Source organism: Mercurialis annua, linkage group LG7, assembly GCF_937616625.2.
Source record: "Mercurialis annua linkage group LG7, ddMerAnnu1.2, whole genome shotgun sequence".
NCBI lineage: Eukaryota > Viridiplantae > Streptophyta > Magnoliopsida > Malpighiales > Euphorbiaceae > Mercurialis > Mercurialis annua.
The window spans coordinates 44115374-44220680 of NC_065576.1; the positions used below are offsets into that span (position 1 = coordinate 44115374).

General features: G+C 32.3%; 14 protein-coding genes and 1 non-coding gene across 22 annotated transcripts; 7 read left to right on the forward strand and 8 right to left on the reverse strand.

Moving 5' to 3' along the window:
- Positions 1-2537: 2537 nt before the first annotated feature.
- LOC126654623 (F-box protein At3g07870) lies at positions 2538-4058 on the reverse strand. Its single transcript, XM_050348544.2, has one exon. It carries the CDS (start codon positions 3847-3849, stop codon positions 2623-2625), a length of 1227 nt encoding a protein of 408 aa, XP_050204501.1. The 5' UTR covers positions 3850-4058; the 3' UTR covers positions 2538-2622.
- Positions 4059-9287: 5229 nt separating this feature from the next.
- Positions 9288-12385, reverse strand: LOC126657729 (WRKY transcription factor 1). 2 transcript variants are annotated; one of them, XM_050352475.2, is made up of 5 exons: positions 12089-12385; positions 10963-11672; positions 10733-10871; positions 10496-10654; positions 9288-9913 (listed from the first exon to the last, which is right to left on the reverse strand). In XM_050352475.2, exons 2-5 carry the CDS (start codon positions 11555-11557, stop codon positions 9409-9411), a joined length of 1398 nt encoding a protein of 465 aa, XP_050208432.1. In that variant the 5' UTR covers positions 11558-11672; positions 12089-12385; the 3' UTR covers positions 9288-9408. The 2 variants fall into 2 exon arrangements, with proteins under 2 accessions (XP_050208432.1, XP_050208431.1); XM_050352474.2 differs by having other exon boundaries at positions 10963-11680.
- Positions 12386-12670: 285 nt separating this feature from the next.
- On the forward strand, positions 12671-14569 carry LOC126657728 (uncharacterized). The gene has a single exon (XM_050352473.2). The coding sequence runs from the start codon at positions 12798-12800 to the stop codon at positions 14340-14342; it is 1545 nt and encodes a 514-aa protein (XP_050208430.1). The 5' UTR covers positions 12671-12797; the 3' UTR covers positions 14343-14569.
- Positions 14570-14710: 141 nt separating this feature from the next.
- LOC126657731 (uncharacterized) lies at positions 14711-17787 on the forward strand. The gene is made up of 3 exons (XM_050352479.2): positions 14711-15448; positions 16418-17132; positions 17251-17787. Exons 2-3 carry the CDS (start codon positions 16941-16943, stop codon positions 17569-17571), a joined length of 513 nt encoding a protein of 170 aa, XP_050208436.1. The 5' UTR covers positions 14711-15448; positions 16418-16940; the 3' UTR covers positions 17572-17787.
- On the reverse strand, positions 17724-22327 carry LOC126657730 (uncharacterized). 3 transcript variants are annotated; one of them, XM_050352478.1, is made up of 6 exons: positions 21961-22327; positions 20047-21676; positions 19705-19931; positions 19011-19038; positions 18599-18922; positions 17724-18469 (listed from the first exon to the last, which is right to left on the reverse strand). In XM_050352478.1, exons 2-6 carry the CDS (start codon positions 21673-21675, stop codon positions 18038-18040), a joined length of 2640 nt encoding a protein of 879 aa, XP_050208435.1. In that variant the 5' UTR covers position 21676; positions 21961-22327; the 3' UTR covers positions 17724-18037. The 3 variants fall into 3 exon arrangements, with proteins under 3 accessions (XP_050208435.1, XP_050208433.1, XP_050208434.1); XM_050352476.1 differs by having other exon boundaries at positions 19011-19931; XM_050352477.1 differs by lacking the exon at positions 21961-22327 and having other exon boundaries at positions 19011-19931; positions 20047-21221; positions 21602-21676.
- A 1210-nt stretch (positions 22328-23537) lies between these two features.
- LOC126654501 (probable serine/threonine-protein kinase WNK11) lies at positions 23538-26600 on the forward strand. Its single transcript, XM_050348389.1, has 3 exons — positions 23538-23638; positions 24784-25287; positions 25982-26600. The coding sequence occupies exons 2-3, from the start codon at positions 24784-24786 to the stop codon at positions 26366-26368; spliced, it is 891 nt and encodes a 296-aa protein (XP_050204346.1). The 5' UTR covers positions 23538-23638; the 3' UTR covers positions 26369-26600.
- A 3273-nt stretch (positions 26601-29873) lies between these two features.
- Positions 29874-34322, forward strand: LOC126655353 (BTB/POZ domain-containing protein At5g48130). Its single transcript, XM_050349489.2, has 4 exons — positions 29874-31614; positions 31707-31776; positions 31874-33022; positions 33105-34322. The coding sequence occupies exons 1-4, from the start codon at positions 31520-31522 to the stop codon at positions 33810-33812; spliced, it is 2022 nt and encodes a 673-aa protein (XP_050205446.1). The 5' UTR covers positions 29874-31519; the 3' UTR covers positions 33813-34322.
- Positions 34323-34387: 65 nt separating this feature from the next.
- Positions 34388-38549, reverse strand: LOC126655351 (protein MAIN-LIKE 2). Its single transcript, XM_050349487.2, has 6 exons — positions 38435-38549; positions 37899-38016; positions 37120-37764; positions 36848-37015; positions 36362-36751; positions 34388-36271 (listed from the first exon to the last, which is right to left on the reverse strand). The coding sequence occupies exons 2-6, from the start codon at positions 37980-37982 to the stop codon at positions 34814-34816; spliced, it is 2745 nt and encodes a 914-aa protein (XP_050205444.1). The 5' UTR covers positions 37983-38016; positions 38435-38549; the 3' UTR covers positions 34388-34813.
- A 3244-nt stretch (positions 38550-41793) lies between these two features.
- On the reverse strand, positions 41794-43538 carry LOC126656096 (thymidine kinase a). The gene is made up of 4 exons (XM_050350580.2): positions 43327-43538; positions 43101-43245; positions 42739-42860; positions 41794-42207 (listed from the first exon to the last, which is right to left on the reverse strand). Exons 1-4 carry the CDS (start codon positions 43473-43475, stop codon positions 41928-41930), a joined length of 696 nt encoding a protein of 231 aa, XP_050206537.1. The 5' UTR covers positions 43476-43538; the 3' UTR covers positions 41794-41927.
- An 11268-nt stretch (positions 43539-54806) lies between these two features.
- Positions 54807-62150, forward strand: LOC126655604 (heterogeneous nuclear ribonucleoprotein 1). Of its 2 annotated transcripts, XR_007633066.2 has the most exons (7): positions 54807-55154; positions 55263-55353; positions 55453-55517; positions 55606-55842; positions 56117-57329; positions 61151-61226; positions 61512-62150. XR_007633066.2 is itself a non-coding variant. In XM_050349840.2 (6 exons), exons 4-6 carry the CDS (start codon positions 55621-55623, stop codon positions 61523-61525), a joined length of 1449 nt encoding a protein of 482 aa, XP_050205797.1. In that variant the 5' UTR covers positions 54809-55154; positions 55263-55353; positions 55453-55517; positions 55606-55620; the 3' UTR covers positions 61526-62150. The 2 variants fall into 2 exon arrangements, 1 of the variants encoding a protein (XP_050205797.1); XM_050349840.2 differs by lacking the exon at positions 61151-61226 and having other exon boundaries at positions 54809-55154.
- Positions 62151-64011: 1861 nt separating this feature from the next.
- Positions 64012-64092, forward strand: TRNAL-CAG (transfer RNA leucine (anticodon CAG)). Its single transcript has one exon. It is a non-coding gene; the product is annotated as a tRNA-Leu (tRNA).
- A 555-nt stretch (positions 64093-64647) lies between these two features.
- LOC126654586 (cytochrome b561 and DOMON domain-containing protein At2g04850) lies at positions 64648-66053 on the reverse strand. Its single transcript, XM_050348501.2, has one exon. It carries the CDS (start codon positions 65965-65967, stop codon positions 64759-64761), a length of 1209 nt encoding a protein of 402 aa, XP_050204458.1. The 5' UTR covers positions 65968-66053; the 3' UTR covers positions 64648-64758.
- A 4249-nt stretch (positions 66054-70302) lies between these two features.
- On the forward strand, positions 70303-74695 carry LOC126657560 (uncharacterized). 3 transcript variants are annotated; one of them, XR_007633369.2, is made up of 8 exons: positions 70303-70561; positions 70646-70717; positions 71365-71452; positions 71992-72124; positions 72296-72334; positions 72691-72827; positions 72996-73039; positions 74096-74695. XR_007633369.2 is itself a non-coding variant. In XM_050352266.2 (7 exons), the coding sequence occupies exons 1-6, from the start codon at positions 70387-70389 to the stop codon at positions 72790-72792; spliced, it is 609 nt and encodes a 202-aa protein (XP_050208223.1). In that variant the 5' UTR covers positions 70303-70386; the 3' UTR covers positions 72793-72827; positions 74363-74695. The 3 variants fall into 3 exon arrangements, 2 of the variants coding, with proteins under 2 accessions (XP_050208223.1, XP_050208222.1); XM_050352266.2 differs by lacking the exon at positions 72996-73039 and having other exon boundaries at positions 74363-74695; XM_050352265.2 differs by lacking the exon at positions 72996-73039 and having other exon boundaries at positions 70305-70561.
- Positions 74696-79972: 5277 nt separating this feature from the next.
- On the reverse strand, positions 79973-82558 carry LOC126654996 (uncharacterized). Of its 2 annotated transcripts, XM_050348997.2 has the most exons (4): positions 82162-82558; positions 81991-82083; positions 81812-81910; positions 79973-81698 (listed from the first exon to the last, which is right to left on the reverse strand). In XM_050348997.2, the coding sequence occupies exons 1-4, from the start codon at positions 82315-82317 to the stop codon at positions 81387-81389; spliced, it is 660 nt and encodes a 219-aa protein (XP_050204954.1). In that variant the 5' UTR covers positions 82318-82558; the 3' UTR covers positions 79973-81386. The 2 variants fall into 2 exon arrangements, with proteins under 2 accessions (XP_050204954.1, XP_050204955.1); XM_050348998.2 differs by lacking the exon at positions 81991-82083.
- A 5265-nt stretch (positions 82559-87823) lies between these two features.
- LOC126657229 (uncharacterized) lies at positions 87824-93274 on the reverse strand. Its single transcript, XM_050351890.2, has one exon. It carries the CDS (start codon positions 93272-93274, stop codon positions 87824-87826), a length of 5451 nt encoding a protein of 1816 aa, XP_050207847.2.
- Between the last annotated feature and the right edge of the window lie 12033 nt (positions 93275-105307).

The window sequence follows — 105307 nt, forward strand, 5'->3', positions numbered from 1 at the left end:
GAAAATAAGTGAAATGAGAATGATGCATTCTCACTATAAAACAAACCCACTCTTCACTTAAAAAAATAATTTTTATTTTTATTGTAATATATCAATCAAAAAGTAAAAAATATTAAATTTTAATAATAATTGTATTTTAAATTATAAAAATAAAAAAAAATCTAAAATTATATAACATATTTAAATAATAATTAATATTATAATATTTTGACAACGACTTTTTATAGTTACTAATAACTTTTAACAACCAATTTTATAGATTTTGTAAAACCTATAGCAACGACCATTATTTAAAAAAGTCGTTATAAAAAACATTACATTACGCCAACACACACAACCACATTTGTCGTTGTTAAAAACTTTTAACAACCATATTTTAGATTTTCACAACGACAACTCACGTTTCCAAAAATCAAGTTTCTTGTAGTGTTTATTGTCATTAACTAATTAGTTATTTAATTAATCACTATTATATTTAAAGTTCTAACTAGAATAGGTAGCTAAATTATCTCCAATTTAGTTTTTAGTATGTAAAAAATAGGGTTAATTACATATAAAATCACCACCTTTACACGAAATTGCAAAAATAACACGACCTTTAAAACGTGGCAATTCAGGGCACCACCTTTCATTTCTTTTCAAAAATAACACGGGCGCATTTTTAGTGGCATTTTTGCTGACGTGGCGTGACACGTGGCACTCTCATTGGGTGTCCAAGTCACCAAAATTTTATCAAAAAACGTGCCCGTGTTGTTTTTGAAAAGAAATGAAAGGTGATGCCCTGAATTGACACGTTTTAAAGGTGGTGTTATTTTTGAAGATTCGTGTAAAGGTGGTGATTTTATATGTAATTAACCCTAAAAAATAACTAAATTGTCTTCAAATTAGTAGGAATACCTATCTCTTAGTTTGATTGAACTACAAAATTAAAATATTATATTTGGTCAATATATTATTATTTAAATTTTTATCTTATTATTTTTAAAGATATTATTAATAAAATTAAGTTAATTATGGTTATTATGGTTATTATAAAACGAAAAGAAATATAAATTCAGTATGGAAAAAAATTTAATAACCGAATATATTATATTTACTTTTATAAAAATTCTTAACTAATTTAATATTAATTATAAATAAAAAATTGATATAATTATAATAAATTTACTAATATGTTCATTGACGAGTTACGTTACGGGCCACGTGCATAGCACGTAATGCGAAACTAGTAGTAGAAAATAAGGGGGAAAAGTTTGTGTGAAAGAAGATCTCTTTATCTATACTATATATAAAAACACGGATGGGGGGACAGACAAATTTACTAAATAATTCTTTTCAGTTCACTACTAAATAAAGGTTTTATAGTCATTAACTAATTAGATATTTAATTAATCACTATTATAATTAAAGTTCTAATTAAAATAGGTAGCTAAATTATCTCCAATTAAATCTTTAGTATGTAAAAATAAACTAAATTGTCTCCAAATTAGTAGGAATATCTATCTTTTAGTTTGATTGAACAAAAAAATTAAAGTACTGAATTTGGTCAATATATTATTATTTAAATTTATATCCTATTATTTTTAAAGATATTATTAATAAAATTAAGTTATTTATTTAATTATAGTTATTATATTTACTTTTATAAAAATTCTTGACTAATTTAATATTAATTATAAATAAAAAATTGATATAATTATAATAAATTTACTAATATGTTTATTGAGGAGTTACATTACGAGCCACGTGCATAGCACGTAATGCGAAACTAGTATTTCAAAAGAAAGAAATTCCATTAAAACAAATATTTTATTTTTCTTTCTATTAGGGTATTGCTAAAACATTTATGGGAGCTCTCTTTATTTCTTTCTTTCTTGATGAGTGACTTTAGGGCAAACTTTTTTTGTGCATTATTTGTTTGTTTGGTTATAGCTAAGGTATTTTTAAGGTATTTCTTATTTCGGGTTTCTTTTGTTTTCGTATAATACACTTGTTTTATGCTGGTGGGTTGGTGTATGTAGAAAAAATAGCAAAGTGCTAGAAACCCTTTAATATTTAATTGATATTTCCTTTTTCTTTTTGAAACAATTAGTATTTTTCTATTTAATTAGGTGGGTGGTGAGGCTCTTTTTATCTAATACAGTTGCCTAATCCAATGATTTTAATACTTTTGAACCAAAAAAATATGAAAAAGAAAGGTTATTTGGGTAAGTTTGAACTTTGATTATGCTCTCATCAAAAAAAAAAAACTTTGATTATGCAAGATTAAATTCTTTCCTCTCTAAACTATGGATGGATAGGGTGCATTCATAATCATAATGAAATAAAAACAAATACCTGAAAAGAAAATAGAAACAATTAATATTATGGCCAATTATGTCGTGTGTAAATCGATAGAAATTTAATTGGATATTCTTTGAGTTAAAAATTTAATTGAATAGAGGAAAATTATACAATAACTAGACAATAAATATATTTCTAGTAATGAATTCAATCTCATCTAATCCTGCATGAAAATATAAATAAGACGATGGTGATACTACATAACACAAGAAATTAACACAACTTTATTTTCAAGAACTAATTTAGTAAATTAACTAGCATAATAAGAAAAATTACTTTCTAATTGTATGAATCAATGGGACTATCAATCCAATTTAAGCTACCTACATGAACCACAGTTTGAAACCATTTTGGTGTGCTTTGTAATGCAAGATCCTTGAATTTTCCAAGATTTGGATCATAACTAACAATAACTCTGTTTTTATACTCCAACAAAATTTCACCATTCTTCAAAACACCCAAAACCCTAACAACTCTTCCAATTGCGCCATTAATTTTCCAAATCTTTGTGGGTCTATCAATATTTTGCTTCAATCCCTTTGGCATATAACTCCCAATACAATATTGCTTCACCCATGACTCCTTCACATTATACTCTTTCATAACCCAAATCTCCAATCTACCATAATTGCAATACACGGCAGCCGAAAGACACCCTTTTAACACCACAAGATGATAGTTACATCTACTTAATCCGCCGCAATCCGGCTTCGGAACTTCCCGGAATTGCTCGTCTTCCAAGTCGAATGAAACTAGCCGGCGGGCGGGGTTATATCTTCGCGGGCGGCTGACCCAGTGAATTCTTCCGTTAACCGATGCCTCCGAATGGCGACGGACGAGCTGATATGATATCTTGCCCAAACTACGCCATTCCGAGTCCCCGACCGTCAAGATTTGAACCTCGGACTGCGGATAGATTAGCCGTCGAGCTCGAAACGAGCTGTTCCGATAGTAAACAATCCTAACCACCTTATATTTCCGAGTCTTGGGATGAAACCCGAACCCGAAAACGATTTCTTGGTCAGAATAATTCAAAGACTTGGGCAGCTCAATATAGCTCATAAGAAAAGGATTATAAATAAAAATAGAATCATTATACAACGAGTCAGCTAAGCAAAGTAGACCGTTACACGACCCTACGACATCAAACTCCGGCATGATCGGCGAAAACGGAGTATGAATTCGCTTCACTTTATGTTTTTCTTGATTATCAGCTGCAAAATCAAGAAAATAAAGATGGTTTTTGATCGGAAAATCGCAGTGGAGGATTAAGCAAGGATCGTTCTTGATATTATTGGTAGTAAAATACATATTTATGAGGTCCGGATCTTGAGCTAGGGCACGCCAAGAATGACAAACACATTTGAACCGAACTAAAGAAGAAATAGGTAATCTTGAAAGTATATCTTGAATGATTTCTTGCGGTAGATTTTCCATTAGAGTTGGTGGTTGATCATCTTCAAGATTGTATCTTCGTTTCTTGGTAGGGTTAGCCTGCAACTCCATTAAAGAATAATTAAGAGAAGTTTGATAATCAAGAAAATTAAAGAAGGGGGTTGTGTGGAGAAGATGGAGATGAAAATATATGGTGGACTTTGATAAGATCAAAGAAACGTTTCAAAAAAGTGGACGGGAACTACAAGGAAATTGGTGAGGTATGGGATCCACCATATTGAAAAATTCTCACCATGAAAAAGATAAAGGAGATAATTTTTTATTTTTATTTTTCATATTAAGGGACATGTAAAATTGATTGATCAATACATTTAGCATTGATCAAATCTCATTTTTCAAGCAAATTAAATAAGAGTAAGCATCTTTCGAACAAAATAATAATTAAGAACTTAAATTACAAGTTGTAACTATAAATTTCACTGCAAAACTATCGTTAATGAGAATGTAATAAAAGACATGTTATTTTAAAAAAGTATAAGTATAAAAGCTGGTTGGCTAACTCTAACTAATTTAAATTTGAAATTTTTATTGATCCTAATTAATAAAGAACCTCTATAATATAAAGTTCAGAGATATTAATTATGTAACAATAGTAAAAATGTTAAAATTATTTATGCTCTATAACATATAAAAAAAATTCAATTAAAGTTATAAATAATGTGTAATCTAAAATTTCAATTTATATTTAAGTAATAAAACTCCATTAAATAAAAAATATATATAATTATAACAATTATTTCTATTAACAAAAATAACATAATTAAGAAATTAAGTTTTCATTTACACTACAAATAATTATTAATTAATAAATAAATCATTTAATAATATAACAAAAAAATAATATGCAAAATTAGAACTATAATTATTCTTACTATTAATTATTAATATATATATTAAAATACAATAATAATACTAAAATTAATAGAATTCTAAACTTATTAATATAATTATTAAAGCATTAATTTTCAATTTAAATTATAAATAATTATAAAATTAGTAATAATATATATATATATATATATATCAAATAAATAACACATAACTGCACTAATAATTTCTATTATTATTTTTGTTGACTTTTAATTGAAGTTATGAATAATTATAAACTAATTACTCAATAATTAATCAAATTATAAATAAATTTAAATTTAAATTATAAATATTATTTTTAAAATAAATAATTAATAATACCAAATAAATACTAATACATATATTTAATGGGTAAACTTAGTTTTAATAAAACATTTAATGAAATTTTCTTGGTCAAAATTTAGCTAATACTTTTTATAATGTACTCCCTCCATTTTTTTTTAGTTGTCCATTTAGCTAAAATTGCACATATTAAAATAGTGGAATTTTTGTCTTAAATAATAGCAATAATTACTAATATAACCCTATTATATAATAAATATTTTGTAGATTGAATTATAGAGTCATTTATTAGGGAGGGTTAAATTTGGAAGATAATAGCTAATGTTATTTTGAAATTCTAAATAGACAACTAAATGTAGATAAATTTATTTGGCTAAATGGACAACTAAAAAAAACGGAGGTAGTAGTATATATGGTATTAAGGCAATGCAGACTTTTTTCTATTTAATTTTAAATTCCTCAAATTTTGGGTTTTGTTTTTTATGTGATTGCAATAAATATTTTAGTTTAAGCAGATGCCAGGAATCATCCCTTGTGAAAACTTTATGGAGAATGGACCCACAAATGTTTATACAGAAATGCAGAAACATACACAGCAAAAGTCATGGCGAGCATAATATAAACAATAAAGTTTTAAAGTACAAATGAACCTATAACAAAATGCCAAACTGAACCTACAAATATTCACTATTATCATATAATTATTAATTGCATCTTAGCCTATAACATGATGTTACATGTTAGTTTATATCAATGCCATGTGATTATGGATTAGTGTTTGTAATAAACTATATGGACCCTTTAGTTAAAATAAAATTTATGTAAACTTTATTTTACTTTATTTTATATTATTTTTTTTAGAAAAAAAAAATAGAAATTAGGTGCTTATTTTATTTTAGGACATGCGTAGAGATATACTTATTGGTGACTATGTTATAAAGAACTTTAGTACTAGTGGGTGTGGCTAATTAAAAATTAGGTGCTTATTTTCAAGGGTTTGCTTTATGCGTGCTCATTTAAAAGAAGAAAACCTTTGAAAAAGCATGCATCTAATTTGTATTAACACATCTTCGTTTATGAAATTATAGTTTCAATACATATTTGTTCTAACCACCTAAAAATATTTTAATTTTTTAATTTTTTTATATATCTCAATAATTAATTTTAACAACTATATTTCAACTGTAACCAACTACTTATCATTTAAAAAAGTGTTAATGTCAAAAAAAATCATGAACTTTACATGTTTTCTCATTTTTAATCATGCAGTTTAAATTTTCTCATTTTCATACACGAACTACCATTTTTTCTCAAATTCATGCACGGTGCTAAGGTGACACTCATTTATTGGTGTATAATGACCTCCACCTCACTGAATTGCACCAATTGAATCATGACACCTCAACACCATACATGAATTTGAGAAAAAGTGGTAGTTCGTGTATGAAAATGAGAAAATTTAAACTACATGATTAAAATGAGAAAACGTGTAAAGTTGGTGAATTTTTATAACATTAACCCTTTAAAAAAAGGCTAAATCATTTTGATTAGTAATATTTCTATTGGAAAAATAATATTTTGGGCCATAATTAAAAAAAATAACCTTTTAAAACAAAATTTAATAATTAAAATATATTTGTCGAAGTTAGACCAAAGTTGACATTTTTAAAGAGTTGAAAATATAAATAAAAAATATCAAAAAAATGTGATATTTTTTGGCTAATATGCTTAAGTAATTAGGTTAGCTTATGTTCTTAAATAATGGTTGGCATAGAAAGTTAACATTAAAGGTGTGATTGTGTATATAGTATCAAAAATGCTCTTATATAAGGTTACGAAGAAAGAAAATTTTGCACATACTGCTGTTGAGCTTGATCTTAGGGGTCGTGGTAATTTTTCTGTACTAATAGGGATGATAGTTTTTGACCGAAATGCCAGGCGATTAAATTAAATTATAATTTTGCATTTATTTTCAGGGTTGTTAAATCTGTGAAAAATTATTTTACATCTCGCCAGCCTGTTTTGAATAAATTGTATAAATAAGTCCTTCCATGTTGACCCAACCGAATCAATTGCGTAGATCTCAGGAGAAATAATAGAAGAGTAACGAAATAGTAAATAACTAAAGAAACTAGATAAGATAAATGATGACATATGCAACATAGGCACAATTAACTCGATTTTAGAAAACTAGATATAATTGCTACAAAATGATAAAATCATGATAAATATACAAATTTTAAAAGGTTAAGTTTGATTTGTAAAAATGAAAAAAAAAATAGCATCATTAGACTTTTTTGTAAACATTTAGCATAATCAATTAATATCAGAACAATTTAGTATTATCATATCAATAAGTAAAGAAATGCCCGCATAGATTTGGTCTATTGGTCTAAACCTCAGCCATCGGACGCCAAAAGTCGCAGGTTCGAACTCCGGCTACGCCCTTTCTTAATATGGAGTGGTTGAGCTTGGATTGCTGACCATTATAGCCCGGAATTACCAGGTATGTGGGCTTGCGGGCGGTCCACATCTCGAGATTTGACAATGATATTGAGTTTCGGCTCAGTTGAGTGAGTGTCACCAAAAAAAAATGAAATTAAACTAATTTTAAAAGCACTATGAGTTGATAAAATATTTTTTTCATAAGTGAAGTTGTAAATTCAAATTAGACTTATATATGCAAGTGCATTTAAAATTTTGGACTAGATTTTTGCTTTTCATAAGAAACCTATCGGCTCAACTAAAAATCAGTCTGAATATGAAAAAATATAAGTTGTCACTGTATAGTCGAGACTTATTTAAAACACCTCGTTTATTTTGTAATAAAAAAATTAAATTAAAATTGTTGTCGACTTTTGAAATTGAACTGAAATGGTTGATAAATTTTATTTAAATTTATAAAATATATTTTAATGTTTTTATTGTTACACCTAAAGTAAATGTAAATTGCGAAAACCCTCTAGGATTGGCTACAAGAAAGCTACAATTCTTAAGGACTCGAATAAAACAATACGCAATGACTTAGCCTAAGCTCCCTCATAGTCTCTACTCATTTATTACAAGAAATTTCCACGAACGAACGTTCGAAGGTGATTTTCCAAGATTACAAAATGCATTTGTGCACCATTTTGTCCTATTTCTTGGATTATTTTAAACAAGGATCATTATCCTTTTATCACTTTAAACACAAAAAGCTTAACTCTTGTTTTTTTTTTATATATATATTTTCATTGAAAAGTGTTTTTACTTCATCAAATAATATCGTTTTGACAGTTTTGTAATGAACGTAAACATATTAGATTATGACTTTTGGATCAAAAATGTTTAAAAAAATACAAGATAAAACTTTTTTTTGACAACTTTCAAATATGTGGTGCTTCAAGGCGAAAAGTGAAACTTAAAAGAAAAAAAACATTATTCCAGAATTCAAATCAGTTCGTGTTGTTGGTACACTTTGTCACACTCTATTTATGGTTGAAATAATTATATCAGTATGCCAGAATTTTTTGAATATATTATTTTAGTATATAATCTTTTATAAATTACACTATTTTAATTTTTTTAAAAGTGTATCAAATGACTGTTTTTAGCTTTTTTTTTATCAACTTATTACTAAAAAGCCAAAAATAAATTTTAGATTTGCTTATATGGTTTGCCAATTTAATTCGACATATACAATTGTGTCATTACTCATACAACTATCATCTGTTTTTACTCATCTAAATTAAAAATTTAAATAAAACAGACTTAAAACGATCTAACTTAATACAAGATTCCTCAATTCTATAAGAAGAAATTTCATTGTATTGTTCTGTTTTTATATGTAAAAATATTTTTTAGAACTATTGTTTTGATAAAATTCATTTTCTAATACTTTTAATTATAAAAATATGCTTTTCTAAAAATCTATCAAAATTCTATAAAAAAAAATGTATCACTATATATCAGAATTATTAAAAATATATTTTTATTGAAAAAATAAAACGAATTTATTTTTATAAACAATTTGAAAAAAAATACTTTCTGAAAAAAGAAAACCCATTTCATAATCTTTAAAAACCCAAATGTATGGACTTTGATAAACCTCGGACCACAGCCCAAAAACAAAAAGAACCTCGTAGTTTCACTATATGAGAACTCATTATAATGTTAATTACATCTTTAATCTTTGCAAAACTGATTTTATCATTAAATATTACCAAACCACAAACTTTAGTATTTGTTTTTAAACATTTGAAAACTTAATTAAGAGTTAAATAAAAATGCGGAGATATTATTATAATTTGTATTTCTATTAGAAGCTTGCCGTTGTGTTTTCAGCAAGAAGGTGACGGTGTCAAAATAAAATTGTCATATATTAGATATCTCAAACACTATACAACTGTCGAGATTATTTGATCAATTGTAATAATTTACACAGCTTATGTATATCCCATCTAAATTAATCTATTTAAATTAGCTTTTAACAGCCTCTGCATTTGGTATGTGTTGTTCATTTGAATTACTCTCCGCACCTGGAGCAATAGATCGAACACCACACGGAGCGTAGTTCACTTTCGGTTCAGTTATTGATTCCCCGTCGTGTTCCATATTTGATATAGCCTCAGAAACTGAACTTGGCTTGCCGTTATGCAACTCCTTTGATTTGTTATCGTCACCTAAACCAGAATAGACAACAATTTCTGAGCCACCGGAATGACTTCCTTTAGCTTGATTTATCGACTCACTGGCTTGCTCCTTCGAGTTTCCACAAGATTGGACAACCCCGTCATTTCCGCCTGATTTAGTTCCTGAATTACCGCTATGCACACTAGTTGCATTAAGAGTTACTGTCCTTGAAGCAGGCATATCGTGATCGTGTTTTCCCTCATAACTCGTTATAACCACTTTTGAGTCATGAGACGCCCTCTCTACATGTTTTTTAACAGGGCAACTGGGACTTGAGCACCTGTAGTAGCTCCTACATTACAAAATGGCATAACTTAAGTAAGCATATTGCTCAAATATAATCATGCAAGACCTGGTAGCAGTGTAGTTGAGTCGAGCCGAGTTGAAATTTTGCTAACCTCAAACACGACTTGATTCTAAATTTCAAAACTCAACTTGAATTCAATCGATTTTTATTTTAGGACAGTAGAAAATAGAGAATTGAACCCGACTCGAGTGCATTCAGTTATCTGTATAAATATTTGAAAATTCAATTTAGAACAAAAATTTGGATATTATTGTAAATAAGTATAATTATAAAGGATAAAAAAAAGTAAATTAATCAAAGCTCGATTAGGTCGCGAGCCTGTCGAGCTGAGTATCTTGATGTTCGAAGTTGACTCTATAATTGACTTGAGTAGCTCGAACTCAAACTCAGCTTGATTAATATCAAGTATAATCTCAAGTAGCTCGTGATTTGACTCGGTTCTACTCCAAGCCTATGGTAATGCATCAATAGTGCAGGAGCACTGGTGCGATACGAGTAAACCAAATGTCAACTGCCCAACATTGCATATGAATATAAAGTATTACAGATTAACTGATGGAACTTTACCTTGGATTTGGATTGCCTTTAACCATTTTCTGTCCATATTTACGCCAACGGTACCCATCATTCACAATATCAACCAAGCTTAGTGTTTGAACTACGACACGTGGTTCACCACTTGGCTTATCTAAAGGAGTAGGTTCAACATTATGGGAGCCTTTCTTCCTGTTTGATCAATCGGCAGAGGTTAGCTCAGAAGTAACTACCAAAGCTGAAATTTGTATATTTAATCAACAAACTTACTGCCTTTTTGAGCGGAGAGCATCGTCATTATCAACCTCATCTCTTGTCAAAGTAGATTCTCGTTTCACATTCTCACTTGATGCAACAGTTGAAATCTGAGGGTCACTCATCCTATTAGGTAGGTGAGGTACATGATCTTCTGCATAATGTTTATCGTATTTGATATCAGGTTAAAAATAAACTATGCCGAACGAACATGGATACGGGAATTAACAATTCTTTGCCATTACCTTGCTTGACAGTTAATAAAGGTTGAGCTGCTCTTTCATCAACAACAGACGAAACAAAGCTAACAGCAAGTGGAAGATTATTTTCAGGTTTAGGATGATCATGCGGACCAAAGTAAACAACATCCACAACCTGACCATCATGTGTACGCTCCAATTGCTTTTTAACTAGACAGTTTGGATGCGTACATTTGTAATAGCTTCTTATGATTTCATTTCCTTTCACAAATTTCTGCCCGTATTTTCGCCAATGATATCCATCCTCCAACACTTTTTCACGCATAATAGGACTTCTTCCATCCTGACCACATTGGTTAACACTAGAACTATTTCCATGGGTCTGTGATTTCTCTTTACTCGGTATTATCGAGGAGATGCTTCCTTCTTTATCCAGCTGCGATATGTGGAACCCAGCTGAAGTATCGGGACCCTGCAAAATTTTCTCCGGGGTCACAGGAGCAACTCCCTCTTGATCTTTTGATACATGATTTCCGTTATCATCATTCTGTTGAATAGTGTCCGAGCCATTATCAAGGCTCCGTTTTTTCTGCAATTCATCAGAATCAAATTCGTCTGAATGCTCCCCTGATGAAACCATTTCTAAATTGTGAAATTTACGCCAGAAACATAACGCGACCAACTCAAGGTGCTGCTGCTACTGCAAAATTACTGCTAGCTTGAATGAAATTCTACATTCTGCTGATTGTTGACACCTGCAAAACTATCCAAGCAGTCAAAATTATGTGCCAAACAGAAAATAAAAGCTAAAACAGTCAAAATTATGATTTCTTCTCTAAACTAACTAAACAACTAACTAACTGTCTAAAACCTAACAATTAAACTCTGATAACCTAAACTAGTGCTGACATGTAAATTCTGAGCTTTCTATCAATTTCCTAAATTTTCCCAGCAACCAAACAAACACCAATTACATATCTTAACTGAAACACTTAGAAAAATCAGGGGAAAAAATCAATCAGCATATAAACATAAATCAAACTGTAATTAGAAAACAGTTAATTGACTAAAGGAAGATATAGAGTAAAAAAAAATCAATCAGCATATAAACATTAATCAAACTATAATAAATAAATTAAAAGTAATTAATGAAAGATAAGAGCCAGGATACCAAAAATTAACCAAGCATGATCAGCTGCTTCCAGTTCCACGTGAAACCGGCGAAATTGATAATAATTTACTTGTTGAATTCCGAATCAGCTCCGTAGATCGCGGCCGGTGTCGGGATCACCCGCCGGTTAATAGAAGCTTCTAGAAGTTGGCTTGGCCAGTGAGTGAGTGTGTATAAGATTGAGGGTTTTAGGGGTAAATCAGAGAAAAAAAATTAAAAAATTGAAGTAATTTTTGTTTTTAAGTCTAATCCATAATCAGAGAGAGTGAGAGAAGAAGAGAAGAGTAGAGAGGAAATGATTGGATGTAGCGAGGGAACAGTTTAAGAATCTATACCCGCGTGCCAGTCTGTTACTTCTTTCTTACGCAACTGTTTCAGTTTCTTTCTTAGACACCTGTCGTTTTGTGTTTGCTCATTTTTTTCAATAAAACGCATCGTTTCATGGATGTTTGCTCATGTGACACTAAATTACAGCACTGAAATGCTAAATCGAAAAGATTAGATGCCATTATGTACTTTAGCCAGATAGAAACAGTGCTAATAGTTTATTAACACCGTTGGATGATAATGTTTTATATAAAGTCTGGCTGTTAAAACTCACGCTGTTTGACGCGCATTATCTGAAGAAGAAAAAAAATCAACGATCTCTCTCTAATCTTCACCACCGTCTGCATCACCGGAACCCTAACCCTAATTCAACAAATCAACTATGCTTCTAACTCCCGGACATTCACCACGCCACCTCGAGTCTCCGTCGCCCTCATCATCAACAAATCCCGAAACTACCCTTCAAGTATCAAACAATTCCACACCACAAAACCCTAGAAAACGTACCAGAGTTCTCGACGAGGATGCCTACGTGGCTGCAATCGAGAAAATCATCGAACGTGACTTCTTCCCCGACATCTCTAAACTCCGGGACCGTCTCGATTGGCTTGAAGCGGTGAAAACCGGAGACCCGATTCAAATCCGTGACGCTCAACTGAAGATCATCGAACGCCGCCGTGGAAAAAGTGTAAATGTTTCTGACCCTGATGGTCGTAGTTCTAGAATTATATCTCGTACCCCTGGTTCTACTTTTATGCGAAATTTTACTCCTTTAGATGAATTTGATATAAATACTAGTAATTTAAATAGAACTCCGCGTTTCGGTCAGGGAGAGATTAATGATAGTAATGAGGGTGGTACTGGTGGTGATGTTGTTAATGATTCGTTGAGTTTAGATGAGTTTTTTAGACGGTATACGAGCGAAGATAACGATAGTTTTTCGAAGATTTTAGAGAAAGTTAATAGAAAAAGAAAGGAAAAGTATGTTCATTTACTAGAGGGAGAAAACGAAGATGTTAAATTGATTGAGGGTGATAAGAGAGATAGGATTACGGATGGGTATGGTACGTCTGGTCAGCCTGTGAGTACATTAGAAGGGTGGAATTACACGGCAAAGAATTTGTTGATGTATCACCCAGCTGATAGAGGTGAGGCTTCGTTGACGGAAGAGGAAGCTGCAGTTAGATTGAGGGGTTTGACAAAAGAAATTAGTATGTCGAATACACGGTTTCATGGAAAAATGTTGGATTCTAGACCGAAAGATGATGGTAGTCTTGAGGTTCTTTATGCTCCGATTATTGGAGGTACTCCTCTTCCTATGTCATGTAGAGATGTGGATAAAATGAAGAAGTATGATCTAGAGGATTTTAAGAAGACTCCGGATAAATTTTATGTTGAATCAGGGAAGAAGGCAGATAATGGGTATAGTTTTGTTAGGACTCCTTCGCCAGCTCCGGGGGTTGATGGATCACCTTTTATTACGTGGGGTGAGATTGAGGGGACACCAATGAGGTTGGAGAGTGAAGATACACCGATTGATATTGGTGGTAGCAGTGATGGAGCTCATTTTAGAATTCCAAATCCACCTGTAAGAGATGTTAAGGCCCACTCGCTGTCTAGGGATGCTGCACGGAAGGTAAGGGAGAGGTCAAAGATGTTTCAAAAGCCTCCATTGCATTCTCCAGGAAGAGGAGGTAGTGCTAGTCCAAATGCGCGTACGTTTTCTCCTGCTGCACAGAAATTTATGAGGAATGCCATTTCTAAGTCTACATCTTCTGTTGATGAATCGCTTCGTGCTAGTTACAGAGGATCAAGCCCTGGAATCAGCACTCCAAAGAGTATTAGAAGTGTCTCTAGGTTTGGAAGAGACGAAAGCATGAGATCAAGGTCACCATCTGTAAGGGAGAATTCCAATCCTCCTTGGTGAAAATATATTTTTCTTCTTGATAAGGTGTTTCAATTAGTAAGTAGCTGCTCTCTTGTGGTATATATATGCAGCACTAAACCTTTTGTCTTCAAGGATGCATGTATAAGTTGATACGTTTAATTTCCTTGTTTACATGGTTGTTGAGCTTAAAGGAAATAACAGTCACGACTTGTTGTTAATGTATTAAATAAGTGTTCAGTTAATGCTTAAGTTTAATTTGTCAGAAATTGAGTTTGCCATGTCGATGTCTTATGAGCCAAACATTGTCATTGTGAATTCTAAGCTTTTGCTAGGCTGAGCAAATTTAAGATTCATGCAAACAAGAAAACTTTGAACCATTTTGTTTGAAACCTAAAGATGATATGCATAATGAGTAGTAAATATATACCTTCTAATTTTAGTAGTTGTAGTTGTATGTCAATATTTGTTTGTATTCTTGGCTTCTGTGTTCTGTATTATATTATACCATTAAATGAAATTGACCAGCTTTTCCCTGTCATTAGACTCATTACTTGTTTATGCTTATTGGAAATATCAGCTCTCTTGAAAATGGTTGATGTATGTTAAAGTAGCTTATGTCTAGTATGAAGTAGATGTTTTGTTGGTCTGCATTGTGATGTATTGGCTTTAGAAAATTTCGTGCAAAAGCTTAAGGTTCGTTGGCGTTTGGTCAGCGCGCAAAAGCAATTCAACGGTATGAGATGTAAGTAAGGCCTAGCTTACGCATCTAGGACTTTGAACTTGGATAGATGTAACAGGGTTGATTCTTAGTGTTCTTTACCCTTGAATCTAATGTGGTTTCTTTGAGAAGGCACAAATCTTTGTTTATTTCTTAAATTAGGTAGCGCAGGGTTTGATATAATTGCTTTTATGTTGGCCATTTGTGATCGGTAGTGTATCTGCATATTTAGAGGAGAGGGACATCAACGTAAGTTGATCCGTGATGTCGATTTGAATACCTTGAGTTTAGAGCTATTGAACCACATGTTCATCTTTATCACGTCTGCATGAACAAATAATAGAGCTGAAGAGTATTATTATCCAGTGATAATGGCGGCTAAAGGCAGCGATTTTTGCCTGTTCATCTTGCTTGGCAGTGGATGAAGGTATCCGATTCTATGTTTTTTTGTCATTTTCTCTCATCACTCATTGGTTTGAATATATGGAGTAGAATGCATGTAGTTGAGTAAAATATCATTATTTGTCATGAGGTTGCAGCATTTGAACGCTTTTAAAGTTGAATCATGTTAAAGTGAGTTTCTTTTACGCATTTTCTTTGTTCCAATTAGCTTTTACCATATTTAGCTTAAGATGTTATCAAACTCTTGCTGGCATGTAACTTGTTATATAGAGAGACTGGTTTCGCATTTATTATACGATCTTCCTGATGAGCAAAGTGATACTGTCATGCTGGCTGTATAAGCAATATGTGATGTTAATATTCCTGATGGGCAAGGGCGCTTCACATGCACCATATTTTCAGCTGGGGATGTGCCAAAATCAAACCAGTTATTGTCGGTTTGGTTAAATTGAGTTTTTCATTTCAGTTCAGTTTCAAAGTATAAAAGAAAAATCAAACCGGATTGAATAGTTTGGTTTAGAAAAAATTAGTTTGGTTGATTTGTTCAAATAGAAACACACTTACCTTTAGGCTTTAGGTGAAGTGCTCCGGAGTAGGATAAATTAATGGCCGGTTCAGTTAATAATTAATTGATTTAATCAACATTAAGCTAATTGAATTTTTTTATCATTTTAAAGAATCAGCCAAATTAGTGATTTGAATTGTAATTAACACAGCAGAACTGAATAAAATTTTAAAAATATAAAATTAACTGGTCGAGTTAGTTGGTTTACTCAATAGTCGCTTCAAAAATATGAATATATAATAAATAAATAAAAATAAAAATATATATAATATTCGGTTAATTGGGTTGACTTGATGAATCTGATTTTTTAACTCTCGTAATCATAATGAAGCTAATTTTGTCATCAAGCCGATCGAATTAATCAAAATATATCAATTAATTTGGTTTAATTGGCCGTTGGTCACCCATAATTCAGTTTTTCTTTTTCAGATTGAAGCACAAGTAGCATGTGAAGTCTTTGTAATGACACAAACTTGAGTGTTGAATTGACCTGGTTTCGTGCTTGGACTGGACTGTGTCACTTTTCGTGAGTTGAAAACAAAGCTCGAATACAGGTCGACGAGGGCACGAGCATCATGTGCCTATCATTATTTTTTGAACAAAGGGTCAACGCGCCCCCCTGAACTTGTGAAACGGGGTCACTTAACCCAATTTTAACTTGTTTGGTCAAATAACCCCAAAACTCTCTAATTTTGGGTCAAAATACCCAACTTTTGTATTCCCAAACCGCGTGGTGTGCAAACCGTATTGTATTTTCTTTTTATACTTTAAACTTAAACATACCTGTACAATACGTATAATTGGTTTATAAATCTATTTTTTCTTTGACTTTGCATCGTTCTTTAGCTAACAAAATCCCCAAATTGTAAGAAACCCTAAAATAAAAAGTTCTTCAATTCCACTAAATTGATATCTGATTAGCGAAATTACTCAACTTAGAAGAAAAACAAGAATGAGTTCATCCTCACGAAGGTCTGGAAATGGTGGATTTTCAGCAACCAGCTGTGGCACAAAACAGGTTCCTGATTTTAATTACGAAGGTCCTAAGAGATTTTGTTCTTGCAACATGATAGCTCCAAGATGGGTTGCAAGATCTGGCAAAAACTTTGGAAGGATGTTTTATTCATGTTTTATAAAGTATCAGGTAAATTTATAATTTTAAAGTTCAATTTTTATTGTAAATTAAGAGTTATGTGTTTTTCATATTAAAAATTCAATCTATATTGTTCAAGCTGACACATTGTTTCTGTTTTGTTATGTAGAGCAAGAGGAACCCGAGGGACATGAATGATTATATAGGTTGCAATTACTTTGAATGGCACGATGAATCTTCCCCTCCTCAACTTATTGATTCAATGACTGAAACGCAGAGAAAAATTGCGGAATTGAAGCTAGAGAATGAAAGATTAAGGTGTATTTATTGTGACAGGAGGTTGCATTCACAGTTTAATGAAATGCAGTTGGAGAATTTTCTTCTTAAAGAACAAGCTAAAGGTGCAAAATCAGAAAAATGGAAGTATATTGTCATTGCAGCATTGATTGTTAATTTGTTTGTGGTTTTTATAGGTGTGATTGTAAAGTAGAATATGAAAAATAGTCAGATTAGGTAGTTAGTTAAGTTGAGGTGTTGTTAGAATGAGAATGTTTTGTGTTTTATGAGCAGGTTGTGACTTGTTATTTTAGTAAGTTTGAAACAATTAGGACTTGTTACTTTTGTATGAAATGTAATCAAAAATAACAATTGAAAGTTGGCATTCTTGCCAAAACATATATTAATACCGAAAAGTTGGCATTGGCAATATATAGTAATACTAACATTGTTTTTGTTAGTTCACAACACCATATAGGTGTGCAAAAAGCCAAAGTAAATTTACTAACATTGTTTCTGTTAGTTTACAGCTCTCGCAAAAGAATAACAACCATTTCATATACAAAAATCTACCCGTAGCTGCTTTAGTGTTTATAAACCTGCGCAAGAAAATGGCTGTGCAAGAAAATGGCTGTGCAAAAATTTGGCTGCAAAAATGTGACTGCAAAAAGTGTGGGATCCTAAAGCCTCCACGGCGGGTTGGTTGGCACAACCCTCTTCCTTGCTAAAGACTTCTTTCTTCCAATAGGAGCTGCTGGCGCAACCTGAGTTGTTATTGACGCTGCTGCTTGTGTTGGACTTGGTGTTGCCTTAGGCTGAGTTGCACTTGATGATGTTGCTTCATGCTGAGTAGTAGTTGATGGTGATTGTAAAATTGGTGCTTCTGTTCCTCTCTTTAAAATTTTTCCTTTTGTAATTTCTCTTTGTTCATTCAGCTGTCTGGTTGTCACACATGGTCTGCCTTCCCATTGTAATCCAATTGCTTGAAATCCACCAAAATTAGGATTTGCCACATACTGAAAAGACTCATGGCAGTAGTTCTCTATGACTCTCTGATTTTCTCGAGGTACACTATTCTTCGAGGTTAAATATGTTTTGCCAAACAGATTAGACTGCAAGCATATAAACATTCATGTCATAAATAATCACCAAAGCATGCATGTCTCCAATAAGAAGCAAGCATATAAACATTCACCAAACCATTCTTATGCAGTATAACAAACACATAGACATTCACTTACATTGCATTTCAGTTGACCAGTTTCGTCGTCATAGCTTAAGTAACTGCCACTGTGTTTATATTTAACTTTTTCTTTTGATTTTCCTTTCCCTTCAGCAGTCATTTTCCTATTCCTAGGAGCTTGTTGGTTAGCTTGAGCAGCTTCATAAGCTTGAGCAGCCTCATAAGCTCGAGTAGCTTCATAATCTTCAGCAGCCTGAGCAGCTTCAGTAGCTCGAGCAGTCTGAGCAGCTTCAGTAGCTCGAGCAGTCTGAGCAGCTTCAGCAGCTCGAGCAGCCTGAGCAGTTTCATAAGCTCGAATGGGAGTGGCAGCTGTAACAGGTGGCTTCATATGCAAATAAAATAACAAGTGATATAGTTATGTTACAAAAAGGAAAGCTAAATTAAAGGTGAGAATAGAAAATGATACTTACAGTTTTTCCTTTATAAGGACAACCTAACTTGTTATGCCCTTTAAGTTTGCAGTGACTGCAAGTCATTACAGCCCCTTGTCTTCCTATCTTTCCACTGGATTTTGGTTCATCTGGAGCCTTCCTCCTGCATAACTTAGGTCTGCCTGGTGGTTTTTGCACCTCTGGTGGAAGCATTGGGGGAATAGAAGTTTTTGGCCATTGCATTCTACCCTTGCAAGGTTCCATAGAAAAAGCATAGGCTGCCATGTAATTAGACTTACTATAACAAGCATCAATGTGATCTTCTAACTGTTTTTTACCATGAAGAAGAGCACAAATTCCATGAGGGCATGGAATTCCTGTTAACTGCCAAGACCTACATGTACATTTTCTGTCTTCAATTTTCACAACATGCCTATCTCTACCCTCACTTATCTCATATCCTACTGTCCCATTCCATTCCAAATGACACTTGCTAGCCCTTTCCATATTTTTTTCTAACCTACGTAAAGCACTAGGACTGACATTACACCACCAATTCTCAACATCTTTTCTTTTATTTGTAATCCTGTTCATGGCATCTATTCTCATCCAATCAAGCAAAGCTATAATATATTTTTTCCTAGCTTTAAGTAAGTGTCCATTAAAAGATTCACACATGTTGTTGTCAACACTATCACATTTTGAATGGTAAGAAAAAAATGACCTGCACCAATTGGAGGGATGCCATTTCAGCAAATGCTCTACTGCTCCACTAGCTTTTTGATCCAAGTATTTGAGTTGATCTTCAAAATAGTTTTTGTAAGTGCTCTTTGCACATGACCAGAATTGTGCTCTCAGTTCAGTCCCCCTCCATCTTTTTTGCCAAATGCTATAGATGTGCATTGCGCACCATCTATGCTCTGCATAAGGCAACTCCTCCTTCAAAGCTTCTATCAACCCCTGTAATGTAATAGAAACAACAGACAATTACAATCAGTGTACGAGTTTGCATATTACAGACAGCTCACTCACATTTGTGAAAATAGAAAACATAATCTAGAATTAAAATAGTTACCTTTTGCATATCACTAATAATGGTGAAAGCAGTACCATTTGCTGGTAATTGAAGATCTGATTTGAGATGTTTTATAAACCACACCCAATTAGCCTTAGTCTCAGTCTTCACTATTGCCCAAGCTACAGGGTACCTCTGATTGTTGGCATCCCTACCAACCGCTATTAGCAATTCCCCCTTCAAACTTGTCTTTAGAAAACAACCATCAAGCCCTAGAATAGGCCTACACCCCGCTCTCCAACCCCTCTTTAATGCATCGAAACATACATATATCTTGCTAAACCTGCTACTTCCATCATTCTCTGTAACAACATCAACTGTAGTGCCAGGATTAGTAGTCCTTAGCTCCTCTGCATAGTCCCATAGCTTAGCATAATCCTCCTTAGAATCCCCTTCTAATTCAATCATTATCTGCTTCTTGACTCTCTTTGCCATTGTTATGTTAACTTCAAGCTGCAAATCATTCATTGCCTTTACAACCATATCATTTGCTGTCATCTTGGGGTTATCAAACAACTTATCCCTGAAGTAATCAATCAAAAATGGCCTACCAGCCCTTCTATTTTTGAAAACCTTAGTACACCTATGCTTCGGATAGTAATTTTTCACCTGAAAATCTCCGGTTTTTGTGTCAATGCTAGCAAGAATAAACCATGGACATGGTTTAGGACATGCAACTCTAATTCTGTCAGGATCATTTCTCACAAAAGTAAGCTCAACTCCTCTTGCAACTGAATACTTTGATATAGCCATTCTAAACTGCTTTGCATCATTAAATATCATACCAACTAGGAATGCAGGCACTTTGCTTTCTTCATCATACTTGACTCTTTTAGACTTCTTCCTAATAATGTTTTTGTTTGATTCCTCATCTGATAATTCATCAAAGTTGTACTCTACTTCACTGTCTTCAAAATCATGATCATCTTCAATCTCTTGATTTTCTATGGTGATGTCAGGATCATCTCCAACTTCTCCTTGAACCTTCTGCCTCTTTTCACCCATCGTAGCTCGAGACTCCCTTTTCCTTTTCTGAAGTTCAACTTGCTGCTCTCTTCTCTCTTCTGCTAAGGTTTTCCTGGACTCCGAAAGTTCTGGATCTTCAAAGTCAGAATCATCCTCATTAACCCCTGACAGATCATCTTCTAAAGGGACATCATTGTCCATGTCTAGTTCTACATCAGTTTGTAGAGGTACATCAGTTTCTTCTTCATTGACTTGATCAAAATCAAAAGAGAAGTGCTCACTCTCATCTACTGCTGTATTATCTTCTAATAAAGGCACATCAACTGTCAATACTTCCATGTCTACTGTGTGCTCTATAAATAACTCAAGAACATATCTCTGGTATCCAAGTCCAAGCATTTCATGTATATACAAATCATTATGCATGAATCTTAAATTGTTAGAATTCAACGGTTGCCCTTCAGGAAGCCAGTAGATGTAGTTCACATTTTTTTCATAACCTAAGTTTTTTACTGTTTGCAAGATCCTATTGTAGCTCATTAATTCTATGTTATATAACTCCCACATATAAATATCGCCTCCCACATACCTCAAATCAGGATCCTTAACAAATTTGCCCATATGATGAATTTTGAAAAGCACTGGCACATATTTGAAACTCATCCTGAAAAATTATTAAATTCGGTTAAAAAACCACAAAGATAAAACGAACATCGTCTAAAAGTACGGCAGAGAGTTCAAGTAAAATTAGAACTATAAGTGAAAAAATTATGAAGCTGACTTCGTCTTATAAGCATGTAATCAAATGATTGAACAACCATGTAAACAAAGATATTAACATTGATATATTTAAAGAATGGAAAAATACAAGTCAAAAATCCCATGAAGCTCAAAACCCATTGAAGTAAAAGTTCAAAATTCATAATTTAAAGAATGAAAAATCCATACCTTAATTATCGTTGCACAATCTGGAGCTCTAAGTGATGAAATTGACCAACAGTACACAAACCTAAGAAGCCCTAATTGATGAAACTGACTGCCGCTTCATGCTATTAACCTAAATGCTAAGTATTGTTTGAAATCTGGTGTGAAGTTAAGAGTATTTAGAAATTTTAGGTTCTCACAGCAAATACGTTTTCTTTCCTCACTCACCTCCCAGAATACTGTTTGCACACCACGCGGTTTGGGAATACAAAAGTTGGGTATTTTGACCCAAAATTAGAGAGTTTTGGGGTTATTTGACCAAACAAGTTAAAATTGGGTTAAGTGACCCCGTTTCACAAGTTCAGGGGGCGCGTTGACCCTTTGTTCATTATTTTTTCATACTTTTCCGGTTCAGCATCCAAATTATGCAGTTGGTTGATTTGACATTAAATTCTACAACTGTACAAAGTTGAGTATTTAATTTACAAGTTACTCAAATATAGTCTTACTGCAGTTTGATAGTAAAATTTTGAACAAAGGATCAATTCACCCCTTCAACTTGGCACGAAATATCAAATGAGTTAATCTCGCGCTTTTAGAACTTAAAACTTGCGTTTTCGTATCAAACACACCTGTAACTAATTAAAATAAATCAAATCTAGATCTAATCTCATCGGAAACCGTCACAATCCGCTATTCTACTAATCGCGGCCGCTTACCGTCTCCTCAATAGCTGCTCTCTAAGGAGCAGATTTGCTCCTCTAACACGAGGAGTCCTAAGACTCCCATGAATTGAGGGGGATGGTGGGTGGATGCGGAACGGTAACCGGAGGAAGAAGAAAAAAATTAGAAGAATTGAGGAAGAAGAAAGGGAAAAAAGAAAAACAAATCTTTAAATTTGATTAAAAAGTAAATAATTAGTAAAAAATTTAAATTATAAAGATATGATTGCAATTTAAAAATCATTAAGGATCAATTTAACAGATATATAAAATATTAAGGATTTTTTACTTTTTTTTATTTGTTTATGGAGATTCACTTGCTTGTGAGAGAGTGGAGGAGAGAATTTTTTATACAAAAACACAAATAAAACGGCGAGTATATTTGTTCCACTTTGTTAACGTTAGGAGTATATCTGTTCCATTTTGGTAACGTTAAGGTAATTTTTGAGATTTCGAAAACATTACGGCAATGGCTAATTGTATGCCACATCATTCGAGTTAACGTTAAAACATGCTACCGTTAGATAGAGGGTATATTTGTTCCACTTGGTAACGTTGGAGTCATTTTTGAGTTTTATAAAAACATTAGGAGGAAATGTGAGCCACGGAGTAAATTTTAGGGCCATTTTTGTACCTTAACCCTTCTTTAACCAATGACTTTCACAATTTTTACAATTTCAGTCTTTATTTTACTGTAGTCAGCCTTCAATCTAAACATTGACACGATTCATGACTCATCTTCAAAACCCGTACCATAAAATTCCACGTGTCCTTCCACACACCATTTTATTTTTCTTCACGTGAATTAAAAAATAAAAATAAAACTTAAAACCAAACGACGTCGTCCGTATAATAACAGAATCCAACCCCTCCGCGAAAAGCGCAGCAGAGAGTATAAATACCATGCTGTTCTATAGATTCTCCCCGGTGCATTTCCAAACTAATTTTTTTACTCTCAACTGCTTTATTGCTTCCTCGAGGTATAAATCATCTAACTAATTAAAATCTTCATTTTAATTCGTTTTCTTTTAATTTAATTATCTATAAGCATAAATTTTAATTATCATAATTTGATTTTAGTTTATGTTCTTGATTGCATGATCCATCACTGTTTATCTGATTGAACTTTTAATTTTTTTTACTTTGTTTTTAACCCTAAACTTGTTCTTTAGCGTCTCTGATTTTGTTAATCTGTTTTTAACAGGTTTATTATTGTAATTTGCTATGTGTTTTTGATGATAACGACATCATTATCTAATTATGTATCAATTCAACTCAGTAGAATTCTGCTGCTCTATTATTTGTGTTTTTGTTTTTTTGTTTTTAAATGATTTTATGTTTCGTTTTAGGTCTCTAATAGGAGTTTTGAGTTTAATTTATCATAATATTTGTTACGACTTGTTAATTGTTAATTTAAGTCCGTGCTAGACTTGTTATTGTTAATTTGAGTCCTTGCTTGACTTGTTAATCGTTATGAATTCTGCTGCTAATAAATTAAGTCCTTGCTTGACTAAGCTTAAGTTTAGAAATTTTAAGTTGATTCTTAATGTAAGATATTTTAATTGGTCTCTTTCATATGTTCATTTTTAATATGTCCAAAATAATTGAGTTTAAAAAAAGAATCTTATAGCCGAGTCAAATTTAATTGTGTTTAAGGTTTAGTTGAGTTAAGTTAAGTTTGTTGAAACTAAGTTTAGGTGTTAATTTTCAACTCGAATGAACTTATGTGTCTCTGAATCATGCCAAGAGCTAACCATTTGAATTTTTGCAATTCCGTGTTATTTCTGCCATGATTTATTAAAAATGGCTTCGTTTTCCTGGCTAAAGGAATTTATTTCGAGTAATTATAAATCTTTCCAAATATGATAATTATTTGTTTAAACATGCAGAGTTGAAGTGAATCCTTGTAAATGACCATTTTTAGCCACCTTATTGCCCTTTTGTCTATTTATTCCATTTACTACATATTATGTGATTTGCTTGACTTCGCTAATTTTAAGATCATAATCAAAGAGTTATGAAAACATACATTAAGTCCAATTCGTTAATCTAAGTGATTATGTTTTAACGATGTTCTATGTGAATTACGAATGGTTTTTTGATATTTGCTAATTATGTTTGTTAGATGCCAACTGCAATGCCCAATTCATCTGATAGAGATGGTGAACCATTTGTTGAAGTTGATCCTTCTGGACGATTTGGTCGGTATGATGATCTGCTCGGTTGTGGTGCTGTCAAGAAGGTCTATCGAGCATTTGATCAAGAGGAAGGTATAGAGGTGGCGTGGAATCAGGTGCAATTGAGGAACTTTATTGAAGATCCTGTACTTATCAAAAGGCTCCACTCAGAGGTTGATTTGTTGAGATCTTTAAAGAACAAATATATAATTGTTTGCTATAGTGTTTGGTTGGATGACGAGAATGGCAAACTCAACTTCATTACTGAGGTGTGCACATCTGGAAATTTAAGAAACTATAGAGTTAAGCATCGCCATGTCTCGTTGAAAGCATTGAAGAAGTGGTCAAAACAAGTACTTGAGGGATTGGTGTACCTGCACACTCATGATCCGTGCATTATTCATAGAGATTTGAATTGCAGTAACATCTTTGTTAATGGGAACATTGGCCAGGTATTTGCAATTTACTCTGATTTTGCTGCTTTTTAAGTATGTTCCCTTCCTGCACTTTTTGTGATTCATTGATACTTTGTTTATGTTTCGCACTTCAATTCCTGATATATGGCTATCTGATATGAACAATTTTCAAAGGCCTAACAAGTTTAATGTTCCGTTGATATTTGTTAGAGATTGCTTGATATAGGAGTAATGATTAGTTCGTGTATCATTGGAAAAAATAATGACTTGGTGCTTGTTCCGCACACTAGCTTCTGGAAAGCAATATCTCAGCGTTTAGAATAGGAAATCGCTGTGGTTTAACTTAAATGATGCCGCAATTTCTATTTCTACACCCTGCTGTGCTATGTTTTGGGATTTTTCTTCAATATGTGTGTTATAATTAGATTTCTTGAACTTGAACAAATAAATGTTGCAATCTGTATATTTGGAAATTCGAATCCATTAAGGGCATGGAATTATGAATCTAACCAGGTGTAGTTTGTCAGATCACTGAACTTATTCTGTATAGTTTGGAAAATCAATTATGTAGAATGAAAGAATTTGTATATCTACAAATTTGGTTCAATAGATAAAAAAATTGGATCTTACATAATTACTGTAAATAATTGTACACTTTTTAATCAAATTATATCTGTTCTATTACCTTCTGTGACTTGATAGACTTGGAAATCTATAATTCAATATTCAGGTAAAGATCGGTGATCTCGGGTTCGCAACAATAACAGGAAAAAACCATGTTGCACATTCACTCTTAGGCACACCAGAGTTTATGGCACCGGAATTATACGAGGAAGATTACACCGAGTTAGTTGACATATACTCATTCGGGATGTGCTTACTAGAGATGGTTACAGCAGAGATACCATATAGTGAATGCAACAGTATTGCCAAGATATACAAAAAGGTGACTACTGGAGTAAAGCCTCAAGCCATGAACAAGGTGACTGATTCAGAAGTGAAGGCGTTTATCGAGAAATGCATAGGCGAGCCAAATGCACGACCTTCAGCTTCTGAGTTGCTCACTGATCCTTTCTTTTCTGAAGTCACTGTGGATGAGGCGGAATCAAATGTTTGACTGCTTTTAAGGTAAAATCATATCCTTGAAGCTGATCTTTTTAACCGTTCTTAGAATCAATGTGACTTGTAATTGTTTTTCTACTGAATGGTCTAGAGCCTATAACTACTGCTAAGTATCTGCTTTCTAATAATTTTCATTTCTTAACATCTATAATGTAAATAAATGTTGGTAGTAGCTAGTACTGTGTTAAGTGGTCGAATCGTTAGCTAATTGAATGAATTACTGTAAATTCGTCCCACTGAGAACTTACTTATTATTTGCATCAAGATCCATCAGGCATCTTCACATAATGAATATAATTGGTCATTTTGGAAGTTTTGCCAATTTCCTGGCCAGGGGTATGCAAAAATCGAGTTGCACTGACAAACTCGGTTTTGAAATTATCAAAAAATCTGTTCGATTTGGTTTTGCACATAAAAGAACAGTTAAGTTCTAATGTAAATTGAACCGAATAAAAAACCCACAAAACGATCGGTTCAGTTGGTAAAAATTTAGTTTGGTTTTCAAAGAATAGAAATTTCAGTTTGGTTTGAACTGAATGCACCACCGATGAATATATGCAGAAGCTGAATGCAATCCAGCAGAGAATTACAAATTGCTAATTAACATGTTTGGCACAAGAATTAAAATCTCTTTTCAAAGATAATAAATGCATGGAAAATAATTTTCATTCATTTTCAGATGTTCTTATTAGCTAAGCTGAGCCCTGCATTTTTATCATCACAAATTCTCCTTAAATTTAGTTACTACCAGTTTTTAGTGTGATAAAAAATACTACAACTAAAAGCAACGTGGTTGCCTAATTGACTTAGAAAGCTGAGTAATTTTATAATATAAAGTTAATTGGGATAACCTAAAAAGAAAGTATTTCAACGGGTTTATAGGAAGTTCTTGCTTGCAATTTAAGGCACCCAGCTGTAGGCATATTATTATGGTTGCTGAGAATTTGGTCTTCTACTCAAATTGTATATACTTATATTATTGAGGAATTTGCACAAAACACTCCTTTTTTAACTTATTTGTTCTAAATATCTCAACTTCAAAAATTTACTTTTTTACTCTATTTTTCTATTATTTTTAGTTGTACCTCAATTAGCAAAATAACTTATTTGTATTTTTACTCTTCTTTTTTTAAACACATGCACATCTCATTTTTTTTTTCTCTTTCCTCTTTTTTCTTTTTTTTTTCGTTTTTTTTTCTCTCTTCTTTTTCTCTTTCTTCCTTCTCATTTTTTTTCTCTCACTTCTTTTTCTCTCTCTTTTTCTCTCTCTTCTTCTTTTTCTTCTTCTTTTTTTTCTTCTTCTTCTTCTTCTTCTTCTTCTTTCCTCTACAACTTTTTTTTCTTCGTTTTTTTTTGAATCTGCTTTTTCTATTTTCCACATTATACAAATGAACTCCAGGACAAAGAAATTTGAATAAAAAAGAGTTTAAAAGATAATATGATGGTGATAGATGAGAAAGTTCTTCTTCTTCTTCTTCTTCTACTTTTTTCTTTCTATGTTGTTTTAAATTATTTTAGCATCGTTTTTTGGAATTTTTTACAACTTTTTTTGAAAAAATCGTAATGTTCTTCATTAATGATATTTTGACCTGGTTTTCAAATGTTTTAAATTAATTTTAGAAATCGTTTGAAACTGTTTTCTCGAAACTGTTTTATACTGTTCGAAACCTTTGTAAACGGTTTGAAACTGTTTTATACTGTTTGAAACTGTTATTTTTTAAACTGTTTGAAAGTGTTTTTTAGAAACTGTTTTAGACTGCTTGAGATCTTTGGAAACGGTTTGCAACTGTTTGAAACCTTTGTAAACGGTTTGAAACTGTTTTTTTGAAACTGTTATTTTTTATGTAAACGGTTTGAAACTGTTTGATACTATTTGAAACTGTTATTTTATAAACTATTGAAAAGTATTTTTTAGAATCTGTTTTAGACAGTTTGAGACCTTTGTAAACGGTTTGAAACTGTTTTATACTGTTCGAAACTGTTTTTTGAAACTGTTATTTTTTAGACTGTTTAAAAGCGTTTTTTAGAAACTGTTTTAGACTGTTTGAAACCTTTGTAAACGGTTTGAAACCGTAATTGAAACTGTACTTGAAACCGTTTGAAACTTTTTTAATAGATTTTTAATGAGAACAAATAAATTAATAATTTACAGTTTTCTTTGTTTTTTAAGAAAGTTATGATCGTTAGATTTGAATTCGAAGTGAAATTTGAAGCTATTTGATTAGGAATTAAAAATTCGAGCGGATCGAAATTAAATTTGAAAGTCACAATAAATTTTTAAAAAGTAATGATAGAATTAGAGAAATCAATTTGTTGAATTGTTATGAGCTGAAGATTTTAAATTGAATTGTTGATTTGTTATTATTTTTTCTCTTTAAATGAGCTGAGAAGAGAAGAAGAAGAAGAAGAAGAAGAAATTTTAAATAAAGTGTGTTAGGTATAAGTGGAGTATAAAAAATAAAGAGCAGAGTAAAAAAATAAATGGTTAACACGTTTGGGGTATGTAAATCAAGTTAGAATTTTAGGATTACTAAATGCTAATATTTTTCTAATCTAGGTAATTAGCTAATTCTCTCTATATTATTATCATTATTTAGTGGTGTTTATTCCACATTGTTCTTTATTGTACATCGTGTTATTAATTAAGAGTAGTGAAATTAGAAATAGTGAGAATTATCATTACGCAATTAGTAAGGGCAGAACATAAATGAAAAATATAATTATAATTTATGTAATTTATATTTTTAGTACATGTGTAAATTTATAAATGGACTTTCTAAAGTAAAAAGTATTGAAATTAAATTACACATAAAGCTACATATATTATCCAAATCGCCGTGTAGGAAAGGAATTACATATCTATTACATTCTCCTCTTGATCTCTTTGGACGGACAATTAAGAAATGTCACATTATCAAAGATTTCGTTTTGGCCTGAAATCTAACCAATTTTTTTAATTTCATTTAAATAGTTTAATTTTAAAGATTGACAATAAATTTTAGAAATTTACTAATTGATATGTAACATCATATAATAAAAAATAATTTTTTGAAGTTACAACTATAAAAATAAAGTAAAATTTTAACAAGTTACATGTTTTTTAATTCATCAATATTAAACATACATGTTTAATTAAATGGATAATGGCAAAACAAATATTAACGTTTGACTTTTTTTGCTATTTAAGTCTAACATTTAAAATATTATGAAATAAATTCTAAACTTTCCGATTTTTACATTTTGTAGCCAAAACCGTTTTCCGGCCATTATTTGCACATGTGGCGGTAATATTATTGACATATTAAATTCCAACGTTCTAAAATTTTGCAAATAAAATCTCAACCTTTCGCATTTCTGCACTATGTAGCTTAAACGGAATTCGAAATAAGACTACAAACTGCAAAAATTAGAAATGTTAGAATTTATTTCGTAATATTTTAAACGTTAGACTTAAATCGCAAAAAAAGTAAAACGTTAGGATTTGTTTTCAATATCCTAAATTAAACATAGCGAATTTGATCTATAATCATCACTAAATTTTTAAAATAATCTAAATTTTTCAAAATTATTAAATATAATTAGTTTATAAAAGGAAAAAAAAAAGATTGTTGGACCTTACATTTTTAAATATCTATACTTGTAGAAACCATGAATTGACGATCACAATATATCGTAAAATCTTCACAAATTAATATTATTAGGACCATGAAGTTTTATTTCTTATGGAGATATTAATTAACCCATAAATCAATATTCCATTTGTTTTTGGAATTCAAAGGCATGGTAAAATGAGTAAATGTAATAAAATGGTACAAATTGCATAGAGTAATTTTGGGGATTGAAAGCAAAAACCCCTATATCCAAAGCAACATCCCCAATTTTCAGAAGCCGTGCCGTCTTGGGAGTTAGCATTTACCATATTATGCTACAAATTGCAAACTAAAACTTGATGTATACTTCATCTCTTCTGACTTTTTTTCACTTTTTTCTCTATTATTTCAACAACTCTCTTCTTTTCTGCTTCCCTATACAGTTCCATTTCTCCATAATCTCTCTTCAATTTTGTAAAATTGCAATTTTTATTTTTCTAGGACCGCCGAGTTGATTACCCTAATTACCATTAACATCAAACATCCATTACAAAACGTCCAAATTCTGATTAAATAACAAATAAATTTGAACAATTACTATGACCTCTCTTACATTTATTATAATTTATATTTACATCCCTTGTTTCAGGATCAAACGATAAGATCAAACCATAATCCCTTAGTTTGAATAACATAAGCAATTAAAGTGTTATGTTAGAATTCTATGATTTTTGTCATTAGAAATTAGTACCATGTACACAATTTTATTCCTTTATTTTACCTTTTTGATACTTTAGTCCATTTCTTTTAAATTTTTCGAACAATTTAGTCTCTTATTTTTTATGCATCTCGAATATAAACTCATAAAATTCTAACATAACACTTTAGTTGTCGTCGTTTGATCCAGAAGGATGCAGGCGTGAATTATGATAAATGTCATGAGTGTCAGAGTAATTTGCTCAATAACTTTCAATATGATATGTAAGAGGCGAAAATGCAGTTTTTTTTAACCACTAACTCATCAGATTTTATAAAGATAAGAAACTAATTTCATGGAATTTCACACTTCATTGGCCATGCTAATTTATGCAAAGTCTATAAGTTGATGAAAAAGGTTGTCGAGAAAAGAAGAGAATGGTAAGTGTACCATAATGTACTGGCCGAGGCATATGACTGGCACTAGAAAATTTAAGCTCTCATCACTCGAGATACGTTGTTGATGCCTTAATTTTTGGATTTTGAGTTGTTCACTCGTGTGCATCATATTTGACTGCAATAAACAAAACAATATTTACATAATATATATCTATAAATACAACAACATGAATGAATGAATAAAAAAGCATATATAAAATTAAAATTCTACAATTCTATTCCTACTGCTCTAGAAGCTTTCATCCCGGTTTTTACTTCGAGATGGGGTTCGAGCATTTATGATCATTGAATGATATAAATGAGTTGAGAAGCACATGTTTGTATTTAAAGTAATACCGCTGTCAACGATTTCGCTACAACTGATATCCAACCTGTTGGATAATTTGCATGAGCTATTTTAAATGGATGCTACAAGCTCAAAAGCCAGTTCCGTCGCCTCAAGTCCGTTTCCTTCGCCTAACATTGGAGCTTTACTCAAGATTAAGATCATTTCATGGTAAGAAAAATTTGTATAGGATTTCTGTAATGGTTATTATAATCCTAATACTTTGTCTATGAACAGCTGACAGTTTCTTCATCTTATTATAGGAGCCAAGAGACTGGTTTACCTGTTGCAGTTAGCGTTCGAGTTGGTGAAAGAATGTTCAACCTTCACAATGTAAGATCCATAGAGGCTATAGTTCATTCACATGACCTACAAAAGTTCAAAAGAGATATCAGACTTTTTAAGCTCACTCTATTTGTTTTACTTGCAGAATCCTTTATCTTCGAAAAGTGGATATTTCAAGAAACGATTGATCGAGACAACAGAGCTTGAACTGCCACAAGAGTTTCCTGGAGGGCCGGAAATCTTTGAGATGATTGCTTTACTCATATATGGTTCTTCGACATTGATTGACCCTTTCAATGTAGCAGCCCTGAGATGTGCAGCGGAATTCCTTGAAATGACAGAAGAGTACAGCTGCGGTAATCTATGTCAGCGTCTCGATCTTTATTTGAATCAAGTTGTATTGCAAAGCTGGGATGATACCTTGATAGTTCTCCAGAGATGTCAAACACTACTTCCATGGTCTGAAGAGCTTCTGATTGTTGGCCGCTGCATCGAGTCACTAGCCTTCATGGCTTGCATGGAAATTCTTGATCCAGAGCGAAGAAGGGACAGGCCAGTTATTACATCGGAGGCGTTAAATGGCCAAGCTTGGAGTTGCGAAACAGCCAAGGAGATTGTTATCCATGATCTTTGGATTAGAGACTTAATTGCGCTGCCATTTGAATTCATCAAAAGAATTATAGGATCCTTAAGACGCCAAGGAATGAAAGAAAAATACGTCGCTCCAATCATAGTTTTTTATGCAAACAAATGGGTTCTATCTAAAAAGACAATACAATTTTGGGAGAGTTCTGGAGATAGACATAGCGATGAAGCAAATAACAGAGTTTCACTTATACTGCAGGGTATTATTGACTTGTTGCCAAGGAGAGAGAAAGCTAGAAGAGTGATTCCTGTTGGATTTTACTTAGCATTGCTTTCTAGATCTTTTGAGATTGGGTTAAAAAGTGAAAGCAATGCAAAGTTGCGAGATCAGATTGCTTCTCTGTTACCCTTAGCTCAAGTGGAAGATTTTCTAATTCCGAAAAGTGGGATACATTCGATTTCTTCTAGCATGGAGTTGACTACCATGGAAAGCATATTTTCTACATATGTGTCATCTAACATGGATATAAACAACACTACTTCGCTAGGAAATTCGACTATTGCAGAATTATGGGATACATACCTCTCTCTTATTGCTTCTGATCCAAAAATGAAGCCCGAAAGATTCGTAGCACTCGTCGAAACAGTACCAATATCATGCAGGCAGAGCCACGATCAACTGTACAGAGCAATGAGCACTTTTCTGCAGGTAAGCCTTTACCGTCTAGCATTATGATTTGGAGCTTATACTAAATTCCCCAATAATAATAGCCTCATACTTAAATCTTCAGGCACACCTAGATGCATCGCAAAAAGAAAAGGAATTAGTCTGCAAATACCTCAATTGCCAACTACTATCCCAAGAGGCATGCATTGAAGCAGTTCAAAATGAGTTGATGCCCTTACGAATGATCATCCAAGCTCTCTTCGTTCAACAGCTGAATACACATCAAGCTTTCAAAGATTGCTCAGATTCCTTTAGGTTTCCAAACTGCGGAGAATTCTCAGGAAGCCTTCCAAGCTCAAGGTGTCCAAACTCCAAAAGCGAAAATTTAGCTGAGACTACTAGCCCGTATAGTGAAGGAGCAGAGCCAGCAAATAGAACGTTGAGCTTTTTGCTGCAAAAAGATGTTGCAGCACAGAGATACGATTTATCAAGAAAGGAGTATGAATCTACGAGCTTTAGAATTCAGAGCCTTGAACAAGAGCTGCTGTCCTTGAAAAAGAGCCTTCAATTGCAGAGTAGACCAAAGAGAGCAGAACCAGCGCCAATCAAACCGCAAACCATCAAGCCATATGGAATGGAAAGCAGATCTCTAAGCAAGAAGAGGAACCCACTTGTACAAACTACTGGTTGCATTGGTTCTGTGAATTTTGCTTCACACAGAAAGTATGCTAATAGGCTGCTCAAAATTATCCGCCGGTTCAACTTGTTTGGAAGTAGAAAAACTAAGAGAAAGCACAGTACATCTGGGCTGGTAGACAAGTCTGCAAAGTAAAAAAAAAAAAACACAAGCAGCATTTGTATGTATGACAAGACAAGTAAATGAAAATTACATAAGTTGTATAGCTGCAGTTCAATATATTAAAGAGCAGACACCAATTCCTGATGAGAAAGTAAAGAGCGAGATCATCCAAAAAGTAGAATGGCATAAAATATGAGCATGACAGAAGCCATCGGTTCAGTTTTCAACCATATATAAGACCAATCACAGTTTGGTACTAACTGGGGGCATTCAAATTTAAGAGACGCGCTGGTAAGAGAGGAAGAAGAAGAGACTTTGCAAGAAAGACATGAGCACTTAAGAGGCAACGGATAGTAATTAGTTCAAATGTAATGATTAATCGTTTCTCTATTCCTAACCAACACTTCACATGAAATCAGAATCACTCAATGTTGCTATCAAGTTTCTTGACCAAAAGGACTAATAGCAGCACAATACACTTGTTCTACAAATATTCAATGTACCACCAATACCATAATTTATATATAGCTACAGAAAAGATAAGCAGTAATCTTCACATCTTTAAGAAAGGGTAAAGATTTCACGCAATCATAAAAGAGATGCAAATCTTGAAATTCGCAAGGCATGTTTCGATAAAAAGCTATCTCAACATAGCATGAAACATATGTTACAGTAAAGGGAAGTCAGAATTCAATAATAGCTAATCTAACAGGCATATATGAAAACCAATTTACATCCTAACCAAAATACATGCGAGGAACTTGAAATTTCTAATGAAAAAGACCACTAGTAAATCACTGAATGGACAAGATGTCAACACTTGGTAAGCACCCTTGTAATTTAACATTTTCCCTTAGATGAAACATGAAACAAAACTCTCTTTAAGCCCCATGATGCAAGATGTTAAAACCTCAAAACGATATGAAGTTCTTCTAGTACAGCCAGTTGTCCAAAGCACCAACTCCCTAATAATGTTAGTCTTGATATATTCGTGATAACAAAAATGAAACTTCTAATTCTTGATCCTTGGAACTTCATTCAAATGCCGCTTTGGCGACAGAATAACTGTCATCAGCTGAATGAGAGAGATTAGAATCATTTGCCCCATCAGTGGCATCAGGAATCTCTACGTCATTGGCCTCTCCTGTAGAATTAGGAGGTTGTGGAACCCCTTTTTCAATTGTATCAGAGAGCTCAGAGTCCTTCCCCTCTTCAGCTGGGTTCTGAAGCCCCAAATCACTCTCTTCATTTCCATCAGAAATCTGCATGTCTTTACCCTCTTTAGTTGCACTCAGAAATTGTGACTCCTCTCCCTTTTCAGCTGCCTCCTGAAGCTGTGAGTCCTTTAACTCTTCGATTGAATCAGAAAGTTGCGAGCCCTCCGCATCTTCAGTAGCATTAGGAAGTTGTGACTCCTTCAGCTCTTCAGTTAAAACAGAAAGTTGCGAGCCCTCCACCTCTTTAGCAGCATCAGGAAGCTGCGAGTCCTTCAGCTCTTCAGTTGAATCATAAAGTTGTGAGCCCTCCACCTCGTTATAAGCATCAGGAATCTGTGAGCCAATCCCCTCTTTAGTTAAAAGCTGTGAGAAGTCACCCTCCAAAGTGGCATCAGGGAGCTGTAAAACAGTCACTTGTTCATAAGCATCAAGATGCTGTGAATCCTTATTGACAATAGTTGCATCACAGAGCTGCGAGTTCTTTTCCTCATTAACTGAATCAGAGAGCTGCGAGTCCTTTGCCTCTTCAAGAGGATCAGCGAGCTGCGAATCATTTGCCTCTTTAACTTCATTAATAGTTGCAACATGCAGGTTTTGATCATTGACCTCGTTTGTTGAGTCACAAGGCTTAGAATCATGAACTTCGTCAGTTTTCGCCCGACAGAGCTCAGACTCGCTCACCTCATTATTTGGCTCATGAACATCAGAGTAAATATCCGCTTCCATGGCTGCATTACAGAAAAGTGGATTTTCGACCATATCATTAGTCACACTGTAAGGCTGAGAATTATCAAGGTCATCAGCTGTGTTGCTAAGATGTACATCATCAGCCTTGTTCTCCACAACATGCAGCTCTGCAGTATTTTCCTCGTCAGGAGTAAGACACAGCTGTCGTGGATCAACCTCATCATCTGCCTGCGGTAACTGAAATTCACCAACTGCGTCCTGTGCCTGACGTAATTGCAATTGATCGACCTCAATGGTTGCATCATAAAAATGAGATTGGTCATCCTCACTACCTTCATAGTTCTCCATTGGATCATCCTTTCTCCTGCGTTTCAGAGAACCTTTTCTCCTTACTCTTTCCTTTCCCCTAGACCTTTTCCCAAGTTCTAATTGTGGGGGAGGAGATGGTGTGATGGGACTTCCAACCTGGTCCCTTAAACAGTCTTGTGCAATAAATCTGATCCTTGTAATTGACTCAAATTGTTGCCCGTCCAACCCTTTTGTGGAGAATGAATCTGCCAGGTAGGCAATTTCCCTTAAACCGGAAATCTGCAACACCAAAGAACTACATCATAAGAGAATTCATTGTAAGCTAAAAGAAATTAGAAAATGTGCATTATTGTTTGAGCACAGCCCCACCGTTCTTTGGAACTCGGATGATAAGGATATAGGCCGGCCTACAACTCTACGGGTAATTCTTGAGTACCATTGCATATATTCGACTTCATCCACACCATCCTCAATATTCAAAATATTACGTTGACGGTCAGACCATTCATTAAGTTCTGATTCCATTTTCCCGGACAAGTCTACCCCGCCATCAACTCCTCTGCTCTTTCTTACCCACCGTACGACATCTCCTGGGATTGGCTGAAGCATGCCATATTGCCTTAGACAACGGTCAGGGAGATGTCTCTCTGCCTTATCAAAACATATAAGCGTCGTTTTAGATCTTCCCAAAACCAATGTTCTTTTAATGTGTGGTGGTATTTGTGAACCGTCCAAACCTGTGTACGGAAGCCACACCACCTAAATGAGCAGCATCCAAACAGTATTAGCTCTTTGTGTCAACAAAAGAGGAACAACATATTACCAACATGCTAAAGAAGCAACAGGGACACCTACATCAATCGGTTTCAGTGAATCCAATGCCTTGCGGTAGAAAACTACATCACGGTTTGTTGTTGGCCCACTTTGTTTCCCCTTCCACTTGAGCACAAAAGGAAAATGATCATGGATGGGCTCCCGATTGAGCTTAGGACATCCAATATTCAGATGGAAGTAACTCCAACACTGCAAGAAGAAGAAACTATTAAACACAGTAATCTGATAACTGACCATAATCCTCCCACAATCTTATTCTACCTAAAAAGAAAAAATCAGTTTAAAAATAAAACCTGAAGCAAGGTTAAACATCCACAGATGGTACTTTGAGACTTGACACATGCGTTGCCAAGCGCTCTGTACAAGAAGGCCAATGCTGCTGCCCCCCAAGCATAATTCCCAGCTTCTTCAAAGTTTTCAAACAATGGAAGGTACATAACAGGAACTTTATTTCCAGTGGTGGTAGAGAATATTGTACTCCCCACAAGGTAGAGAAGATAAGCGCGTGTGCACTGCTCAACCACTTCAGTCGGAGCATCCACAGGACAATTAGAAAAGAACTCCTTCAACCAACTCAGTTTAACCATCCCACCACTCGCATATTTTGAATCAGGAGCTCTCCCGAGAAGCCTTTCACAAACAGAGCTACAAGTTGTATACGTTAAACCAATAACAGGCTTCCCATCAATCGCTAATCCCAACAACAATGCAACGTCTTGTAGGGTAACCGTCATTTCACCAACAGTGAAATGAAAAGTATTTGTTTCCCTCCTCCATCTCTCAACTAACGCAGAAATTAGAGGATTATCTAGGCTAATAGCAGGAATCTTTCTCAAAAACCCAAATCCAGCTTTATCCACCAACCCAATCTGATCCGAAGTTAACTTCCACTCACCCAATTTTGAGGTATGCTCATGGCATCTAAGCGCACCACGTTCCTATACACATAACACCATCTAGTTTTAATCAAAATAAATTATAATTCGATTCATAATTACAGAAGTACCAATTCGTTAACATAAATGCTGCATTACATCACATAATCACTACATCAAATATCTGTTAGGGTTACCTGGCCTTCCCAAACAGCAGCAGAGACATGTTTGTCTTGATCATAGAGTACAGAACCATCAATTGGCCCGGGATTCGCTTCCATCCGCTATTTACGGATAACAATAACAACAATATAACTGCCATTAATTCAACACAAAAACAAATATAAAATTAGTTCAACTTCAACTCCATGAATTGAACTGAAATTCTCCAATTCAGTTCATAATCTAACACAAAACTATTCAATATAAACAAACACCACAAAAATTAAAAATTAAAAACTTCAATGTCTTGCCTTCTTCATGTCTATTAATCTGTTTGAAATAATAATAATAATTATTATTATTATTATCTCTGAATATGCATTGATTCTCCAAATACATTATAAATTTTTTTATCATTATACTGTAAATTTTTAATCGATGAAAAAATATTTCTTGAAACCCTAACTAATACGAACAAGTTAGGAAGAAGAGAAACTGATGAGGAAAATCCAAAACGACGACGGAGAAGGGAAGAGTAACATTGAAGGACGAGAATGAGGAAAAAAATTACCTAGCCAAAACGACGCCGGAGACAAAAAAATCTCTTCACCGATGAGGAAAACCCAAAACGACCGATGGATAGTCGTAGCAACTTAAGATAGAAACTCACCGTTTCTCGGGTAATCTAAATGAGGTTTTTCTTTTATTTCTTGTTTCTTTTCCTTTTATTTTTTAAATTAAAAATATTATTTATAAAAATATCTCCAATATATTAATTAAAAAAGCTAAAATAATTAATTAATAATTAATGAGTTTAAAGACTATAGATTATATAAATTTAAAATAAATATAAAATTTGACCTACCGGATCTGAAGTTAAAATTTATTTATATTTCATATCCAATTTATAAAATTTTAATTTTTTAAAATAATATTTTATTTATAGTTTAAAAAATATTTTATCTTTTTGAAAGAAAAAAAATATAAAATAACTATAACAATCAAATTTAAAATTTATGCAAAAGCTTAAAATATAAATTAAAACAAATTATTAAATTTATATTTGTTTTTATTTTTTATTTTTTAAACTTAAACTTTCTTATTTAATAAAAAAATACTATTTATTTTAAAAGATGATGTTTAGATGCCTCAAAAATTTATAAAAATATTTAATATATCTAACCTTATATTTATAAAAAAAAATTGAAGTATTACATATATGTGTCAAAATAAGAACTGTAGCACTAGCCGAGTCTTCATGGAAAGGATTACGTAGATTTATTACTTTTAATTGACTTTTTTATAATGAATTTAATAGAATAAACAAAAGTTCATATAATCTTATAAATTGAAAATAATCTATACAAATTTAACATATAAAAATTTAATAAGTACTAATTTATTAAAATTAAAATCTAATAATTTAATAATTAATTTAGGGTAGAAAAATTATGGGAAGTAAAATTTATTAAGAAGAATAGAGAGTTTTAAATAGTAAAAGAGAATAAAAAATTGTCCAAAATTATATAAATTGTCTCATCGCAGAAAAATTAAAATATAATCATTAAATTAAAACATATTAAGACATGATAATCAAAATAAAATATTCTCGAAGCTTTATGACTCAAAATGAGTGATCTATCATTTATTTATTTTTCAATTTTTTTTACTATCCACTTAGTTAAAATAAATTATTATAGTTATTTATTTATTATTGAAAAATAAAAATGATAGTAGAAGCACATTTACTTTATTTACTTAGAAGCATATTTACTTTATTTTTTGTATATTTATTTATAAATAGATTAAAAAAATAAGAACATAAATATTTATTAATTTTAGTTTTTAGTACATTAAATTAATATTTGATTATCATTTTTTAGTAATTAACTATATAATTTTTATTAATTTTTAATTTTTATTATTGTAAATAAATAGTATATTTATTAGAGAAAATAACAAGAAAGCAAGAAAAAAGACTCCACTTTTCACACAATGCAATTTTATTAAGTTTGTTTACTTTGTTACCATGTATGAGTGTTTTATTTCATCCAACACCACCTTTTCCTATTAACCCACACGTGTCCTACTAAATCCTCATTTATTATTGTTTTTTTTTAAAACCCCCATTTTCAGCAGGCCTGACGCGCGTCAGGCCTGCTGACGCGTGAAACAGGTGCACCATGCACCTGTTACACGATTTTTTTGGGAAATAGGTGCATGGTGCACCTGTTTCCCATAACACATAAATGAGGACCTTTTTTTCAAAGGTCCTCATACACTTTTTAAATTATATAATGTATATTTATATTATTTATATATATATATATATATATATATTTAAATGTTAAATATTTATATTAAATATTTAAAAAAACTTAAATCATTAATTTATTTATATATTTTATAAATATGACGTATTAAAAATATTTTATTTTACATAAAATTTTAGAAATATTAATTTTATGTTTGAGATATTTGAATAGATATTGTCATATTATGTTAAAAACTAAAAAATAATTAAACATTTAATTTGATATATCTCGAATTTTTTTAATACATATTAGATACATATACGATACATCTCCGATACATATTTGCTATATCTCTAATATATAATTTAGATCGTTCGGAGATTTTGACTAGTTCGATCCGTTTGTTATTATATTTTAAAAGATGGATACATCTCCGATACATATTTAATACATATCGTAATTATACATGATATATATACTTTTCATATTTGATATATAATTTATACATGATAGATATTTTTTCATATTTTTATACATCTTTCTTAAAATTTTATTATATATATTTTTATACATATTTGATACATTTCCGTTACAAATTTGATATTTTTTCAATACATGTTTTATACATATTTGATACATATCCGATATATATTTGATACATGTTTGATACATGTTTGATACACATATGATATAATTTGACATTTCTATGTCTCTGATATATTTTTGCTACATATTCGATCATTTAATCCATTTTTCTTATTTTATATACATCTTTTTTTAAGTTCTATTAGATATAGTTTTATTATATGTATTGCATATATACTTTTTATACATATTTGATACATCTATGATACATAATTTATACATAAAAAATATATTATTCATGTATCGGACATATGGTCGGTATGTATCAATAATGTATTCGGTATATAATTTATAAAATTATATTTTTAAAAATTATATTATTTATATATTTTTAAAATTTAATAAATCTATTTTTCTTCAAATTAAAATTAAAATTTTTAAAATTAAAGTTAAGATTAATATTTTAAAATTAAAAAAATTATTTTATTATTTAAAAAACAAATAATAATAAAAAAACATGTTAGCAGGTGCTCATGAATTTGGGTTATGTGAGCAGTTGCACAAAGCAACTGCTCACGCGTCAGTAGGTCTGACGCACGCGTCAGACCTACTGACGCGCGCTGATGTCAGCGTGGGACGCTGACATCAGCGCATATGGTGTTAGTGTAATTTTATTTTAAAAGGTGGCACTCATGAAATAAAACTTACTTTTATTGTAAAGGCTGAAAATGGAGACCTATTTTGTTGTAATTTTGAAAGATTCTCTATTTATTACTACTATTCTCTAAAATTATATTAAAAATAGATTTTATTTTTTATTTTTAAAAAACATTGTTTCTCATAATGTTTTAATTCTATTTAATTAAAATTCTCTTTTAGGATATTTCAATTTTCTAATAACTTAAAATTTAAAAAAAAAATCTTTAAATCTTTAAAGTAGAAAATAACTTTAATAATTTTGACCTAATATCAGTACAATAATAATAATAAATCTTTATTAATTAATTGTCCACTCCATATAAAAGGTGTTTTACAGAATAATTAAATCATCCAACTTTATAAGTAAAATGCTTAATAATTCACCAAAAGATGAAGAAAAATACTAAAAACCCAATATAACTTATACTATGCTATACATAATGGGAGAAATACATTAAACATACTATAAAAGATCCAAATAAATCTGAACCAAACCAAAGGCATAAGTTAGAAGTTTCAGCCACACTATATAGCAGCAGCTGCAAACTCAGAATGTGAACCAGATTGAGCTTTAACTGAACCGACCAGAGCAGACCTGGCAGCTTGAATAACTAGTTGTCCATTAGCATAGTGTTGACGGCAAACCGGCATGTACACGTCAGCACCGCCGATTAGTTCTGTCTCTGTCTGCTCTGTTTTCCTTAAGGTGAAGAAGGCTCGTTTGCCACAAAGTTCACATCTTGCTGTTAATTTGGTTACGGTATCAGCCAGAGGAATCACATCAAGAACACAGCCGAAGCTCCTCCTGCCAATTGATCAAAGTTGTAAATGTAAGATCATTAATTATCGATCATTAATTAAACAAATCAAAACAAAACAATATCAAGGTCGAACTCAACTCAAGTTAACTTCAAAATTTTAAAGGCTAAAACTCAACTCAAACTTGATCGAGCTATAATTTCAGATCTAGAACTACACAAAATTACAAAATATTTGAATTTAATTCAACTCGACTCAACCATTTATAAAAATAAAGATTAAAATGGGATCCATTCCTCCCACAAGCGCTCCCCCTCCCCAATTATAAAAAAAATCTCGAAAAGCTCAATCAACTTGATGGCTTACACCCTACTACACAAAGATGAATCAAACTTTTTACTGAAATTCATAATTTCTAGTACCGGAATTGTATGTACAAAGATGCATTCTGATCATTAATTATTAACGGGTCACACAAGAATCCCATAATAATCAACCAGTTCACAGTGCATAAACTATTTTGCATAAAAAGTTGCAATAAATCAGCAAATATTAAAACCATAGAATTGATTGATACCTTAAATAATCACCATCAAGACCTGCTACAATTATAGTTTTCCCATCATGATCAGCAACCTTACAGCAGAAATCATACAGGTCCTCAAAAAATTGAGCTTCGTCAATACCAATCACATCAATCTACAAACAAAAATGAATAATAAAAACAAGATCAAAAACCATTAAAAAAATAATTAATTGAGCAGTTAGGACTTTTTTTTCCCGGAAAGATGTAAAATCTTCAATAATGAATCGACTTCTAGAGTCTCAAGCAGTTAGGACTTGACTGCTGGTCATTATAGTTCAAAATTGTCAAGTCCACATTCCGGAATTTGACAATAATACTAAACTTCAACTCGAGAGAGTGAAATTAAAATATACCTTTTGATAAGCCTCATCACCAATTCTCTCATGAAAAGAGGACAGATCTGGCAGCGCCCAACAAGGAAATTTCAATCCATCGTGAGTAACAACTGAATCTCTAGCGTATCTTATATCTTTGCTTGATTTTATCATGACCACATTTCTGTTAAACAAGTTTTCTTCTTAATTTAATAGCGAAAACAATCAAAAAAAAAAAGTCAAACCCAAAACAACAGAGTAATACCTGCCCTTGCTTCCCTCGGAATCGATTCGACGGAGAAGCGCAGTAGTTTTTCCGGCGAACATTGGACCCACAATCACATGAACCTCACCGCCGGTCGTTTTATGGTCGGCGGAGGAGGTTAAAGGAATTGAGGATCTTAGAGAAGCCATGGATGAGGAATATTATTACAGAGAGGGAATTTATGGTGAGAATAAATAAGAAGGGGAGATTTGAGTAAGGATTTTTTAAATTTTTTTGTTTTGAATTAAAGCATTTGAAATTAGAAATTGGAGGGAAATGAATTAAAATAGGAAAATTTGAGAATTTGGAGGGAAAATGTGTGAAATTGAATTAAGGATATTTGACTAGGGCCACGTTTCCACTTTATTTCATTCCATACTAATATGGTGATTTTATTTCCATAAGTCATTTTCGTAATAAACTTTATACAATTTTGACAAATATTTTCTCGGTCTCAATAAAATAAATATTACAAAATTAACTATCTCTTCTGGAAAATATAGTTAAATATAACAAGAAAAAAATAAACCTTAAGAAAGTTTAAAAGTATTCATTTCGAATTGTCATCACAAATACACTGAGTAATTATACATTTTTTACATCAAATTCGCTTTATAATTAACAATTATAATAATACAAAAAAGGGCGAATTCAACTCAACATGTATGTCATCACTAGTATATTATTCTTTTATCCAAGTCATATTTTGATAGGAAAATACTAAAGCAAATTTTATTCTCCAATCTCCATCCTAGAATTTGGAAAATTTATGAGATTTTGTAGTTTGGTAATTCATGGTATGCTGAATCCATCCATATCTTTTGTTCAGCATAGGAACAAATTAGTTTGTAAAATTATTAAATTAAGAATAAGAATGATTCATATAGATTGAATTTTTCAAAGTGCAAAGTAAATTTTTGAAATGTATAAAGAAAATTTATAATTTTTATTGACTTCTTTTACCATTTTTATCAATTTGTCCCGAAAAATATATTACATGTTGGGCTTTATTCTATATACACATGTTGGGCTAGTGAAGTTCTATGAGCATGAACATTTTAGTGACACAAGAACAAAGGACATACAAAAAGGAAAGACAAAAGAGAAAACAACAAATTTTTCAAAAAAAAAAAAGAGAAAATAACAAAAATATTTAAAAAGAAGAAGAAATAACAAAAATGCTAAATTTGCTGAAAATTTACATGAGCACCTAAAAATACTAAAAATTTATATTTAATACTTTTCCAATGAGGATGCAACACATGGCACACCCAAAACAAATAAAAAAAGTCAAAAACGCGTCAGAATGGGTCAAAACGCGTCAAAAATGCGTCTGACATGCGTTTGACACGCGCGCTAGTCACGCGCCAGTCACGTGTCAGTTTGTAAAAATTATTCACATATATCATTTATATATCCGCGATGTATCTAATATGTATCAATGACATATTTGATTATTATTTTTTTATATTTCTAAAATAAAAATAAATAAATAAATAATTAAATATATTATTAATATGTATTATTTATGTGTCTATAAGGTGTACATATAATATATTTTAAATTAAAAAATATATGTATCACGTGCTTTAATTAAAATTCACGCATCAAATAATAATATCAATAAGTTTTTGATATGTTACTATCCATTATAAATTGAAGCATAAAAATAATAGGTTATGATTTTTTTAACTCAACTTTTATCAATATAAACATCTTTATATACATGTGATATACAAAAAAAATAACTAATAACAATATTTATTCCCTTCATTAGATTTATCGCCATAGATAAAAGTACTATATATATATTATTTATATGTATTATTTATGTCTCACAAAACTATATTATTAATATGTATTATTTATGTATTACAAAAACTATTTAAACGGACACAATTTACTTCACGGCTCTTTTCATTTACTAGCTCTAATAAATTACAACCACTACTATCCACAATGTACCAGAGATCTATCGATAATTAATCAGCGTGTTGGAATTCAATCCATGAAATTTTAGAAACAACTCGAATATATTTTGTGTTCATATCAAAGACAATTTAGATACATTCTCTAAAAATAATACGGTATACTAAACTTCTTGCTAAATAATTTGTTGAAACCATAAATTAGAAATAAAAATAAACATATGAGAGAAATTAACAAATAATAATTTTAATACTACATCTCAAAATACACACATAATACATATATTAAAATAAAAATATATGTCTAAACTATATCTGATATGTACAAAAGATGTATCGAATATGTATACTATTTGTATTTGAGTTATATATTTAACGCATTGGATATATAACTTACGAGTAGTTGAATTTATCCATAACATATATTAAAATAAAAAATATGTCACATGCTCTGTATATTGTATAAATTATTTATCAATGATACGTATTAAGGATATAGTTACCCTGTTTTAATTATAAATGAAAGATGTATCTAAAAATACATCTAAAAACATATATATTTATATAATATATATTTAAATATTCTTTGAACTGTTTCTGATACGTATTAATGATGTATTTGAGATGTATCGAAAATGTATAAGAGATGCATCAAAAATGTATCTCGAAGGCATTGAGATACCACCATTGACGAGAAGACGCATATCAAGGATATATTTAAAATGTATAAATTATATATTAAAAATTTATCTAATAAATACATCTAAGAAACATGTCAAACACGTTTGATGAATTAATATATATTTCAAAATAAATGTATTGGAGCTATTTCTGACATGTATCTGATATGTATAACATATATATCTGATATGTATTAGAGATGTATCGCGAAAATAGTCACATACTATTAATAAAATTTATTGAAAAAATATATCTCAAATACATATATAAAACACATTTGATACATAATCTAATAATTATTTAAAATAACAATACAAAAAACGATCTATTCACATTTCAAATATATAAATAATACATCTCTATACATAAATAATACATATAAAATATAATCTTAATAAAACATCTATTTATCATGCATCAAACTAGTATGAGTCTTTTTCCTCGTCTTTCACTATAAGTACCTCTAGTTCTTTGCCTTCGAGGTTGCCACATGCGCGAGGCGTTTTCCCTCCGTCTTCCGCTCGTCCTCAGGTTTTGTTCTAACTTTTATTGCCTGGTGTTTGGGACAGAAGGGTCTCCATCGCCTCCTTGACCATCGTAGTAACGTCCTCTCGGAAGCGCCTGATTGCGCCATCCATGGTTTGGTCCATGGTTTCTTGGAAGGTTTGGTCTGATCCATCTCTTGGGATTGGGATTGGACTACCGAATCCTTGGATGAAGATGTCGGATATCCCCGTAACTCCTAGTGATATGGGCGTTCGTGGACTGTTCTCTATAAACCCTTTTTTCCTAGCTGGTAGTGCGTTTTTTCTTTGGCCATTTGTCCTGGGTTGTCTTTGCACGCCAGACATCTCGAGATCCGATTAGTGAAATTTTTATTTTGGGAGTTGAGGTTCCCATAGACGGCGTCAAATGATGGATCTGGATGTTGAACGTATGTCTTCGACATTGCAAAGTGGATAACAGAAAGAGAATTAGTTACGGTGGGTCTTTGGACCTCGTGACCGCTCCAAAACTCTAGTCAATTGGTTGTTTTGCTAAGTAATATATAGATTGGTTAGGATTAGTCGTACCTCTGGGCATATGGGTTTGTGTCCTATTTATAGTGTTTTCAACGTACATGCCTTCTCTTGGCCGATATGGGATTTTCTTGCGCTCTTTTTACTATTTCGTTTTATGCTTATTTCATCAAGAACTATTAAATGGAGTTTTTTCCCATAAAATTGCCCCCTAAATATATAATTCCCAAATGGTGCCCCATCATTGAATCCGCAAGTATGACTTGCGGATTCATTATGAATCTGCAAGTCATACTTACGGATTCAATAGCTTATCCCTTAATCACCTTGTTAAGGGTGATTAAGGGATGGTTACCAATCATTGGGAGACAACTTTTTATCTCCCAATGATTGGTGTAATCATTAGGTTAATGATTGGGCATTCAATGCCCAATCATTAACCTAAATTATTAAAAAAAATCCACTTTAATATATACCTAATAATTAAAAATAAATAAAAATATTAAAATTAAATATAAATTTTGATATTTGTAATAAATCAAAAAAACAATGTTATTTTAAGATTTGAAATAAATCAATATTTTTACCTACGCTAATTTTTATATTATATTGATTTATTATTTAATGTTGGTAAAATGGTAGGTATTATAATTGTTAAAATTGATATTAAATAAAAATTGCTGATAAGTTTTTTAAACCTAGTATAATTTAGAAAAATGTAATAAATTAAAGAATTTAGTATAATTATAAAAATTAATAGTATTTTAATAAAATGTTAGGGATTAGTCAAATTTAGGAGAATGTTATAAATTTTTCTATTTTATTTAACTTTTAAAAAATATTAGAGAACTGTAATTGTTAAAATTGAGGTTAATTATATGTTTTTAGAAAAATGCTAGAAATTCATAATTGTTATAATTATTCATTGTTAGTAAAATGTCGTTAAAAATGATATGCATTTGAAATTGCTATAATTTGTGCACAAATACTAAAAATAGAGATTTTAATTTTTTTTAACGAAATTTGTAGTCGACACAATATATTGTTTCAGATATGGTATGATGGGCAAATTCTGAACTCCCCCCGTGGAGCAGAATATCACGGTGGTTCAAAATCGGCCCGATTTCGTGATTAGTTTTGTTGTATTTTGTACCAAAATTGTAAACAATTTTAAAAGGCCAAATCACTTAAAAAAACCCTCACCTTTAAATAAATTTTGAAAAACATACAATTAATATATGCTAGACGTGGAGAATGTTTTTAAAATTTTTCCAAATGAAAAAAACGTCAATTTAATATTTCAGGATACAATTGAAACATAAAAATGCAAAATAGGGTAAAATTGACAAATTTTAAAATTTTAAAATAATATTGTTTTTTTGATTTATTATAAATATTAAAATTTAAATTTAATTTTAATATATTTTTAATTTTCAATTATTAAATATATATTAAAATGGATTTTTATTAAAATTAATTTTTCTTAATAATCTAGGTTAATGATTGGGCATTGAATGCCCAATCATTAACCTAATGACTACACCAATCATAAGTTGTCTCCCAATGATTGGTAACCATCCCTTAATCACCCTTAACAAGGTGATTAAGGGATAGCCATTGAATCTGCAAGTATGACTTGCGGATTCATAATGAATCCGCAAGTCATACTTGCGGATTCAATGATGGGGCACCAGTTGAGAATTATATATTTAGGGGACAATTTTATGGAAAAAAACCCCTATTAAATGGGCTCTTAACATTAAAATTATGATTCGCCATATTTATAATTATACCCAAAATTCAGATTAGCCATAATTTAGAATTTTTTATTGTATTTCAATACCTCTACAAGAAGTTACTATCGAATTCAATTTATTCATTGTTGTTGATTTTGTTATTATGAGAAATTAAAACCCGAATTTGAGATTAACTACTTAAATTATGTTCATTTGAGTTTTTTGAATTATGATTTTTTTACAATAATTATATGTTATTTATTCCTAATGCTTGGTCTATTTTGTCCATTTAAATCATAGTTCCGCATTTTGAATTTGACTTGAGAAATCTAATTTAAAATAGACATTAATAAATAATACCCTAAAAATTAATTATCCGATAATAAATTAATAAATAGGCATTTTTAATGTTTGCTTTCACTGCTTGATTAGATTGATTAATTAGGTAATAATTACGTGAGAGTGAGTTATATACTTTGTGATTATTTAAATTAAGTTTTTGCTAGTTAATGACTTGAAGGAGCATAATTATTGCAATCGAATACTGAACTGCAATAAGTGAAATTAGCCATAATCCATGAATCGAATAACATAAGTACAATTGTTAATCTCCGATTTCTTCTTTCGTAAGTTTAAATCCAATTTTAAATAAGTATTTGTTTTATAATTGGTAGTAGTTAACTAATTTAATTCAAAAATTTGTATTTGCTAAACAAATTGAGATTGATAACTTGGTGGATAAAAATTGACTTTTCCCATGGATACAAATTTACACTCCATGATCTATACTACTTAAATGACATCCGTATACTTGCTAATTTTTACCAACATATCCCGTTCGTAATATAAGTTTCCAATGTGTGATATGTGACCCGTTGAAATTCTAATATGACACAAGACATATTTGATATTCAAAGACATATGTGGTAGATACATGGTATGAAACCATTGAGTTATGAAGGAGGAATATAAGCATATGCATAAAGTGTATTAGGATGTTACTGGGTTCAGGTGTATCACGAATTGGATAATGTGATATGCATATGACTGGGTGAATAAAATAAGTGACTTAAGTATTATCAAAATATCCTTGAGATATTTGGAGTTTGGTTTTGGTTTACAGGCAAACCAAACCTTGATCATTTTATAAAAAAACTATGTGTTTTAAATGTTTTTTGGAGTAGAAGATCGTCAAGAATGGACAGCCGAGTAAAAGAAATGGAAGGACGCCTAACAATTGTAGAGACAATCGCCTACAAGAACTAGATGATTCGTCTGGTGCAGTTGATCGTTTATTGCGGCTTGCGGTCCGCTCGCATTACGATTTAACTTCATCTTCTTGCCCCACTCCGCCTTAAAACCCTGATTTTAGAGAAAACATTAACCCTACGTCGGCCATAAACCTAAAATACACTATAGAAACACCTTTTAACCTTAAAACTTCAAGATAAAACACGAAATCGATCAAGAATTTCAAGAATACTTTTTTTAAGTTCGTTAATGTTTGACGATCATTCTTCAAAGTACTCGAGGTGTTAGCTCAAAATTTAAAGGAGTTAACTTAAAGGTAATTTCAACAACTTATAACCGTTTGTTGAGTTTGAGTTGATTTGGAGTTAAAACACTATTGTTAAGAAAATAAAAAAATTGAAAACTTGATACTTTCAACGATATCGTCGAAGTTTAACCGATTTCGTCAAAAAACGTATGTAATGTTTAAGAAGACATAACCGTTTCCTTGAGTGTATTATTATATGATGATGCGAGCTTGAGCGATTCGATGATTTTTACGTTAATATTAAAGTTTTGACGAATTTAATGTAATGCAAACGAAGTGCATTGATTGCGTAATTGTGATGCCTTGAATACGACTTCACACTGATGATATTAAAAGTCGTGTTTAAAAGAGTTTAACGTAAATTCAAAATTATTGATTATCGTTTTTGATGAATTGTTAAAAGAATATGTTTTGGGAATTTTAATGAACCGATTATAATATATGTGAGATATCAATAACCAAACTTGGAGAGCGCACCTGCCAATTTATATACTTATATAATTGAGAGGACCAACAAAGGCCTCTCATTGATTCTCAATAAATAGATTTTTCTCATTAATTCTCACCAAATATAAATATTCTTATCAGTTCCCACTTTTTTAAATCACTTATTTAAATAATATTTAGTTTAATGAGTATTTTAATCTATATTAATTTCTAATCTATACACATTATAGTATTTTAATTTATATTAATTTCTAATCTCTATATTTTAGTGTTTAATATATATTAACTTCTAATATCTATAATTCATTTATTTATTGAATATTAATGCTTAAAAAAAACAAATCTAAATTTTGATAAATTCATATATTATAAAAAGGATCGGGATTCCCTCAAGTTCATTTGAACTTGGGGGGTCATATTCACGATCTACACCGTTCATTGCAAAATGAACGGTGTACAATTTGAAAATGGACTTGAGAGAATCCTAATTCTATAAAATATGTGTATTAATTTTTATAATTTTAACATTATACTTTATTTTATTTTTACATAATATAAAAATTATTATTAAACGAATATCAACATTAGAGATCATCAGTATTTTCAAATAATATATTATTAACATTATAATATATTTTTATTTTATTAGTCTTTATATTATGAATTTTGTTCATATTTTTTTTATATATACTTTTAATAAATTTACTATTTAAATAAATTATTAATTTGACTCCGCGTAAATACGCTGGACTCACATCTAGTTTATGATAATTGGAAGCTGGATTTCTATGTTGGACCTAGAGTTAATAAATTTGGGGGCTTTTTATACAATTAACCTACTTTGCCTAAATCATTACTTTTATACGGGTCATACTTTCAATTCATAAACTACCATGCGCAGAGACATTTCTTACTTTTATACGAATTGTATATACTCAACCCTAATAGTACAAAAATCATAATTTCATTTATTTTCTCTCTTTTTATCATTCAATTCTCTCTTCCTCCCAACTCAATTTTCTCTCTTTGTACTCATGTTTCTGCTCCGCCATCTTTCGATTCGCCGTCCTCTGTTCTTCCGCTCCTCCGTCATCGTTCTCATCATCGTCTCCGTCGTCATCTTCGCCAACGTCATCATCTTCTCTGCTCATCGTCATCATCTATTTGATTTCAGATCTACAATTTATTCATTGTTCTTTTTTTTCTTATTCTTCTTTTTCTTTTTTATTTTCAGATCTAATTTTTTTTACTGTTTTTTCACTATTAAACATGTGTAAAGATTATATTTCAAGAATATAATGCTAATTTCATGTCATGTAATATAAATTTATGGTTATATGGAATATTTTTTTATTATTTCTGCATTTTTTTATGTTTGATTGTATTTCTGTATTTTTTATTCTGCAGCTCGATTTGTTGATGATAGCTGATTGCTGAATTATAATAATGTTACAGTGTTGTTGATTTTATGTTGATTTTGTTTTGATAATCTGTTGGTATTTCCTTGATTTTAACATTTGAAAATTTTATTTTAAAAAAACATTGACAAATTAGATAACTTTGTCCGTAAAATAAACTAAACAATAAAATTTAACTGAGGCTAGATAATGATATGTTAGCATTATCATGTTGGCATGTTGTTGATTTTTTGTTGATATTTTATTAATTGGCACAGTTTTTTTAAATAATATGTTTTATTTTATTATTGTTGATTCGTTGTTGATTTATTGTTGACTTTATGTTGATAAGTATTTCAACTCCTTTTGATTTCCAATTTTATGTCGACATGTTGTTAATATACTGTTGATAACATGTTGAATTTTCAATCATTGAAAGAAAAATAAAATTAATCTTAAATTGCTGTATTGATGAGCTATTGACATGCTTTTGATAATATGTTGATTGTTTTTGAGTTAATTCAATCAATATTCCCATTTTACAATATCTTGACTAAATTAGCATTAATTGTTGATATCATGTTAACATTATGTTGATAACTTGTTAATATGATAATAATAATTCCATTAAAAAAATAAAATTATTAAAAATTGAAAATAAATGAACCAGATAAAAAAATTGTCAGAGTAAGTACTCAAAACAATATGAAAAAACAACAACAATAATTCAAATAAAAAATTACAATCATCCTTAAATATAAAAATAAAAAAATATTATACATACAACCAACACAATATTTCGTAAATTAAAAAAATATATTTCAAAATATTTTACTTTCTCAATTCTATTCACAGCTGCATAGCTTCTCAACATCACTTGTGTAATTGTTTCCCGCATGGTTGTCAAATTCGAACCGGACCGGTCGTTTCGACCGGAAAACCCGCGAACCGGTCAGATCACCGGTTCGGGCAATACCAATTACCCTCAAATTAAGAGAACCGGTGTTTTTATGTTAAACCGGCCGATTAACCGTCATTTTGGAACGGTTAAACCGGAAAATCCGGTACTGGTTCGGCCGGTTAATTCAAAAGCATGACAATGTCCTTATAAAAAAAATAAAGGAACAAATTTAGCCTACTGGAATTCGAACCCAGCTCAATTACTCCTACTTGCCACCTAAGGAACCATTAGAATACTTCATATTTTATGTATAAGCTTTACATTTATATAATATAACGATATTTGCTGTCTTTATAATTTCTTTTTTCTAAAATACTTAATGTATAATCAAATATAAATAGTATTTTATTTATTTTTATAGTACGGGTTTAATTCCGGTTGAACCCCGGTTGAACCTTAAACCCTTAACCCTCTATCGTCACCGGGTCGGTTTTGACAACATTGGTTTTTCGTCTTCCATCTTTCATACTTAATCAAACTTTGACAAAATCGAGTACGATGCAATTCCATTTCACAAATTAGAAAAGATGAAATATCTTAATAAAGACATCATCCAAATCCTTTTCAGGTTCACTATAAAATTTCTTTTTCGAAAAACTAGAAATTGACCTAATCTTAAGTGACTGCTACAATCAACATCATATCAATAACATGTCAAAAAGTGAAAAGACAAAGATTAATAATTCTTTCAAAAACAGAACAAAATAAGATACAAAATACATACAATAATAGACTAGAAAACAATCACTACAAATTAAACAAAATTAACTATACAAAGTAATGATTTCAATCAACAAAATAACAGTTAATAGAATTAAACAAGACAATTTCAAAATAAATTAAATAAATTACACAAAAATTAAAAAAGTAGTTACATTAAAATACCTAATAATTTAAAAATTAATCAAATTAACAAAAAAAATTAAAGAACAATTATTGAAATTAAAAACTAAAACTAAAACCTAAGTCATGATTTCAATCAACAAACAACTATTAATAAAATTAAACAAACTAATTTCAAATCAGATTAAGCAAAAAATCAAACAGATTATAAAAAATGAACAACAGAACCCTAAAAATTAGACTGACATAATTCAAAAAAACAAGAACAACAAATCAATGAAGAACATATACAAACAGTACAAATCAAATACAAGTATCGTAAACTCAACAAAATCTAAAAATTATAAAAATAAAACAAGAATTTACAGGATTTTATGGAGGAGAAGTTCGTGGATAAAATGAGATCAAAATTGAAATGGAATAATGGAGATCGTGTAGGAAAAGGAGAAGAAATCGCGAAAAAGAAAGAGCAGAAATCGTGGAAATTTTCTTTCACAGTTATAACAAAAATTATGAAGATGATTGAGAGAAATAAGAAAAATCGCATAAAAGAAGGGAATTTGAAGTAAATGTTATTAAAGTAAGAAAATGAGATAGGTAAAGTAAATATTTGTGTTGGACCGTAATAAAATGTAACTGATTTTCTGTATTTTATATAAAAAGCTCTAAATTTGGCCGACGAAATAAGAGAAAGTAAACTGTTGATTAAAATAAATAATAGATAGTATTTACAATAAAAATAAATAAAATATATTACAAATATTTTCCCAAGTTGATTTGATTACATTTCCGGTTTGGTTTGCTAACCAAACGGCGTGCAATAGACTACATATACAGATTAACTGCAGCACAAGCAACATTTTCCTCTTTAGCAAAAATTAAATAAAATTCACATAAAACTTTAGATTAATTTTTTTTTTTAAATTTTTTAAAATCTGCTCCTTCCATTTTCAGTGTGTCCCTATAAATTGCTCACACCAGACTCCACAAAACCTTCTCCTTCCCCTCTCTTCACATTTCATATCTCTCCCCTGTAAATTGGATAATTGAATTGAATTTACATTAGTTCATTTAGTTTATTATAATTTCAATTGAACCCAAAAAAATTACGAGAAGAGGGCATATTTGTAGAGGAGGATAAGCTATGCCCTCAATTTTATATTGAAAACCCAAAAAAAAAGTTATCTTAATTTTGCCTCCTCTATTAGATCTTAATTTTTTTTATGAGATTTGCTTATCTGGGTGTTTTTTTTAATTGGTGAGTGATTTGGATCTTTTTGATTGATTTTTTGTTTCTGGGTACTTTTTAATTTGTTTATATGTGGTTTGATTTATTGAAAGATGGTTGCTTTTTGTTGTTTGATAGATCGTTGAAGGATCTGTGAAGCTTGGGATTTTGTTTGCCATCATCCAAGAATTTAGATTGTTTCATTTCTTATCGAATTTGTTTAAATAAGGTAGTCTTAATTCTTACATTGCTGTTATTTATCGTGATATGCTGCTTGTTTTGATCACAATGTCCGAATATTGATAGTTGGTTTTGTTTGTGGATCCAGTGTGATTGAGGAGCACATCGAATCTATCAGAATTGGGAGGGATTTGTGATTCATTAAAGCAAGAGGTGAATTATGTATTGCAGTGAATTTGGAATTAGTTTCCATTTCAATGTATGTTTTGCATTCGTGTTTATTTATTTATGTGGCGTGTAGATATTGAAGGAAACGATGCAATCTGATAATGGGAAATTATTTATCGGTGGAATTTCTTGGGACACTAATGAGGAAAGACTCAAAGAGTATTTTGGGTCGTTTGGCGAGGTGGTGGAGGCTGTGATAATGAAAGATCGAACCACAGGGAGAGCTCGTGGTTTTGGTTTTGTTGTTTTTGCTGACCCGGCTGTTGCAGATAGAGTCATTAAGGAAAAGCACAATATTGATGGCAGGATGGTGAGTTACTGTTAATCACAAAGCAACTTTTTTCTATGTAACATGTTCTGCAAGTATAGATTATTGTAGTTAGCAAAGTTGGGTGAGCTCTGAGTTCGATTTCTTATTTATCTTACTAGTTTTCAAATTGAGCTCAAAATCACCCTTCTTTAAATGTGAATTTGATTTATATGTTTTATTTTGTCAATGGTCTGTAAATTTAGTTGGAAATTTTTGTTTTGATAACTTCCATGTTATATCAGCTTTTTTCAATCAGTAAGTTGTCTGTCCCCAGGTTGAGGCAAAAAAAGCTGTTCCCAGGGATGACCAGAACATTTTGACCAGGAGCACTGGTGGTAGCATTCACGGTTCTCCTGGCCCATGCCGCACAAGAAAGATTTTTGTTGGAGGTTTAGCATCCACAGTTACAGAGGCGGATTTTAGGACGTATTTTGAGCAGTATGGGACAATCACAGATGTGGTAGTGATGTATGATCACAACACCCAGAGGCCAAGAGGTTTTGGATTCATCACATATGATTCAGAAGAAGCAGTGGACAAGGTTCTGATGAAGACTTTTCATGAACTGAACGGCAAGATGGTTGAAGTTAAGCGAGCTGTTCCAAAAGAGTTATCTCCTGGTCCTAGTCGCAGTCCACTTGGTGGATATAACTATGGTTTGAGTAGGGTTAATAGTTTCCTTAATGGCTACACGCAGGGGTATAATCCAAGTACAGTTGGAGGGTATGGACTTAGGATGGATGGTAGGTTCAGTCCAGTTGCTGGAGGCCGAAGTGGGTTTCCTCCATTTGGTTCTGGTTATGGAATAGGTATGAATTTTGAGCCAGCATTGAGCCCTACATATGGAGGCAATGCTAATTTTAGTAACAATGTCAGTTATGGACGGGGGATGAACCCTTACTTTATTGGTAATACAAATAGGTTTCCTAATCCTATAGGATATGATGGAGGTAATGGAGGTAACGGAGGAAATAGTTCTTTTTTCAGCTCTGCGACTAGAAACTTGTGGGGAAATGGGGGGCTCAATTATAACAATACCTCTGCAAACTCCAATACTTACATGGGATCTGGAAGTGGAAGCTTAGGAGGGAATAACTTTGGCAACAATTCAGTGAATTGGGGTTCTTCAGCACTTTCAGTACAAGGTGGAGGAAATGTTGTTTCCAACAACAACCTGAATTTTGGGTATGGAGGTGTTGAGAACAGTTTTAGTCTGGGCACAGGTGGATATGGAAGAAACAGCGGAAACAATTTGGCTACAACTTCTTCATATGCTGCCTCCAATGGTAGCTTGGATGGAACCCTTGGGGACCTTTATGGTGGAGGTTCTGAATATGGGGACCCCACCTGGCGAGCGTCAAACCCTGAGCGAGATGGATCTGGCTCCTTCGGTTACAACCTTGGGAATGCCGCATCTGATGCTTCAGTAAAAAACTCTCCTGGCTATGTTGGCGGTTACAGTGTTAATAAGAGACAGACAAATAGAGGTATGGGCTTCTTATCTCGAACCTTTGCTTGCATGCTTGTTCTGTTCTTTGAAATAAATCGTGAAACTTGTAGGAGTTGACTTCCGGGTTCTTCATAGATGCTTCATACCTTTCATACTTCTTTAAGAAAAGAATGCTTGAAAATATAAACCAATACTAAGATGAGAAGCATTCTATTCTTCATTTTAGTATCTTAAACTATATCTTACAAGTTCATAGTTTTTTATATCTTATGAAAGTTTGCAGTGCAATTTAGTGTTCTAAAAAGATGATGCGGAAAAACTTGTTGGTTGTTTATGAGAAAAAGGAGTTAGGTCACTTTCATTTATATGAAGTGCTTAACAATGCTCTAAATTGAATACAGTGGATGCTTTGCATAAATTCACATGATCTCATGGTTGTGGTTAAAAAATACTATTACACCCTAATTGAGTATAACTTTGTAGTTTAAAGGGAGATAAAATTGTTATTTTTGTGCATCTTATACGCAGTAAGTATTAGTGGTGACCTCTCATTCCTGCTATAGAAAGTTTGTTTGTGATCCTAGGAGTTATCTACTTATGTATGTAGTTCTGAGTACCATAGGTTTTAACGGTTTACTCATGCAGGTGTGTGCTTGCATATGTAAGGCGTAAAAACGGAGTGAAAAGGGCCACACTTCATAATAACTACGTTTATTTAATAAGATTAGTACTTAAGCACATAAAATTTAGCATCAATTTTTTTGATCTAAAAGAAAAACACAATTAAAATGAAGATGCAAACTGCCAAGAAGACTTTGAATTTCAAGATGAAAATGCTACATCTATCAAACAGCTGTAAATTTAAGACTTTTTGGCACTGCACTACTGCTTGTCATGAAACCCAATCTTCTTCATAACAACGCTACTTGATATCTGAACCTTCACCTTCTTTCTTTTTGTCTATTCCTTTTAAGTGAAGCGTGCCCATTTTAAGCCTCAGCTTTGAGTTAAAGCACATGCTTTGAAATATTTACTTGAGGCACACATGCCTCGTTCACATTTTTAATAGACATTTAGATTGCTATTTTTGGTTTAAGTTTCATAAAAATGATTCAGTTTTTTTTTAGGCCAAATGTTGTAAAAAGGCCAAACCTTTCACAAAAGTTTCACAAAAGTCCTGACCTTTCAATTTTGTCGATTTTGGCCAAAAATTGATTATTTGGTTTCACAAAAGTCCTGACCTTTCGATTTTAGCCAAAAATGGATTATTTGATTTCACAAAAGTCCTGACCTTTCAATATTTGGCATGCCACATTGGCGTCACATAGGCAATTTGAAATCAAATTGAGAGTTGGCCACAATTGAAACCAAATAATTTATTTTTGGCCAAAATCGACAAAATTGAAAGGTCATGACTTTTGTGAAACTTTTATAAAAGGTTTGGCCTTTTTAAAACATTTGGCCTTTTTTTTATCATATTAGAGGTTAAATAAATATATATTTTTGTGCAAGGAGAGCAGAAAATACACCTCTAAAGGCATACCTTGTCTGGAATTATTTGGGGAATGTTCATTTGTTTTCTTTGTATTAGCTTGCCTGGCCCATGCCTTCTCACTATTCTGTTAAAGGCCTCCATACAAAGTGAGAGACTGTTTTTTCTATTTGTTCAATACATGTTCTTGTAATCTTTTCTATCTTGACTTTTGTGAGCGTGATAGGATTAGCATTAAGTTCCTAGTCCTACTCCGTCAATATCAAAATCCAATTCATGTTTGTTTTGTCTTCTCTCTCGGCTTCTCCTGAAGAAGTTAATGCTCATTCCTAGTGCTGCTCTTGTTAATTTATACGCATGTGCACTATTAGTGTAATGTAGACATATAATAGTATGGTAGGGTTTTCATGCCAAGTTGACAAATAGAGTTTGTTAAATGTATCACTTTTTTTTTTCTGTCATTGCCTTTAACATTGATAAAGATGTCAAGTAAAATAATAATTAGTTCAAAAAAATCCAAGCATTTGGTCCAACTTTAATTGTGGCCAGTATTTACTTTGATTAACTTGTTGAGGTATTTGTTGATCTGGTGCTTTAATGCTTTTACAATCTTATGAAACTATGTGATATGCTACTGTTGTTCAACTCCATATTCCAGAACCCTGTCATTTAGAAATTAGAAACATATGCCACATAAGCTATGTGGGAGCACAGACGCATGCTGCATAAGCTTCAGCTACCACAAAAGTAAAAGCATTTCTTACATAATAGACATAGAATAAGCATTGTCTATACCTGAATTTAGGCCTTGGTTTTTGGTTTTAGTTTTTTTGTTTTTCTTAAATCATTTATAATAACTCATTAGACCTAAAAAGCCCCCTAACTATTTTGCGAGTTCCATTTTTTGCGTTCCCTTTATCCCTATGAAATAATACCTCATATTTCCTTTTCTCAGTGGCCAATTCTTGTTGCACTAAACTGTAGTATTTTTATCTTTAACCTGTAATATCTTCATTATTATAGAAATAAGATGTTGGATAAATTATTCACCTTGAAAATCTAATTTTTTTTTTAGCAAAACCTCAAAATACAAAAAGAGATGGATGTACTATTTTCTGTTTTTGTAAAACAATGTGCTTTCTATAAATGACACTGAACAGGTGAAAAAAGCGTAATTAAAATAATGTTTTTTTTAAATTATTGTTTTTTAATAAATTAGAATTCGTATTAATCCCCAACATAGTTGGCGTCAGGGAGCCATTTTCCAATTTTGCACTGACTTATTAAATGGACAACTGAAGAAAAAGGCAGTAAGTTTGGTATGGTAGTTCAGAAATCTGGTTTTGATGGGGCTGGGTGGAGTTGATAAGTATATATACCTAAATATACCTATTGGCCAAAATGAAGCCAATTATGCCAGTAGTTGAATTGGTATTGGCCTTTGCTTTGTGTCGTTTAATGGATGGGAGTTGATAAGTATATCTACCATTATTGACTGTTTCTATGTCTTCTGTTATGGCGTCTTTGATCTTAATTATAAATGCAGTTGACTTTTCTTTGAACAATAGTCTTGATTCTTTTAGATGATATTCTCAGAACACCGAGTAAATTTTGAAATACTTCCTTGCTATGTATTTAGTCAAAACTAAAATGTTTTGAATTTGTTCTTTATTTTGGTTATTAGAGGTATCCTCTTCTGGTTTTTGATGGTTCATTTTCTGTGGTCCATGCTCTATCAACAAAGGTTATTTCTTAAATGTAATGCATTTTCTATGAGTTTCAAAGTTAAAACCTTAGAAATTTACGATATGCTATCGTTCTGAACAGTAAACATATTATTTGTTGGAAGAATATGCTAAATGTTTTTATTTTTCTTATTTTATTTGTTTACAGAAGCTTATCTGTAACTGTCTTCATAAGGAATTTAGTTATGAGAGATTTAAATGTTTGGATATAAATAGTTAGTGCAGGTGCCAAAGCTAACAAATTGTTGCTTACATCTAATAGTTGGCATCTGGTATCATTCATTTTAAGAGCTATTTTGAGTTTTGTAGTGCAGTGGACGTGGAGTGAATCATTAAAATGGTCTCTTTAGTCGCACGAAATGTCAGATAGCTGATAGAAAAATAAACGGCAGAAAAAAATGTAGGAAACAGTTTCATGAATGTTGAATACTATGGAGATTGGTAACAAGTTTTTTGGTCTCTTGAATCGTCATTAGGAATGTTAAATCTTATTGCAACGAATGAACACTTATTTGCAATTGTGAAGTAACTTTCTGTGGACATTTGACAATCAAATATTGCAATTTGTAGTGTTGCCTTTCATTTACTTGTTATTCTGAAATGGAACTTTTTGTTATTCAGATTAGGTTATAAAGTTGAACATCATGCACAAATTGTTCTAGAATACCCATTAATTAGCTGAGGAAGCATAATCAAGGTTAGGTGCTTGAATTTTTTCCTGTAAATAAGACAGCTTTTTTTTAGACTTGTATTGTACCTTTAGTCAAGCTTTTTTTGACTATAATTGTTTTTGTTCCCACCTATTAATTTCGATTGAAGTTGTTTGCGTCTCCTGCAGCTATTTTCGTACTTTATGTTTCTTGAACAACTGATAATTTCCATGCAAACAACATTCGTCTTTTGTATTTTCAGCATTCTCGTAGACTGATGTTGCTGTGTACCGATTGTTCTTAATGCACCATTGCTTTTATTTGTGCTTCAGGAATTGCTGCTTAGGAGGATCATTTTGGTTACGAAGAATTGTAGGTGAAGATAATCTGGTGAAGCAGGTGAACTGTGAATTTCGCATCTCCATAATATATTGCAAGTTAAAGAAAATTGGTTATCTAGGGCTAACCGGAGTGCCTGTTTTGAACAATTAAATTTAGGGATTAGAAGAGATAAGGGATTTTTATGTTAAGGTTTTTGAGTTTTGATTAGGGTCTTTTGGTTTTTGGTATGTGAGTGAAATGATGTACAATCAGCTTGCGGCGTATAGTCAGAAATGTATCACGCGCATCTCTGGTGAGGAAGCGACACATAAAAATTATAGACTATTTTTGTTTTCTTTTTACCCCCTCTAGGTTTCATGTCCTGGCGATATATCTGGCGAACTCAGCGGAATGGTCGCCAGGTATGCGTTTCATTTGCTCTTTTCTCATTTTCGCCCGGCTATTTGGGTTTTGGTTTGGGCAGATTGTAGCAGAGGTTATTGTTGATTTTACTAGTGTGAAACATTTAAGGGATACCCATCTAGGGTGTCCATGAATAAGTTACCACATACTTTGATTCTTTTTGTTACTTACAACAGCTCAGAAAACTTTCATTTGTGGAATGAAACATTTGTAACACTTGTATTTTATTCATATTGTTATAACTCGAAATCAAGTTTATGTTAGGAAAACAATCAAAACAATCGTTTAATGTTTAAAAATCTTAAAGAGTCAAATTTGTAAGATTTCTCAAGTTGGTTAGTAGTTTTTCTTACAGTAACATCTGATTGGTTTAGTTTTTCGTTAATTCAGTTTAGTTCGGTTTGATAGAAGATGTGGTATTTTTTTGTAACAGACAAATTGTTCAGTTCGTCTCTCTAACTTGGGAATAAAGATTAAAAGAGTTCAAGTTTGTGTTTTTTTTTTTAAAAATCACAGGTTAATTTGGATCAATTTACATTCTAAACTGACAATAATCTAACATTACTCATGTTCGAAAGTGTAAAATGATCCAAAACTGATTAGCGGCTAGTTTTTTTGGTTTAAAGCTGTGAATTAAAACTCTTTTAATTCTTTTATTCCGGAGGTTTTATTCCGGAGGGACGAAATGAACCTTTATTTTTATTAAATTGCGAAGAATAATCCGAATTCAGTATAAAATGTCTTTTTGTGTGATTGTTTTCTTATTGTTGCCCTAATTTATATAATGGCATTGTCGCTGCCCTTGTCCCTTCAATGGATGACCATGAGAAGCATGCCCCCACTTTTTTTAGGGTTAACTACTAAATGCTTTAAGAAATTAGGTTTAAATTATTGGCTGTCCTTTAACTTTTAAAAAAACCAATTATTTTTCTTTTTATGTCTTTAACTTCAAAAATGGATTTTCTTATGTTTTTATGTATCTAACTTCAAAATGGATTTTCTTTGAAAGTGATTATCTCTTAGTTTGGGAAGCATTTTATAATCATAGGTAACATTATTCAAGATTGTAATAACTTATTTGTCGAGTATTTCGATTGTTCTCTTATTTGTATTAAGAGGTTAGCAAATATGGTGACTCAGTGTGTCAATTTTTTTTTTGAAAATCCCATTATCATTAATTAAGATCCAAAACAGACGTAAGAAACTCAGAAAAATGGGAATACCAATCCTGATGACCTGAAATGGAACGGGCGAAAATGAGATGGGAATACCATTCCTGATGACCTAAGACTACAAAATGGGAATACCATTCATGACTTACATAAAAGATAAAAGTTATTATATAGTTTATTTACATTTATACTAACTTTCTAAAATATTCATATTAAGTAATTACTATATTCATTTTTTTAAATAATAATCTAAATGACTCATAATATATATAAAATATTTTGAATACTGAAAATATTAAAAATTAAAAATTATTGCTATTATTAAATTTTTAATCACTTTAATTTAGCTAATGAAAATTAATTTAATTGACAATATTTTAGATATTTGATTAAACACAAACTCATAATAACTTGCTAAATTTAATTGTAACTTTATACACAATGAGTATATAATTATAAGCAAGTTACTTTGAGGTCATTGAAATATACCATAATTAACAGTTTGGTATCTTTTATTTTAAAATTCTACTTAATGGTTTTTCGGTTTCAATTCCGTTAACTATTAGACCCCTCCGTTAATTTCGATATTTATTTTCAAACGATCTGGTATCCCACCTTCGATTTTGTGAACAGTTGGTCCCTCAATTTTAATTTTATTGAATAATTTGGTATTTCAATTTAGTTCCGTTAAACGATTTAGTTCCTCAAATTAACGGATGGATCTTTCAGTTAACAGAATTAAAACTGAGGTACCATTATATATACTTATAAAATAAGAGATACCAAACTGTTAATTATTATATATCTCAATGGATTTAACGTAATTTGCTATATAATTATTAGAGCAGAGCAGACAAATGGTGTTTCTAATCTTCTATGCAATGTTGTACTTCTTTATATATAATTTATAGATAAAGTCAAGATGGCCGAGTTGGTCTAAGGCGCCAGTTTCAGGTACTGGTCCGAAAGGGCATGGGTTCAAATCCCATTCTTGACATAAACTTCTTTTTTAAATTAAACCTGTTTTAATTAGTGAAATGTTAATTCTTATATATTTATTTCAAAAACATTCATGTCTTTATATATTACGCTCACTAGTCTCTATATATTACGCTCACTAGTTATTTTGTTTTATTAAAAAAATGATGAAGTCAAATTAAATTTTAATAATTTTTAAATAGGGTATAATTTAATTATAAATATTGAAATATAATAAAACAAACAAACATGCACTAAAAAGTATAATTATTAAAAGTTTGAAGTAAGATATTATTGCATATTTTTATTTAACACTGTCTAAATATTAAATTTTTTTGATGCATTTTCAAAACAGTAGGTTATTTTAAAATCCGAAATACATACGGCGTGTTTACAAGAGACATAAGCTATACATTAGGCTTAGGGTTATTTTTACTTTTTTTTTTCCTATCCAATAGTTTTCTACTAAAGTACAACTTTGCTTCCAATGACGATGATACTAAAGTACAAAATTCTTAGTGGAACAAAGCAACTATCACATAAAAATACAGTGCAAGAAATTAATTAATCAGAATTAAGGTTCGAACCCATTAATGATTACTCTTCAAAAAAAGAAGAAAATTAATTAATTCCAAATTTTAAGCAAAGAAAAACTCATTTCATCAACCTACAAAATGAACAATAATCAATTATGAATTCCACTTCCTTTATCAGACCCACTAATCAACCCTTCTCTTCTCAATTTCTCCTCCTTAGATTTTCTACAAAAAATAACCCAAGAATTTACTTCCAAAGCAATTGAAGCACCAATTAAAGTTGATAAACACAAACAATACCCTAATTTTGCATAAGATTTGCCTTCACCCATCACTTCAAATCCTTGAAAAACATTAACAATCCCAACCACAACACATCCATACCCAACAAAATGATGATAAGATTTCCAATATTTTCTATACTTATTTGTAGTCTTAGGCCTAAATAATAATGCTAGGGTTTGCAAAGCGCCCAAGATATAAACAGCAAACCCTAACTTCCTATGCAAGCTATAAACAACTCCCGGTGATAATTCTCCCAGCCTAACTCCAATGGCGAAACCGATAGTACCTAAAAAGAATCCGGTCAGTTGAATGCCGGCGTGCGCGTAAAACCAAGCCGGTCCGAGTGTTTGTATGTGTCTCAAATACCTAGCCGTGACTAACCCGGTTGGTAGTAACACACCCCACGCTATACCATTGATGGTTCCATGAACTATTTTCAATGTTCTCGTTTCGTCCTTATGTGAACCGGCGGTTGAACCGGATAAGACATCGATGGTTGCTACAGACGACAAGTCGTTTGATGTTGTCGGATGGATGGTCGGAGAGTAACCTTGTACGTATAACCCACGGTTCCATACAATGTGGATTTTTGTTTTGTTTGGTGAGAGTTTAATTGTTGTGTATATTTGTACGGATGCTCCGTTATGTATGGTGGCCATTTTTCCGCCATAGAGCGTGGCGGAGGAGGTTATGAGGTGGATATCTAACGGCCGGGAAAGAAGTGGTGATCTTTGTAGCTTTACTGTTGGGTCTAAAATGTAAGGTAACACAACTAATTGGCCGGAATTCGGATCCGAAAAAGCGATTAGGGCGCGAGTTCCGGCCATTTCCGGCGAGTTAGGGTTAATACCGAAGCCTACCCAACCGGAAGGTGAAATGAATGTGTTAAAGAAAACCAAGTCTAGTGTTGAATCATGGTTGTGAAAGGTCCATGCTATTGAGGCTTGTTGTGTAGGTAATGTCATGCACTTTTGGAAGGTTTTAGATGATGTGGTGGCTGTGCAACTGTGAGCAGCAATTGCAGTGTGAAAATGGGAGAAGATGGTAAGGGAGAATAAGATGAAGAGATGCATGGTGGTGGTGGTGGTGGTGGAAGATAAGAGAGAGTATAAACAATATGTGAAAATAATTGAATTGGTTTTAAAGAAGAGATGATTTTGTTAACATTTTATGTGTGGGAGTAATGATGGTTTTTTTATTAGTGGGAGGGAAAAATAAGTTTAGGATTCTCATATTATAATGTCACTATCACCAAGCTTTATTTTTAGTTAGAAGCGCGCGTAATTCGATCTGATTGATATAATTCAATAAAAATTAAAAATTAAATAATTATATATAAAAAAACAAAATGAAAATTGGATCACATTAAAATATTTAATATCTAATCAATTTAATTTGCTAATTAAAATCTATAATTTTTTCTTTTTATGAAGGCTTATCCCCTTAAAAACCCCTCACCTTTTACCCCCAATTCGTTTGCACCCTCACGTTGCAAAACCACCAAATATACCCAAATTATGACCTTTCACTTTCAATTGCACCCTCAAGCATTAAATTGATCTCTTTTCACTTGAAAAAATAGGTTTATTTTTGTTTTAAATAAATTATTAAGTCCTATTTCAAAATATATGCTAAAATTTAAAGTATTGATTTGAACATTTTTCAAATAAAAAGAGGTCAATTTAATGCTTGAGGGTACAATTGAAAGTGAAAGGTCGTAATTTGGGTATATTTGGTGGTTTTACAACGTGAGGGTGCAAATGAAATGGGGATAAAAGGTGGGGGGATTTTAGGGGGATAAGCCTTTTATGAATAGATAAATTAAAAAAATTAAAACCACTTTTATCATATTTGATTTTTCATTCGATAATATCTTCTTGTTACAAGAAAAGGAAGCAAACGATCATGAATCGGCCCCTACACTTTTAATGTTTGATTTTTCGTTCGATTTGTCTAACTAATTATAAAAATTAAATTAAAATTGAAAACTAAGCTTTTTAGTATTTGACATTTAAATCAATTGTTAAAATTGAAAACTAAGCTTTTTAGTATTTGATATTTAATCTGGTTTGATTCAAAAAAAAATGATCTAATTCGGTTTTAGCTCATTTCTATCTATGTTGGGTTTCATTTTATTTTCTTCATGGAATAAGTGCCAAGATCATAATAGTATAATGAAAGTATGGGATTCTTTCTTTTTTGAGCTTAGCTTTGAAGGAAAGGTTAAAAAAGTAGCTATAGGGTTTGTTGAGGTTGTTGTTGGATATATTATTCGATAGAGACAGTCAATCTGTGGAGTAACAATTACGACTTCATTCTTAATTTTGCATTAAATGTGATGAACCCTAATTTTGGCTTCATTTGGATTTGAAGCTAAGTTATGCATAATTTCCAATTTTGATAGGGTCATTGGCTTTATTATTTGTTCGAATTATCATCAACTCGAGTCCATGCCCGACTTGATTTTTTTTATTTTAATTAACAAGTAGAAACTATTTTTAGTACTATAAAAAAAAGTTTGATTGCAATATATTTATATTTAAATAATATATATTTAGAGTTTAGGATCAAAAGTTTAGGGTATTTGTTGAGTGAGATATTTTGTTATTTTACTAACTGAAAATTTCTTTTTTTGTCAAAATATAGTATATATTAAAAATGATTTTTACTGAAATGTACTTTAATTTAACCATGCACATGCTATCTACTCATGAAGCCATCAATAATCAAAGGCTCGTTTGGTTAGAAGCAAATAGGTTAGAAAATCAGGAAAGTAGCAATTTTTTTTCTTGGTTCAATTTAGTATATATTTTACTTACTGAAAAGTTAGATGTGTGACTTTTTTTTTATTATATAAATAACTTTCCTAGCAAAAACCAAAAAAATAGAACTTTTTTATTAATTTTGTTGAATTTTTCTAATTTAATCTTAACTTTTTTTTTCTAAAATTCATATAAAAAATACTTTTATTTACTTTAAAAAATATACCTATATTATTTTATAATTATTATTTACAATAAAATTAAATATTTTTATTTAGTAATCTTATTGACAATTTTTATATTATGTAAAATTAAACTAAAAAATATAATTTTTAAATTTTAATATTTAAAAAACTCTCTCAAATAGTACTTGAATCGTAAAATAAAAGTTAATAAGTAAAAATTAAATTATTTATTACTCGATTTAAAAAATACTTATTGTTTAACAATATAAAAATTATCAAAGGATAATTATATCTTTTAATTAAAAATATAATATATTATATTAAAATCAATTTCGTACTTTCCAGGAAGTAAAAATGAAAACAAACAATATTTATCAAACTTTCTGGGAAATTTAACTTCCCAGGAACTATACTTTTCAGGAAGTTAACTTCTTTAATTATTAGGTCTATTTGACCACATTTTTAATATTTAGTGTATTGTGGCACTTGAAACACTCTAAAAGACTGTGTGTACAAAGTGGTTCAATGTCTATTTATTTATCAAGTTCGGAAGTTAAATAGGATTATTAACAAGTTCAGATGTTCGATAGGCGAAACGTTAAATTTAAATATTAGATTAATAAAAGGTATAAGTTCAGGGGTCAAACTATATATTAAGCCAAATATTATATGCAGTTATGTTAATATTTTATATTTAATTTAATTTATTGTCTGACTCTTGAATGTGTACTCATTCAACCATCTGACCCCTCATCTTTCAATTTAATCTATCTGACATCCCGATTTTTATATTCTGCTTGTCTAAAGAGAGTGAGATACAAATGCGCTGATGTGGTAAAAAAATACTGATTTGACTGCCTCCTAACTCAACACATTACCAAAATAAAAAATGAGGTATCAAATGGGATACAATAAAAAATTAGAGGGGTCAGATTTGTAAAAGAGTGCAAAAATTAAAAAAATCAAACTAATAATTTTTCTTTGAAAAAACTCATAATTATAAAAAGTTAATATCAACCCCAATTAAAAAAATTGACAATATGTAAATAATTATTCGAAAGTAGAAAATTCAAAAATTAAACTGGATACCTTTTTTTGCTAATTAATACACTTAACACCTTCTGTGGCGAAGAAATCAATGTATAAAATTATAAATATATAAATATAGGGACCCAAATATGTATCGTGCCTTAATTTTCAGTATTTCACAACATATTACTCATTTCAGCTTATAGATATATAGTTATCAAAAAAAAAATCTTATAGATATATCACAGTAACTTTAAATTTGATTTTCTTTTAAACATAATTTTATAATGAATTAAATTTATGAAAATCTTAATAAACCGCTTAAGCAATTGACTCTACCTTGTGCTTTGATTTTTATACTCCACGAAAATCATAATTAAAGGTTTGATTGTAAGAAATTACATACATTTTAGGAATGAATTTGAAGCAATATGGAATACAAATTTAGGAATGGCTGGTTATTATTGAAATGCAATTTTAGAATGTAATTCTAAATTCAAGTTTTTACAAAATTTGTTGATTAATAATCTGAGTTACTTGAACATCATCTCCTTCAAGAATCACATGCATCCATCCGGATTGTATTGCCCATTTCATAGCCTCGCGCAATGCTAAAAATTCAAGAATCCCCGGATCTCAAATGTGACGAATAAAAACAGTGAATTTATCTAATATATATTGCTAAATGACATAACACATGAGTTAGTTAAAACTCTAAAATGCACTGCTGCTATGTTTCTCTAAGGTTTTTTTTCCTTTGTATTGTTACTTTTATTAATACAATACCTTTTCTTGGAAAAAAAAACTTTTTACAAAATTAGTCAATTGCTTGTAAAGTTGTACTATAAAAGCATCACATGAAAAAAAAAAACAAAAAGAATTCGCTCTACATCAAGAAAATGACTTTAAAAAAAACTTATTTCCATTACATTTTTTTGTGAATAACCAGCCAATTATCTATTCAAAACAATTCACAATCGCTTTATGTCGATATAACCAAATTAGGCGCCAAAGCAGATGGAAATACAGATATTAGTACGGTATGAATATAAATTCTATATGCAACAAAAATCAAAATTTTACGCGTTGTTTAAATTAAATTATAGCCAAAAAATTTAACATCAATTTTAATCTACGTTACTTGGATTTCAATTAAATTCATTTATCAAATCAACATCTTAGTTTTTTTAAAAAAGTTAAATAATTTTATTAGTTACTATAAACTATTCTAAATTAATATTTTAAATTTCTACATATTGTATAACTACTTTTTAAATTCTTTGATAAATATTTTAGCTAAATATTGATAAATGAATTAGTATCAGATATATTTTAGAATTTGTTAATTTTTCTAAAATTAATTTTAAAAGCAAATTTATTTTGGACAACTGGCCATCGCGGTCCTTAAATTTATGCATCATGGTCGATTAGCTCAGGCTAATTTAGAAGGTAACTACACAAACCCGCCCCTCTTTTTTTTTCTTTTCTCAATTTCCCCTAAATTTGCAGCTCAGTAATGGCAGTGAGCTTAGAAGGAGACAAGGTGATACTCGTTCCTTACATGGAACCTCACGTCCCTAAATACCATCAATGGATGCAAGACCCGTTTCTTCTCCAAGCAACCGGGTCGGATCCTCTGTCCCTCCAAGAAGAATACACCATGCAGCAGTCTTGGACCCAAGACCCGCTCAGTTCAGTTTATATTTTTTTTTTTTTCTATTTTCGTTTAATTTTATGTTGATTAGTTTAATGGGTGATTGAATTTGATGTTGCAGAGAGGACTTTTATTGTGTTGGATAAGGAGTTTGTGGATGGTGAATTTGTTCATGGGGATTCTCATGTGGAAGGTTTGTTCAATTTTTAGTTAATTCTTGCTGTAATTGTAGTTGACAGTTTTTAATCACTCTAGTTTACTTGGGAGTTGTGGAAATTTGTTCATGAATTTTTGTTTATTAATCCAAAGTTATCAACTTTACATATTTGTCATTTTGAAAATTTTGGAGATGATTAATACTTGTGCGGAACTTGGCGTTTCGGACACAAATCTTCATTTTTAACATAGGAAACCATAAAGTAACACCGTTCCGCTGTGTCTGTGTCCGTGTCCGTGTCCAAATTTCTTATTTTCCAGTATCTTTGTCCATGTTACATTGGTGATAACCATCCTAAGACAATTGAACATGTATAACTCTTAATTCTTTTCGTGATGAATGCAAAATCTATTAATTTCTTTCCCCGTGTTCTGTGATTATAGTGCTTAGGAGAAAAACCATTTTGACTCTTAGCTACATAATTTTTCTGCATATCCTGCTCTTAGTTGAATAAGAATTACATCAGTAGGTGATTTTAAGATTGTGTTTTTGGAAATCATCCCATGTTATCAGCTATGGTTCCCTTGTATGGAAACTCTAGATTGGCAACTTTTCTATATTTTGCTTGCATAATGTGCTACTTTCATCAAAAAATAAGAGAGTAATAGTATGGCGATTTCCAGCCATGATAGGTGATGTAAACATATATATGAATGACTTGGATGATCCGCAAATGGCTGAAATAGAGATAATGATAGCTGAACCCAAAAGGTACTTGATTTCTGATTTTTTTGTCTCTCTTATGTGCAAGCATTTTGCTATTAGGTTCTGTCAGGATTTCTTTCCTTTGAAACGTCAGCGTTTTATTCTAGTTCATTAAGTGCAGAATGTGTTGTTGTGGAATATGCCAAAGATATAAATTATTTCCCTTCATGATAAACGTAAAATGATTTGCTGATGCAAGGCTTGGTTCTATTCTTAAAAATTTTAGAAGAATATTATTGATTGAATAGAAGACATTGCATGCTAGATAGAACTGCCACCTATATCTTCTGACATGAGAACACAAACTGTGAGCTTTAGATTTAGCATTGTAATTTTGAGGCTGACAGAACTAAAAATTTCGGTTAGGCAATATAATTTTGTTGAGGCATACATCAAATTTCCATGAAAGTGCAATCAAAGAGGCAATATCTACATTCGATGTGTCATAGATTGTTTAAAAGTTACATGCATTCATATAGTTGCTAGTTAATTATTAAACAGTTCCTTTCAGCCTTCTTTCTTAGCATTTTCTTTTGCTAGCATAGCCGTGGTAAAGGACTGGGGAAGGAATCGGTATTAATGATGATGGCCTACGCTATCCAAGATCTTGGGATTCATGTTTTCCGTGCTAAAATTGGAGAATCAAACAGTTCTTCTCTTCATTTGTTCCGCAAATTGGTCAGTCTCACAGAAAACATGCATTTGTTTTAATTTTGCATGCTTTAAAAAACTTACCATCGATATTTTGTAGATGAAGAACTTGCATCTACAATCTCTCTGTTTTAACCTTACCTGTTCCCATTAGGTTAACTTAAGTTTTTTTATATTTTGGTTTTCTGGACTTTTTAGGGTTTTGAGGAGGCTTCTCATAGTGAGATTTTTAAAGAGGTGAGTAAATTACCTTCCCCAGCACCAGTATTCCTGTAATCTACATGCGATGTTCGGTGGTTTGAGTAACTGAGTTGCATGGCATAAGATTTAGCATCTTAGATATTCGCACTGTTATACAAATTGTGTATCATTGTTTTACATTAGGATCTCATATTGGGCCTTTATGGCCTTGGCCTATAAAAGATCCTGGACAAGCGCAAAATATATAAATTTGAATGATAAATTGTTACTCTAAAAAATATTTCTTATATGTCAGTATATTAGAATGTTTCTGTTGTGTAGATAATGTACTCTCAACTCTGTATTCTCTGCTAAAGTTATTAATGTTAACATTTATTCCGACAAATTGACAGGTGACATTGGAGTTACCGGTGACTAAATCTAAACATGAAGAACTTCTAAAGCTGGTTAATTATGTGGTCAAACATACACTTCCCTGTGCAACGACTTGCTGATTTTAGCATACTACTCTGACTGCATATTCTAACCGGTAATCTTCATTCTTGCTTAGCCGCTTCAGTAATTTTTTTAATTTTACTTTACAATGTCAATGAAAAAAATCATACTCCTCGCCCTGAAACGAAGAACAAGAACTTTACAATGTCAATGAAAGAGGTGTAGTAGTTGACATTGTGTGCGATGGGAATGATTTCTTCAGGATTCATTGTAGTTCCAGCGGAGTTGAGCTTGTAGTACCAGAAGGTCAGTGTAGGAATTAAAAACTTGGTTATTTGCAAAAATATAGTAAGAGCATGAACTTTGAGCAAAATAAGAATAAATAATGATGAGTATACATTAATGATAATGATATTATCGTATTTACAGATTTTTATAATTAAAACATAGATCAACAGGGAAACAATTAATACAGAGAATGTAAGGAGATGACTAGAGAAGACTAGAAAAATAAAAGAAAGATATGGATAATAGAAAATTTAGATTAAAATAGATTGTATTTTGTATAATGGTCTATATTATATTTTAAATTTGACAGGAGAATATTTTAATATATTTTTACGTTGTTAAGGATCAATTTGTATAAAATATGATAAATTTCACTCAAAAATTATTAAAATTTAATTGAAGAGCTTTTTAATATAGTGAAAACAAAATTGAAGGAGAATTAATATTCTTTAAATATCAGGAATCAACTAATACAATATAGGCCATGTTTGGTTCATGGAATGGAATCGCATGGAATAGAATAGCTATTCCATAAAGAATGGAATAGCCATTCTTTAGTTTTTGAGAGGAGTACTTATTCCACAAAATCATGGAATAGCAATTCCGTGGAATACCTATTCCATGAACCAAAGCAAAGAATTTTCATTCTATACGGAATTGCTATTCTATTCCGCACCTATTCCATGAACCAAACATGGCCATAGGGTAATAAATGAGCCGATCCCACTACTTTATGCTAATTGTTCCTGGACTATTGTCTCTCTTTTCAAAATGTCTCTAAACTTTAATCCGTACATAAACTGTCCCTAAACTTTTATTTAATAACTGGGTTGTCCATGTCGTGACTCTCGCGTTGTTTCTGTCAATTTTAATGATGTGGCATGCCTACTTAAGTTCTATATGAACGCCTAAATTTTTAATTTTTGTCACGAAGCACCATATCATCACACTCGCACTGCTAATTAAATACCATGCCTCAACAAATGAACCTATATTGTGAAGGAGATATATTATATAAAGTGAAAAATAGTAGACAAGCCTTAGCATAATCTCATGAATTTTGCATGTATGTAGATTGTGGACCGGAAAACTCAAAACTGTTGGGATCATCATTATCATCGTGCTGCTCCTCATAATAAGATTGTTGAAAAGTACTTGGTGCTGCTGCCATAGAGTGTGTATGATCCTCACTATCAGAATCTGAAGTGCTAACACTTGATGATAGACTAGATGGAAAGGATAACGTATCAATTTGACTCATGTCAAGAGTAGGCATATTTGCGCCATGGGCTGGAAATGTTTATTTTACATTTGCACCTTGATCAGTCGATTCTGCTGCAGATGAAGAAATTGATTTCGGTGAGGGATTTTTTTTTTTCCGAAGACTTTTATTAAACAATTCTCTTTCAAGACCAAGACTTCGAAGCTCCTCTTCAGTCATTTCTAGTATTATTTCAGATAGTTGGCAAAGTGATTTGGGTATAGAAAAAGAAAAGGTTATACTGTATAAGTAGTAGTATTTTTTGGTTTCATATTTTTTTTTTCAAGGGCTTGGATATCTTCCTATTTTAATTTCTTTGGCACCAAGATCAGTCAAGGATAATCTTTTAATCAACAACCTCATTTCATCTTGTCTAGCTTGCACTTTACTTTGAAGACCAAAAATTTAATTTCTGATGTCTTTCTAAAACTTTATTCATTTCATGAAGTTCAATTCAATCTTGACCAATTTTTCTTGAGTCTTAATAAGCTTTTGATTTTGAGCAATGACATTATGAGTTAAGATCGCTTCTGCTTGAGAAACTTATTTAATTATACCACCTAGTTCTACAGGAGAAGGATTAGGGATGACAATGGGAATAACCGTTCCCCATGGGGACCCGCCCCTAATGGGGTGGGGATTTCCCGTTAATCACCCCCATGGGAATAGGGATGGGGGAAGTTCATTTTCCATCCACGGGGATAGGGAGTACAGTCCCCATCCCATGAGGATTTCTTTTCCCGTCCCCATGGGGATCCGATGTTTATACATGCAAAAATATTAATTTTTTATAAGTAACTTGTAATTTTATTTTATTTAATATTTTTTAGTATAAATTTATGAATAAAGACATAATATCATAAATATTAATATAGTGGTCAAAAGATTAAAATAGATAAATATGCAGATTAGTTTAGTCTTTAGTTGTTGTTTTTAAATTTAGAAGATAAAAAAGTAATTTCATTTATTTAAATAAAAAAAACAATGTTTTTTAATAATTAAGAATACACTATTTGTGTTTAAGTAGTTAGAGTAACATTAAATGGCATCGAGTAATATTAAAAGAATACAAGTTTGATTATTTTAGTTGATTTGATTGATTAAAGATAAAAATCAAACTTTCTACTTACTCAAATTTATATTTTTAATCATTTTAAACGAACTAATTAAGATCCCGTCTCGTTTAACGATTTAGTTTGGTTTTTGCTCAACCCTAGTATAGAATACCAATGTAGTACACAAGTTCTTTTTTCTCTATTGTAGAACTTTGGTGGGTAGAATGAGGATACTTGGAGCCAAAAGGTTGGAAGAAATTGAGAAAAAAGTAGTAATAATTAGATGAATTAGGTTAAGAGGAAGAAGAATTTTTTGTGTCTTCCATGTGAAGGGAAGAAGTCAATAGAAAAGTATTGGGTTGCCTTGCCTTGCAAGAAAGATGAGACATTGATGGTGGCTAGGTAAAGAGTAGGCACTCCCATTTGAATATTTCCTTAAAAATTGTTGTATTGTATGTAGTCATTGCTTAGTCTTTTGTCCATTTATAAAAGAATTTTTGCCGTTTTCTTTGGAAGTGATTGTTTGTCTAAAATGGCTGCTTAAGATAGGTTAATATTGCTTATTATTCTTTTTATCATGTTGGGGTTTTCCATTAATACATTTTTGAATTTTTATTTGCTTAAAGAACAGTCAAATATGAAAAACTAAGTAATATATAGTGGCATAATCATAAAATAAATGAAGATGAGAGTAGAAAAACGGTTGATGAATGAAAAAAAAAAGACGGAATGAGATTGCTAAAAAAATAACACCGTCATGTATGTAGCCGTTTAAAAAATAAATTTAGAGTTTTGTCTTCCGTAATTGACCTATTCGGTTTGAGTGTGATTTACATTGAATTTAAAAAGTTTAAAGGTGTCGTCTCATAGTTGGAATTCATACTGAACGTTTTTTATAAACATTGAATCGATTAGAGATGAGACAACTGAAAATAACAGTAAATGAAGTCAAGAGAGTGTTTGCCCATCCTGTGTCATTGAATGAATTTCCCCATGTTGAAAAATGAAATTATAAAAAAGGTAATGTTATCTATTTCATTTAATACTCTCAAAATCGAAAAATCACTTCAAATTTTGATTTATTTAAACTCAATTTGGTTAAAATCAAAAGAGAAGAAAATTTATTATCAAGTTTAGATTTTATTTGTAAATTAAATTCATACTTGATAAAGAAATCTATTATTGAAAAATTATCATAAAATTATGTATGATTTATTCTGAGCAAAAAACTTGTCTTTTTTTATTATTATAATTAAAAATATAAAAATATAGATTTATAATTTTTAAAATTCTAATAATACTAGTCAATCATTAGATTATATTTACAGATAAAATTTTAGTTATTTTAATTGTTTTGAGTTAAGGAGAAAGTGTATGACTGTTAAAAATATTCCTCTCCAACTAATTAAAAATCATAATTAGACACCAGAAAATCTGGAGTTGTGCGTATCTGATAAGCACAAAATGGAAACTTATGTGGAATAACACTGATAATCTTATGGAGTATTAAAGAATTTACTGGAAATTCAAATCCTATTTTTTCCATTTTAAATGGGGGCATATGTCCTAAAAATCCATGATAGTAGTAAAATATTATCAACAAAATAATTGCTTGGAAGTGCTAAAAACGTATTTTGAATGCTGAAGTGACTTTGGCCAAATTCCATTGATTAAAGTTGTAAATGTGGTTTGTGTTATTATATGGGTTTTTTAGACGACTACCTTCAAAACACCTAAATATTTTCAAGAGTACCTATTGAGTAAAATTAATTAAAATTTACGATCTGACCAAAATTTGTTGCAAAAATAAACTTTTTATTTTGAAAACTACAGTTTCTAACGAACTTCCAAATTTATTTCCCTTTGCATCGGTTCGTCAAATCCTACCTCGCGACCTTATAGCGGAGCATCCATGGCGATTTTTCTTTCAAGATCGATGAAGCATAGACGAACAAGATGGATAACTCGGTTTGTGCATCTTGTCCTCTAGGTGCTGCTCTTGTTTATATTCATCTGGATTGATTTTTCTTTTTCTTCACGTTGACAGAAAGATCTATTAGAGAAGACTTTCTGCAAATTCAAGCAAAATATTTTGATTTTCATCTAATAGAAAGGTCTATTAGAGAAGCAGTTCACTGGGCATCGATTGGATAGATCTATTTGTGATTGGTTCTTGTATGAAATGTCGATTGGATAGATCTATTTGTGATTGGTTCTTAAATGAAATCATTTCTCAAGAAGATTCCTTTAAGGTATTTTTTTCTAATCAAAATCATCATTTTTTTATTCTAAAAAGCAATTCAGTATTAATTTGGCATTTTTAATTTATGGAGCTCCTTTCATGTGTAGTCTTCATCTTTAAACTGGTTTCTTGTGTTTTTGTGGGAATTTTCCTGATTTTGTGAATTAAAAGGTTGGTTCTTCATTTGATTTAAGTTTAAATTAACTAGCTTTTATTTAACTGGGTTTCTTTGTTTAATTTATGTTTTGTTCCAATTCAGGCATTTGTTTAAGGCTAGTGATGGAGGAACAGTTGCTTTGGATTAGCTTAAGTATTCTGATATTGGCCAATGCTCTTAGTTTTGATCCTTTTAATCTAAATTTTTGTACTTTTAATTTAGTTAATGGTGTATTAGCTGGAATTTGTCTCGAATTTGTTGTACAATTGTAATTTGCAGTTGAACAAGGTGTTTCTTATAAAAGTGATCATGTAATATCAGTTAACCAAGGTGTGGATAATTTTTATTATAAGTTTACTGACTGCTTACTAGCTGTTTACTTAAAAAAAAAACTAATTTACTATTGTTTATTTTTTAAATTATAAAATTTTAAAATAAAATTATTGCTTAGTTTACTTTTAGTATTATAAACTATGTGTGAAATTAGTTTCTTTTCTTATAAAAATTGAACACGTTTACTATAAGTTTACTCAAGACATTTTGAGTAACCTATTAGTACACCTATATCAATGTTAAAGGGATGTAAAATAAGTTTTATTGGTTAACTTTTAAAAATATATTAGAAAATTTTAGGGATACTTATTGGTTAACTTTGGGTTACCTAATAGTTGAAAGTGTAACCTATCAGGAAAAGTATTTGGTGATCATTTAGTAGACCTTTAGTAATCTATTAACAAACATAAAGTCATACTATTCCGATTTAAATTGTTTTATTATCGGTGAATATTAGAAAACCTATTAGTAAACTTTTTTGGAAACCTTAGGTATCTTAATAGTACACATATTTTTATAGTATACTGATACAAAATTAGTGAATTTTGGGATATCTATTAGTTTCCATTAGATAACCTATTAGTAAGCACTTAAAATTCTATTAACAAATATTAAAAATATCCTTACACAATTTGATTTATTATTTTAGTTTTTATAAATTCAGTAGTTGTTTAGTAAACTGTTAGTGAACTTGCAAAAACTATATGTATTTTTTTTGTAAAAATATTGGTCTATTATAAATTAACTTACGGCCTACTATTAGTTAACTAATAGGAAGTTAACTATTGGTCTACTATCAATTCACTATATTTGTTTGTCCTTTACGATTGAGACTCTGTTGGATATTTTTCTTAAAAGATGGAAATAATATTTTGGTAAAAAGCTACAATTTTTACAATCAATTAATTAAAAGATAAATTTACTATTGATTTACTATCAATTTTATAAATATACAAAAATAGTTTATCTTTTGATTTACTAAACGAGTAGTTAACTAAGGGTCTACTATCACTTAACTAATAGGTGTTTAACTATTGGTCTACTATCAATTTCCTAACGGTCTACTATCAGTTCATTAATAGGTAGTTAACTATTGGTCTATTATCAATTTACTATATTTATTTGTCCTTTACGATTGCGACTTTGTTGGCTATCTTTTAAAAAACAATATGGAAATAATATTTGTAAAAAGATACAATTATTAAAACATAAATTTATTATTAATTGATTTACTATAAATATTATAAATATGTACAAAATTAGTTTATCTTTTGGTTTACTAAACGAGTAGTTAACTTACGGTCTACTCTCAATTAACTAATAGGTAGTTAAGTATTGGTCTACTATCAATTTACTAACGGTCTACTATCAGTTAACTAATAGGTAGTTAACTATTGGTCTACTATCAAATTACTATATTTCACTACAAGAAACTGCTTCATTAGCGAAGGGAAAAATGGTCGTAAATTCATTAAAAGTGGTCCTAATATGTCTATTGTGAAGGGAAAAATCCGGTCGTAAGCCGTCGTAATAGGCTCCGCCGCTAAAAGTATTTGGGACGGGAAAAAGGTATTCGGTCGTAATAGTTTTTGCGAAGGTAAAAATTTTCCCTTCGCTAAAAGAACATTAATAACGACGGAAACTCCGGTCGTTATTCAATTAATACCTTCGTAATTTATATTGCAATAGCGACCACCATCTGAAAACCAATTACGACCAAAATCCCTTCGTAGAAAAAGGGGGCATGTTTAAGCAAAAATTGCAACAATTCCCATATAACAGTGCACTAAAATGATTCCCAAAATCATTCTTGACATTAGAGAGCACTAATATTATTAATTGACACAACAGTTGCAACAAATCCCATATATCAGTGCACTAATAATATAAATTGACACAACAATTGATTATAAATTTTGTAGAATCTCAAACCATCTTTAAGAACAAGTTTTAGCTTACAAAGTCTACTAAAATAAAGATCATAAAAGTCTATAAAGTCTACAACAATTGAGAATATATTCTCAGTTAACATCCAACACTAAAGTTCTAAAACTAATAGCTCTGTTGTTAATGGAGTAGTCTACTGCAATTAAAGAATCCTCATGGTCTAAATTTTCAAGCAAAGATGAACATAAGGTCTGAATGATTTCCTCCACATGCAATGAAGACTGAAAATTAACACATCTAAAGTAGAAGTCTCTCTTGCATAAGGAAACAAAAAGCTGCAAAAGAATAACAAAAACAAAATAAGAATCTCTAATTAATGAAACATGCTGCACCAAAATTGCAACCAGCAAAGCAACACAATCACAAAATCATTATAATGCATGAACAAAATCATTATAATGCATGAACAAGCAAAGCAACACATCAAACACTGCGTACATCACAACTACTTAATAAATTTTCTTTTGCTGGGAAGAAAAAGATTAATTTATTAGGAAGCCATTAAAGTAAACATGCATCTTACAGAAGCAAGGAATTGAAAATTAGATGATATAAACATATTTATACAAGACTTTGAGGTCTGAAATTAAAAAGAAAAACCTTCCACAATTTTACTAGCCCATAAGGCAGTATCATAACCAAGTAAAGGTACACCATTGCATTCAATACATGGTAAAAACGCGATCACTTTCTTTATAACTTTCCGTAAAAGAATCACAACGAAAAAAATAGATGAGTACTTATTTGTTAGCTTGGAATCTTACAGTTACTGTTTACTTAAGGCATTGTTTGTATTATCCATTTAGTTTGAAAAACTTAATCTATCTAAAATTCCTTATACGACATCAATCAATAACTTGTAGAGTTTAAAAAGTGATACATGTAAATGCTTATGTCGCATGTTGAGCATTAAACAGTTACAATTGCAGGCAAAGGAAAATTCAGAAATATGTTTTTTTGTTTTTGATAATAAGAAGAGTAACAACTACTAAAACATAAGAATCAATTTAATATCTTAGATCTCAAATACAAGAAAAACACTCACAATTCATATGCGATGAAGAACAAGTCAAGTACTTTCCTGTCATTATTAGCAAATAAAATTCAAACCTAGATCATTAATTAAATGACAACCAATTTCACATCAGGCTATTTATGGGCAGCTCTAGCAATTATGCACAGCACAATAGAACTCAGCAATGAACAATAATTTAAAACGCATCCATTCCTTTCTCCTAATTGTCCTTCTCTTATAATCTTTTCTAGACTTCACTCACAAAATCACCTTACACACTCAATTCACTAAACAGTAAAGTAAAACATATTAGATAAATTAAGGGAATAAACAAGAATAATACTCACAGGTATAATTAACTTTGTTGGGTATCAGTTGTATGAGATGAAGTTGATTGTAGGTCATTTTTTTCTTGAGCAGCGAACATTTTTTCAAACTTTTGAAATTTATCTTCCAATGTACTTAAACGATTTTTCAATAATTGATTTTCTTCTAAAAGTTGAGCTTCACGTTCAACCTTCTTTGTTGATGGACCCTTCAAATGTTTGAGCTTTACTCCACCCCCATAGCCAACCACATGACCGTGGCTTTGATTTCGGAAACATTTTAGGACTACCTCAACATTTGAAAGAGAGGGATCCGATTGCATTACCTCACATATTTCATCCTAAATAAGAAAAAAAAGGAACAAATAATGAGATAATATTGCAAGTATCTTACTTGATATTTACAAGAGTATTATATACTGAAATCACTTGCAACAAAAAATTATTAACTTACATATTTCGCAATGGTTTCAGGTTCAATAAGCTTGTCAATTTGTTTTCGAGTCTCATGAAAAATTGTGCCAATATTTGGTGGATTTCCATCTTTCCCACCCTAAAATGATAAATCATATATAATAAATATAAACAAAAAAGATAAATCACATTAAATATGTTCAAATACTAATTCATTACCATTTGATAGATTATCTCCCTCATTGGCTTGCTTCCAATACGATGAGGCATGGTCAAATTGCCTCTATTTTTTGAGTTTCGTTGACTCGCTTTCTAAACAAACATAAATAAATGAGTGAAGATTTTTCTATTTACATGGATTTTCATATGCAATATATGTTAAAAACATACCTTAAACTTTTCAGTATAAAAATGATTTTTTATTAACCATTCGCAATCATCCTTATCAGCTCCATCAGGTACTGTTTTCATTGCTTCTTCAGGAGTTTTATCCTTCACATAGGTGAAATGCATCCATCCCCTCCACTTATTCCATAGCTCTCTCATGTGGCTAAGAACATCATCTTTATACTGAAAAGTTCATCCAAATGCTTCCATGCAATTGAATCAGCCGGATGCCTCATAATTCCATCATCTTTTCTTTTATCATGATGCCATCTCATTAAAGAGGATGTCTTTCTTGACATAAACAGCCTTTGAAGCCTAGGCTTTAATTGAAAATATCGTAGTGTCTTACTTGCTATTTTCTTACCAGATGCTTTATACTTGCAATCACCACTACGTTTGTCATACTGTTGGTAAAAATACGCAAGTGTACGTATGCCAACTTGTAATACAGACTGTGAAGTCCGGATATCGTACCCACAAGGAAAGCTCTAAAGACAACCAGTTGAAAGACTCGATTTGAATAGCCGAAAAGACAAATATTGTTGTTGTAAAATTAAAAGACAGAACTTATCAATTATAATTTGAAGTAAGCAAAAACTGTAATTAAATTGGTGTTTAACAATAATGAGAAAAGCAGGGATCATTAATCTTTGTTATGCTGTTTATTTAATTTGGGTTATGGATTATATTGTTCTGATATGGTTCGGACTAATCGGAAGCACCTAAAATTCTCTCTCGAGCAATTGCAGGCAAAAACATAAAACTAATGAATAATAGGTTAATTACTCACTCTCGCACAATGATTAACCTAATTACTGATTAATTGAATGATTATGAAGTGAATCCTAAGAACACGTATTTGTTAATTCACTCTCGCACAATTAACTCCTACGTTCTTAATTATGTTGGTCTATCCCAGTTTTACTCTCTCGAGCTAAAATTAGAACAATTGGCAAAGGCTAAGTGATCAATTCAGGCTAGGCATTAAGTACAATAATTAAGAACATATCAAGAACAAAAACCCATAATTCCGATTTAACTAAACAGACATAATTTGATTAATAATCCCCAACGATGGGTTTAGCTACACATAATCATAAAAATACTAAAAATAATCATTAAAGAATTCATGCTAAGATTGAATAAAATACTGAATATGAAATTGATAATAATCGTACCTTGTTCAACAATAAACTAGTGATAATCGATAACAAAATAATGAAAAAACGATGAATTCAATAATCGACTGATAAGAAAAACTCTAATCTAGGGTTTATGTCTAATAAAAGTTAAGCGAACCCTCGTGCAATGTTACAAACTAGTCTTTATACGGCTCCCGAAGCTAAAATCTGATATTAGGTCGAAATTGGTGAATACCCACAAGTGCCCTCGTGTTTGTGCAGTTTTCGGAATTGATTCAGGGGCATTTTTGTCCGTTTGGCGAACTTCTGCACAAGGTGTGCGAACGGGTACTGGAGTGTGCGATCGCACACTCCCTGAGATAGCCAAAATCCCCAAAATCCCATTTTCTCTTGATTTCTTCTGTAACTCCTTGGATTTGCTCGCACACTGATCTGTCATGGTGTGTGCGAGCGGGTTGGTGTGCGTTCGGGTTGGGAAGTGTGCGAACGCACACCTCCTGACTTGGCCAAAACTTGATTTTTCTTCCAATCTTCAAATTAGCTCCTGTATCCTCCATTTAGCTCGCACACTGGTTTGTCATCAAGTGTGCGAGCGGGTTGCTCCTCACTTGGCCCCAAAATGACATTCTTTAACTTCAAATATCGCTTGTTCGCCCTCTCTGATCCCGGGACTTCTAGAAAACACCAAAAACGCTCCAAAAGCCGCCATATTTGCATTTTTCTCCTGAAACACTCAAAATGATAATAAGCCACTAATAACTTCAAAAACGACAACTAAAATGCAAATAATGACTCCGAAAACAACCTATAAATAGGAGTATTTCTACTCCCATCAAACATCCTCACACTTACCTTTTGCTTGTCCTCAAGCAACTACAAAATCATGCTACAGTGTCAAATGTCATCATTTGTCAGAATTAAAGAAATCAAAGTGTGTTAATCCTCCCTAAACAATGAACCAATCAAAATATGTTTTTGAACCAAGCAACAACAATGTGAAAAACATCAAACAACCAAGACAATTTCTACACATGATTTACCCGCACCGAGATTACTTTGATGAATTCCTTCAAACACGGTTTCAAAATCACATTGGTCAAACTGACAGTCCACGCAAGACAAAAACAATGGTCAAGAAACTTCAAGCAATTGAGAAACATCACAAATTTGTATAGTAAAATCACCAAGTACTCCTCACTAGGTATTCTCTCGCACACAAGTGTTTAAGGGTAATCACTGAAACTCTCATGCCAAAACATGCAATTCTACCATAAGTTTGCCAATAGTCCACAATTCCACTACCAATTAAATCAAATAAAAAGAATCAAAATGGACTTTTCATGGGTTGTAATGGGGTTTGGGTTAAGGTATGGTACGGGTAAACAAATATGGGTAATATGACTTGACAAACTTAACAAATAGCACAAGGAACAAACATTTAACGTTTCAAGCTCAAACAAACTTTTAATCTCTTTTTCTTTACTTTTCATGCCTTAAGTTCACAATTATTTTTCTTTTTCTTTTCTTTCTTTTAAGCTCGATTTTTCTACTTTTTATTCTTTTTTTTTTTTTTTTTTTTCTTCTTATTTTTCTTACTTTTCTCACAAGGCATACTAATCATATAGCACAAGAGATGATCGTTAAACAACACGAGCTTAGGATGTTTACCATCCTCACACTAGTTCCTTTAATACTTATTCAATTTATCAAGTCAGAGGGTAGAAAGAGGTAAATGAGAATAGGTAAATGTGTAAATGTAAGTGTATCAAGAATAAGGCTAAGGCTCAACTTGGGTTATCTAGGGGAAATTGGGTAGGCTATTTAAAGTGGTCTAAAGAAATGGGTAATCCTAGGTGCCATTTATCATTTTCAATTTATTCAACCAACCATGCAATTTTACTACGGACACATGGCAAATTCTAGAGAATTAACATGCATTGACTCACACCACAACAAATGAGACATAAAAATAATAATATGCTCGATACGGCTCAAAACCTCTCACAAATATGGGGTCAAGACTAGGTGATTTGTTACAAATACAAACTTGTTCAAATTGCTCAAAAGTTTTGTTTTTTCAGAATATTGTTCCTGTCAAGATTTTTATGTCAAAATTTTCAATGATTAAGAGAAAGTCGAGCTTTTCAGAATACAAAATTTCATCCCAGTCCGGTTAAGTCATGTTAGCCAAAGGCTTTGTTATTTAAAAGTTTTTTCACATTCCATTGTTTAACAACAAAAACACAATTAACCAACTCATTGCAAAGGGAGAAAAATAACACAATTATTTCAAAAATTCTGACATGACATTACTGCAGCAATAATAACAAGGACAAAATGCAAAGTAAGCCTGAACATGTCTGTACTATCAGAATAACAAACATACACCCCACGGGTTCACCATATCAATACATAAACATAATAAAAGCAAGGGAAATCCTAAAACAAACTACTGACATAAAAGAAATAAACACACAAACATAACAAAAACTAAGAGTTTTCTCCCCTCCCTCACACTAAAACATGCATTGTCCCCAATGCATCAAAAATAAATAAAGCATGAAAAACGGAAAATAGAGTGAAAGGGATAAAAAGAAAAAACTCTAGATGTCCTCCGGTGGCGGTGGTGAGTAGACTGGCGATGGATAGTCGCCCTCTGGATGTGTGGCACGCATGTGGGCCCTCTGCATGCGGAAATGATCCCTCTGCTCACTGTGCATCCTCTGCACTCTCTCCTCTATCTGTGACTGTCGCTGCTCCATCTGCTGCCGCCACTCAGAGTCAGACTGTGGCTGGGCAGGTGCGCCTCTGGTACGTGGAATGCCAGCTTCCCGCGCTGCAAGCTCCTCCTCTCTCGCCTCAGTATGTCGTGAGGTGCCCGGATGATCAAATGCCTGCCTGTGTGCCAGACCCAGTCGTCGTACAGTGGCGGTACCTCTCTCGGGCACCGCCTGAAGGTTTCCGCTCTTATCCAGTAAAGCGGTGGCCTTCAAATGCTTCTGGCTAAAAAAGACTGGTGCGTGGTGATCCATCGCCTTGCATTCTTCATCTGTGTAAGCCTCCACACTAATGGCTATGGCTCTGACAATGTTTCCCATACCCAAACACCTTTCTTTGCCCGTCCTGTTGTTCATCCCTAACAGCAGTTCAAAGATGCGTAAACCCATGTCAATAACTGGTGACTCAGGGTGCATCAGACTGTTCAGAACAAACAAATCACCCCTGTTAACTTTATTGGACTCCAAACGCCCACATACAGTTTCAGCATACCATTTCTGCATCAAATACAAGGATGGATCTATGATTGCCTTCGTCTTCGCCGTCCTTGTATTGAATTTCTGGTGTCCACTGAGGTCTTTCCATATGGCATCTTCATTAAACTGAGGCGGTATGCGCTGTAACCCTTTTCGCTGAGTCTCAAACAGTCGCTTGATTTCTCCAATAGTGATCGAGTATTCCTGTCCCTTGAGACGAAAGGACATAGATCCGACACCTGGCTCAGGCTGACAAACCGTAGTGAAAAATTCTTTCACAATAGCAGGCACAAAATCATGGCTCATGTCTCCCAGCGAATCCAAACCCCAGCGGTCTAAGTGGTTCCTAATCTCACTATCCAATTCTAATGCCTCCAACACTTCGTAATCAAACGCCCTAGGTAGAATAACCTGGCGCTTATCGATACACTGAAACAATTCACCCTCCTCTTCCGACCAGATGTCGAACGGACAACCATAATTATCTTTCAAATTCACCCGTTCATCCTCGTCACTCGACGAATCCGCTGCCCTAGATGGACTACCTATCTGAACCCTAGGCATAGTTGTACTTGAATTGACGTAATGGAGTAACGATGAACAAAGAAGGGGACTTACTGCTTTGGATGAAATTATGCCCTAACCCGTGTTATTTGGAGCTGAGATGTGCTGGAGGTGGCGTCCAGGTGCGGTGGTGGTCAGCAGCGGTGGTGAGATTTCGGCTGTGGTGACAGTGAGATGGGGAACGCCGGCGAGGTTAGTCCGAACGGTGGTGGTTGTGGTGGCGTTGGGAGCGCCGGCGATGATGATGCCGAACGGTGGTGGTGAGAATCAGCAATTAGGGTTTTGTTTTGAGGACTGAAAAAAAACATGAGAGCCCGTTTATTTGAAGTTCACAGCTGATGTGGCACCCCATATAATTGGCAGTGTGCGAACGGGTTCATCAGTGTGCGTTCGCACACTGCCATCATAGTGTGCGAACGGGTTGAGAGGTGTGCGTTCGCACACTATGGAATTCTGCAGTACTTCTGCAATTTTCACCGACACCTGCACAACACAAAACACAACTACCAGGATCAATCTGCACTAACAAATAAACATGAAATGACAATATAAACGACTCAATAAAAATATAAAAGTCTGAACTAACAAAATTAAAATTAACTACGGCATAAGATTAAACTAATCATGCAAGAAATATAAATGATTTGGAATGTAATCCAAATACCGCTTGTTTAAGGTCACTAGCGTTGACCGTGTGATACTTACTCAGTTTGGAGCATCGAGAGTGTGGCACTCTCGTCCTTCATCCGTCAATGGACCTAAGTACGGTTTGCACCGCTGACCATTGACTTTGAAAATCTCTCCGCTTGCGTTTTCTAGCTCAATTGCACCATGCTCAGCTACGTGTCGCACTTTGAAAGGTCCGCTCCATCTCGACTTCAGTTTACCAGGAAATAGACGCAGCCGAGAATTATACAGTAGCACATGACTGCCTTCTGTAAACTTCTTTGGCACAATATGAGCATCGTGCCATTTCTTGGTCTTTTCCTTGTATAACTTCGCATTCTCATATGCTGACAAGCGAAACTCATCAAGCTCATTTAGCTGCAGAAGGCGCTTTTGCTTCGAAAGCCTGGAATCAAAATTAAGCTCCTTAATAGCCCAGTATGCGCGATGCTCAAGCTCCAGAGGCAAATGACATGCCTTTCCATAGACCAGTCTGTAAGGGGACATGCCGGTTGGCGTTTTAAATGCCGTTCGATATGCCCATAGCGCATCACCCAGCTTCTGAGACCAGTCTTTACGAGAACCATTGACTGTCTTTTCAAGGATGCGCTTCAACTCTCTGTTGGACACCTCGACCTGTCCACTTGTCTGGGGGTGATATGGGGTTGCCACTCTATGATAAACGTTGTATTTCTTCATCAGTGCGGTAAAGTGCCGATTGCAGAAATGTGAACCCCCATCACTGATGATCGCCCGTGGTACCCCAAATCGATTTATCAACTTCTTCAAGAATGCTATGACCACCTTTCCATCATTAGTAGGTAAAGCAGCTGCTTCCACCCATTTCGACACATAGTCGACACACACCAGGATGTAGAGGTTGCCACAAGACATAGGGAACGGTCCCATGAAGTCGATACCCCAGACGTCAAAAATCTCCACCTCCTGAATGGAAGAGAGAGGCATCTCATCGCGCCTAGAAATATTGCCTGTCCGCTGGCATCTGTCACAGTGCTGCACAAAGTCTCTCACATCTCTATACAATGTAGGCCAGTAAAAGCCACTTTCTAGTACTCGTGCTGCTGTCCTTCCCGAAGCATAGTGACCCCCATAATCTGAAGAATGACACTGAGTCATAATAGCCAACATTTCTTCCTCTGCGACACACCTCCGGATCATCTCATCTGCACAAACTCGGAATAGATATGGCTCATCCCACAAATAGCGCTTAACATCAGAGAGGAATTTCTTGCGCTGGTGACTGCTCATGTCAGGAGGCATAATGTCCGCTGAGAGATAGTTGGCGAAGTCTGCATACCATGGATTCATCGTCTCCTTAATGAGCATAAGTGCCTCATCAGGAAACCGCTCATTTATGACTTCGCCTTCTATTACTGGCTCGGGAACCTCTAACCGCGACAAGTGGTCTGCTACCACATTCTCCGTGCCCTTCTTGTCTCTGATCTCCAGATCAAACTCTTGCAGGAGCAAGACCCACCGAATCAACCTAGGCTTTGCATCTTGCTTGGCAAAAAGGTATCGCAGCGCAGCATGATCAGTATAAATGATAACCTTTGAGCCAAGTAGATACTGCCTAAATTTATCCAGTGAAAACACTACCGCTAGCATTTCCTTCTCCGTGGTAGTGTAGTTCAGCTGAGCTCCTGTTAAAGTGCGACTCGCATAATAGATGACATGTAGCTTCTTGTCCTTCCTCTGCCCCAGAATGCTTCCCAACGCCTGATCGCTCGCGTCACACATGATCTCAAAGGGCAGATCCCAATCCGGACTAGAGATGACTGGGGCAGTGACCAGTGCTTCCTTTAACCTGAGAAAAGAAGCTAAACAGGCATCAGTAAACAAAAAGGGCGCGTCCTTGACAAGTAAGGTAGTCAAAGGACGCGCTATGGAAGAAAAGTCCTTGATGAATCTGCGATAAAAACCTGCGTGCCCGAGAAAGGCACGGACTCCCTTCACTGTGACTGGAGGTGGTAGCTTCTCAATCACCTCTGTCTTTGCCCTGTCAACCTCAATACCTTCTCTAGATATCTTGTGCCCTAAAACAATGCCTTCTTCCACCATGAAGTGGCATTTTTCCCAATTCAGCACTAGATTTGTCTCCTCGCATCTCTGCAGGACCCGGTCTAAATTACGAAGACAACACTCGAAGGAGTCTCCAAAGACTGAAAAGTCGTCCATGAATACCTCCATGATGTCTTCGATCATATCATTAAAGATCGAAGTCATGCACCTCTGAAACGTAGCAGGCGCATTGCAAAGGCCGAACGGCATGCGGCGGTAGGCGAAAGTGCCATATGGACAAGTAAAGGTAGTCTTCTCTTGGTCCTCTGGGAAGATAATGATCTGATTGTACCCAGAGTAACCATCCAGAAAACAGTAAAACGCATGTCCTGCCACTCGCTCTAGCATCTGATCAATAAAAGGAAGCGGGAAGTGATCCTTCCTAGTTTCAGCATTCAGCTTCCTGTAGTCAATGCACACTCGCCACCCGGTAACTGTGCGAGTAGAGATCTGTTCTCCCTTGTCGTTCTCTATGACTGTCATCCCGCCTTTCTTAGGCACACACTGAATTGGGCTCACCCATGAACTATCAGAGATGGGATAGATGATGCCCGCATCAAGTAGCTTCACAATCTCCTTGTGAACCACCTCCTTCATGTTAGGGTTCAGCCGTCTCTGTCTCTGCGCAGATGCCTTAGACTCATCCTCTAAATGAATCCGATGCATCACTACTGAAGGGCTGATCCCTCTGATATCTGAGATCTGCCACCCAATAGCCAAGATACGTCCCTTGACTACCTCAATGACCCTCTGCTCTTGCTTCTTGGTGAGCTTGTTGCTGATGATAATAGGCAAAGTGCCATCAGCTCCCAAGAAAGCATATCGCAAGTGTGCAGGCAAGGTCTTGAGCTCCACTTTTGGTGGCTTCTCTGAGGAGGGAGGAGTGATGTGCTTGCTTTTCAACAATGGTTCGAGGACTGGTTCCTCTAAGTACTCCTCCCTTTCATTCGGCATAGACTGCAGGATGGCATTGGTTTCTGCCAGTTGTTCTTCCACTAACTCATCCACCATGTCTACCCGCATGCATTCACCTCCAGAATTGGGATGGCGTGTGATCTTTCTCATGTCAAACTCAACTCTCTCATCCCCAATTCTCAGAGTCAGCTTTCCATCATGAACATCGATAAGAGCTCTGCCAGTGTTCATGAATGGTCGCCCCAATATCATCGGGCACTCCTTGTCCGCTGCGTAGTCAAGGACAACAAAATCCACAGGGAATATGAATTTGTTGACCTTCACTAGGACATCCTCCACAATCCCATGTGGCTTTTTCAGAGAGTGATCCGCTAGCTGCAACATCATCGGCGTAGCCTGTACCTGTTGATCACCAAACATACTACGAAAAAGGGATAAGGGCATCAAATTAATACTAGCACCTAAATCGCAAAGGCAATTAACAGACTGCATGTTACCGATAGTACAAGGGATAGTGAAACTTCCTGGATCCTTAAGCTTGGTCGGTAGACTGCTCAATATGATTGAGCTGCAGTTTTCTGTCATCGGTACTGGTCCCTCTGCATCCCAACTCCGCTTGTTGGTGATGATCTCCTTGAGAAACTTTGCATAGTGCGGCATCTCTCTCAATGCGTCTGCCAAACTGATGTTAATCTGTAGCTTCTTGAAAGTTTCAAGAAATTTGTGAAACTTCCAAGTGTCCTGCGGCTTCTTCACTCTGTGTGGGAATGGCACCTTTGGCACAAAAGGAGGTGGTGGAGGTGGTTTAGCAACTACCTTTTCAGGCTCGCCACCCTCACACTGTTCCTTTTCCGCCTCAACTGTAGCACGTCCTGCATATGGATCATCCAGTGCTTTCCCACTTCTCAACTCAATAGCCTTGAGATGCTCTCTGGGGTTTTCCTCAGTAGTGGATGGTAAACCCCCCTGACTTCTGCTTTGCAGTGCTTTAGCCATCTGCTGATTCTGCACCTCAAGGTTATGAATTGTAGCAGCATGATTTTTAAATGTTTGCTGCGTCTCGGCATCCTTCTTCATCATCATCTCCATCAATTTATCAAACTTGCTGTGGAGAGACTCGCCTTGCTCTCTTTGTTGGAAGCCAGGAGGATGCTGCGGTCGGTTATTCTGATGTTGGAAGTTCCCTTGATTCTGAAAGTTCCCTTGATTCTGGTAGTTGCCCTGATTGTGTTGTGGCCTCTGTCCGCCCTGAAAGCTCGGACCTGCCTGATTGTTGGCATTACCCCCATTGTCCTTCCATGAGAAATTCGGGTGATTCCTCCATCCTGGGTTGTAAGTTGAAGCGTATGGATCATTGCCCTGTCTTTGCCCTCCCACAAAATTAACTTGTTCATTGTTAGGCTGACCCCATACAGAACATTCATTCGACATATGACCATGCTCCCCACATACCTCGCAGTTACTCTGAATGGCAGCTACACTGTTAATATTAACTCCTGCAGCCTGCCGTGTAAGAAAATCCACTTGATTTTGCAATGCTGCAGTCTTCGATTTTAAAGCCTCCATTGCAGAATCAGCAGTAACTGACATAACTCCTCTCTGCGCAGGTGCCTTCGCCCTTTCAGATGGCCAAAAACAGCCATTTACTGCCATCTCATCTAACAGATCGAATGCTTCATCCGCCGTTTTTCTCATCAGAGACCCTCCTGCGCCTGCGTCAATCGTGCTTCTCCCCAGTTCAGTTGCTCCATTGTAAAAGGTTTGGATCAGATTCTCCCAAGTGATGTTATGATGCGGAACTTGCCTCTGCATCTCCTTATAGCGCTCCCACGCTTCATGAACTGATTCCCCATCAAGTTGCTGATAGAGCATAATATCCCTGGTCAGCTTTGCAGTCTTTGCCATGGAGAAATACTTGTGCAAGAACGCTTTCGCCAGATCGGACCAAGTATTAATGCCTGCGCTAGGTAGAGCGTGAAGCCATTGTTTTGCCTTATCCCTCAGAGAAAATGGGAACAGGCGAAGCCATACCTCGTCGTCAGTCATGTTGTTCATCTTGAATGTGCTACATACTTCCAAGAAGTTTGCAAGATGTGCGTTAGGATCTTCCCTAGGCAGCCCATAGAACTGGCAGTTATCCTTCAACAGCTTAATGACACTCGTCTTGATCTCATAATGGGTAGTCGGCACAGGATGTGCAAAATAGCCATGGGTGTTGTTTCCCACATTTGGCTGAAATATTTCCATCAGTGTTTTCACTCGAGGCCCTTCATTGTTCTGTCCTTGAGCATTCTGCGGATTCTGCTGATTTTGATTCTGCGGGATCACTCGATTATCACCCGCATTGTTGAATCCAGGAGGAGCATCGTTTTCGTTCTCCATGTTGAGATTCCTTTGAGTTGAGTGTGTTGCTTTTCTGACACTTCGCTCAAAGGTAGTGAGGTCTTGTTGAAACGGTTCTAACGGTAGTCCTTTGCGTCGTGTATTATGCATACACTAAGAGAAGGGTACCTGAAACAACAAAATCAACAAACCCCACGCGTAAAACAAGAAAAATAAAGACTAAAACAAGCCAAGCAATCCCAACTTAGTTGTTAAAGAAAAACTTTCCCCGGCAACGGCGCCAAAAACTTGTTGGTAAAAATACGCAAGTGTACGTATGCCAACTTGTAATACAGACTGTGAAGTCCGGATATCGTACCCACAAGGAAAGCTCTAAAGACAACCAGTTGAAAGACTCGATTTGAATAGCCGAAAAGACAAATATTGTTGTTGTAAAATTAAAAGACAGAACTTATCAATTATAATTTGAAGTAAGCAAAAACTGTAATTAAATTGGTGTTTAACAATAATGAGAAAAGCAGGGATCATTAATCTTTGTTATGCTGTTTATTTAATTTGGGTTATGGATTATATTGTTCTGATATGGTTCGGACTAATCGGAAGCACCTAAAATTCTCTCTCGAGCAATTGCAGGCAAAAACATAAAACTAATGAATAATAGGTTAATTACTCACTCTCGCACAATGATTAACCTAATTACTGATTAATTGAATGATTATGAAGTGAATCCTAAGAACACGTATTTGTTAATTCACTCTCGCACAATTAACTCCTACGTTCTTAATTATGTTGGTCTATCCCAGTTTTACTCTCTCGAGCTAAAATTAGAACAATTGGCAAAGGCTAAGTGATCAATTCAGGCTAGGCATTAAGTACAATAATTAAGAACATATCAAGAACAAAAACCCATAATTCCGATTTAACTAAACAGACATAATTTGATTAATAATCCCCAACGATGGGTTTAGCTACACATAATCATAAAAATACTAAAAATAATCATTAAAGAATTCATGCTAAGATTGAATAAAATACTGAATATGAAATTGATAATAATCGTACCTTGTTCAACAATAAACTAGTGATAATCGATAACAAAATAATGAAAAAACGATGAATTCAATAATCGACTGATAAGAAAAACTCTAATCTAGGGTTTATGTCTAATAAAAGTTAAGCGAACCCTCGTGCAATGTTACAAACTAGTCTTTATACGGCTCCCGAAGCTAAAATCTGATATTAGGTCGAAATTGGTGAATACCCACAAGTGCCCTCGTGTTTGTGCAGTTTTCGGAATTGATTCAGGGGCATTTTTGTCCGTTTGGCGAACTTCTGCACAAGGTGTGCGAACGGGTACTGGAGTGTGCGATCGCACACTCCCTGAGATAGCCAAAATCCCCAAAATCCCATTTTCTCTTGATTTCTTCTGTAACTCCTTGGATTTGCTCGCACACTGATCTGTCATGGTGTGTGCGAGCGGGTTGGTGTGCGTTCGGGTTGGGAAGTGTGCGAACGCACACCTCCTGACTTGGCCAAAACTTGATTTTTCTTCCAATCTTCAAATTAGCTCCTGTATCCTCCATTTAGCTCGCACACTGGTTTGTCATCAAGTGTGCGAGCGGGTTGCTCCTCACTTGGCCCCAAAATGACATTCTTTAACTTCAAATATCGCTTGTTCGCCCTCTCTGATCCCGGGACTTCTAGAAAACACCAAAAACGCTCCAAAAGCCGCCATATTTGCATTTTTCTCCTGAAACACTCAAAATGATAATAAGCCACTAATAACTTCAAAAACGACAACTAAAATGCAAATAATGACTCCGAAAACAACCTATAAATAGGAGTATTTCTACTCCCATCACATACTTCCATCTAGAAGTCCCACAAACCTTGCAAAAATTTGCGTTTTTGTCATCCTTCCAAAATAAAATGCAATCGTTCACACAAGCATCAATCTTCTGATAAGATAGGCCAAGAGCACGAATTATCTTCTTCGCGTCATAGTATGAATTGGGCAAAGTAGACCCTTTCGGCAGTATATCTTCTTCAAGAAGCTTCAATAGCATGTCAAATGACTTATTACTCCATCGACCTATGCTCTTTATGTGAAGTAGTTTCACCAAAGCGGACAACATCAAGGTTTTAGAACCTTCATATATAGGAACTTGTGAATCCTTTAACAGCTTATAGAACTTCTTCGCTTCATCATTTGGTTCCTCTTCAAGATGTTGAGTGCATTCATCATCATGAGATTAGGAAAAAAATCATTCATAATTTCTTGCATCTCATCTTCACTCTCATCTTCAGAATACATATCACTATCATCATCGCTTTCTGATTGAGTCTCTCCAACCTTTTCCCCGTGATAATTCCAAAACGTGTAATTCTTGGACATTCCATAAACACTTAAATGACCAGCGACCACTTCTCGAGTGCCAAAACATGTATTCAAACATTTAACACACGGGCATCTAATTTCATGTTTCCCCCCGGCCCTTTTAAAAGCATAACATAGAAAACTTTCAATTCCCTTTTGATATGAAATATTGAGTCTATCGTGAAATAGATCAACCCAACGTTTACTAGGTGCCATAATATCAATGACATAAACAATTACACCAAAAACCTATAAATGAATAAACATTAATGATTAAGCATGAAAGAACTATTATCATACAAATTATAATGATTTGATAATGATACTAGGAATTCATCTTAAAATTATTGAGATCTCTAAAAGGTCCTAAATTCAGAAAAGGGTCCTAAATTCATGTTGTGAATGCAATTAAACATTTTTAAACAGAAAAGTGTCTAAAGCACCTTCAACTCTTACTTTAAATGGCAATCATATGTCAATATAATCATAAAGAAGCAATCACATTCGAAAAGGAAAGGGGGGGAGCCAAAAGCAGATTATACAATCAGGAGTGTGGAGATGATATAATTCATAAATTAAAAGTCAATGGAGAACCAAAAGCAGATTATATATATTCATGAAAAAGTCAACATTAAAGGACCAATTTGTTAATGTCGTCAACATTTTTCAGTTAAAAAAACAAGTAATTCTATGGGATTTGATGATTAGCTAAAAAACGATTGAATCAGATGAAATCTACGAGATCAGATGGAACATTTTCAAAATCATAATAACTGAAATAAGAATAATTAACTTTAACTATAAATAAGATAATCCAGACTGCCATAAAACTAAGATAATCCAGACTGCCATAAAAAGATGAAACATTTTCAAAATTATAATAAAAAGGTGATAAACAATAATTAACTTTAACTATAAATGAGATAATCCAGACTGCCATAAAAACTAACTCAATAACACTCATAAAAAACTGAAATAAGAATACCTTTGGTGAAATCACAAGTCTGGAATTTGGTAATAAATAGATCAAGACGATGGCACAAAGAAGGTGAAAACAGAGAGCAAGAGAGGCGCAGAGATGATGAAGAAAAGCAGAGCGAAAGAGTAAGTTATAGACATATTAGTTACGGAAATAACCACAAACGTAAACATGACACTAGTTAAACTACATCTACCAAAACTTGATCTTTTGAAAATCATTATAGATTAAATAAAGTTGTGGCAGCTATGTCACCCTTTAGTCTTCACAGTGAGGCATTGTTGACCAAATCAATGAGTATTTGTTTTCTAATGGTCAAATAAACTAATTATCAAATTAGATAATCCTTACCAATTTCACTCTCCACGTTTAATGTTGTTTAAACTTTATGAACGTTTCATTTAAGGTTAATGGTTAAAATTAGAAAGATTCGCTTGAACATAAAACTTTAATCCATGTCGGTTGATATTATAAACAATGAAGCTAAAAATTTGACCAAAAGCAAAAGAATTATATGTTCAATACTAGAATGCAAGGAATTCAACTTACTATAGTGATGATGGACTCTTCTTGCTTAAAAAACAATCATTTTATCAAACAGAACAGTTATCGCAAAATACATATAACAACTTTTGTCTTTCAAATTTATTAAACTAAGATCAAATTATATTTAATACTCATAATCATAACCTAAGTAAGACTTTTGAAATAGAAACACACAAGAAAAACATCTAAAAATCTAGTAAATTGCAAAATAGAAAACTGCAATCTTGTTGATAGAAATTATAGATTTATTTAGATATAATAAATTAAATGTTGGCCAACTAGTGTTTCTATTTTCTGTTCAAATTAATGTGGCAGTTAGTCTAGGTCTTCTAAGAAAATCTAACTCATTATTCCTTTGGACTTCTTTCCGGTTTTTTATGATTAGTTTTGCTAAGTTGGTGCCTGCAGATTTTCTGATCTCATTAGAAACAGATTTATGTTGCATAGGACTATCATAATGTTCTATTCTTATTCTTTAACGTGTATACAAAGATTATTTCACATAATGAATTTGATTCAATTTCAATTCTTATATTTTTTTTAGACCCAATAAATAACAATAGAAGAAAAATGAAACAACAAAAATCAGAAATCAGAAAAAACACAATAATAGAAATGCATAAGAAACAATAATTGAATCTCAACAATATATTAAGCTAAACAAAACAATTAAAATGCAGCAGATGAATCAATAAATGAAACACATCAGATTTAGTTATTTCCATATGATTCAGTAAAATAAAACAATTGATCAACTGACCTATTCGTTGCCTCCTCTTATGCTTCAGCTTAAGATTTTCTACCTACAAACAGAATGTAATGCAGCTTCTCTCTAGATCTTCAACTCCAAATGAGATGAGGATTCCCCGCATAAAAAATCCTTAAGTTGAGAAGAAATTAAAAATTAAAAATGAAAACCCTAAGTTGAGAAAAAATCAAAAGCTGTTTTGCTTGTAATGAACCTCCAGTTTATGAAATCGAAACCTTAAGTTGAGACGAAATCGAAACACTAAAAAGTTGAGAAGATGTAGTTAAAGAAATATTGTTGAGCAGAGATTCTTCAAAATCGTTGAGCAGAGATTCTTCAAAATCGTTGAGCAGAGATTCTTCAAAATCGCAATTGTTTTTCTTGTTCCATTTCAAAATCGCAATCGAGATTCTTCCATTTCAAAATCGCAATAGTGAGGAGAGATTCTTCCATTTCAGTTTTTTGGTTGCAGCTGTTTTTCTTGTTCCATTTCAAAAACGTAGTTTTTTCTTATTTTGGTTTAGGTTTGAAATATTAAATTACGAATAGGTTTAGTTTTTAGCATTTGGGACGGGAGTTTTTTATCTTTTTAGAAAAGGAGTATAAAAGTGGTCGTAATATAAAATGTACAATTTGATATAAGGACCGGAAAGTGAAATGGTCCTTATTGATACACATATTAAGACCGGATTAAGAGCCCTTCGCAATAAAGTGGTCCCTAAAAATCCATTTTCTTGTAGTGTTTGTTTGTCCTTTCAGATTGCGACTTTGCTGGATATTTTTCTTAAAAAATGAAAATAATATTTTGATAAAAAGATACATAAGTGACGGCGGCCCCTGCACCACCAGCTCCAGTAGAAGTTCAGCCTACCTTAGCCGCCGTCAAAGTTCCCGTTGAAGTTGTATGCTAGTTTTTTGTAATTTGTTTAGATATTGTTTTGCTGCATATGTATTGTTTGCTTATGGGTTTTAGAGCCGCGGTGAGTTCAATTTGGGTTTTGCAGTGTTAAACTCATAGATAAACATTAATCTTCCGCAGTTAAAGCTCCCTTGAATAGAGCTCTTGAAGATGTATAGTAAAGGGATTTAGAGAGAAGATATCTTTTGAAAAGCAAAACACTGTCTTTTGAAAAGAAAGGTTATTTTAGGTAAAAGGTGGTGTTAATATCAAAAACGTCATTCATTTTGGAATATTATAAATTGTCTAAAACGTCATTCATTAAGGAACGGAGGGAGTATCTACGAGTTCACTAACAGTTTACTAATGGTCTACTATTGTTTTACTTAAAAATATATTGGTAAACATTTAGCAAACCTCTAGTAACCTTTTAAAAAACAAATTAAAAGTAAAGTTCATCAACATATCTTTTTAAAAAACAAATTTTAAGTCCTTTTAGAAGGAGAGTTAAAATTGTCTACTATGGTTTAACAAATAACCTGATGAAATTTGGGGTTCTGAAAAGTAAAGTTCATCAACATATCCTCTTGGTCCAGCAACATCTCCTTCTCTAGCCGCTTTAAGTATACTGCTTGTGCTAATTCCATGAGACAATTTGATTTTAATATTTTTCCTAATGCATATTCGCTCTTTGCCTAAGTATTTTTGACAGAGCTTGTGCTAAGTGCTAACTCCATGAGACAATTTGACTTTAATATTTTTTCTAATACATATTTTGACAGTATTAAAACATCACTTCACCTTCTCCCCTACAAGTTGGACAAATAGACACTTAATATGTACAAGAAAACAGAGACATAAGCAACAAAATACAATAATCATCTTATGTAAATTAGTGAATGTATATTCATATAAAATGAAATTATAAACTTTTCCTTAAGAGCAACAACAATCAACCACATGAAGAGTATGTTGTTTAAAGTAACTGAACCTCTTTTTTAATGACTCAAAATTAGCATCCACTTTTCCATTCGTTAATCACAGACACACTAAATCAAGAATTATCAATTTGAATGATAAATAATCAGATTTACTACAATTTCAATGTGCTTGTAAAGATAAATTCAACTTATTTCTACTCACAATTCTTTTCTCCCTAGCTTCTTTAGAACAATAACAAAACATAATCATTTGTCTCCAGTAAGAGAAAATGTTAAACAGATCTAAACTCTTTTAACTTAGCTTTCGCAAAAGCCATCACTTTAAGGGTACAAAAAACCATTAATCTTCTTATCAAATAATTCTCGCTGTACAATATAAAGGTGCGGATTTTGGAGGTGGGTTTTGGTCCGTTAGTGAAATAGATTGGTCTGTTGAGAGAACAAATCGACCGATGACTGTTGACGGAGAAAGCAAAACTCAATTAGTGACCGTTGACAGAGAGAAAAGTTGTGCCGCAATTTTCAATATTTTTAACAGTAAAAACATCAAGTTAAAAGGTAAAAGAGAGATTGAGAAAAGAGGATGATATATTATTATAGGAAGACACGCGCGATCGTATTATTGAGATTATTTAGGTGTTGTGCGGTGGTCAGCCTAATTTCCTCTTATTATATTATGTTGTGGGTTGGTTTATATTTCATAATCAACTGGTCTAGGCAGTGGTGTGAAATTGCTAATTCGGTCCGGTTCAATAATGAAAATGTCGAAATCGATAAGTTTTTCAGGAAAACATAAACTAGATTGAATTGGTCGGGTTTGATTTTTAATTTTATTGATATACGAGTTCTTTCAAAATTTTAAAGATAAAAAGTAATAAGTAAAGTGAATTAATAAAGATATCAAATTAGGAAAACAAATAAAAGTCAAATTATAAGCTATTATTCATTTATGCATTATAATTTTTTTTAAAGGAATAATATCATAAAAATTCACGAACTTTACATATTTTTTCAATTTAATCACGTTCTTTAAAACTTCTCATAAACATATACTAACATTCATTTTTTCCCAAATTCATACACGGTGCTGACGTGGCACTCATTCATTGGTGCAATTTGCTGAGGTGTAAGTCATTTTAACCAATGAATGAGTGACACGTTAGCACCATGTATGAATTTGGAAAAAAAAATGAAAGTTGATGTATGTTTATGAGAAGTTTTAAAGAACGTGATTAAATTGAGAAAATGTATAAATTTGGTGAATTTTCATGACATTAACCCTTTTTTAAATGATTTTATTTTAACAAAATTATATATATATATATATATAGGTTATTTCTTTTTCAAAATTAAAACCGAACCGAAGTTAAAAATCTATAATATACAAATTGAACCAACTATTTCTAATTCAGTTCAATTTGTTGGTTTTTTTTTTGGTTAGTCGGTTTAGTGGACACCTAGGAAATTTCTTCCAACTTTTGCAAAAATAGGTCAATATGCTTTCTCCTATACACAAAAAAGACCTCTTGTAAGAATAACAAAGTAAGATTGGCATGGGGGACATAAAATTCAAGACTTTAAGTTACACAAAGTAAAATAAAAGTAAAGTATGATTAATCATTAGAATACATACACTTTTTGAGTTTCATTTATCATAAGAAATAACACAATGAAATCAATATAATCAAATCTTCATTTCTGTATAAACTATTAAAATTAGTACAAATTGTTATTGTTAGTTTTTTTAAATTTTAATCCAATAATGGAAATTGTATTTTGTTTGAAATTTATTGGCCTTAGACATCATATTCATTATAAATATATGTATTCATTTTATTTGAAATGCACTATAATTTTAGATATATAAATTCATTTTCCCAAATAGGTAACATTTAAATAAAATAAATTAAAAATGGGTGTATACATATGATTTTTTTTTTGTCGGAAAAAAATTTAATCTTCATTAGAAAACGGCCATAAAAGCCTCAATGAATATGATGTTTGACTTTGATCAAAAAAAAAATGATGTTTGACTATTTTTTTATTTTGACTTTTTTTTTTTATTTTAATAATTGAAAAGGTAGAGTTTGTAGAATGGATTAAACTCACAGTCTTAACAGAATACAACTCAACGCTTATAGCATTTCAATTGTAACTCATTGGTGATTATATAGTTATTTGCAAAAAGAACTCCACATTTTATGTTTGTAGCAATATAAACATGTTTTCTAAAACTTGACACAAAAAAGTTCAGTATGTTATACTTTGTATTTTGCAGTTTAGCATCGTTATCCGGTATTGTTTCATTCATTAAAAATCCTAAAAAAAAACGTTGTTTGGTGATAAACAAAATATTTGTGTCAGAAATGCTAAGACATGAATATGTTTGACCTTGATGCTAATTGGTTTTAAAAATCGTGTTTAAATTGCTATGAAAAATGTTTCTTTTTTTAAAATACGTCTCATTATATTAGTCGATTTTAAATTGGAAGAAAGTGCTTCACTTAAAAAATGAGAGTATTTCAAGTTACCAACCAAAATTTACATGAATGATCCATATACAAAGTGTTATAGTTTGTTTTGAGAATTTTATTTTGTCCTATGTGAAAGATTTGTTTCTCTTTCTTTATGAAGGGTTTTTATGTGTTGGCCGTATCCGATATCACGGTTGTAGTTTCTGATTTCATAAATCAGTTTGCGGGAGATGGTGAAAATTGAGCGAAGACGGCACTTTATTGGCGAAACAGTTAGATAATTTATTTTTTTATTTTCGTAAGTAGATATGCGAATTAGACAGCATGTTGTCTGTTTCATGTCAAGTCATTGGGTTTAGTTTTTAAATTTTTTCGAATTTTTTATAAATGTAACTATTTCATATTCGATTAATGAAGTTTGACGAATTCTAAAAAAAAGTGTTATAGTTTGGTAATTCAAATTTAGTTGACTTTCTTATTTATCCAACGAAATACTTTTACCACCAGTACATATTATTCCACTAACAGATTGGGATTCCCTCAAATTCATTTTAAACTTGAGGGGGTCATGTTCAGATCTACACCGTTCATTAAAAAATAAACGGTGTAGATCAAAAAGATACAATTTTAATTAATTTAATATACGCCGTTCATTTTATAATGAACGGTTTAGATCTAAACATGACCCCCTCAAGTTTAAAATGAACTTGAGGGAATCCCAATCCTCCACTATATGTGATAAAATTAAAATATTTGCTAGCTCCCATATATATTTGTGTAAATGATTAAAATGTATAATTATGTAGCTAGTATAACAATATTGAACTACCACCTCAATGATTAAATAAAAAAGAATATGAAGCTACTTGAAATTGATTAGCTAGGCTGCTAGGGTTTAAGTATTGGTAGTGTTATTATCTTTTAAATTTAAAGATTCTAAAAAAACAATAAAAAATAATTAGTGATTGATAGCTAGAAATAATGACTGCTCATATTATTTATTCTAATTTTGAAATATAAATGCATATTCAGAATTCAAATTTAGCCACATCACTTCGATCAAATTAAACTTCAGAAACAGTTAACGAAATCCAATTTTCATGGCAGTAATGCAGCTAAGTTGTGACAAGACATTTACAATTGAAAACATGGAAAAATTATTGCACACAACCGTTGTGGCATGTCATTCGTATAACAAACCAATTGTGCGTTAAACATATAAAAAATTTAATAATAAAAAATTAAATAATAATTAAAAAATTTCTTATTGCAAATGCTCATTGGTTTGATGTAAAAATGACGTGTCACAACGGTTATATAGAATAAACACTCGAAAACATGAGCCATCCTAGTGAAAAGCAAGATCATCTAATTTGACGGAGTTGACTAAAAAGAGATGGTAGGGACAATTGAGATTTGAAATACGTTTTAAATTTTAAGACAGTTGGAAAGAAAAAAGAAAATTTAGAATATTATCCTTCGAACTAATAAGTTTTAATTTAAATAGTATAAATATTGAACTATAAATGTTTAAAATGTGAGTTAAATATTTTCATAAGCGTTTTCTCTTCTCGATTATATATATATAAAAAATTATTCTTCGAATTTAATACATCCAATTAAACTGCCATAATTCATTATATGCCAGTTGAGCTAGACGGTTTTTGTTTGATTTGCAAATTCATACATGCATTCTTCCTAAAAATTAGAAACATTAATTTATTTTTTTCATTACGGAAAATGTAATTGATTAATCACCACATGAGAGCAAGTGGGAAAAATTATTTTATTCCCGAATTTAGGTTTGGAATATGAAGCTTCCATGATCTAAATAATTGACTCGACCAGTCTTGTCTTATTTACATGGATTTTTTATTAATACTTTAGTCTCAAGTATTAGCTACACAATATCAGTTGACTACGACCAATTAATTATTTTATTTCCACAATATATTTCCTTAGATCTAGTGAATTGACCTGATTTGTTAATTTTTAATTTAAAAATCCTAATTTTTTTGACATTAAATATAATTTTTCAATTTTTTATTATAAAAATTAAAATCGAACTAAAATAATCGAAAACTTAATCTATATTTGGTTCCGTTCAGTTTATATAAACTCCTAAATATACAATAATTATACTGAAAGAAAAATCAAATTTTCTGCTGTCGTGATATTTACATCATGCTTCGTCGTAGTTTCTGATCAATACATTTATTTGACTATATTATGTGATTATGGATTAATGGTAGAAATTGACCTGCCATCCATTAGTATATATTTTTCTTGAAACATGTGAAGATTTAGTAACTAAAAAAGGAACTAAATAAATTTTTCAAACACTTTGTCAATAGCCTTCGACTTTATAGTTTATACATATAAGTACACGTAATTCTAATTTGAGTTTGATTGTTTTAATTGATTAAAATGTCAATTTACCTTCTAAATTTATACTTTATGATCAATCAGATCAGAATTTAACTTTCTAACTCAATTATTTCAAAACTTCATTAATTTCAACCAAATCATGCCAATTTGTTATTTCCTGAACTCGTTGTATGCATAATATTAATTTATAAATTTAAGATTAATTAATCAAAATTAATTTGTATAGGGCGAGAAAGTAAAAGAAGACCGGCCATAGCTAAAAACCATGAAATTAACCAAAATAAAGAGAAATATCTATAATATGTCCCCATGAGAATGAGGTTGTTCTGTATTAGCAGCTAATATAAAATGATGTTTACGAGGGAATTGACATATACTTATTTTGTTTTCAATATTAGATGCCTGCATTTTTATTTGTTAGCATCGAATCTTTACACTTCTAAATTTATAGATATCGGGTCCATTCGTTATAGAAAATGTTAACAATATCAACTCAGACCGAGAAAAGGACTTTATATCAACAAAAATAAAAGTGCATACACTAAATTTTAAAAAACTTTAAGTATGAAAAGAGTAAAAAGTTTATTATGTCCAGTTGTACTAATATCGAGCAGGAGCGAATTTACTCTTGGACTAGAGTAGGCTCCGGTCAGGACTGGAATTAGAATTTCTAAAATAAAAGTATTTTTTTTAAAAATAAAGGTAAATTTGTCGTGAATTCAAAATTATATAAAAGTTAACTCCGAACTGTCGAAAAATTGGAAGTAATCAAAAAATTAAGCTTGATCTGAAAAAAAATACAAAATCCACCACCGACATTGAGTAATGGCAT

Excerpts from the sequence above, each read along its gene's own strand:
- LOC126657729 (XM_050352475.2), bottom strand. The coding sequence starts at position 11,557 with ATGGTTTCATCAGGGGAGCATTCAGACGAATTTGATTCTGATGAATTG. Across the intron at positions 10,872-10,962 it reads TTTATTAACTGTCAAGCAAG|AAGATCATGTACCTCACCTA; the intron begins GTAATGGCAAAG and ends AACATTATGCAG. Across the intron at positions 9,914-10,495 it reads AAAGGCAATCCAAATCCAAG|GAGCTACTACAGGTGCTCAA; the intron begins GTAAAGTTCCAT and ends TTTGTAATGTAG.
- LOC126656096 (XM_050350580.2), bottom strand. The coding sequence starts at position 43,475 with ATGGCTTCTCTAAGATCCTCAATTCCTTTAACCTCCTCCGCCGACCAT. Across the intron at positions 43,246-43,326 it reads TCCGAGGGAAGCAAGGGCAG|AAATGTGGTCATGATAAAAT; the intron begins GTATTACTCTGT and ends CTTGTTTAACAG. Across the intron at positions 42,208-42,738 it reads CTTGATGGTGATTATTTAAG|GAGGAGCTTCGGCTGTGTTC; the intron begins GTATCAATCAAT and ends ATCAATTGGCAG.
- LOC126655351 (XM_050349487.2), bottom strand. The coding sequence starts at position 37,982 with ATGGAAGCGAATCCCGGGCCAATTGATGGTTCTGTACTCTATGATCAA. Across the intron at positions 37,016-37,119 it reads GATGTTTAACCTTGCTTCAG|TGTTGGAGTTACTTCCATCT; the intron begins GTTTTATTTTTA and ends TTCTTCTTGCAG. Across the intron at positions 36,272-36,361 it reads CATCCGAGTTCCAAAGAACG|ATTTCCGGTTTAAGGGAAAT; the intron begins GTGGGGCTGTGC and ends TTGGTGTTGCAG.
- LOC126657731 (XM_050352479.2), top strand. The coding sequence starts at position 16,941 with ATGAGTTCATCCTCACGAAGGTCTGGAAATGGTGGATTTTCAGCAACC. Across the intron at positions 17,133-17,250 it reads CATGTTTTATAAAGTATCAG|AGCAAGAGGAACCCGAGGGA; the intron begins GTAAATTTATAA and ends TTTGTTATGTAG.
- LOC126654623 (XM_050348544.2), bottom strand. The coding sequence starts at position 3,849 with ATGGAGTTGCAGGCTAACCCTACCAAGAAACGAAGATACAATCTTGAA.
- LOC126655353 (XM_050349489.2), top strand. The coding sequence starts at position 31,520 with ATGGATGCTACAAGCTCAAAAGCCAGTTCCGTCGCCTCAAGTCCGTTT. Across the intron at positions 31,615-31,706 it reads AAGATTAAGATCATTTCATG|GAGCCAAGAGACTGGTTTAC; the intron begins GTAAGAAAAATT and ends ATCTTATTATAG. Across the intron at positions 31,777-31,873 it reads GAATGTTCAACCTTCACAAT|AATCCTTTATCTTCGAAAAG; the intron begins GTAAGATCCATA and ends TTTTACTTGCAG.
- LOC126654501 (XM_050348389.1), top strand. The coding sequence starts at position 24,784 with ATGCCAACTGCAATGCCCAATTCATCTGATAGAGATGGTGAACCATTT. Across the intron at positions 25,288-25,981 it reads TTAATGGGAACATTGGCCAG|GTAAAGATCGGTGATCTCGG; the intron begins GTATTTGCAATT and ends TTCAATATTCAG.
- LOC126657560 (XM_050352266.2), top strand. The coding sequence starts at position 70,387 with ATGGCAGTGAGCTTAGAAGGAGACAAGGTGATACTCGTTCCTTACATG. Across the intron at positions 71,453-71,991 it reads ATGATAGCTGAACCCAAAAG|CCGTGGTAAAGGACTGGGGA; the intron begins GTACTTGATTTC and ends TTGCTAGCATAG. Across the intron at positions 72,335-72,690 it reads ATAGTGAGATTTTTAAAGAG|GTGACATTGGAGTTACCGGT; the intron begins GTGAGTAAATTA and ends ACAAATTGACAG.
- LOC126655604 (XM_050349840.2), top strand. The coding sequence starts at position 55,621 with ATGCAATCTGATAATGGGAAATTATTTATCGGTGGAATTTCTTGGGAC. Across the intron at positions 55,843-56,116 it reads ACAATATTGATGGCAGGATG|GTTGAGGCAAAAAAAGCTGT; the intron begins GTGAGTTACTGT and ends GTCTGTCCCCAG.
- LOC126657229 (XM_050351890.2), bottom strand. The coding sequence starts at position 93,274 with ATGCATAATACACGACGCAAAGGACTACCGTTAGAACCGTTTCAACAA.
- LOC126654996 (XM_050348997.2), bottom strand. The coding sequence starts at position 82,317 with ATGAGAGAGCTATGGAATAAGTGGAGGGGATGGATGCATTTCACCTAT. Across the intron at positions 81,911-81,990 it reads GGGAGATAATCTATCAAATG|GGTGGGAAAGATGGAAATCC; the intron begins GTAATGAATTAG and ends TTATCATTTTAG. Across the intron at positions 81,699-81,811 it reads CTGAAACCATTGCGAAATAT|GATGAAATATGTGAGGTAAT; the intron begins GTAAGTTAATAA and ends TTTCTTATTTAG.
- LOC126657730 (XM_050352476.1), bottom strand. The coding sequence starts at position 21,675 with ATGAGTTTCAAATATGTGCCAGTGCTTTTCAAAATTCATCATATGGGC. Across the intron at positions 19,932-20,046 it reads TTATTAGTGATATGCAAAAG|GGGTTGATAGAAGCTTTGAA; the intron begins GTAACTATTTTA and ends ATTACATTACAG. Across the intron at positions 18,923-19,010 it reads GTCCTTATAAAGGAAAAACT|CCACCTGTTACAGCTGCCAC; the intron begins GTAAGTATCATT and ends TTGCATATGAAG.
- LOC126657728 (XM_050352473.2), top strand. The coding sequence starts at position 12,798 with ATGCTTCTAACTCCCGGACATTCACCACGCCACCTCGAGTCTCCGTCG.
- LOC126654586 (XM_050348501.2), bottom strand. The coding sequence starts at position 65,967 with ATGCATCTCTTCATCTTATTCTCCCTTACCATCTTCTCCCATTTTCAC.